Below are 144,179 nucleotides of genomic sequence, written 5' to 3' on the forward strand. Positions count from 1 at the left end.
CCGCCGCACTCCCGCGCCATAGAGTCTCAACGTCGAGGCAGAAGGTCTGTATCTGCTAGAGCGCCCCCTGGACCCGACGCTGAGAGCAACGAGGTCGGCACAGATTCAGAGACCTCCGGGTGTCACAAACCGGACTGGGAGCCAGTTGCGCCTCTTCCTTCCTGTTCTCCCGGGACACGTGACCGGCATCTGGCTGCTCCCGCCCTCTACCGGGGCGCCGCCTCGCGCGGGGGGGTGCGGAGGCAGCGGGGCGCGTCACGTGACAGCGGCGGCGGCGGTGGTGACAGCCGTGACAGCCGGAGCGGGCCCCGCCGCCCTGCGCTCTCCTCTGCCCCTGCCGCCACCATGTCGGGCAAGGACCGCATCGAGATCTTTCCGTCGCGGATGTGAGTGTCTGCCGGTCCATGCGTGAGAGCGGGTCGAGGGGGAGCCGCACCGACTGAGAGGCGAGCGGCTCTTGGGGCACCCCCGGCACGGCCCGGGTTGGGGGAGCCGAGGTCCCTATGCGGCGGATTGTGCTCCCCGAGCACTGCCGCAGGGGCGGGTTAGGGCCGAGGTGGGAGCGAGGGGGGCTGGAGCCGTGCGCGGGGCATCGCTGAGGCCGCCGAGGCAGGACATCTCTGGGTCCCTGTCCCCACCTGGGCTCCAGCGCTGGGAACCGTTCGCTGACTGTCCGCTGCTGTCCCGGCGCTCTGCGCCTCCAGGCAGGGTCTCCTGCTGCATTCTGTGTGTAAAGCTTCGACAAACAGTTGAAGGCCGCAGCTAGATCTTCTCTTCAGCTTCTCTTTTCAGACTCAAAATTAGCTCGGCCAGCCATCAGAGGGCCACTGCAGGGTCCAGTACCACGGCACAAGCAGCTTCCTGTGTGTGTGTGTGTGAGAGAGAGCTATTTAAAATCTTTATTTAAAAAAAGAAAAAAATGTATAAAATACGTGTAAGAAACAAAATGCACAAATCGACCCATAGCTTCCCTTAACTTTGTAACAGACAACCTCCTGCTGTACAGGAGGTTGTCCATAAAGCGTTAAAAAAGAAGGAAGTAAAATGTGTAAAGGGCAGTGGGCAGGCAAGTGATTTTCCAGATCCTGACAGCAAACTATTTGTCATGAAATCAGATGTCTCCTGACAAGACTCAGAAAGCTGGGAGCTTTGGAATGAAGACAAGCAATTGAAACTGATCTGCTAATAAAATTGCTGTTTTAATAATGCTGTTCAGTTCCTCCTTGAAACCTTCCAGGACTTTGCCTTAAGGTGAAAGGCTGTTTCAGGTCTTTTTGCATAAAGTTGGTTTGATGCCTGTATGTAGCAGAGCTTATAAGAAGGCACCTTGCAGGACAGAAAACCTCAAATGTAAAATACTAATTATTCCCCCTTGTATGAGCTCAGGACATAGGAAATAACAGTTTATGTGGGAAGATTAATACACGGTAAGGGTTCTGGTTTGAAACAAATTCCTGCATATACTAAGTCATCTGTTCTCACTCCTGCACTTTGATAGTGCTCCTTTCATTCAGTTTACATGTCCTAGGGAAAGGCAGGTCAGCCACTTTTAAAAGGCATCTGCTTTAGCAGGCTGATAGGTCATTGAGGCAAGAAGGTGGTGATGTACAATGGTTTAATATTTAACAGCCCTGTGTTGTGGCTGATGTTTTGATAGGAATGTAAGATGGAATGGTAAAGATGGCCTGCTTCTGCAACAATTATTTTCATTAACTAACAGAATTTTACAGGGTTGGGGGGTTCTGGCACCCCCTCCCCTCTTTTTAATCTTTGTGAAGTGGCCTGCTGGTATGAAACTCTTCTGTGCTGTATATCATCAGAAGCTATTCATTCCCCTTGACTATAAACAAGACTGTGTTTAATGCACTCAAAGCCTGTGAAATCTTGCTTGAACTAGAAGGTCAGCAACTCTCAGGCAGGTGGTGAACAGAGCAAACAAGTTACAGTTCAAGGTGGTGACAGAGACCTGCTTGTCATAAAAGTAAAGCTGCCTTTTTAGTCTTTTCTTTTTTTTTTAAGCCCATAAAATACTCTGAAAGTATTTGTGCTTTTCAGTCATAAGCATTTGGTAGATTTTAATGGAGCTATTTTCATCACATGCCAGTAATTGTGGAAAGCAATGGATTCCACTGTGTAGGCAGAATCTTAATTATACTTACTTTTTCCAAGGTCATGGAGGAAGTGTGTAAGGCTGCTCTTTTCACACAGAGTTGACTTTGTGTCAGCTTTGTCCTTTGTGTGCACGTCCTTGGTTGCACGTGCAGAGTGGTAGCTTGAGTTAGCACAGCGTGTGGGTTTTGTAGTATAACTCCTGCTCTTCTAGTTAAGACACAAGAGTCTTTGAATTAAAATATACTCCACAGCAGAACCAGAAGCAAGGTTGAATTCTTTGTCAGTTCACAATGCCATACAAGAAAACTGGAGGTGTGCTACTGGAAGTTAAGGATATACAGAGCTACAGCTCACTTAATATCCCTTAAACTGATGTTATTTCTGATTGTCTTAAGTAGCTTGTAACTCTACTGTGCAGCATATGGAGATATGGAATCATTGTACTTTCTGAGTTTCCTGTATCTTGCTGCTCTGTGAAATCAGAACACAGAATCAATAGTGTGGTCACATGAAGAAATTGATGTGTTGTCTGATTTTGGGAAGATGACAGAGCAGCGAAGAAGCTTAAAAGCAATACCATTGGGGTAGTTTGAGTTCTGGAATTTTGATGAGTTACACAAGCAAAATGAGAACCTATTATAGAAGCACTGGAAAAAAGACTTGTCAATTTCCCATGATCCTTCATTTTGCAGAGAAAAAACCTTGTCATTATCACTGATGAGGGAGATTTTTATATATGGAGTAAATTCCCTAGACTTTAAATGGGAATCTAAAATTCTGTCCCCAAGTGGCCATCCTGTTTTACTTCATTCGTCTCTGTGTCAGAAATCTCTGCATAAGTGTTTTGCTAATCCTTTTGGATACTGCAGGACATTTTTATTTATTCCTCTGTTTAACAGGGCCCAGACCATCATGAAGGCTCGTTTGAAAGGAGCCCAAACGGGTCGCAACCTCTTGAAGAAAAAGTCTGATGCTTTGACACTTCGATTCAGGCAGATCCTTAAGAAAATTATTGAGGTTGGTAAATTAGAATTTTCCTCTGCTGGGTTCACCTCATTTGAAATCTGTCTGTGCTGTCAGTTGTGTGTTCCTGTTCTGCCAAATTCATTAGGTAGGCTGGCATGTAGGGTAACTTTGTGGGTAACTTGTTTTTTCTGAGTGAGGCCACTGAGGAGAGAGGAGCAGAAATACTCTTTATTTATTTTCTGGCTGCAATCACAAAGACATTTTCTGATAGTTAATATTCTTCACTTCATTCCAACCAGGCCTAGGCTCTGCTTTCCTTTGTATCCCAAGTTGCCCATCATCTATTCTACATTACTGAAAAGTTGCTGTCATGCTAAGAAATACTTCAGAAGTAGATTTAACATGTTCTGTAGCCCTGTCTTTCTTGCTTTATCTGGCTTGAGAGGATACTGCAAATCTAAATGTTTACTGCATGACTACGTACACTAGGAAGCAGAAGTTTTCTCCAGATGGAACTTGTTCCATTATGAAGAAATAATGAATCCTGTTTCCTCCTTTGCAACATGAGTGATAAATCTATGATACTCAGTAGAATCTAATCTGGCTTGTTCTATTCTAACATGCTAGATGGATTTTAGGTTAGGCCACACCTTGAGTCCTGTGTCCAGTTCTGGGCCCCTCAGTTTAGGAAAGATGTTGACTTGCTGGAATGTGTCCAGAGAAGGGCAACAAAGCTGGGGAGGGGTTTGGAGCACAAGCCCTATGAGGAGAGGCTGAGGGAGCTGGGGTTGCTTAGCCTGGAGAAGAGGAGGCTCAGGGGAGACCTTACTGCTTTCTACAACTCCCTGAAGGGAGGTTGTAACCAGCTGGGGGTTGGTCTCTTCTCCCAGGCAACCAGCACCAGAACAAGAGGGCACAGTCTTAAGCTGCACCAGGGGAGGTCTAGGCTGGATGTTAGGAAGAAATTCTTCATAGAGTGATTGCCCATTGGAATGGACTGCCCAGGGAGGTGGTGGAGTCGCCATCACTGGAGGTGTTTAGGAGGAGACTTGATGAGGTGCTTGGTGCCATGGTTGATTAGATGGAGTTGGATGATGAGTTGGACGTGATGACCTCGAAGGTGTCTTCCAACCTGGTTTATTCTATTCTACTCATACTGTTCTGGCTGCAACTGCTCTCTATCCATGGTTAGCAGTAGCATTTGGTTGCTGTGCAGCAGACAAGCTCCTGGCACTCAGTATGTTGTTTCCTTTAATACACAAAGGATCTTATTTCTCCACACCATGGGTTCTAGCTACAAGGGCTTAATATGTGTGAAAATTAAGAAAAAAGGAGTAGGAGGAAAGCACAGCTTCATGAAGCCATGTACTTATGTATGCTGGAAAACAACTTCAGCTGCCTCCCAGGGTTCAGTATGCTATGAAATAAGACTTCTCCAACTGAGCTATATTATCATTGTGATTTAACCCTCATGTAGAATTTTCTGATTATTAAGACAGAAAAGTCATTTTTGTGAGCTCTACACTGGGTCACCTGAGAATTAGGATTTGCAGATTGGGAATGAGCTACACATACAGGACTTTCCCACTGTCAAATTTCTCTTGCTTCTCTTTATGCTGCTAAGCTATTTATCCTGGAAAAGGAGTAATGATGTACCTTATCTGTGGTGCTTCTCTTGTTTTCTTTTCTTCAACAGACCAAGATGCTGATGGGTGAGGTGATGAGAGAAGCTGCCTTTTCCCTTGCCGAGGCAAAGTTTACAGCAGGAGATTTCAGGTGAGGACTGCCAGTCTGTGGCATGTGGATGTCCCACCCATGGAAAAGAGCAATCAACATATTGTTGATTTCTCTTTTAGCAAAAAAGGTAAATTCTTAACTGCACTTTAAAAAGAAGTAAGAAAGAAGTTGACAAGGTGGGACAGGGTGAACTGAATTCCATTAGGCAAAGGTGGGAGACATCACTGCAGGAGTGAGAGAATTTGCATGACCAAAATGCATAGGCTGAACAAAGTGAGAAGAGTAACAGAATTTACTTCACCTGCAAGTCATTGATTTGAGGTGTTGCTTTTTGCAGCTTGAAATCTAAAATGTAGAGAAAACAGAATTTACAGCAGAGCATTTAACTCTTTATTTTGATCTTTCTTGTGAATTTGAGGGCTGCATGGGGTGTGTATTATTTTCTCCCAGTAAGTTACACAGTAATTTTACTTACTGTGCTACCCTCTTGTCTCATTGACCTCATCTCACTGACCTCATCATACTAGGGCTAATGAGGGCTTTATGTGAGAGGGGAAACAAATATTTCACCTCCAGTAGGGTATTTTTAAATTGGATTTGAATAAATTAAAGTTTTAACTAGGGTGTTGTGGAATCAAGCTGGGGAAGTGTTAATGATTCAGCTGATGGTATTAGCAGATAATGGGGAAGAACTAAGTGATCAGACTCAGCAGTAACCTGCGTGCTGCTGGAGGAAAGTCATTTTGTCCTTTCCTTTGGATATAGTGCTGTCTCCTGTCCTAACCAGTTGCAATGTTTAGCTGTAAACAGCAGTCAGATTCCACCCTGTAAGCAAACTGTACTTCAGTAGAAGAGTTCTCTATAGTTCCTTAAGACACTTTAGAATTCTTCAAGCTAAATTATTTTACAGGCTAACGTTTGTGTATGATACACAATAGAGTTAGTGGGTAAACAAACTCAAATGAACAAACCTTGTGGCCTTGGTCTGCATTGAAGCATTGGGGGAAAAAGTCTCATAGGTTGATTAAAATATTTTAATGACATAGAGTTTAAATTATCTTACCAGATAAATGGCTAGTTTTTAGCTGTGCTTGGTGTACTTCATCTAAGGCATTTCTAAACTTACATTTCAGAGACTCTTTATCTTTTACATTTTCAAACATTGCTGGAAACCTGTTTCTTCCAAAGCTGCTCTGTTAGCTTTGAAGTCTGTCAATGAATTGCACAGAGAACTGGGTTAAGGACAACTTTCAGATCTTTACAGTTACTCTAAGTACTTCATTTTGTGTATGTGTTTGGCTTATTGAACCACTTCAGCTTTCCCAATTAAGATGTATGTTTTCTTTCTTGCAGTACCACTGTGATCCAAAATGTCAACAAAGCCCAAGTCAAGGTCAGAGCTAAAAAAGACAATGTAGCAGGTAACTATTTTTCAAACTAGGAGTATTTCAACTCTTAAGGGAATTGTAGGAGGAGATTCTGAAATATGAAGAAATGTATCCAAACACTGTCTCCTATTTCTCTTATTTGTCTAAGAGTAGGAACTCTTGTAATGTGCTGCTCAGGGTTTTTTTGGTCTTTCTTTTTTTACATACAGCTTCCAATTTTTATATTGATTTACCTCAGAAAATGAAACAATTTTGCATAAACTGCAGTCCAGTTTCAAGATCTTCAGACAAAGCACAACTTCCATAGAGCTTCACTGAAAAATGTAACAGGAAATTAAGTATCAATAACGGTCTATGAAGAAAAAGCAAGATAGATCAGGACTGAATGATCAGAATATTCCTTAAGCACAAGGAATATATTACTAAACAAACAAAATGAAACTGAACATTGAGTGAATTGGAATACTTCCCTGAATTTTTCACGTGTCCAGATGTCTGTGATCTCAATACACTTCTGAAATTTCATGTTAAGATGTTAGAACTAGAATGATTTAATCATGCTGAGCTATATAGAAAGAATTGGAAACAAATTTTTTGAGCTTACACAGTTTTTTAGAAGCAAATGGGGTAGAAGTGAGCTGTACTTCATAAATCTGTAACCCTTTGTCTCTTACATGGATTCTTGTTCACTTTCATCAGGTGTAACCTTGCCGGTTTTTGAGCATTACCAGGAAGGAGGGGACAGTAAGTACAAAACTTACTCTCTTTTCTCTCTTACACATACGTAGGGCTATTCTGTGTGAATTCAAAGATACCATGCCTTGCTCATAAGTCAGTTCACATCATAGTCATAAGTATACTTACCTCCCATATACTTGCCGTGTTTCTGTGACATCGAGGCATTATCAGGGGCTGCAGCGGATTTTACCTCACTAAATCAGTGAGTTTTTCAGATGAGGAGAAGGCTCATCTTGAATTACCAGGTTTTGAGACTGGTAGGTCTTACTGTGGATGTGCACAATGATCTGGCAATAAAAACCACTATAAAGACAATCTGTTAATGGGCAAAGGCTTTTGCTAGTCACTTCCTGAGCTGTCTGTATCCCTGTAAAGCACTGTGAGAAAACACCATAGCAGCAACGGCAACAAGTACTATTTGTTGATTATTTTTTCTTCAGGCTATGAGTTGACTGGCTTGGCCAGAGGTGGAGAACAGCTGGCTAAGCTGAAAAGGAACTATGCCAAAGCTGTGGAGCTGCTTGTGGAACTGGCCTCCTTACAGGTTGGTGTGAGGAAAACAAAGATGGAGATAGTTGGTTTCTCACAGCTCTGAAATAAAAATAGCATAGTCTCAGTGATTGTAGCTCAGTACTTTGAGCTGTAGTATACTCCTGCAAGCCCAGTGCTGTATAAAGTTGCAAACCTGTTCCAGCCCTAAGTTACATTACTGCTCCCAGGAAGACTTATTCCTTAATGCTAGGAAGAAACTTTCTTTTGGGAGTTGGTATTTGCAATTGCTATTGTTCAGTTTTTAGCATGCCACCAACATTAGCAGAACAAAATTCTGCTTCTGTCAAGAATGGGGCCTGTCAAGCTACACTACAGACTTGGCTTTGGCTTTCATGTGCTGTTTGTTTCTCTGTATTGAATTGATTGAAATGCTGAATTTGTCTGGTTGTGTATTAACGACTGAATCCCATTCCATCAGACATCCTTTGTTACGTTGGATGAAGCCATTAAAATCACAAACAGGCGTGTGAATGCAATTGAACATGGTGAGTATTTCTCCATTTGGGATGCATAATCATTTTCTGACTCCATGCAAGATGAGGAGCAGGGTCATGGAAGCCACTCTTATTTTCACTGCTTTGCTAGCAGGATTTCTAACCAGTTCAAGAATTCTTGAGAAAGCACTGCAATGAAGCACAGAGCAAGTAAGAACAAAAACTAAAAGCCTAGTGCACTGGAGTACAGAGAGATAAATCAATGTGCAAACATGAGAAAAGTAATCAGGAAGTTGTATGGAGATACAACAAAGATTTCACAAACATTGTGGAATCTTTGCTAGCAGCTTCAACTTAATTGGTCAAGTCCGCTTACTAGAAACAAAAGAGGATGTTTCTATGTATTAAGATCTTCTAACAGCTAGGATAATAGCTTTTAAAACTGTAATGGTGGTTGTGGGTAGTGGAGTGCTGGTGACATTTTTTAGTTCCTTTGGCATCCAGAGAGAAAACAGGTTTCTGTTACAGGAAACAGAACAGTCCCCAGTGACAATACTCTGGTGTTCTTCTGTCATCTGAATTCCTTTCCTGCATGTTCTTGTTTGTAAATTTGTTTCTATCAATTTCTTAAGTACTATCTATGCACAATATTATTGTGCTGCAGTGTCCAGGGTGCTTTGATTATTTCAGCTTCCTTTCCAAGTTGCTGGTAGCTCCAATTTAATAATCTTTGCATGTATGCAATAATTTATTTCAGTACAAGATTCTAATCATCATTTTCAGGCCTGTCTTTCATAGACTTGTTCCTTTGACTGTGCAGGCCTTATCTGCAGCTTATCACTCTGCAAATTTGATTGCAGAAAAGGTTTCCTCCGCAGCCTTCCAAATAACTTTGGTAGTGCTGATAACAGCTTTCTCCTTTCAAAAAGTAGTTCTGACACATAGCTTGCCCAGTAGGGTGGTAACACTTTGATTACTTGACCACTTTAATGCCATCTCTCTTCCCTTGTGCTGGTGTTCATATTTGAATGTTGTTTTGTGGTGGTGCTTGTTTGTTTTTTCCCATGATGACTTTTCCAAACTGAGATTGTAATGGTGAGTGAAAGTACTCCACTAAACAGAAGTTTCTGAAAGAAGGTGATAGAAGAAGAGTTTTAATTCAAAGCTTGCCCCCCTCTTGCAGGAATTTTTTTAATTACTTCCATAGGAAAAATAGGACCTTAAAAATAATCAGGGATCAGTGCTTACTTAATTCCATTGCAGCTTTCAAAAGGATGTGCTATAGATGATTTGGTGATACTCAGAATCCTACTTCAGTCCTGGGCTTATTGAAGAAAACAGTTTTGTGTATTTGCCCCTAATGAAATAGTACGATCGTCCATGGGTGACATGTCAGTGTCTCCTAGGCCCAGCTAATTAACTAGATTGACATTAAAAAAACCCATCTGTGCACAGCATTAGGCAACTTCTGGATAATACAACAGCAGCCCAACAACTTCCTAATTTTGTTTTGTAGTGATTATTCCCAGGATTGAGCGTACTCTTTCTTATATCATCACAGAACTGGATGAACGAGAACGAGAGGAATTCTACAGGTATGAATCTCAAACACTAGACTGGTCCCTTGCTGAAACAGACCATTCCTCAGGAGGGACTTACAAGAACTATTCACCAAATCTGTTAAATAGAACCTGGTTCTTGCTACATACTGAATTTCCAGAGCTGGATGCCTGGAGATCTGCAGTTGCTTGTTGGAAAGTTACCAATGAACCCTCTACCACCAGGTTGTATGCAGCTTACATTATCATTCTTCCATAGGGAATGATCTGAGACAGTACAGTGAAGTGTTCTGCTTTAAGGACAGTTCTGGCATAGAATAGAATAGAATAGAATAGATCAGACCAGACCAGGTTGGAAGAGACCTTCAAGATCATCGCGTCCAACCTATCATCCAACACCACTTAATCAACTAAACCATGGCACCAAGCACCCCATCAAGTCTCCTCCTAAACACCTCCAATGATGGTGACTCCACCACCTCCCTAGGCAGCCCATTCTAATGGGCAATCACTCTCTCTGTGTAGAATTTCTTCCTAAGCTCCAGCCTAAAACTCCCCTGGCACAGCTTGAGACTGTGTCCTCTTGTTCTAGCACTGGTTGCCTGGGAGAAGAGACTAACCTCTGCCTGTCCACAACCTCCCTTCAGGTAGTTGTAGAGAGCAATAAGGTCTCCCCTGAGCCTCCTCCTCTCCAGGCTAAGCAACCCCAGCTCCCTCAGCCTCTCCTCATAGGGCTTGTGTTCCAAGCCCCTCACCAACCTTCTTGCCCTCCTCTGGACACATTCCAGCAAGTCAACATCCTTCCTAAACTGAGGGGCCCAGAACTGGACACAGTACTCAAGGTGTGGCCTAACCAGTGCAGTGTACAGGGGTAGAATGACCTCCCTGCTCCTGCTAACCTGAAATAAATTAAAGGAGAATTAACTTAAAGATAAGCAGAGTAGTATAATGTAGTGTTTAATGTCAATGTAATTCATAGTTTGGATGAAGAAATGATCTGCAGTGATGATGTTTTTTAACGGCAGCAGTTAGCAACAAAAGCCTTCTGCCATGTGTTACAGGATTTTTGTTTCCTGAGGAGCTTCTCCAGGCAGCTTTATCACATCCAGGTTGTATGGCATTGTTGCTGCTAGCCTTTTTTCATGACAGCTTATGAAAATTTCTTCCTCCCAGGTTAAAGAAGATCCAGGAAAAGAAGAAAGTATTGAAAGAAAAATCTGAGAAGGAACGGGAGCTACGGAGAGCTGCTGGTGGGGAACAGGAACCAGCCAATCTCTTAGCAGAAGAGAAGGATGAAGACCTTCTCTTTGAGTAACCCAGCACAGTTGTTGTCTATGGAGCACGGGACCCAGAATACAGAATATGAGATTGCAATATAATTCAGGACATGTTGCCTCAATGATACTTACGTGGCTTCTCACTGTACAAGTCTTGAGTTGAATAGACTGTGGATTTCTCCTGGGAGATTAGAAATCTGGGAATTTGCCTGCAGCACAGGAGGAAAAGCAGAGAGAAGTGAGGTGCTTTACTATCAGGAAAGCCTTCTGATGTGTATTGAGCCTGTTTCTTCACTTAGTTGGAATGACTCTGCAGGGTGGTTCTGGATTTGCCTAATTGAATTCCTCTTTAATTGCTCCCTGGTGCAAGCAGAGAAGGTTATTTAGGGAGGGAGATGCATTGCTGAACTACTGATGTTCAAGTTGCTTATAGCCCATATTGGCACAGCTGAAGTCAAATGTCAGCAAAGGCAGCTCTGGTTTTCTAACCTGTAGATGAAATCCACAGTCTTCCGTGATTTATTTTTGTTGCACGATTGTTACCATTGGCCTAAAACATCTATGGTTTTAGAGGTTCTGCCAACTTGTGTACTGTCTGTGCTAGAAACAAGTAAAAATTTTAAATGTTAAAATATCTGGTATCTGGCTCAAGCTCTAGAAGATGGTAGTCTTAAAAGCTTGACATGCTGATTTCCAAATAAAACCTTTACTTCATCCACTACTCCCAGCCACACTGGGCACAGTGCCCACTTTTCACTTAGCCTTTACTGCTTTACAAGGAGAAGTGGCTCTCCCTACCACAAACAGAGAAACAAGTATGCAGTTACATCTTGCTCCAAATCTTCATTGCAACCAGTAGGTTGGGAAGCAAAGCAGGTTTGCAGCAGTCCATCTGTGCCGCGATTCTTTCCTGTCCTGTGCTGATTTAGGAGTCTAGGATTGTGGCCAACAAGCAGGATGTTGCTGAATGCTGCTCAGTTTGAAGGGCTGTTTTCCTACAGACATCAGTTTGCAATCAGCAAACTGAAGACATGCCCTATCAGTAAGGCTAGTACTAGTGGTCTCTTCAAGGTAAGCATCTTGTTTAAAACACGATCCACTGCTTAACTGCAGATGCATGGTTAAGTGCAAAGAAATTAATGTCTATTAGTGCCTTAAAAAAGTTAATTGTACGAAGCACAAGGCCATTTCTTTTCTCTTCTGAAGATGAAGGCAGATAAATCTACACTCTGCTGTAAGATACAGACTCAGCTTCAAAGTGAGCAACTATAGACCTGAGGAGATGTTGTTACCTCTCCCCCTGGAGGCACAGTGTCAGAAGGAAGAGGGAGCATCTTCTCAGCCACTGATGGGTCAACAGCATCTTTCACAAATACAGCAAGATGGCAAAAAGAAAACTCCTAAAATCACTACAAGAAGTAAAATTGTACAGTGATTTATTTCAAATCTAGAAATATTTTACATTTTTACATTAGTGTGCAGTTCATGATGTCTCAAAATACAGAGTGCAGATACATGTATAAAAGTACAGTGTGGAGCTAACCACAGGTCTCAGTAAAGTTACCTTAATTATTTAAGGCATTAAACCCCCATCCTATATTTTTAAAAGTCACACACAATTACATTCAGAAATTCTTTTATGCAGTTCAGCTAACATTTATTTTTAATTAAATCTGGACTGGTAAAAATGGAGATACAATCATTGCAGTCTGATACAGCTCATGACAAAGCCTCTGACAAGGTTGTAAAGTTTCCCCAGTGAAGTCTGCATATTCTCTTACATTCTCAAGGGAATTAACACACATTCTTCATTAAAGAAGGCAGAGTAATTTCCTACACAGGGTAGTTCCAGGTCCAAGCTGGCAGCAGATGGACAGCCAGGTACATTTCTCTGTGCTGCTCAAGCCTTTCATCAGGAGACAAAGGTAACATTGGTCATAAATTATCATAGCACCTCCCTACATGGCTGTCAGCCTCTGCCTAGGGAATTAAAAGAGTGAGCTGAACTTCAACATTCAAGTCCACATTCCAAAGCTTGTTTGTATAAAACCAGCTTCTCTATGCCATTTCAGAAGAACTGGGGAGATAGATGGTAGTGGAATGACTCACTGTGACTGACACTGCCTGGGAACACTGAATACCTAAGTGTTCAGCAAGCATCCTGAGCTGATTGTGACTGCAAGGATTTGGACTGTAAGCATGTAGCCGAGCCAGGTCACCCCTAAACATTTACTGCTTTCCACCTTCTTGCCCAGCTATGAAACTGCCAATGCCAAAAGGCCTAATACATTTACAATCATCTTTCTTAAGAAGGGGTAGAATCCATATAGTATTTTGTCATCTATGAAACTGACTATCCAACATACCTGAACATTGTAGCTGTCAAACTGTGGTTTAAACTGAGAACATGCCTGCAATGTGAGGCAAACAGCCATTATTTTGAATATCCAGCCCTTAGGCCAACAACTAGTACATTGTTCTTTCTAACACTGAATTGAACTAAAGATATTAAGGTTTTGAACCCCTTTTCTTTCTGAAGGGTCATTACTTATCCCCACTAATTGCTTATTGCTTTTCTGCCCTAAATATTAATTAAGCCATCAAATAATTTTGGTTTCTACCAAGACAGGGATGCACTCTATACTTCATTCTTCAATACACAAATGTACTGAATGTTAGTTCAGTGACCAAGCTAGACACGTGACAATTTATCTGCTGTATACTTAGAGCTCTGTTTAACTATGGGTGTGAATTTTTTCCATCAATATTTGAAGAAAGAGTATATATGCAAGAGAGAATGGGAAAAAAATCAACTCTCTTTCATCCTTCAATATTAGACAGGAGTAAACTACACATTGACGTAACTCCAGTGTTTAACCTGCAGGAACAAAGAAACGCTATGGCTAAAAAAGAGATATTCACAGTCAAGGTTCTTCGTGCTACCCAAAACATCCAAGATACTACTATTCAGCTTCAGTGATAGAACAGCCCTACTGCAGATGTAGTTAAACCTTCACAGCTCAGAATCATCTGAGGATGCAGAGATGTTCCCATCTGCTTTGCAAGACACACTAGGATACAGAAAGACCCTGCCTTTTGTTCACTTGTTTCAAGTGTTTTGGTTTTTTTTTGCTTGGTTTAACCATTTAGAAACATTCCCCTTTCTCAGTTACCAGTGTTTTACACAAACCTTCACTGCAGTACTGAGCAAATGCAGGACTACGTGTTGGCTAGCGAATGACAACACTCATTTACCACACGGTAGCCACATTCAGCTATTTTCATTCCAGTTAGTCATCCATTAGCCCAACAGCCACAAGATGAGAACCATTTGCAAGGACTGAGAAACCCACACTACCTTCCAATGCTCTTCAGCACATCAGTCTGTTTTAGTCAGCATTCTGTTATAAAACATGAGAAGTTTAAGTTGACTTTTAAACATGTCTTATAACTATATATATCTTTTTTTTTTTTCCCCCCTCACAAAAATATAACCTCTGCCTTTCTAAATATCTTTACAGGCCTGTGGAAAATAGCGGCTCCGTTCGGTCAATATGTTCCAATGAAAACTCCATAAAAAATATGACATCTAAAAGATTCATATAATACTCATCTTTGATTGGACCTAAAAAAGAAATAAAATAAATCAATGTGCAGTCACATCTGATTTAAAAAGTCTGACTAGAAAGACACAAGGATTGAGATATTTACATTATACACATTGTCCAATTACAGTGCCATTAGAAAGTGGAATGTCTGAGAATCAAAACATGAGCTCAAGCTTTAACAGGGCAGCTCCAGACCAGAGCAGCATCTTCATTCTGTGTATTTTGGTTGGGTTTTTTTTGTGAACAGGAGAGATTTCTCATTCATATTAATGTATTAATAACAACATGGATTATGTCTCTGCCCAACGATCTGTAGAATTATGCTCCTGAACTACCATCACGTTCCACAACGTCATTAAGTTAAGTGTTAAATAACATTCATATTTATAACTATGTGACAGCATGGACTGTATATACACACACACACACACTTAAAAATCTTAGATTTCATAAGGGTGATTCCAGGTTAAAAATAAAAAAAAGGTGGATTTATATATAAAAGTAGTTGCTAGAAAACAAAACAAAACAAAACACCAACAAACTATCTAAAGCTTTACAATTTAGTACTGACAAGGTCTCCACTTCTAGACCACAGAGAACAAAAAAAAGCCTTGGACAATCTTTAGATCAGTTAAATGGGCTCACAAGCTGATGGGCACATTTTTTCCAAGAATATGCAGTTTCACTGGCAAAAGATGCAGCCACTGAGGTCTAGAGCTCACACGCATTCATGCTAGAACTGGGCAGACCTACACATGACCTCCTTGGAAAAATCACTAGATTGAAGTCCATTTGTCCCTTGGAACTGGGCTCTCATCGTAGCCAAGTAGAGGGTACCCACTGGGGTTCTGTGTCAAGTTTGTTTATTAGCCGAAGTAACTCTTGATATGCCTTATCAAGATCAGAATTCACAATGGCTGTATCAAAGTAGTGGCCGTTGTTCTGTTCCATCTCCCTCGTCTTCTCTATGATTTCTCTCAGCTCCTCCGGCTGCAATCAAAACCAGACAATTAGTGTGTGTAAGCCTCTCTCCACAACAACTCAGCCCAGAAAAGGTTCATGCCATTGCTAGCAGTGATTGAGAATTTTACAGTAACAGTGAACCACAATTTGAGAGCTAAGGGCACTCAAGAGTGGCCACAAGCGGCAAACTGCCAAATGGCTGCCCCAGACTGAAGGAAATTAAGATCTAGCACTGCTCCTCTTATGGCATTTGTCTTACTGAGGCTCTTAAATCTGTTTCTGAAAAATAAGCTAGGTTGCCAAGTCCATTATCCTGAAAAAGCCTGGAGATGGCAGAGACAGTGCAGGAGTAAGTTTGAATGGGGTTGAACAGGGCAACATTCCTCTGAAGATGGGAGCACTGCAAACACCAGTCACAGGCAGCAGCCATCGCTGACCTATTTTCACTAACAAACAGCAAGGAGAACCAGACTGACAACCCTGGATTTAAGTGAGTCCCCATAACATCAGGTAAACAACACTGCAGAAAAATTGAGAACAGGATTTGGGAGCTGGGAATATGCCAGCAGTAAGAGTATTTCAAATGCAGATAAATTATGCAAAGGGAGAAGTGTACAGGGAGATGTTATGGTTGGACTCAGTGGCCTTGAGGGCAATTCTGTGAATTCTATGAAACAGAGAGAGTTTATTTCAGGATTTTTGTTCCAGGCTTGGATTCTCACACTGTGTTTGGTTTTCTCTTCTGCAGCTTACTTTTGCATTATGTGAGGGAATATTCAGGTATAATACTTTTAGATAATTTTTAAAAGAGGGTATTTTCAAAGGGAACTTCAGGCTTTCAGGAATGTTTTTCTTAAGTGTTATATACACTGAAGGAATTCAAAGCTATATACAGGCATTCAAACAGGGGAAGGGGCTTAACACAGCAGCATTTCCCCAGCTGAAATAAACACAACTCCAATATAACTGGTCAGAAAGAAAACTGGCGTAGTTTGACAGCAAGAACAGTGTATTAATGGTTGTTGCTGGTTCCTGGATTGCCACAATAACAAACCCCAGGACACACATCAAATGAAGCATTTATGTAAAATAAAGTTTCATCCACGCATTGCATAACCATAAAGGAGGAAACAGGCCCATTTCAAGTCTGTGAATACCATGACTACATTTGACTCAGGCAAACTAAAACAAAGAAGAAAATAAAAGTCCCTCTGTGTTAAGACTTGGCCTTTGAAGGACTTTCAGATCTTACACCCAGGCAATACATTGCCCTTGCACCAAACAAGGAACACAAAACAACTGCTGAACACAGTGAGGTGTAATTCCTGACCAAAAGCTCTATCAAGAGTCCCTTTGAGTTACATTGGCAAGACTCTTACTCCTCAGTATGAACTGCATTATGCTCAGTTTGTACTTAGAATGGTGGCAAAATGCTCTCACCATCCACTGCAGGGCAGATTGCATTATCCTAGCAACAAACACTTTGTGTCTCATAAGCTGCTCAGGACCATTTCTGAACTTTCAGACATCCTGGTTTAACCTATGGGTTTCAATTCCATTCTAACTTCTCATTAACCAAATGATCTGAACTTGGTAAGTGGAGATCCTGACATGGCTCTGAAACACGAGAAGTGAGCCTACAAGATCAATAAATAAGTTTGAAGAGTTTTGGAAGAGGGCAGAGAGGTTCTCAAAAGAAAAACAGTAACATTTTTCTCCCTAGAATTCTTCTCAGGTTTACTTGGAAACGAAGTTGGGTATTCCAGTTTTAAAATAAAGGTTCCTATTTCTGTACCCCAATGCAGGGACCACACTGTGAGACATTGTGTCCTGGGATTACTAAATTAGCAGTGGATTCCCTTGCCTCGTGTGCCTCTCGCATTCCCTTAGGCAAAGGCTCAGGATGCTTTCACCTTAGCCTGCCTACTAACCTGCAGCACACAGATCGCAACTACACCACTTCCTATATATTGCCAGGACCATTACCATGCCCCAGTGCCAAGCAGAGTACAGAGAATTTGTTTACCAAAAGCCTTCCAGATCTGTAAGTAAACAGCAGCATGGTTTCAGAAGAAGTGTTGGACACATTACCTTTGGGTTTTTCCCTTCTTTGGCCAACAAAGCACGTAACCTCTCTTGTGAAGGTGGTGCAACAAATATAATGTATGGCTTCAAGTCTGAATTTCGTAGTGTCTTCAGTGACTGCAGAAATAGGATTTATTAAATATTTTAACAGTTCCACACAAGGAAAGGACATTTAATAATGCATTGACCACATGCTATAACTGATCATATACTTTCCAAACACGGCAGCATATTGACATACTGTACAATATATTGACAGCAGTATAATTAACCATAACAGTGTTGTTATCACTGCTCATGAGTTCAGTCATCACTTGATATTCTAACACTTCTCAGCTTCATGGAACCCCAAACATTCATTATGAAGAATATTCTTGAACAAAAGTTAAACTGAAGGAACTGCTTTTTGGAATCCAAAAGCAAGAAACAAACAAACCAACCAACAACCAAACCCAAGCAATGCTCCAAAAAACCCAAAAGGTCACCTACATTGAAGTAAGTTTTCCCCACAATGCCCAGGAATAGCATCAGCTTGTAACAGAGAAGAGTCTCTAAATACCACACTTACCTTTTCTCTTTTGAAGATTCAAATACAAAGTATCAGATGCACTACTACTGCATGCTTAGTGTTTTGGGTTTTTGGTGGTGTGGGGGTTTTTTGTTTGTTTGTTTTGCAATTTACATTGTGCCCCTGTACTCAGCACTGGTTAGGCCACATCTTCAGTACTGTGTCCAGTTCAGGGCCCCTCAATTTAAGAAGGATTTTGAGACTCTTGAATGTGTCCAGGGAAGGGCAACAAGGCTGCTGAGAGGCCTTGAGCACAAGCCCTACGAGGAGAGGCTGAGGGAGCTGGGATTGTTTAGCCTGGAGAAGAGGAGGCTCAGGGGAGACCTTCTTGCTGCTGAAGGGAGGTTGTAGCCAGGTGGGGGTTGGTCTCTTCTCCCAGGCAACCAGCACCAGAACAAGAGGCCACAGTCTCAAGCCGTGCCAGGGGAAGTTTAGGCTCGAGGTAAGGAGAAAGTTCTTCACTAAGAGTTGTTAATCATTGGAATGTGCTGCCCAGGGAGGCGGTGGAGTCACCATCCCTGGAGGTGTTCAAGAGGGGATTGGACGTGGCACTTGGTGCCATGAGGTCATGAGGTCTCGGGTGACAGGTTGGACTTGACGATTTTTGAGGTAATTTCCAACCTTATTGATTCTATGATTCTGTATTAAGAGACGGGAAATAAAAAGACTCAAACTGTAGTTTGATTTTTCTAAAAGGCTTCTTCTGTTTATCTTGAGGTAAATAACCTGTCTCTGAGATACATTTTTACAACCACAGAATTAGACCAATTTTTAATGAGTTACTAATGTTCAAAGAGTTGTATATTTTTCATCTGGTGATGGCTAATTACAGCTTCAATAATACTGAACTTTACTGATGCACCTGAGTCTCAGGGCTTCTCGTGCAGCATTTGTAATAACTGTACACCTCACACCTCTCAGAAGTATTAGAACTGGGCTGTAATCCAGGACTCTGCCTCTTCCCATGTTTGATTCTATTTCCAAGTTGAGGTCTGTGAGGTTTAGGCTGGATGTGAGGAAGGAGTTCTTCACATAAAGAGTGATTGGCCATCGGAATGGGCTGCCTGGGGAGGTGGTGGAGTCACCATCACTGGAGGTGTTTAGAACGAGACTGGATGGGGTACTTGGTGCCATGGTTTAGTTGATTAGATGGCGTTGGATGATAGGTTGGACTCGATCTCAAAGGTCTTTTCCAACCTGGTTAATTCTATTCTATCCATAAGTTTGTCCATTCTTTCTCCACAAGCAAAATGTCACAGCTCCAGAGCCTTTCAGTATTGCTGATGAAACATACTTTAATCCTGTCTTTTATGAAACTGCATAAACATTCCCAAAATGCAGCTTCCAAGTATAATTCTAAACAACTTCCTTCCATCTTCAAAACCCTGAGAGCTCACAGGGAAGACTGAGAGAAATTAATTTTGAAATTCAGATGGTACCACCAGCTTTGAATATCTGGAAGCCAAGGCCCCTGATACCTTTAGCACAGATACAGATGCGTGCATTTCCTAACAATGAACAAGGCAGCTACATTCATAACTTAAGGGCACTGAAAGGAAACTTGGAATAGACCTGAAAAGGTACCTTGGAAACACACTCATTTTATACAACCCAGACACAGCTCTTCAGATTTGCACAGCAGCTTCTACAATTACAATGCGAGAGGCAAGAGCTTTGCCATACCTGGGTATGAAGGTTTAAAAGGCAGATCTTGCCAGAGTTGATGACTTGCCGCACGGAGTCTATGCTAGTACCATAGAGGTTCTTCTCAAACTCTCCATATTCAATGAACTTCCCGGCAGCGATGTCAGTCTCAAATGCCTGTCGGGAAACGAAATGGTAATCCCTGCCAGCTACTTCGGTCTCTCGCCTGCTCCGAGTAGTATCTGCAAAGAAGAGCAACAACAACAAAAAAAAGCAATGGAGACAGTGATAAACCTGCAGAACTGAAGAGAAGGGGGAAAAAGAGTATTTCTCTTAGTGGAGACATTGGTAAGCAAGGAAAAAAAAAAAACCAAAAAGGCATTTGAAATATCCAGGAAACGCAAGAATTTTGTCTTCAACAATTGGTATCCCTGGACAGTTGCCAAAGGCTGAAGCTGTATTTTGAGGCTTGCTTGCATTAACTCAAGGGGAAAAAATAAAATGGTTAACAAAGGAAGGAATAGTTTCACTGTGCATATAAAAACAGCTACTAGATCTATTTAACAACTTCTACTGGTTATCTGTTTGTAAACCTAATCACACATCAAAAATATAACACTGAACTATAAAGGGTTTGGGAAAGCAGTAAAGCCACTTACATGGGTAGGATAGGAACAGGATAGGAACAGGATAGGAACAGGATAGGAACAGGATAGGAACAGGATAGGAACAGGATAGACCAGACAGACCAGACCAGGTTGGAAGAGACCTTTGAGATCATTGTGTCCAACCTATCACCCAACACTATCTAGTCAACTAAACCATGGCACCTAGCACCCCATCCAGTCTCTTCCTAAACATTCCTAAATATTGTAGTCCAAATAATGAGGGAACTTTTGTAACAAATCTCCTGGTCATCCCCCTCCTACCATGCCTTGGTTTTTATCATAGTTCAGCGAAACCAAAACAGAAGATGCCACAGGACTACGAAAGTGCCTAAGGAATTGGAGCATCTTTCATATTAGAAGAGGCTGTGAAAGATGGGATTCAGCATGGAGAAATTTCATGGCTATTTATGAAGGATATGTAGGTTAAAAAATTTTTCAACTGATATACCAGATTCTTGATTTTCAAATTCTGCTACTCACTCTGATATTATTCAGACAAAAACATGCAGCTGGCTTTGCACTGACTTGCCAAAGCTACTTTGTGCCACACAAGATGTAACTTCAATTTGTCCTTTATCCAAGAGAGGACTATATCCTGCTCAACACCCCCAAAACTCCTCACAGCCATTTTCAAGACAAAGGCATCTTGAGCATCTCCCCTATGAAAAGAGACTGAGAGACCTGGGGCTGTATAGTCAAAAGAAGACTGAGAAGGGATCTGATTAATGTTTATAAGCATCTGAGGGGCAGGTGTCAAATGGAGGGGGCCAATCTCTTTTCAGTGGTGCACAGTAATAAGACAAGGAACAATGGATGCACACTTAAACACAAAAGGTTTCATCTCAACACAATCTGATCTAGTGTAAGATGTCCCTGCCCATGGCAGGGGGGTTGGAACTAGATGATCCTTGAGGTCACTTCCAACCCTAACAATTCTATGATTCTTTGAGGAGAAACTTCTTCACAGTGAGGGTGATGGAACACTGGAACAGGCTGCCCAGGGGGGTTGTGGAGTCTCCTTCTCTGGAGAATTTCAAGACCCACCTGGATGCATTCCAGTGTGAAGTGCCCTAGGGGAAGTTTAGGCTTGAGGTGAGGAGAAAGTTCTTCAAAGAAAGAATAGTTGGCCGTTGGAATGGGCTGCCCAGGGAGGTGGTGGAGTCACCATCCCTGGAGGTGTTCAAAAAGGCATTGGATGTAGCACTTGAAGCCATGGTTTAGTAGTCATGGGGTGTTGGGTGACAGGTTGGACTTGATGATCTTTGAGATCTTTTCCAACCATATTGATTCTATGATTTTGTACTACTTCTTTTGGCAGTGCCGTTGGACCTGATGATCTCTGGAGGTCCCTTCCAACCTCTAACATTCTGTGATCCTGTGAAAAGGCTCTGCCTGCAGGCAACATTCAGAACAAGCAGTGGTGTCTGCCAGGGGAACTTACGGGGAACAGCAGAGGCGAAGCGTTCCACCTCATTGTTCATGAGTCGCTGCCGCAGCTCGTTCTGGCCGCAGTTCTGGGGGCCGATCAGAACAATAGGCCGCTTCCTATTTGCTGGTTGATGATACAGCGACATTTCCTCATAGGTCAAAATTTCCTCATTGTCATAATCTTCAGGGAGAAACAATGAAATAGTCACAACATACTTTACTGCTAGTGGCGTGGCTACTTGCCTGCCACACAGTACAAAGCTTCAGGCAGCTCCTGACTCTCTGCCCAGCATCTAACTGTAATTCACCAAAGCAACAGAACCTCGAAGTTCATCCCTTGTCCAGAAAGAGGAGGCTTTCCCTCCACCCTTTCCGCAGAAAGTAAATGCATTTCCACTTATTACTGATGCAAGTAGCAGCATAAACTCAGGAAACAACTTGCTTGCCAAGGAACAAGTTTCTAGTACAAAAATAACACTTTATACCCAACAACAACAAAAATCATCCTAGCCCCAAAGTACTTTTGTAAGAATATAGCATAAATAACCTACAAACTCCCTGCGGATAAAGTCCACAGAGACTAAGGTCAATTACACAGAGCGAGATATTACTACAAAACTAGAATGAACTGGTTCATCATTGGAAAACTGTGAGTGCTTTCATGCCTAAAAAGCTATCATTTCACCCCCATCTTCTGGTCTTTATTAAAGATGCTCAATAACCCTAAAAATACTGCCACTTCTTTCACATCTGTCTAAATGCTGTTACAAACCTGAACACTGCTCCCACATAGAACACCACCGAGCAGAGCTGCTAACATCATAGCCTGAATTTCAGTATTCTTTTCACAAAGCTGGTTTTAAAACCTTTCATAGTTGCTTGGAAAAGTGTACTAATTGTACACAAGAGGATGCTTACCATCATTTTTATTTGCGTTGTACAAAACCTTTTTCCGCTTCTTTTTGTTTTTCTTTGCGCACCAGAGTTTTCCTAAGGACAGAAAAAGGCATCAAAATCAAATACTCATACAGCAAAAAGCTTCCTATTCCACCTGTTATCTGGGTCGTTGAAGTGGGGAATTCATTCTGCAGTTCTGAACAGACACAGCATTCTTCAGCTCGTTACAACTTCAGCATGGCAAAGACTTCAACTGAGTCACAGCAGATAAAATTGTTGTAAGGAAAAAAGGGGCTTTCCAAATTCCCCTTCCTTGTCCTAACCACACTGCTCCTAAGTTATGAAAAAACTCCTGTGATTTATACAGTGAATTGCTAAATTTAGACCTGTATTTACATCAATTACTTCAAAAAATCATCCCACTTGTATTACAAACAAAATAGAACTGACTGCAACTCTACACCGTCAGGGTTCCAGATACCACTAATTAGCACCTTTGTAAAGAGATTTATTTTTTTCCCCCTTGAGAAGCATTTATCCAACCTGATTTTTCTGGCTCCTTGTCTTCCTCTATGGTTTGCTTCATTGCTTCTCTTTGTTGCTGAAAACTTTTTCCTTAACACATTAAAAAAAGAAAGAAGTACAAAAGCAGTTAACATTCAGAAACCACCTGCACACAGATTGTGTAAGGACTTACTCCTTTTACTTTGCCCTGAGGTTTAAAGCCTCTGAAGGTTCTAGTAGAATATGAGGTAGAAGAAAACATATAAAATATAAACTCAAATTGCTGAGAAACTTATTGCTTCAAAAATAGATTCTTCAAGACAGACTTGCAGAGCATGTATACTATTCTGGACAGTTTTGCCTGGAAAATTGAAACTACTGGAAAGACTACATATAGTATCAGTCAGGGTTGGAAGGGACCACAAGGATCATCTAGTTCCAACCCCACTGCCATGGGCACGGACACCTCACACTACATCAGGCTGGCCAGAGCCTCATCCAGCCTGGACTTAAACACCTCCAGGGATGGGACCTCAACCAGCTCCCTGGACAACCCATTCCAGGGCTTCACCACTCTCATGGTGAAGAACTTCCTCCTCACATCCAGCCTGAATCTCCCCACCTCCAGATTCATTCCATTCCCCCTACTCCTATCACTACCTGATATCCTGAGAAGTCCCTCCCCAGCCTTCCTGTAGGCCCCCTTCAGATACTGGAAGGACACAATGAGGTCACCTTGGAGCCTTCTTTTCTCCATACTGAACAGCCCCAACTCCTTCAGTCTTTCCTCATAGGAGAGGTGCTCCAGCCCTCTGATCATCCTCGTGGCCCTTCTCTGGACACGTTTCAGCACGTCCATATCCCTCTTGTAATAGGGGCTCCAGAACTGGACACAGTACTCTAGGTAGGGTCTCACCAGAGCTGAATAGAGGGGGAGAATCACCTCCCTTGACCCCCACTCTGATGACATGCTTCTCCAATGCTTTTTGCCTGTCAAATGTGTTCTATTGATAACAAAATCTTTTGTTCACTGTGTTTAACAGATCAGCAGATCTTTCATGTGTTCGTGTGCAGTACATATTTTGATGCAAAAATCATATACTGACTTCAGCGTCTGAAAACACTATTACACAAAGGCCCCCAACAGTTAGTAAGGAAGTGTTACTGTGACAAATAACTGAAGCTCTTTGCTAAGGGAAAACATGCCAAGAAGTTAATACAAAAAAATACATGTTTTAAATATACTACTTGATATATTAAGAAACTTTATAGATGCTCTCTTGTCCAGAGAACGGGCATGCTGGAGTCTCACATTTCAGTCATAGCCAGCAGAGGGAACTCTGAATCCAGAGTCACAAGAGTGGAGGAGAAAAGCAGCTCCTGAGAGGTGAACTGCAACAGAAGCAGTAGCTTCACTCTGCATTTAACATCTATACATGGAAATGCCTCTAAAAGGTCAATCTTTTAAGCAAGTGAATTACGCAACCAACATTAGGCTCTGTTGCAAAAGGTTCCAAGTCACAGATACTGTAGGGGGAATGGGAAAAAAACTAGAAATGGGTAGATTCAGATTGGATATTAGGAAGAAGTTCTTCCCCATGAGGGTGGTGAGATGCTGGAACAGGCTGCCCAGGGAGGTGGTAGAATTCTCACCCCAAAGGGTTTTGAGGCCAGGCTGGATGTGGCTCTAAGCAACCTGATCTAGTGTGAGAGGTCCCTGCCCATGGCAGGGGGGTTGGAACTCGATGATCCTTGAGGTCCCTTCCAACTCTGACAACAGTTCTATGATTCTGTGATACTTCAGGCAATGGCTATTTAAGGGTATGTGGGGTTTTGAAAACCAGAATATTGCTCCTGTGGTTATGGCAACAACTGGCTGTCAAGCTTTTTCTAGAGCTGTATTTACCAGGAATAAGGCCAGCCAATGGCTGATTATCTTCATCACCATCTCTGTAAGCCTGCCACCAGTTTGGATCCTCTTGGCTGATCACGTGGAGTATATCTCCTTTCTGAAAAGAGAGTCCTAACTCTCGGCAGGGGACATAAGGGTCATCCGAGGGATCGTAGTCAAAATGAGCTTTCACATGTATCTGTGGGATACAACACGGAGAAAAACCTCTGTGACTTCTGAAGAATTACACCCCATCTTCCTGTGACTGCAGGAGAGCTCTGATATAGAAAAACTCCCAAGATTCTGCAAAATGGAAACCTTATCTGAGGCTCACAGGAGATACTGGAATGGAATCATTACCTAGGATAGCAAGGGCAAAACCACAGCAGCATTAGGCTACAGATGAAGGCCTGAATTTAAGTTCTATCAATTCTAAAGTCTTTGCAATTTCCTCACCATTTTAAGAGGCAAACCCCTGCAAGATACTGATTTAAGTTCTTTGCATTCAAAAAGCATCAGAGATATTCTGAATTGGCAATACCTAATAAATCCTCAGATTGAAAACCAACTGCTGGGCTTTAGGTGGATTTTCACTTGTGAAATGTTCTCTGTCAAGAACCACCAATGTTTGTGTTTGGTTGCAATATAAACTAATATATATATATATAAATATTTATATAAAACAGACATTGGGAATTTCAAAACAGAATTTCAGGAGCACAGGCAGTCCTACTTTTCTAATTCCTTACTAGTTTAGAAATGGAGTTTAAACCGCATTAGTTTCAGCTTAAAACAATCATTTTCAACTGTTAATTCAGACATTAGCCTGGTAACAATTAAACCTATTTAGACAATTAAGGTTTGGTTTGGTTCCACAATGTGACTCACCGAAGAAGTTTCTACACATCACTGGCAAATCAAGTTGTGTATCACAAAGATCAAGAACTTAGGCAGAACTACTTACAACTGTCTCCTTCGCAGGAGGTGGCTTGCTCTGCTGACTGGGAATCAATACAAAGGTCAGGGTACCGTGCATGTCAGCCTGAGACAAAAAGCAGATACTTCACATATAGTATCAAAATATAGCTTAAGCTCAGGAATTTAAATAAATACTTTAGAAAAAGCTTTAAAAATTCCCATTAAAGGCAGTTCCTATCAGCACATCAGCTACCTCTTAGTTAGTATAAAAGATACACTACAGATGCAGTGATCCAGTGACAGGCTGGAAAGCAAAACATTCATATTCAGATTTTAAAAGCCTAGCACTTGTGACTGCACATAAACTATTTCTGTTTGAAAAGAGCAGCTCCAATTCTGTCAAACAGCAACTTAGGAGAAACAGAGAATAATATTCTCTTGTTCTGTTTAAAAATACCAACAATAAGGTCTATGCTGGGAATAATCTTATTTTTAAAAACAGTAAGTGAAACAGTATTTTCAAACCTAAACATTCCTACTATGTCTTTATGCTGTTAATGTTATTAAATACAAAATGAACTAACACAATCAAACCCTTCTTCTGTTAAGTACTTAATATCAATATTGAAATCACCTCCACTAAGGAAGTAGAATCATAGTAAGTGTCCTGGCATTAAAGAATTCTGATGTGTTTGCAAACACAAAATATCCAGATAAAAAAAAAATCAGGTGCCAATCTGTGACAAGGTCTACATGTGTCTCATTTCCTCTACCTCATACCATGAAATGCAACACTATGATTAATGTTGTATAAACCCAAAGCAAATGCACAGATCTCAAAAAATTCATACCTTAGGCTCAAAGTATCACAGTATCACCAAGGTTACAAGAGACCTCAAAGATCATCAAGTCCAACCTGTCACCACAGACCTCATGACTAGACCATGGCACCAAGTGCCACATCCAATCCCTTCTTGAACCCCTCCAGGGACGGTGACTCCACCACCTCCCTGGGCAGCCCATTCCAATGGCTAACAACTCTCTCAGTGAAGAACTTTCTCCTCACCTCGAGCCTATACTTCCCCTGAAATGCAACTGAGCATAAGATAATTAGGCTGGAGGAAAGGAAAATCCGTGATTTTCAGATAGCATACATAGTTCCATGAGGAATGCACAGAATTTCACAGCAATTGTGGGAATAGTCTTGTCCTCTCTTGGACAGCAACACTCTGTGCTGGGTTAGGAACTGGCTGGAGGGCCAAGCCCAGAGAGTGGTGGTGAATGGTGCCACATCCAGCTGGCAGCCAGTCACTAGTGGCGTCCCCCAGGCATCAGTTCTGGCAAACTGGCACAGTTCTGGCAGACCTTGAGCACAAGCCCTATGAGGAGAGGCTGAGGGAGCTGGGATTGTTTAGCCTGGAGAAGGGGAGGCTCAGAGGAGACCTTATTGCTCTCCACAACTACCTGAAGGGAGGTTGTAGCCAGGTGAGGGCTGGCCTCTTCTCCCAGGCAACCAGCACCAGAACAAGAGGACACAGTCTCAAACTGCACCAGGGGAGGTTTAGGCTGGATGTTAGAAAGAAGTTCTTCACAGAAAGAGTGATTGGCCATTGGAATGGGCTGCCCAGGGAGGTGGTGGAGTCTCCATCACTGGAGGTGTTTAGGAGGAGACCGGATGGCATGCTTGGTGCTATGATTTAGTTGATTAGATAGTGTTGGATGATAGGTCAGACTTGATGATCTCAAAGGTCTTTTCCAACCTGGTTAATTCTATTCTAAATACTAGTACAAATGACAAGCAGAGACAACACACAGGCTTATGAAGTAAGTATTTTTCACAGGGAAAACAAGTGTCCAACTCACCAACAAGTCAAAAACTTCATTAACATCTTTTCCACGAATCTCAATGCCATTAATCTCCAGAACTTCGTCCCCTTCATGTAACAGCCCACTCTTCTCTGCGGCACCTCCTTTCACTATCCGACTGATGATAACAGAGTCCATTTCATTGCGAACAGTAGCACCCTGTGTAGTAGCAAAGCATTCTGAATGTATTATACATATGGAACTCAAAGCCATCTATTGTACATACTCCAAGCCAGTGGAGAAACTGGCAAGATACTCAAGGAACTCGATGCTATAGTTGGAAAAAAAATATGCCACTTTATTTCTCCAAGCTGCATGGAAGACTGAAGAATTGCTCCACACCGTAAAATTAATGATTAAAAAATAATAATTATCCCTAAGGAAATAATTATTTGGTGGATGCCCAATAGAAGACAAGAGTTGCTAAATAAAAACAGAATACATGGTTATTGTAAGGTTATAAACTCCCCTGGAGCAAAGCTTGGGACAGTGACTGTCGTCAAGAAGTCCTACCCAAACCCGAGCTGATAGAAGCTGTACAGATTTTAAATGGTAGTATGTCCACTGCTATATGAAGACATGCACAAGTTTACCATCTATGCCTCATGTTGGAAGGAAAGAGTTTTTACCAGTTAAACATCATTTCCAAGGCTACAAGGATGATTAAGGGACTGGAGCACTGCCTTACGAGGAAAGGCTGAGAGACCTGGGGCTGTTTAGTCTGGAGAGGAGATCTAATAAACGTATATAAATATATGAGGGCTAGGTGTTAAGAAGGAAGGGACAGCCTCTTCTCACTTGTGCCCTACAATAGGACAAGGGACAACAGATGTATAAACCACAGCACAGCAAGTTCCACCTCAACATGAGGAAGAACTTCTTCACTGTAAGGGTCACAGAGCATTGGGACATGCTCCCCCCATAGAGGTTGTGGAGTCTCCTTCTCTGGAGACTTCCAAAACCTATCTGGATGTGCTCCTGTGTGACCTGCACTAGATTATATGGTGCTGCTACGGCAAGGGGGTTGGACTCGATCTCCAGAGGTCCCTTCCAACCCCTAACATCCTATGATCTACATTTAAATTCCCAAACTTTCATAGTCATCTGCTTACCTCACTTACATGTAACTAAGTGGGTGCCACTACTTACCAATGGAATATCCCGAGCCTTCTCAATGCGAACTATTTTGACTGTCTCCCCTCCATACACACCAACATTCTCATAAATTCTTTCATCTGTCACAGGCTCAGGCTGCATTTCTTGCTCCGCAACCTTATCATGAGCCAGTAGGAGTGCCTGGTGTTACAGAAAATCAGCTTGGTTACAGAAAATGTCACACTTTATAGGTAGACAGAATAGCAGAGTTCAATGAATAGTCTTTGCAGGGTACTGCAAACCAACTCAAGGGACAAACAAGTAATTTATCACAGCTGTGTAGCAACTACTGCTACACACTTTCTAAAACTCTCCTCACAGATTGGAAAACAGTAACAACAAGCAATTTAGAACACACCACTGCGACTGTTCCTGCAGATTCTCCTTCCTAAAACCCCACACATTGGTTTACTATGTCTGTGACTGAGGATACAGACATAAGAAGTTACTACAGTGAAAACTACTCCAGGATTTACAACACTGCCACAGGACAAAATTCCCTCAATGCATCCTATTGTAAGCATGGAACAGATGTTGAAGGAGGAAAAAAAAGGCAACAAAACAGATAAGCAAAGCAGCTTATGTGTTGCCCTGACCCTACTTATCTACTGCTACATTGTTCATGTGCAAGTTACCCTGTAATACAAGTAGAATGTAGCAAGAGCTGAACAGAGTCATGTTTTACACTTGACTGGAAGTCTCCATTAGTTACTGGAAGTTGGAAACTCCTCATCCCAGCAAAGTATTAAAAGATATACAGAGCTGAAGAATAAAATCTATCCTTGACCTGTCAGTCCAAGACACCTGCAGAAAACGTTATACTGAAAACAGCATCAAGAAACACATCAGTGAGAAGTTTCATCTTACCTGCATGTGAGGGGCATTCAGCAAAGCATTCAGCTCCTGCCCATCCTTTTGGTGACTGGGTTTCAAAACAGTCTGTACCTAAAAGAAATCAAGTAGTACAACTCTTAATCTAACCTGTGATTGATCAATCCTCCTTCCTCTACTCAAGCACAACCCACTAGTTGCAATTATTCCTTTTACTGAAAGTAAAATGCATCTACATAATTGTTATACTAGCTGATTGAATTGAATCCAGTACACATTAGGAAAACATGCAGTGAGACCACAGGACTGCCCCAGTGTATCTTGCCTCAGTGATCATCTACCATATCTAAGCTGGTATCCAGTGAATTACAGAGGTCTCTCAATACCAAAGAGTAGCACTGACCTCAGCTACCACAAAGATAGACACACAAACCCCCTCAGCTCTAGAAGGGAATACGATAGTGAGATGAGTCACAATGAAGTTTATTATGTGATTATGCTGGGACTTTCAAAATTTACTCAAGTTCATTAACTCCACTAACCTCTCTTTTCCCTAAAAGCAGATCACTTTTTTTTTCTCTACACAAACTAATTCCACCACCAGAAGACTAAAGATTCCAAGACAGCTTTTGCAACACATCCTGAAGGTCCTGTCTCAAAATGTGTGAATGAAAACTTCAGAAAGGTCCCAGGAAACCAGGTTTCTTTGCCTGGTTCCAAAATAATCCATATTAACACCAGGGCAGTTTTTGCTCAAGTGCCTTCAGTTGCCTAAAAAGGTTTTCCTTCTCATACAGTTACCAAACATGCCTTGCCATCACCACTAGAAAATACTGGTAAGTTTGTAAGGAAAGGCAGGAGCTGGGAAATCCCTCTTATTCAACAATGAGGCTGAAGAAGGTATTTTTCATAGCCTGTTTCTTCTGGCCTAATCTGACCAAATGCACGAGTCCAAAAGCACAAAGGAATCTAGAAATGTCAAGAAGAGATTATGCATATGAGAACAGCATCTTTCACTGGGCTAGAAGTTCTCTTCTTTAAGAGCTGTTTACTCTTAAGGATGAGGCAATGTGACATAACAGAGATTCAAGAAGCTTTGAGTGATCTGATAATATCTAAAAGGTCTGAAGAGCCTCTATCCTAGAAGCAATTATCTACAGGAATGCTAACAACTCTCTTGGATGCTATCAGACAGTGCTGGAAACAGTAAAGATAATTTTTCAGTTCTATCAGATGTCACTAAATGAACCTTTCCCATGGTGCAAGATCCTCACACTGCCAACATGAAACACTGCTACAATGGAATGAAGCTGGAGGTGGGGAGATTCAGGCTGGATGTGGGGAGATTCAGGCTGGATGTGAGGAGGAAGTTCTTCACCATGAGAGTGGTGAAGCCCTGGAATGGGTTGTCCAGGGAGGTGGTTGGGGCCCCGTCCCTGGAGGTGTTTAAGAGCAGGCTGGATGAGGCTCTGGCCAGGCTGATCTAGTGTGGGGTGTCCCTGCCCATGGCAGCGGGGTTGGAGCTGGATGATCCTTGTGGTCCCTTCCAACCCTGACTGATACTATGTATCTGCAACAATTTTCCAGGTGATTTTGTACTCTGTTTATTTAAATGCAGCCTCTTCCCCTGCTGCCACCCACCCAGGGTACATCCATGGTTTAGTAGTCATGAGGTCTTGAGTGACAGGTTGGACTTGATGATCTTTGAGGTCTTTTCCAACCTTATTGATTCTATGATTCTACATGAAACAAGTTCCTTTGCTTTGCAATAAATGTGGCACAACTCCCAAAAGCCTTCTTTCTGACATCTCTACAAGATGCCTCCTGGCAAACAAATGTAATGCTCCTTAGAAAAGTCAAATAAGAAGCCAGAAGATTTAAGTAAGTTTAACTGATGACTTAAAACCCCTACAGAACAGAAAGAATTCAGCTGCACAAGGCCTGATCTAACTCATGTTTCTGAAATGGCGAGGAAGCTGTTAGGCTTGGCCTGGGTTTTGGAATGCCATACAGCAAACAGAGCACTATCAAGGATGTATCCCACTAACACATTTTCCTCTGTATTGGAAGAAGATACTCTTCTACACAAAAGACTTTCTCAGAAATTTGTTCAAGATCTCTCATTTTCAAGGAAATTTTCATTTCTTTCGTCCAGGAGCTACAAGAAGCCTTAGTTTCGCAATCTCTGTGATCCTTTTACAGGAAAACCTACTCAGAAAGCAAGTCACAAGTCCATCTTTTGAAAGCAAGATCAGAGGCCTGTGATTGGACAGGGCAAAAGCAACCAAACCCAAGTAGCAATTCTGTGTAATGAATATTCTTTATTCAAAGTTTAATTTCTGCTTCGAATGATTAGATTCTTCCAAACTTCAATAGCTTCTCTCTCCTCCTTTTGAAAGAAAGATATATTTATTATTTGCTTATTTAATGAAGTGCAAGGAAAGCTTCAGGCTCTCAGGTACACCACTTATTACACGGGTATTGCTGTATCTCAAACGCCTTTGTTACTCACGGCAATTCCACAGTTTATCAGATGAAGAAATCTGAATGCAGGCTGTCATTCCAGAAGTGACACAGTACAGATAGCACAGGGAATCCACACTGAATATGTGGCAACAATACTATTTCCTTAGCCCTTCAACCTAGTTTTTATTGTTAATTATGTTAACTTTACTTCAAGCAGCCCCCCAAAAGCTATGTTTGGTTTCATTATACACACCATCATTTGGAGGCATGCACTGTGGAAGCAGTGGATATTAAACCACCAGCATTTAACCATGCCTGCAAAATCTTCTTGTTGACTCTCAGGTGAGCAGGATGGTCTGAAGGAATGTATGTACACATTGTAAACCACATCTATCCAAAGCCTCAAGTTTCCAGTGCATCCTCTCAAAAGTACCTGCCATTCCTCAAGTCGACAGCAGCAAATACAAAGCCTCTATAAATGTGGCCTATAAAAATTGAGTCTGTTAAGTGTATTTAACAACAGCAGCATCTTCAAGGTATTTCATGTGTGCTGTTACAAGCCCCAAATTACAAACTGTCTTGAATGTTGCAGCAAATATTCTTACAAGGTCAAGATTCAGCTCATGTTCCCATAATCCATGCCCCCATCTTGGTGAAGTTTAAATGGATTTAAAATCAATTTAATTACCCTTGATGTGTACTGGCTATTTTTACAGACTATATCACATTACATGACGATTAGCTCTCTAAAATAAATTCCTTAAGCTTGAGTGCTTCATTTCACCTTTTAAATTCAATTAAAGTTTCTTTAAAAAAAAAAAAGGCAGAAAATCTTGAGTTGTTGGCATCTGGTCATCAGAATCAGTGTGAAAAGCTAACTGCACTGATTTTAAGAATTTCCTAAAGAGAACTGGGAAATAAAAATGCACAATTCCACACTCAGGTATTGTCTCTGGTTAAAACAAACTCAGAAGGGCAATGAGGCTGGGGAGAGGCCCCAAGCACAAGCCCTATGAGGAGAGGCTGAGGGAGCTGGAGTTGTTTAGCCTGGAGAAGAGAAGGCTCAGGGGAGACCTTATTGCTGCCTACAACTACCTGAAGGGTGGTTGTAGCCAGGAGGGGGTTGGTCTCTTCCCCCAGGCAACCAGCACCAGAACAAGAGGACACAGTCTCAAACTGCACCAGGGGAAGTTTAGGCTCGAGGTGAGGAGAAAGTTCTTCACAGAGGGAGTTGTTAGCCATTGCAATGGGCTGCCCAGGGAGGTGGTGGAGTCACCATCCCTGGAGGTGTTCAAGAGGGGACTGGATGTGGCACTTGGTGCCATGGTCTAGTCATGAGGTCTGTGATGACAGGTTGGACTCGATGATCTTTGAGGTCTCTTCCAACCTTGGTAATACTGTGAAATGCCTCAAAAAACCCCCATGTCTGAGACTTGAAATAAGGACATGCATTCCAAAACAGGTTCAGGAGTTATACACTGATGATGATGACTTGTGCTCTAAAATATGCACATTAATTTTAAATGGCAAGTAATGCTAATGTTATACATGTATCTTCTATTTTTTTTTTCTTGTAATGCCTTGTGGCTTTTATCTTCAAGATATTGACAGTATCTTAAATCAAGGCTTTTCCAAGTGTTTTTTCAAAAGCACCCTGAAATAAGCAAGCTTTCCAAGGGAGCTTTCCATGCCTATATGTACAGAAGGGAAAAAAGGACAACAAAAAAAACCCCCACAGAAAACCCATACTACAAAAAAGGGCCTGAGCATGCAAGATAGACACTTTAGCAGGGTAAGGAAACAAACAAAACAACAAAAAACCCAAACAACCCAACTTTTCCCAAAGCAGAACAAATTTCCTCTTGTACTGCTACCGTAACAAATACAAAAGCCTCTCCAAAAGCAATAAAGGATCTGAAAAAATGAGCGAAATAGCTATTCAGGCAAGCCTAGGAAGAACAGAATTATGTGAATGAAGAACTCAAAACTTCCATCTTGAGACACTTCTATCACTCACAGAAGTATCTGTCCTGAATTTCTGGCTCAGTCATTTTGGATGCTATGTCACATATTGCAAAATACAGATCACTTGAATCACTTGAAGCTGAATCACCAAGAAACTAGATCACATCTGAAAACGGGAAGTGACATGTGCAATATATTGGCTTTTCAGGAACTTCCAGGCTGGACAAGTCAGAGATGGGTGATGAAGAATCAAAACAAGCGCAGGAATATGTTTGCCTTTCACATAGTAGACTCCTGGCTGATGACAAAATTCCATTGGTTTGAAAATTTTAGATGAAAGACATATTTTCTTTATGCCTAACCACCTTCATGGAGTGCTAAGAGACACAAAACTGTAGTTGCATCACCTTCTGATTTTTAGGATTTAATAAATCACTGAGCTGGGAAGATGAGGGGTAGGGAAGACAGGGAGGAATATGAAAGTCTGGAACTTGGGCAGTGACTGGCTGGAAAGCAGCCCTGAGGAGAGACTTGGGGGTGCTGGTGGACAAGAAGTTCAACGTGAGCTCTCAGTGTGCACTTGCAGCCCGGAAAGCCAATCAGATCCTGGGCTGCATCAAGAGAAGTGTGGCCAGCAGGTCAAGGGAGGTGATTCTCCCCCTCTACTCAGCTCTGGTGAGACCCCACCTGGAATACTGCGTCCAGTTCTGGAGCCCCTCTTGTAAGAGGGATATGGAGGTGCTGGAACGTGTCCAGAGAAGGGCCACGAGGATGATCAGAGGGCTGGAGCACCTCTCCTATGAGGACAGACTGAAGGAGTTGGGGCTGTTCAGTCTGGAGAAGAGAAGGCTCCGAGGGGACCTCATTGTGGCCTTCCAGTATCTGAAGGGGGCCTACAAGAAGGCTGGGGAGGGACTTCTCAGGATCTCAGGTAGTGATAGGACTAGGGGGAATGGAATGAAGCTGGAGGTGGGGAGATTCAGGCTGGATGTGAGGAGGAAGTTCTTCCCCATGAGAGCGGTGAAACCCTGGAACAGGTTGTCCAAGGAGGTGGTTGGGGCGCCGTCCCTGGAGGTGTTTAAGTCCAGGCTGGATGAGGCTCTGGCCAGGCTGATCTAGTGTGAGGTGTCCCTGCCCATGGCAGGGGGGTTGGAACTAGATGATCCTTGTGGTCCCTTCCAACCCTGACTGATACAATGGTACTAACTAGGTCTAGAGTTTTCCTGGGCATATTTTCTTCTTGAAAGCTTCTATTAAGTGGCAAATAAAAGGACAACAGATTCATGAAGGGGAAAACCTAGCTTCAAGAGTCAAGTCTATAACATCCTGTATTAGAAATGAAGATTCAAAAATTCCAGCTTGTATCTGAATGATTTGCCTGTACCAGGTGGATGTTTGGGGAAGTAGTTTACAAGCAGAAGTTAAACTGAAAAGGTTCCTTCAGGCTTGCAGACATTGAAGCAGCCTAGTGAGGATCCTGTAGCAGTTTACAGGCTGATGAACAAGCCAGAGGGAAGCTCAGATGTAAAACACCCCCACCTGGTTTTGGCACAGTCTTACAGACAAACCTAAACAGGCAAATCAGCACACTGCACCTTTGGATAACATTTAAATCACGTCCTTCAAACCCCAGTACTTTCTTCTGCAAAATAACTTCAAAAGTTTGGTTCACTGAGAGCATTTTGCTCAACACTACAGTGCTACACTGGCACTGATACTTGAATTCAAGTTAGCTAGTTTAAAAATTAGCAAATTTATCTCTATATAAGGTGTAGCCACACTACACCGAAATAAATATATATTGCACACTTTTCCTATGTTGAAACATAGTGCATTTCCTGTTACACATCTATCCATAGTAAGAAGGGAGTTCTTATCCCTAAAATACTTTCCTAGTTACTGTCTGGAAATCTGGAAAAACTGGATACAGCAATCAGTGACTATTATAATCCCTTTGATATTCAACATTCAGTAACTCAGACAAGCTTGACAAGTACATATTTCATCAACAGCTATGATTATAGGTTTCATATATATATCATAGAGATGCATACTGTACATACCTCTTGTGCTAGTTCTTGTGCATTGGAGATGAGAGGATATGGAGGGCTGGCTTTGTTCATGTGCACGGTAACAGCATTGTGTATCTTAAATGCATTCTGAAAATCACTATTTTGAACAAGCTGTAAAATGAGAGAAATATCCTCTTGGCTCTGAGGGTCTACCAAAACGTGCTGGATATGCTTAAGAGAAGTTAACAGTTCTTCCACCTCTAGGAAGGAAACAAAAAAAAAAATACAAATAAGGTAAGAGTTATTAACAAGATTCATAAGTACATAATGTCAAAAAGTGTTTGTAAGGTTTTTAGAAATGATTTGGCTGTTCAGTTTTTAATGAATATGCAAGCTCATTAGCTGTTATTCACTCTTGACATGAGCAAAACGTATCTGAATGGGAAAAAAAGAAAAAAAGGCAAAAGAAAAAAATAATAATATCCCCAGCCAGTAAAAAGAAGAAATAAAAAAAGGTGAAACATTGTTGAAGTTTAAATTCCTACTGAGGGAATAGTTCTCAAACAAAAACCAAACCACCAATAAACAAACAAAAAACCCCAACCCCCCATCACTGATACATAAAAGATACAATGACTGCAGCTCATTGATAAGCAAAGGTGATAGAGGGATTATTTTTCAATATGAAAATAGCTCCTTTGCTAAACTAGTCTTGGTGCACAAAATACTCACCATGGCTCTGATACATCTTTCCATATATCATATGGCAGATACATCTCTCAACTAAACAGTGCTGACTCATAGAATGAACGTTTGAGAAGCAAATTACTCAGATTCTACAAGTAAAACTATCCTCAGTCCTAGAGTGTCATAAAAAGGATGAAAAGCAATCATCTTTGTTGAGAGTTCTGAAAGTCACCTGCACCCAAAGGAAGTCCACATCTTTTATGTACGAGACTGTGAGTTCTGCTTGAACTCTGAAACGTTTTACCGTATTTTAATGACCAGTTTCCACACGGTTGCAGACTGCTATACATGTACTACATTCTCAAGCTTCAAGAGCTAATCTAATGCTTGACAGGTTCCTTTTAAAGGCTGTCAACAAATTTACATTTGCTTTAAACCAATAATAATTTCTGAAAAGTGTGTCACTTCTCAGTGTCAAGGTGCTTGAGAAGCTACCTAAACCAAGAGATAGGGATTGTATCTATAATGTGTACAAACCCGTGTAAGAATTCCTCAAGCAGACAAAAATCCCACAGTGGATCTTTTGAGCACGAAATAATGTATGCATTCCTTCACATTATCTGAAAAAACTCTCTGTTCAGCCACAAGAGGCTGGGCAGCTAACTTTTATTTTCATGAACTCCTATTTTTCTTGGGTTTTGTTTGTTTTTAATGAACAATAGAGAAACCCCCAAATTTTAGAACTGCCAGTTGATACTGAGGTCAATCTCTCTTACTGGTCTCCAAACATCAGCTCTGAGAAGTATTTTTGAAGTTTTAGCAACCCTCATGTATTCACTGTGGGCTAACTGAACAACCATAAAATGAAAATGCTATCAAGACATCAGCTAAGCTGCACGTGTAATGTGAAAAATACTGGTCATGAATATGAATGTTTTACCTCTTTTTAACCTCAAATTCAACAGCACACTGAAAACAATGCCAGACTCAAACCTGTTGAGCACAAGGTTAAAATGGTTGATAAATGGACACATGAAAATCTTAAGGCCTAATGAAACAGGCATTTCAAGCAAGTTTAACAGTTCTAACTCTGGACAGAGCATACCTACATACTCATTTTCAGTTTAGAGCTTGCAAGTCAGTCTCCTAAAGAATGAAAGGAAAGAAATCCAGAGCTACCACTCTCGTACTTTACTGTTTTCAGGACAATAAGAATTGAAATAAAATAAAATAGAATTTTAAAAACCCTTCCAAAACCATTCCACACATGCTAAGAACACCCTACCCACCAAAGGTCAAGGGCTTCTTCCTGTAACCACCAAGGAAAGAAAGGGCAGCAGCACAAAAGGAGCATGGAAAGCTTGGATACTGGCTGCGCAGGATATTCCACAGGTGAAATCCAGAACAGCTCACAACACTAATTAAGGCAGCCAATGGCTCACTAGGGATCTGTGTACACAATATACTGCCTGTTACACAGGGGAAAATGCCATTTAGAGAGAAGGTTAAAGAATGCTCTACAAGCAAGAATATTTGCTAAATAGGACATTGGCAGCTGGGAAAATTCTTATCTGCTGAAGTATGCAGACTACCAAAGAAAGCATCTCAGCAACAGATTCTCCCTACTCTGAGGAAGTACACTATTTTCAAGCATACAAAACAGAGCAGAGTGAACAAGTCAGACATCAGTTCTTGCTGATAACGTGCTCACTTAAACACACCAACCCAAAATACTGCTAGTTGTTACCATTACCAGATTTACAAAGTGAGGCATTAGAGAAAAACCTCACTTCTAACTCTTCCTAGGCATAAAATAATTAATTCTATTGTTTAATTGTTCACATGTCATTATACACCTGAGAATTCAAATGCATGCACACTTTTACATACACTATTAATTCAAACATATTTCATCTAAGATAAATACATATAGAAAGACAAGCATTTTATTCTTTACTTATTATAAAGATGTCCTTTTCCTAGATGACTCTATATTCTTTCTTCAGCACTTTGCTAGCTCCTTCTGTGTCCCCCTCTCATACAAACTACCACAGTACTCTCCTTGCCATATAATTCTTTTACACTGAATCTTCATCTGCACTGGGTGCAAAAGCCATATAATTCTCCTCCACCATGAAACAGCAAACTAATCTCTCCCTCATCACAATTCTCAAAGAGAAATAATACTGAATGGAATACTGAAAATAATAGTAATGAAATAATAAAATACCAAAAAATAATAAACACCAATAAAATAAAAAAAAAACCACTAATAAAATACTAAAAAAATAATACTAATGAAATACTGAAAATAATACTAATGAAATACTCCTCAAATGCTAGCAATCCATTTCCCAGCCACTTGTTTAATAACACAACTCCATACAGCATAAACCCATGCACATATGTGGCTTTACACATGCTTAACTCTTTCTATGCTCCTGTGTCTGAATTCCAATTCATGCCAGATTTTGGTGCAGGGTTTTTTTTAATTAAGTTTTGGTCCTCTTCAAAGGGAAAAAAAAACCAAACCAGACAAGTTAGAAGACTCCATCTCAAGACATTTCCTTTTGAAAGAGTCATTTTGAGTAAGAAAAGTTCAGTAAGAGACTAACAACTGTATTTACTCACAGAGTCAGGGCTCTTTTGCAGAACAAGTCCATTGTTTTAATTGCAGATCAATTAACAATCGACTACTATTTTTTTCCCCAAGTCTTCTTTTGCAAGAAGTGTTGCAGGCTTTTTTCCATTAGGCTATGAAATGGCTGGAATGTGACTGAGCACTGTGCGATACAAGCATTAATCAAAAGACTGCCGGGGTGAAAGTATGCAACTGCAGGGGAGGATCCGTGGCCACAGTTTCACATTTTAGATTAGAAGGAGAAGAAAGGAAATGCTTGCTGTTTATCACCTTAAGCAAAAAGCTATGGACAGCAAACTTCAGAAGATATATTTGGCTTTATGTTGGTACCATTATCTTAGTTGCCAAGCTTTTTGATAGATCTCTAAGCACTTCGTGCTGCTCCTACCACTCTAATGCCCATATATTACTCAAACCACAGGGGCTAAACCAAGTTTTGTTTTATCCAAAGCTAGTTTTGAAAGGTTTATTTTTGGTAACACATTTATAAGTAAGTTTTGGCCAAGGGATAAAACCAAAAAGTAGGCAGCTTGTCCCCTTAAAAATAAATAAATAAATAAATCATTGTAGCCACACAAAGATTTAAGTAAATAAACTAAACTACCTGGATGAACTGCAGCACATTACATTTTTTCTGCAGTTTGTAGAAGTATACTGCTGTGAAAAAGCCAAATACTTACATGCACATGTTCAAGGTGTGCAGAGAGTTCATTCCATGAAGACAGCTGACTAAATCATACACTGTTTTGATAACAAACATGCCTTTGTTTTGATTAAGTGTCCTGTTTTATTTTTTGTAAATAAAAGCCAATTTGTTTAATCTAGCCTGCTTTAGTTTGTTGCTTTTTAACACAAAAAGACTTGGCAAAGATCTGCCAAATTAGACACTGCCCCTCAGGAAACATTTTCAAAACTCTTAAGTGTAATCAGGTTGATATTCTTATTTAAAGCACATGTGCTTTAGCAGATGCTCTACAGATTAACACACCAAAAATATGCAACCCTACAAAAAAAGTGAAAGTATAATAAAGATTTTTTTTGAAAGACTGAGTAAGGATCGTTTTAACACCTCCATAATATATCCACTAGCACCTGCAAATGCTTACTTGGGGTTCTCCTAGCACAGCATAAAGATTTGTGAAAGTGACTACGCACTCTCACCTGGACAGAACTCAAAAATGGAATGATGGAGTCAGCAGCAGTGCAGATCAGAAATTCAATGGAACCAAATGAAGTGCAAAAAATTTCACATACCAGCAGTTATTTTTTGAACAAAGTAATAGGCTGGCAAGTTTCCTGGAGACCAAAACCCTGCTTTTTTTAAAAAAATCTGGCTTCAACAGCTCAGGTTTTCAATACAAAAGCAGCAGTATTAATGATAAGTGACTAAAATCACCTCTATGAAACCATCTTACTTCGTAAGTGTGCATGTATGTGGATATATATCTATGTTCACAATGCACCATCCCTAGCCCAGATGCTAATCATGAACAGGCAGCTTTCAGAATAATAAGAACAACAATACTTCTTTGGAAATACAGCATTAGTGTCAGATGTTGGAACAATTAATGCAGAAAGTGAAAAAGGGACATGCTCAATAGTGGAGGGAAATTTTGTATGAGCCCAAGCAACTGCAGAAACACATTAACAAAGTGACGACTCAGTTTTTGACAGTACTAATGGCTGAACAGAAATGGTTTACAGACCATAGAGGTTAAGAGATCACAGCATTTCACTTAGAATGTCACAGCTGAACGAAGTACTCTTAACAAGAGTGCTTAACTATTATCAATCATATCTTCTCAAATCTTCAGCTTACCTGATACAAATTGTTACTACACCTCTGCCTGGAAAGGAATCAACAACAGTATGTGTATATGCCTGTCAATGTGCATGCCATGTATTCCAATTTAAATAGATGTCTAGGAAGCTCTAATTCAGCTCCCTACTTTATATATGGATGATTTAGTCTAATTACCTCTCCTAGAGCTCCCTTGCCTTTCTAGCTCAAAGAACAGCTTATATTCACTCAGCAAGATAGTTAATACTTCTGCTTTATGTGCATGCTTTTAAGCCTTACTTACTGTGATTGAGTAGAGACAGACATTGTTAGTTTTCTGATTTTCATGGTATCCAAACACTGAGAGGAATAAGCTCTAGTTAAATCATGCCATTTACTGTTGTGTTTTGTACAGAAATATTCTGGCAGAACAACAATGATAAGACCCAAATTTCAATTAAAAGGTGAAGAGGACAGATGTCCTAGTGGACAGAATCATGTGGGCATTTTCCTTCAAGCTGCATCTTATAAATTGCTATATCCCAATTTACCTCTTTCCACATACACATTTCTATATTCTTGTCTCTAGCATTTAGTGATTTTCTTCTTACATCAAGCATTCACATGAATTTCCTCCTCCTTTTCTTGCAGAGACAAATCTAGTTTCCTCCTTCCAGCTGTTCACAAATACTGTCTTTCTTGGACAATCTCTCATTGTTTTCCACCTAGCTCTCCCTCCAAGATCTCAGTACCTCTGGCAAGAAACCTAACTTAAGTTTCGCAGTTCCAAGTCATTTTCTTTCCTCCCCTCTGCAGTTCCAGTAGCCAGCTGACCCCTGGCAGTCTTCAGAGCTTTTAGCCACCACAGCTTAGCAAGTCTCAACGTTAAGTCAGTTCTACTGTTTGACATCAATATCTGCATCTTCTGCTTTGGGTACCCTCTGGGAAGGTAATTTCACAATTAAATACCTAACACTTCATAAACTACAGAATCTGTTTCTTAACAATGAGATCTCCTGGACAGAACCTGACAAGCCCTGCATTAAAACAAGGTATAACTGACCCTGCTTTCAACAGGAGGCTGGACGGGATGACTTCCTGATGACCTGCTCAACCTGAATTTTCCTAAAGAGGGATTTGTACAATAAGGATTACCAGAGGTTATGGAATAGAGACATGTCTGTGGCAGAAATGTTGCTCAGGCATACAAAGACTAAAGATGAAGCAAAAAAAAAAGTTGTCATTTTGATACCTATTTTTCATTTGATGTTCTCAGCTACCAGCCAATAGGAAAGAACAGGAAGAACCTTCAGTTCAGCCAAAATAAAAGGTACCTTTTTAAAGTAGTTGAGATCTCAGAACAGGTGAAAAATTTGGACTCTGAACTGGACTAAAAATTTCCAGTCTCTTCTTTTCACTCCAGTGACACATCACATTTTAGATAGATATTTATGTTTGAAGAAGAAAGGTTAGAAACTTTTTTTATATAAGCACAGTTAAAGCAACGGCAGCTACTGAAAGAACTATTTCAACATCTGCTTCTTCAAAAACTGTTACATTTTCATCTAAGTGCCATGGTAAGCAGGTTTTCACTATCAATGACAATACCTTAAGAGAAAAATGTAAATTAGAATAGGTGATAATTGATAATGCAAGAAAAACAGATTAAGAAGAAACAACTAGCATGCTTCTCTTTAAAATATTAAAAACTCTTGCCTATTGATTTTAGAATAGAATTAACAAGGTTGGAAAAGACCTTTGAGATCATCAAGTCCAACCTATCACCCAACACCATCAAATCAACTAAACCATGGCACCAAGTGCCTCATCCAGTCCCCTCTTAAACACCTCCAGTGATGGTGACTCCATCACCTCCCCGGGCAGCCCATTCCAATGGCCAATCACTCTTTCTTTGAATAGATTTTAAATGAAATTATTTTAAGTGACAGTAAGCGTTTAGTCATTGCTTATTCTGGTCTGTGCTTCACCAAACATAATAAAATTGGGTATTTCTTGCATGTTTTCTCCAGCCTAAAGAGAATGGAGACATCCGAATACATTAGTTGTCTACAGAATATTTAACTGTTCTCCAAAAGCATCAGTTTTGAAAATCCAATTGTTGAGGCACATAGCCTGATATCAGCTTGGCTAAGTAAATAAAAGATTCCAATTCACCACAAATCCAAAGCAGAAGAAGACTTAAAATCTATATAGGAACAATTAGCTAAATTAGGTTTTCATAGGCCTGAAAGAACATTCATATCAACTAAGTATTTTCTCCATTAACCCATTCATTGCTTTTCACTTACCAAGTGTCTTCACAGTATAATGAGGACTCTCCAAAACAATTCCTTCTTCTGTGTCAAATATTGGATTATCTATTCCAGTTTTAGGAGGAATTTGTGCTAGTTTCTTTAGCCTCATGGAAGCAGTGAGGTCCAGTTCTTGTTTCTTTCCCTCTTCTTCCCTTCTGCGCCTTATGTCCTCCTGCTGCTGACGGATTCGCTCAAGTTGAGCACTTCGTCGCATGGGCATCATCCTGGAGCCCAAATCCCCAGGGCAATCAACAGCCATTTCTCTGTGCTTCTGAGGTTCCTCAGGAGATGCAAGATCCACATTTTTTGATTCATTGTCAGAATCTTCTGTGATATGTCCATTCATATGAGAAGTTGTCATGGTTATTTGTGATTATACTTATTCTCCTCAAGCAAAGATGCTGCTATTAAGCCAGTTTTCGTTATGATGATGTGTAAAATCCATTATAACTTCACAAATACTTCTCTTGCATCACCAGACAGCTTAAGAAACATCCAGGAAGAAAATCTAATGAAAGATATTCAAGAGAAATTAGTGAATAACTGCATGAATAAGAAACCACCTAAGCCAGCTCTCCAGGTTCCCAGGCATCAGAACAATGGAACTCTTCCTTCACATAGTGCTTCTTCCCATACTAAGAACTACAGAACCCTCACAAATCTGTTTCACACATCCTAAAGGACTCAAAGGTGCCAATGCTAGGAAAAGAGTACAGTTCAGACTAATGCTAAAAATCTCTTAGACTTCCCAAAGTAGTGGAGATTTTGCACACAAAATCAGCACTCTTCCATAAGGTCTTACTGTTTCATCTTCTTACCCTCAAAAATTCCAGCACAAACCATGCATACTATAAACACTAAATATGAATAGGCTGTTATAAACAACACTCACAAGAACTCTGATGAATTAAACACAAGATATTTGCATTTATTCATAACTTGAGGCATTCTTATGTAAGTTTTGCATCTCATGCTCAGAGAAAAGACTGCCATAGAGCTCTCCAAAAAGGTACTATCTGAAGCAGTTTGGAACTGCCCTTACAGAGTTCCAAGTAGTGATAAAGTCCTACGATAAGAGTTGGATAGTTCTGGTTAGCAGCTATTATTAATACTTCCTAGAAGTATGCATTAAAGCAGGAAGTATTAAATGCAAGAGTAAAATGCCTTGTGTGGGCATGCAGAGGTACTAGATTTGACAAACAATAACTTATTTCCACAGTCAAGCAGTGGCATTCCACTATACTCCTAACACCTTAATCTGGTTTCTCGTTCTCGATGACTCAGGCTGAAGAATTTAAGTGTCCTGATAAATGTAACCACTCAGCACTTCCATATAATACAAATAACCACCCATTTTTATGCCACTTTGCCTTTCTGTATCATAAAGCCAGTGATATGTTATCCTCATTGTGTCCAATTAACAGGTCATAAAATACTTGTGTACAGGTTTACCAATACACTTAATTTTTCAAGTTCCTGTTTGTAATGTTTTCTTTTTAAATTTACTGAAAGGGAATGCTATAAAATAACTCCCAAGTTGTATTCTATACTGGAAGCACCAAGGCAAGCAAAACAAGAAGGAAAAAAACCACATCCCACTTCCTTAAGCCAAATGTTTGTGTTTGGAGGAGTAAGGGAAAGCTATGTTGTAATTAAGTTGGAAATTAAATATCAATAGCACATCAGTAGAAACTCCTACATGAGTTTCTGCCAGCTTGCAACTCTGCTTAAGCACAGCTTTTCCTTTTCATGCACAATAGCACAGAGCTGTGTAAAACACAAAACCAATTCACTTATTGCTTGCCTAACCATTGCTACCAGTTATTAGTAGGATCTTCCAAGAAGTCAATATTAAAGCATCTCTATGGCAGTAAACATTTTTTCTCTTTTTTTCCTGTAAAAGATACATAATTGCACTACACTGATATGTAAAAATTATTTCAATGCTGAACATTCCAATACTGAGAAAAAAAATCCAGGGAACAAAACAGGCCCATCAAAAGCTGTGCAGTAGTGAGGCTAGCACCACAAGTACCAGACAGTTATGTCACCTTCAAAAACTTTCAGTTAGTGCAGTTTAAAAAGAACAGCCTTTTGAAGAACAGTGCCACATAAAATTAGCATTCAGAAAAGGCTATATAAAGCATCACATCAAAAAACAATCCCTGAAATTCAGGGAATAATTTTATCAGATAAATAGTTCAGCAAAGCGGTCCACCAAAAGCCACCTTTCCCCTTGGCTAAAGGCAGCTTCACTGTACAGAAATACCAATGCAAAACCAAGAAGTCTCACTGGGTACAATAAATTTCCAAGGAGCAATAAATTTAACTGTGGATGGAAGATAGTTCAAATCCTCCTTCATTCACATTGTACTGGCCATAGCTTGTCTGAAGACTGAGCCTTTAGAAAGTTACACTCATCTTTTTTCAACTCTGACAAGCTGAAAGAAAAGTCACATTCCTCAGTCCATACAGTTCCACTAACAGGTGTCGAAATAACTGCAAGGAATGAATAATGTCCATTTACTCAGCACTGAAACAGTCAAACCCACCATCACAGGATATGCAAGAAGTAAAATGCAACTTTAAAGATCCCATTGCACCACTCAATCATGTGTAAACTAAATAATGTGCCACTCACTAAGGATAAAGAATCAACACATCAGAAAACGAAGGTGATGGCAAATATGTAATAACTGACAAGAATATTTAAGGTGTGATTAGCTACATTTCTTCCATTGAAATTCAAAGTATTAGACAAAGAGTATCTTTTAAAATTAAGTCAGAAAAAGGGCACAACAAAACCACATGCATATATATATGGACAGAGAGAGAGAAAGAGAGAGTGTAATTTTTAGATTTCTTTAGTTTAGTAATAGGTACTGATGACCAGAGGAATATAATATAGCCTGATGCAGTAGGCAACTATTAGTAGCATTGCTTACATTTTCAGTACAGGCTCCACACAAGATGCAAAGGGAATATAAACTCTCAGAATGGAGTAACCAAAACACTGACGTAGCCTGCGAGAACAGCCACTCACTTTCAGTATTTCAAATCTGAGTTAAATCAGTTAAGAAAAAACCCAAGTCATGGAAAATTAAGAGTTCTTCTGTAGCCATCTCCTAACAGCAATATTCAGAAAACTGGTGTTAAAATTTAGGAGAATTTAAACAGAAAGCATTTTTGACATCCCAGAAAGTTAGGGGTCTCTGAAGTAAGCAATAATCATGGCGTGCAAAGTAATCATACTCAGATAATATAAAAGATTATATTAAATACTAATTATCAGGCAGCCTGAAATTTGGTGTTCCCAAAATGCCAAACCAACTCCAGAGAAAAAAAGAAAATCGACCCCCTCCCAGATAGAATTAGCTGGCAGTCCATAAAAGCGTAGGCACGGCACAGGTCTGGACAACTTCCGTTAATCAAAGAACTTCTGATAACAGGAGGCAGCTCTTTCCAAACCTAAGCCCACTGTTCTTTCTGCTGTCTCAGGCCTGCTTCAGGCATCACAAATCCCCATCTCCAACAGTTTTGGGAAAAATGCTACCGCCCAGTTGCAGTAAATGAAGTAAGCATGCAAGGAAAAAGCTCCTATCAGCTCTTAAGTCCCTACAATGACCCTGATAAAATGTTAGCTCAGTCCCTCAAATTAAAGCGTGGTGTAGCTCAGGCAAAAAAGATTCAGCTTGAGGCAGGCACCAGGAACAGAAAAAGTTATTCTAACCAATAAATGGCAACAGAATCATTAAAAAAACAGTTTACTTGGATCTTCTTTCTAAAGGTTTCTTTTTGCAATTAAAAAAAAAATAAATCTTAAGGTAATAGTGATAGGAAGGTTGTTAGCAAAATCTTATCTCTGCAAGTTGTGGATCATCCAATTAACCAGCTTGGTCGGCCCATGGGGAGCTTATTTTCTTACAATAAATCTTAGACTGAAGAAGCAGCATTTAAAGGCATACTCAATAATATTGATTTTTACTAGATTATTACATAAAATATCTAACTCTTGGAATTAATGGAATTCCACTTTAGAACTTGGTATCAGCAGTTTTTGTACTCGTTGGATACAAACAATCTCTGTGCTACATGGAGTTTGGTTGCTCAGAGTTTAATAGGGATAAATTGTGGCTCTGCCTTTGAACTGCCCATACCACAGCATTTCCACCTGGCATTGCAGATCTTTCCAAATGAAGCAGTCTTATGACTGTTTTCTGTCCAGCTTCATATCACAAATCTTACTGATATAGTCCTGGAGAGCACATGTGAAAATCTCCTCAGAGATCACTTTCACTATTCAAATTTTTGCCCTACAGAGAAGGGTTTATACAAACTGTTAACGTAAGTACCGCTATTGAGAAAGCACATTTCAGTCACTCCAGTTACCATCAGGCACCACACAAGAATTTAACTGTGAAGCAATTATGAATAGCAAACACACCATATTTCTGATGCAAGTTCAAACAAGGAAAATGAAAGAAAAAAACCAAACATGACTACTGTCTTGCTAGCTGCACTTACTGTTCTCCAAACTACTGTATTTTACAAGCCCTGCATCATTCTTCATACAGGCCCCTAACAACATCAGGCTGCTATCATCCATTTAACCACCCTGAACACCCTAAAAGCAGAGATCCCAAAAGCTCTGTCTAAGAATTAACACAGATAAATGGAATCATTTTAGTGTGTGATAGAGATGCCAGCATAAAATACATATTGACAGGGACAGAAACAGAAGTGCTGTAAGGTGATTTAAGTTTTCACTTGCTTCCTGGGGACCATGGTTGATGTGCACAGCAATCCTAATTGCTTTAACAACTAAATTCTGTACAGTAAAATTAAATTTGTTTTGCTTCAGCAACTTCCAAAGAGTAAAAATGACATTTTCTGGAGGCTGAGGTTTTGTGTTACTTTTCAGTGGTGTTTAAAATTCTTTCAGTGTTGGAAGTATGATTAGACTTGATAGTTCCCTTTTTAAAATTCATTAAAGCTCCAAATTCTGAGTGACTGCAAGGGAGTTCAGTGCTCACCTTCGACTGAATTCCATTAGTTTTGGCACAGCTGAGAGCATGAAAGCCCAATCTACATCTGTAATTATATTACAAACACAAGAAGTGCATATCTAACATCAGGCACAGTGCAAAGGATTTGTCATCAGCTGAAAGCCATGCACTTTGACAGACATGGTGCATTAAAATATTCATTAAAAACAACTGGAAGAGCAATCCTAGGCTGTTGAATGGAATGAAAAGTTGGGTTAAAATCACACACAAAATGTTTCTTGATATCTGTACTACTAAAAAAATATGAGCCTAAAATGATGCAAGAGATCTCTACCAAGTATTATTATTAATGGCTCACATAATGGTGGGTCTCCTGGTATTTTTACTCAGTTCTTCAGAATTCTAATTAAGCAAAACCTGTCATAAAAATTGCAAAATAACATCAAACACTTCAGTAATTCCACAAATGAAAGCTCAGTGTAGGAAAAATTCCCAGATTTCCCTGCATCATCTCCCAAGTATCATTCGTTTCTTCAACAGTATTTCAGTGAAACTGCACAATCAAAAGACCTAGAAGCCAAGGACATAAAGGGAAACAACACAAACCATGTGGCACAGCATAAAATCAACCACTACTTGATGCAAGTTAAAGACTGAAGTTTATCTCAGAAAATTCTTCACAGATACCTCCTTTGGAGATTAGTAGTACCTGAAATACAGCCTGGTGTTCTCAAAAGCAAGTTACAAAGCCTGTGACAACTTGATACTATCTTTCTTAATGCAAATAATTCTGTAATAGAAGTAACTCTCTTTACCCTAGCTATGCAATACATTCAAGACTGCAACTTCTGGTATGGTTTGGAGATTGGTTTTTTTTAGGGGTGTTTGTTTCTTAAATAGTTTTCAATATTTTGTATGACCTCCTCTAATTAGATATTTTACCATAGTCCCGTAGTCTTGGTATTGGAAAACTCTTCCTTTAATACCCAGTTGGCTCTTATTTCTAACCAGAGTTCATTATAAAACCTGTCAAGCACAGCAACTCAGGTCAACGTGTATTTCAAAAGGCTTTCAGACATACCAAGAGGTTTTAACATTCCATGCTCACTTAAATGTGCAAGATATGTGGTTAGAAGAAAGGGCTAAACCCTCAGAAGGCAAGTCATTTTCATTGATGGTGTTTCCCAAGTTACATTTATACAAGAGCAGTAACATGTTAACTTGCAACACTAAAGCTCAGAGAATCTGATGAGACCAAAAATTCAGATGTGAAGGCTGTGTTATTTATAAAAGTGGGCAACTAAGTGCATTTTCTTAATCACATTGGTACTACAGTTAAGATCTGTGGTCTATATAAGACACATTTAATTTCAATAGGCTTGTTTATCTGTTAAGGCAGTGTCGACAATAAAAAAAGCCAGGGCTCCAACAGTCCAGTCCATGCTATCCACTTCAAAAGAAAAAGGGCTGCTACCTACAGAGCAGATGGGAACAAAGCGTCTTCCATGAAAGAAATGGACCGACAGCCACCTCACTTGGACCTCTTCAGCCACTGCACCTTTGCAGTTTCTGTGCACAAACTGTATGAAATTAGGACACAGTGTATATATATAAGCACATATAATAATTTCATTGTGTCTTTGCACGTGGCAAAGAAAGAGTGGATTTTAACCTGTTTCACTGCAGAAGCATAAGCTGCTTTCCAAGGTACAGCCAAAGATTGTTTTACATAAATATTCAGTGTAATGCAACACTGATGCACTCCCATCAGACTACTAGATGTATTTCTAAAAGAGGCCACGTTTAGCTTAATTGCTTGGTGCAACGGACAATGAGGTTCGGATAAACAATTCTCCTGCCTCGAAATTAAGAGCAGAAACGCATGATTTATAATTGTTATCACTAACTAATGCGCTCTTCTTCACTGCCAGAAGCCCAGACGAAGCGCGGGTCGCTCTGCTGGTCCGGGGAGGTGATGTTTGCTCCCTCCCCGCCCGGGACCCCGGCGGCAGCTCCCGCTTGTAGGACTCGGCGCTCTCCCCGCCTCCGGAGGGAAGCTGCCGGTTCCCACGGTGGGACCCTCTGCCTGCGGCTCGGGCTGAGCTGCGGGGCTGACACCGCGGGCTAGGGCAGCCACGCTGCTCCTCGCCCGCTCTGGCTCCAGCCCCGGCCTGAAACAGACTGCCGTGCCTGCCAGGCGACTAATCACTAAATTGCAGAGGCGAAAAAGCTCTGAGTTCCACCATGCTCGGTCAGCAGATGGCTCAACCCCCTCGGCACAGCAGCAGAGGCCAGCAAAACCTCTGAAGTGCACCGCTTGGACGGTTCTCTTTCCAGTAATCGTTATAAACCCCACAGCCGCAGCGAGTGATTCCGATGAGCTAAATCAGCCGAAGATGCTGGATGCACCATAGCAGATTACTTCTGATAATATATTATTAATTTCCTTAGACCTAAAAGTGCTATGTCCCTTAAATAAGCATGATCTAAGCTTTAAGGCATTGAAGAGCCTTGTGTTGTATCATAAAATGATACAACACAGCAGTCATAGGAAAAGGTAGGAACATTAAAATCTTCACATTCTTATCAATCCCTCAAAAACACAAGTTGCATGCTCTGTTAGCAGCAATCTTCCTTGATTGGTATCTCAACAGTGAGCTCCTTTAATCAGTTCAAAGTGATAGCACAGGTCAAGCAGGACCACTGCACAAGAAGTGTTCTCCCGTCTTAACACATCTGACTCTCCACTGCAGTACAAACGCTTTTCTTTGTTACACAAATACTTCCAAACTCGACTGAGATTAAAAACAATTGTTGAAAACACTATGGATAAACATCTTTCTTACAAGTAACAATTCCCTTTGTTTTAAATATACACTACCACTTACACATCAGTACTGTTTAATTTATACTCTTCAGGCCAAATGAAAAATAGACATGAGGGGGAAATGAAGTGGGGTGACTACAGATGTGCTGGGGAGAGGGTAACAAATCAGAGCCGTCTTCAGCAGGTTTGTTGCTAAAAATCACATCTAAATAGGAAAACCTGTGCCTGGCAAAAGTTTTATTTTTAATTTCAATAACATTGTATTTAATTTTTGTATCTCTTTTGCCATCTATATCGTCAGTGAAGCTCTGACATAGTTTACTGCCTTCTGAACAGTTCTGAGCAACTTCTAGCGCTGACAAGAACTAAATCCTACTGCAGGTGACAAGCATGGGCAGAGGGTACAGCCATCAACAAAAACCTGAAAATAAGAAACATGCTCATTTTCAAAAAGTAGCCCACAGATACAACTGCAGCTAGAGTTCATTAAATGGTCTGACACCCACAACACCCCAAACCAGCACATGGATTTACCACCCTGGGCTGTTAATCTAAACAGCCTACAACTACGCATACATTTGAACACTAGGCTCTAATCAAGTCTCTAACAATCCCTGCAAAAGAAACCTACGTTTTATTTTCTACACAGATATGAGCAGATAACCTGGATGTCTGCAAGTTTCAAGGAAAATACAACAGCAAAAGAAAAGAAAAATAATCTTAATTTAGCAGTTATTCCCAACGTTTAGAAACCTTCAAGCATAACAAACGAAGAGCAAAGAAATTCCTAGAATTCCAGGGATTGTTAACGGATCTCACAGGACAGCCAGGAACATAACAACACAGTCATTTCTTATCACCTATTCACAGACAGTTCAGACTTCACATTTCATTGTCTTAAAAGTAAACATGCCTGCCCTTGTTTTAAGCAGTGGTCATATTCTCTGTGAAATTAAAAATATGGCTGCCATTTTATTCTCTACTATGATTTCTCCTGCCCCCAGCAAGATGCATCCTTTCAGGCTTGGGCTCTAAGACTCTGGTCTCACTTTAAGCCCTTTATTTTTTAGCATGTCAATACTTGAGACTGCTTCATTACATGAAACGTATATTAGTAGTAAATGTTCATGAGTACCAATATGTAACTGACAATTCCACTGCAGGGAGATGACTGAACCAAAGGCACACCAACTAATCCCAAATTAAACTGAAAAGATGATGTTCCATAATTTATATCTTACCTGACATTTCAATTCACACAAAATACCATCAGTTTAATACTTCCAAAGCAAGTTCTCAGGACACATTTAAAATATTCCAGGGAAATATAAGTCTATTCCTTACTTACGTTTTAGTATCCCAATAGCAGCTAAATCTGATAAACCTATTTAGAAACATCATCTAGAGAAAAGGGGAAGACAGAAAAGCCTTGCAGGCTTTCAGTCCAAAATGCCAAAACATCATCTGTTTAATTCAACAGTCTTCAAAGAGGCTAGATAGAGGGACTGCCTTTCAACTTTATGTGACAGAGCTATATAGGCTTTGCAAGTTCAAAAAGCAACTTCTAACATCCTAATGTAACAAAGATAAATGTGTAAGCCTCTTTTGTGTGGCCTTCCTCCTTGGGCTGTCTTTTCAACTCTTCTTTGCAATATTTTCTGAAGGGGTGATGGCAAACTGATCTTTCTTTTTTCAAGTTAATGAATTGTTCCTAATTATTTCACCTGATCAGCTCTGTCACTATATTACTCACATGTTTGCTGGGGAGAAGGGATCAGGATCTTCTGACCTTTTTTCCTAACCAGAAAAATTATTTGAGATTTCTGATGACTGGAAATCTAAACCACAAAATTGCATGATTGATTACCTCTGCACATCACAGAATACAGTCACTTATGGACCACAAACTCTGAACAACCACATTTCTTCTGAGCTCTTCTATAGTTATTCATAGGGGAAAAAGCAACAACAAAATGAAACCACCACACCAAAAAAACCCACCCCGCAACTCATGAACTATTTTAGACATTCAGGTCTCTGAGGTCACAAGTGCTTAATTCCTAAACTCATCTGAGATCATAGCGATTGTTCCACTGAGCAAAACCTTCAAACAAACAAACAAAAAAACACTGCACAAATTTCAGGAGTTTCCTTCTCAAAGATTTTGCTTTAGGAGAATAATTCCCTAAGGTTTTCTAATTCACATCATCTGTACTAGCCTTTTCTGGCAGACACCAAGCAAAGCATACCAGCCATGCAGTGTACATCAGTTTTTACTACAAGGTCCATTCCAATATTACTGCTACACTGAGCTGCCTTGCTAGATAAAGAGGATAGAAGCCCTGGCTGCTGCATAAGAAAGAAATGGTTCTCCACCAGGGTAAATGCAATGGACAACTACGGCGAACATACCCCCGAAGAACTGACTGGCGCCAGTCAGTTTGCAGAGAAGGATCATGCTCAAGTGAACTTGTATCCATGAAATCTGCTGGAATGTTTCTTACTCCTGAGAAGACAAGTTGCCAAGTCAGAACTCAGAATTTGCAGACTGCAACAGTTGTCCAGAATTTGCGAAGTGCCGTAGTTTCTTTACCCTGCATCAGTCACATTACTTAGCATTTGCAGAACACTTCAGTAATTTATTCAGAGAAATCACATAATTCATCTTTGTGCATAGCTAGCTCCCCAATTGCTAGCAGAGAACAAAGATGACTAGGCTTTCAAGTGTGCCCTACTTTTGGATCCTTCCAAACAGAGATCCCATAGTTCATGAATTTATGACAAGACCCAGAAAAGAGACAGACTGTCAGCGTGATTCCTTGGATTTTTAATCTGGGCTACTCTGCTGCTGCCAAAGACTGCAGCCTCAAAACTCTTCCTCTTGACTGCTCTGCTTTTAGGTTATACAGACGATACCTTCTCTGATAGCTTTGAAGCATTAAAATCTCTTTTGAGATTCACTGTAGTTAGAGATGACTGTAGAAAGAAAATATTTTTGTTTGTTTTTGCTTAAAGTGGCCCAATAAAACAGCTCACAGCAACTAGAAAAAGTGACAGGACTGGCACAAGGGGCAGGAGAAACAGGTAGGTGAGGAGGTGAGCAGAGACAAGCAGAAACTGCCCTTGTTGGCAGCAGTGAATCAACTCCAATGGAACTTTATTCTGTGAATTCATCCAGTTCCTCTGACAAAAAAACCCCCACTATCTCATGAACAGTTACTGATTTTAAAGAGCTTTTCATCCTAAGAAATCTAAGCAAAAACCCCAAAAGAGAAACTCCCACAAAAAAACCCAAACCAAAACAACCAACCCCCCAACACCTACAAGCACTTGCATCTCCTTCTCATGATGTAAACAGGGAAGTAAAAAAACCTAATGGTTTCTCTCAAAAGGCATAACCTGAGACACTGTGTGCATAAAGGAACACAAAACTTGCATTTTTCTCTGATCACATTTCCTCCTCAACTAAAATGGTAAATTTCACATGCATCTCTTGAGAGCACTATGAAAGCAGGTCCCACTGAAAAGTCTGAACATCTCTGCACATTCGTTATTTGCAGGTACTCAAGCAGTATTCTCAATGAATTATCTTTGTGTAAACAGCATAATCACACTAGATGAGAATCCATGACTCTCAAGGATTTGCTGCTTTTGGTGTTGCTAGTTTGTTTGGGTGTTTCGTGTTTGTGGGTTTTGTTTGTTTGGAAGTTTTTTGTTTGTTTATTTTGTGGGGTTTTTTGGGAGGGGTAATGTCCTGTGGGTTTTTGTTGCCATTTACAATGGACTGCAATAACAGAGATAAACCTTACTTTTCTGAGTGCCTGCAGCTGATGGCATACAATGGTGTACCTACTTGTTAAAGACTAACAGAAATAAAAGCACTGGTACCTCAGGCACACACAGGCCTATTGCAACAGGATTCACATATGGATAACCACTAGGAAATGGACAAAAATTAAGGAGCACCCTTACTTCAAAACTTCCCAATATTTATCACAGCTAAGATACTTGGACATCATTTCTACCCGATAAGATTGTGTATAAAAATCAAGTGAAATCAAATGCATGCAAGATAACGAAACTTCTCTATGAAGTCTTTCTCCTGCTGCTGCTGTCAGATCTCAGCAATTCAGCTATTTCCTAATGGGAAATGGGAAGAGGGGATGAACATCTACCACTGATGAATGCAGGATATCTTTGCATTTCACCACTCGCTGAAGTAAATTGTATAGACGTTATATAGAAGGGCACTGAACACTATGAAAACATTCAAAAAAATCTATTGAACAATACTTAGAAGAATCAATCACACACCCAGCCCTTTAAACAAATACCTAAAGATTAAGCTTGTCCAAGTTCTACATACCAATGATGCAAATGTGTTTGTAAGCATTATACCAACATAGCTGATAAATCTCTTTACAGAAAACGTCACAACACCTCATTGTATCAGTATTTAGAACCTAGTCACCAGCTACTCCTGAATCAGAAAGCAGGAACTCTGTGTCCCAGCATAATCCCAACCACAAACTTTAAACAGCGCAATTTACAGCCACTTTAGGTAGCAGCACCTCCATTAATCACTTAGTTTCATTCCAAAAGAACTGTAGTATTGATTCTTTCAGAATAAACTTACTAGAAGCTTGAGCTTGGTAAGAACACACCGATGCCATCCAACTACAGATAAATTGCTATTAAATTCAAAACCCCAGAGCCAAATTTCACATAATTAAGCTTATCCAAGAATGTAAGCTGCATATTTGGCAGTTCTACTTAACTAAATAAAGCCCTCAGTAAATTGCCCTTTAACAGGTTTTACTATACTAATCCCTGGAATAAAGAGAACCACATCACCCTGGGCATAAGGTACTTCTTCCTAAAACTCACATTTACATAAGTGTAAAAAACATGAACCTTTGAGTGAAAGTATTACTTTGTAAATCCTTCAGCAAAATGATGATCCCAGGGGCTGTCTTCCCATGCAGTGACAACACAGGTATTTCCTCTAGAGACTGAGGCAAATCAGTAACCCAACTTATGCACAAGACTGCAGCAGTGATACCCTGAAGCATTCTGGAAAATGTTAACATTATGAAGCCAACCCAAGCAAATCTGGTCACTAAAATGAATGCCATAAGTATTGGCATTCACCATCAATGACATAATCATGACAGCCTGAAATATTTTCAGTGCTTTGGCCTCAAAACTTGCAGCCTTGCTGTGTCACAAAACCAGGCATCAAGATCTCAATTGCTTCTCCACTGATCACCACCAGAAGTTGTGTTAGCAAGGAAGGATCTTATCTCTGAGAAAAGCCAGGGAAAGGAATGAAAACAGAGAGGAGGGGGAAAGGGGGAGTATATAGAACTAAATTATATGGATAGAAGCACACAACTTGAGAAACAAGAGTAATTTTTCATTCAAGCAATTATTGAATAGCAAAGCTAAATCACTCTACAAATTTCTTGCTTGCATAAAAATCAAAATCCAATGTCAAAGGGCACGGCTAAGATGACAGGACAGCCAGAGCACTAACTGGATACAGGGCTCAGTGCCAATATTGGCATTTCTGTATGCTGCTTGGGAAGCTGCCACCGTCTTTAAATCAAGTTTTCCAGATCAAATAGTAGGAGTCAGCCAAACAGTAAGAGTAAAGAATGAAAGCTGTGGCTCACTGGAGCAGGGAATGGGAAGAAAGAAAGGAGGAGTATTTTCTCTGATTCTGTATATGGCTCTCAGACAAGATTGCTTCCTCTCTGACACTCCAGTGCACCCTGCAGTATGGCTCTGCAGAGTCCTGGCCAGGTGGTAGGTTACTGTCTGGGCATCAACCCCAAATTCTTTTATTCACTAGAATATGCAACCATATATTAATTATGACATAATTTAACAAAGTCTTTCAGGCAAAGTTGGGCAGACTGAAAATACTACTAACACAGAATTTTAACTGACTTGAAATGCCACATTCGAGGCCAGTAAAATCAGTTTTGGAAATATTTTAATTCTGGCATTGCAAGAAAGTTGAACAACTAATAGCAGGTGCTGAAATCCTGTATTTTCCATTTGTGAGATGTACAAAACCAAGTCTCTGTGGCTTCTAGGGTTGGAGATCAAGGAAGAGTAAAAGAGAGATATGAAGCAGTATCAGCCTGCTAAAACACCTGATAGGCTAGCCCAGCTTCTAACAGTAAAGTGTTAGAAGCACACTGTGGACAGTACTGGTACCTTTCTTGAAAGCAGCTCTTCTGGACTGTACTCAGAGCTTCTGCATTAGCCACATTACTTTCTTTTCTGTCACCCCTGTGAGTACTCATTACATGTATGGAATCATAGAATCAATAAGGTTGGAAAAGACCTCAAGGATCATCAAGTCCAACCTGTCACCCAACACCTCATGACTACTAAACCATGGCACCAAGTGCCATGTCCAGTCCTCTCTTGAACACCTCCAGGGACAGTGATTCCACCACCTCACTGGGCAGCACATTCCAATGGCTAACAATTCTCTCTGTGAAGAACTTTCTCCTCACCTTGAACCTACACTTCCTCTGGAACAGTTTGAGACTGCGTCCTCTTGTTCTGTTGCTGGTTGCCTGGGAGAAGAGACCAACCCCCACCTGGCTACAACCTCCCTTCCGGTAGTTGTAGACAGCAATAAGGTCCCCCCTGAGCCTCCTCTTCTCCAGGCTAAACAATCCCAGCTCCCTCAGCCTCTCACAGGGCTTGTGCCCAAGGCCTCTCCCCAGCCTCGTTGCCCTTCTCTGGACACGTTCGAATGTCTCAATATCCTTCTCAAATTCACAGGCCCAGAACTGGACACAGTACTTAAGGTGTGGCCTAACTAGTGCTGAGTACAGGGGCACAATGACCTCCCTGCTCCTGCTGGCCACACTATTTCTGATGCAGGCCAGGATGCCACTGGCCTTCTTGGCCACCTGGGCACACTGCTGGCTCATGTTCAGGCAGCTGTCAATCGGGACCCCTAAGTCCCTTTCTGTCTGGCTGCTCTCCAGCCACTCTGTGATGCTAAGAAAAATCCCACAAGGTTCCAAGATTATGCTTTCCAATTTTGCATGCACATGGGTTCTGCCCCTAAGAAGCATTTACTGATGAGATTTTTGCAGTAAGGGAAGAAAAATAACAAAACTCAAAAACCCAACCAAACCAGACACTTTTCCTGAACAAGCCAGGAACACTACAATAGCTCTACCACTCTGTCTGGAACCTGAGCATATAAAACAACAGTGATATTTTTCAAATAATGTCAGGAAAACACTGCCCTCCTGAAGATGACCTGCAACACTGTTCACATACATGTCAATTACTCAGAGCAATTAACCCACACTTCTGGTCTCTGGGTTTAATCTTTAGTGCCAAATCAACTCAACTCTTAGTGAGGCAAATCAAAGCAGGTATATCTGATTTTCTGTGAGTCTCTACAAGGTTTCTAATTTTCATCATTACTTCTTACCACCAGCTACTTAGGAAAGAGAAATAAATTTGGAGATATAGATTACCAATTGCCTGTTACTTCTGGTTTGCCACTTCAAACTGAATTATTTAAACTCAGTTTAGGTCAGGTTGTACCTGTAATCAGTGCAGCAGTCATTAGCAACTGTCCATGGAAACAACAGACTAATAACATAGAAACTCCAATACTTACAACTTTTGCAATCAAAGCAACCATTTCATCCCAGTGCCATATCTGTTTAGCAGACACACTCTGTTAAATTAATCAGTTTCATCCCACTTAATTTTAAAAGCATATGAGAGGACTTGTAGTTCTCCAGTCCCCAGAGACTGCAAATCATCTCAGTAGTGCAGGCAGAGAATTGTGTCCCAGCACTACCAAGAGTACAATGCCTGCAATAAATTTGTTTTTGGAAAGCAGAAGTAATAGAGCAAAACTAGGAAGTTTGGGAAGCTTCAGGTATCCCACAGATGGTCAGACTTTGCCCACCAATTCCAGGAGTTTTGAAGCTTGAACCCAAAGCTTCACAGGCTCTTCCAACTGAGCAGTAAGCTGGAAAGGCAATTCTCTCTCTGGGCTGCATTTTCAATCTGAAGCCAGATGACATCTCATATAAGGAAAGTACTCACTCAGATTTATCCAGAGAAGAACATCCAACAATCAGCATTCATAACCCTTTTGTTCTACACTAATGGAAAGAGATAGAATTATTTCCAGATTAGTCAACCTTCACAGATGAAAAATATGCTGAGTTTCAGAATAATAAAAATAAATAATTAAAAAGTCACCCAACACATTAAATATTGAAATCAGAATCTATTATTTGACATCAAAGAGATTTGTTAATAACTTGGTGCATCACTAACTCAAATCACTCCAAGTATGCACTTCTTTCTGGACCAGTTCTGGAATTCTGAATACAAATCAGGTGCATTTATTAGAGAAATTAAAGTTTTAACAAGCTAAACCTATAAACATATTTCTAATGTTTTCTCATTCCCCTAAACTTGAGGCACCCATTCAAACGGCCCCTCTGCACAATATTTCAGCCTGACTTTGTGTAACAGGTCTTAGTATTTTTCACCAATGTCTCTAATTTGCGTTTGGCTCTGCACACAGCCCCATGGTTGTGTATACTGAGTTGACGCAGTGCATTTCTGAATGGTTCTATACTACATGTTTGGAAACCAAACCCAGTGCAGCTTTCATCTGTTCATTTTTTTTCAGAAATACAAATCCCTGATCACTGCAATGGTGTAAATGGTCATAATACACCTGCCTATGGGCTTCTCAAAGTACAAGGCAGAAGCTAGACAATGAATTTGTGGCAGAGAGATCATAAAATAAGGCAAGGAATTTCTCCCTGTATTTTTTTCAAATAAAGACTAAAATAAGGCTGCATAAGAGGCTGAGCTGAAGAGACAGAAAGCTTAATTTAAAGATGTTGGTAGACAAGCTCTAGCAAATCTTGTTGTAGCAGATTAGGTTACTATCCTCAGCTTTAGGCTTTGTTCCCGTCAGAAGTCGCTGATCCCTAAAGCAGAGTTGACAGAAGGGAATGTGTGCTGACACCTCAGCCACTCCAATGCTAAGACTAGCACCTTACCTGGGGTCAGGTATTACTCTAGGAACTGAAATGACTGGGAGAAAACCACTTCTGCTAATTCTGCAAATGATGAACTGCAGCAGAACAGCTGAGCAGAGAAAGGTAAAAACCTGACATCACCACATCTGGCAAGATCTCCCAGAGCTAGAGTTGCTGTCTAAATTCTTCCTGAAGTCGGTATAATCAGATGTGCCACTTGCCACAAAAACCACCACCCTCACCAAAAAGAGTCAGAAGTACAGGTGAACTGTTAAACAATTAGCAATTAAGTTTAACAGGCACTGATTAGTCATGTTATGTACCTTAAAGGCTGAATACTCAATTTCAAATTAGCTTTAAGAAATCAAGAACTGAGGTTTTGCATGGAATTTTAATTACCACATGAAGTCCCAACTACAGTAGCTATAAGGAGTGCTAACACACGTAATACCACAAGAACAGCATTAAATCTTTCCAAGGTTTTACAAGAGTGTGCACTTCAGAGAGAACACTAACTTGCCTACATTTGCTACCCAGCCACTTAGGTATGCAGTTGTAGCCATTAAATATTTGCATAGAAAAGACTGAAAATATTGTCAGAAGGAGAAACTGTATGAAGTTCTCACCAACAGAAGTCAGAATTGGCTTAAGGGATGAAGTTTATATAAATTCTAGTTTGCAACTGAAGTTGTTAGGAAAAAAGCAACATGTATTCAAATACTGAATGTTTTACTACTGCAGAAATGCTATTTCAGATTTTATACAGCCTATTAAGTAAAACTACCAAAATGTGTACTGTGCAGGTATCCCTCTAGCACTTTTTATTAGGCTTGAACATACTTTACTTCATACAAGGTTTAAAAAATGGAGAAACGCCATCCAGCAGCCATGGAAACCACACTCAAGGCTTCAAAAAGAGCTTGAACATAATAAGCAGTTCACTTCTGCAGACTGTCCTCTCCCACTAGCATTAACCGAGATTTTTAGCTTCTAAGGGTCCTCTGCTTTTCCAAACACATACTTAATACAAACTGCAAGTTCAGCATCATGCACAGAGGGCCCTACCCAGCTTTCCACATTGTCTACCGACCAAAACTGAGCCATCAATGCAGAATCCCAAATGAGACTAAATATGATACTTCTATAGACAGGTATTACATTACATTTTGGTCATATTGTTAATCCTTTGTTGACCTTTCTCCAGCTCTTTAGTTCCTCCTTTAAAAAAAAAAAAAATGGGGGGGAGGGATGTAAAAAAGAAAATCAACCAGAATAGAATAAACCAGGTTGGAAGAGACTTTCAAGATCATCGTGTCCAACCTATCATCCAACACCACCTAATCAACTAAACCATGCAACCAGGCACCCTATCAAGTCTCCTCCTGAACACCTCCAGGGATGGTGACTCCACCACCTCCTCGGGCAGCCCATTCCAAAGGGCAATCACTCTCTCTGTGTAAAACTTCCACCTAACCTCCAGCCTAAACCTCCCCTGGTGCAGCCTGAGATGGTGTCCTCTTGATCTGGTGCTGGTTGCCTGGGAGAAGAGACCAACCTCTGCCTGTCTACAATCTCCCTTCAGGTAGTTGCAGAGAGCAATAAGGTCATCCCTGAGTCTCCTCTTCACCAGGCTAAGCAACCCCAGCTCCCTCAGTCTCTCCTCATAGGGCTTGTGTTCCAAGCCCCTCACCAACTTTGTTGCCCTTCTCTGGACATGCTCCAGCAAGTCAACATCCTTCCTAAACTGAGCCTCCAGAAGAATGGTGTGTTACATGCTTGTGGCCCAGTGCAGAACACTATCCATTTGAGATCATCTACTACATTTTAATAGAACAAATGTCATTAAGGTGCAAAACACAGTGTCTAGCATTTTAGGATAATAACAGAAATGTTCTACTGAGTTGGACTGATGGTCCTTCAAACCCAGAATTATGCCTCTGTCAACAGCAATCAGGCATGCTGTGCAGGAATAACTTGTGCATCCAGAAGTTTCATTATTGATGGGCATCAGATGTTACATCACTCACTATTCAATTATGAACCATTAAATACACTTGTCAATGGATCTGCTGGCTGGGAATCCATATAATCCCTTTTTTGAAGATGCTGTTACTGGTTGCCTCCAAAAACTCCCATGGCACTATATGCCAATAGTTCATCATCCACTAAGTGAAGTAGCAGCTTATTTTATCTTCTTGTATCTGTTTCAAACCTACCATTTTAATCAACTGCATCCTGCCTTTGTAAGATCCATAGCCTCCATGGCTTTTTTAGTAAAATTTTCACCCCATTACCTTCTAGCTGGAGTCTTTTCTTCTACGATTGCTATTACTGCCCTTTCTATATGCTATTAGTTCTCGTATGTGCTTCTGCTAAGTGCAGAGACCTGAATTGTACACAAGAGTGAAGACAGCAGGGTTTTGCAGAGCTGCAATGTCTTCTGTCATCCTAATGGCTTTCTTGATACTCAGCATTTTGTTGGCTTTCTGGCTGACACTACAGAAAGCTTGGCAAACTGATACTATAGTTAAGATAACTGCAGAAAACAGGAGTCTGGTTCCATTTTATTACATTTCACAGACATCTAATGTTCACACCACACATTTGCTAAAAATTGGGTTTGAGCTCCTGCCACTGCTTTGCATACTACTGTGTAATAGTTATGTCCCATAAAAGCAACATTCCTGCTTAACTTCACTCATGTTACAGAAAAATTTCCCACTGAAGTAGAAGGGGTATCTTTGAATATATCGAAGCTGTACTGGGGGGCAAGACGATACAAGCACACAGAGAGCTAACCAAGAACCAGGACAGTACTGAAAAATGATAGAAATGCTAAGTGCAGGTACTGTTTTACAAGCCAATCCAGCCTTAAGACAAAAGGTAGTAATATGTTGGGAAAAGAGAAAGCCAAAGTCTGTCACACTTAACCGAGTATAGGAATGGTGTGATCCAATACCCAGAACCATCGTTTCCTTCCCAATATTGTCCATCTTCCCTATTCAGGGAGAGAAGATTGAGAAAAACTTAGGATTGAAGGTCTGTACAATGAAAGAATGGAGGAAAACAAGCAACAGAAAAGCTGCCAAAAAAAAAAAAAAAAAAAAGGCAGCAGTAAGAATGTAAGAAGTTCATTCTAAAGCAGGAAAGCGCTAAGGAAAAAGAACATACCATGACTTTTCACAGCTGATCATAAGACTACTCTCCAACAGCAATAAGCTTACCAGTCTAAACAAGATATTGATACCAAAAAAGAACATTTTACATAAAACCTACTTCATAAGCAATAAAGCAAAATACCTCTTAACTGCTGCTTCAAAACATCTTATAATTACATGCAGAGTTCTCTTTTTCAGTCAAGAAATTCCTCTTCGTGGCACTTCATTTTGATCTCTCGTTACTTGAAGAATTGGCAAAAGCTTAAAGAAAGTAATGACCTACAAAATGTGTTGAAATAAGCAGCCTTGAATAGCTTTCCACCTGTTTGGTTATTTTAAAACCATCCTCAGGATTTTTTTCTTTTGGGAGGAAGGATTTGGATTCCTAGCTTCCCTTCAGATACACTTTCAGACCATAATCTTTACATCCTGCTTTGAATGAAAACAATGAAGAAAGAAGAAATGTAACTAGGCTAAAAGGTAGAAAAGTGTCTAATAATGTGCAGAATCCTAAGGCTGCCACCTTCCTCCTCTTTCTACTGAAGCCAAGTAACTTGCCTCTTCAGAGTTCTAGCAAGACCTCATGGCATGGGCTCAATGCAACATGCTTTGTCAGGAAGAGTTTGACAGCAACAGTTAAAGTCTTGAGAAAAGATCAGAACACACACTAGATGAATATTCTACAAACAGGCAAGAATTAAATTCAGTAGAAAAGGTCTACTCATCTAACAAGAACATAAGCTCAAACAGATTTTTAGTACTGTTTATACATTTTAAGCAAATACAGATGTGAAACACTATTCCACTTGCCAAAACCAGTACTGCTGGGCTCATCAATCATTTAGTCAATCGGTCCAACAAGAAAATACCAAGCTGGTGAGCTTTTACCTCACTTTATGACACTGTGGTAAGTGTTTCCCCGTAATTAGGTTACTAATCTAGAACACATCTTGATTACAGGAGAAAAATGTAATGGCAAGAGCATGCATTATGTTGGTTTTACTTATACTACCATCAACCACCTTTCAGTATACATAGCCAGATCCACATTAACACTCTCTCTCCTGCATTTGAGAACGAAATGTAAATGCCGCTGGCACAGCGGCACTAAGAAATTCTGTCACCACTTGATCCTACAGGAACTGATTGTGCAGAAAGCACGTGATGTCCACTAATGCTATATTCTCCCATTGCGACAGGGCTAAGTTTGTCTGCTGACATCACAGGCCCTTTCAGAGACTGGGAGAAGAGATTTGCTCTCTGAAAACAAGGACACCCATTTGTAAGATGTACGCTCAATATAATACAAACTAACACAATCCAAGCCCTCATATGTTTGAAACCTTCGGATGCTCAACCCAAAAGCGTGAGCTTTGCCTTTAGAGATGAGAGAGCATTTAGAAAATAGGACATACCAGAGGAATTAGCAACATGCTCTCTTAGCAGACACAAGTTCATTTGTGTAGTGCACAATGCAGTTATCTGTAACACAGTTTTTCTACAAAAGTAACTTTAGTTTTCTTAGCCAAGGTACACTGCATTAACCCATGATTAATCGTTCTCAAATTTCATTAACAGGAGATGACAAGACCATAGCGATTTGATAAGACAAACAAGAGCAACCACAAGTTCTCAACCACAACACTGCAGGGACACTGCATGATCCAATAGTAAAAGCCCAAGTCTCAGCTTTATGCAGAGAGGTGCAAAAAAAAACCACTGTCATGGTATCTCCTGTTTTGAAGAATCTAAGTCAGCCAGCGTGCCAAAAAACATGGTGTCCTCCCTAACACTTCTCCTCTGCCATACTGAAGACCAGCTTCTAAATAAGCAATTAATAGAGAAGGTGCATGGTAAATGATGGTCAGTGAAGGGGCTGAGCATGAAGACCATCCCAATTAAAAGAAGACTTGGGTTTACATTTGAGTATTCAGACGAGAGCTGACTTGGCTGATTTCTCTGGCACCTAAACCAACATCAGGATTTGGCTGCAGGGAAACAAACAGGTGTTGGGAAACCTCAAAAGTGAAGTAATTTCTCTTAATCATGTTTTTACCAAGGCATCATACCAGTTACATTTTATCTGCCTTGAACAAGGTGAACTTTTAAAGTTTCATTACTCTTTCACATACGACTCATTAAACCCAAGTCACACTGCCAACAATGGCTCACACCTATCACTGGCAATTTTTATTACACTGTTGAAATGAGAATCGATTCTTTTAGGCACTAGTCTACACACTGTCCTCCTCTGAATACGTATGTTTGTGCTCAGAACTTCACTCAGCACCACTGGTACCTAAATGGGTACTTCTTTTCCAGCCTCTCCTTCCTGACTTTAAAAATATACACTTATCCTTGGAAACAGCCTTGGAATGCACACAGCCACCTCCCAGTGCCATTGCCAGGTCAAAGAGCAGCTGCTGAGGTTGCACAGGCACTTCCCAGTTATAAAAGGTTTTTACTTTTGATCGATTCAACTTTATAGAGAACTTGAAGATAACACTTCAGCTTCACATTACCAAAATTCACACTGACTACTCGTGTCACTGCTGATGTACACACACAGGTATGTGCTTTAGATGCTAACATGATGAATACTACCCCACTTGAGTACACCTCATAGTCATTTAAATGGATCAGTGCACTGTCTACTTTTAATAGAGCCTTACTACAAATTGTTCCTGTTTCTGAACTATGTCCCCCCTACCTTCCTGGCCAAAAGCCAAACCAAACCCCCACCAACACCAAAGCCCCCAAACATTTGAGATTCTTCTGAATCATCTAGGACCCTCAAAAAGTTTCTCCAGAAAACAAATCCTGATGCAAGTTTCATTCTTGTCTTATGATTTGGTTTCCATCTCATTTTTCTTAGGAATTATATTTTTCCAGAATTCACACATATGATATCATCTATTCTTTCGTTAGAACCTCGCAGGAGATGAGGAGTTTCTTGTTCATGCTGATAAAGCACAGCAAATTCAGATATGAAAGCTTATGATTAACAACTATGAGCGGTACTATCACATGCATCAACTGCCAAGCCTCTTCTCTAACCCTAGGGAGGAAATTTTAAAAATTAAAGACTAGAGAGAAAATCAAATATCAGAAATGTTAACATAAAATCACATTAACTATTTCTTCCTCGTATTTTCTTTACAAGACAACTATGGCCAACCAGAACAGACACAAAATGCAATAGGCATATCATGTAAGGAAAGACAAAGCACTGAGGGTGATCTTTATATAACAGATAATAATTTTAGGGGGTGTTGAAACAATTACATTATTTGGCCTCTTATAAGAAAGGAGAATTAGAGCCATATGAGAATCTAAATGTTATGTTGTCACCTACTAAACTCCACAATCCACAGATAAGCACCAAGCTCTGCTCTGCAGTGAAAAGGGCTGTTCTAATACTCAGCATAAGCAGGAGTTAGCGAAGTCAGACAAGAATAAAGATCAGAGATTTAATTATCTATAATGTCATATCTTTATCTATATCATCAACTGGAAGCTGATCACACTTTTTTGCAAGCCAGTCCCTGGGCTACAAACCCAACTCACTCCCTTTCCAGGTGAATATTAATCCTCAAGAATGAAACTGGCTGGGGCCTGGAAGCACCTCACACCCAAATACTCAGTGGCTGGGAATCACCTCACACCCAAATACTCAGTGGCATGGCAGTTAAGGCATTCCCTTTGGGAACTGAGGGATGGGGGTTTCAAGTTCCCCTCTAACAGGAGAGGAATTTGAACCCAAATCTCAACAAACTGTTTGCCCATCTACAAAAGTTTGCAAGATTAGTCTTCCTCTGTTTCCTGCTCCACAGAATAGAAACGTTCCATGTGCGATTGTGCATTACTGAGGGTATCTTTTTGCTTTCTAATTTAACTGATGCTAACTTTGAGAGTTACAGATTTTCTTCTTCCCACAAAGCCATCTATCAGGATGCAGTTAAGACACCTGTGCAGTATAAACCAGATCTTTACCAACAGAAACACACAGTTTATCACCTTTGGTTAAAACAAACAAACAAAAAGTTTATATCCCAAGCTACTTAAAGTCAGAATTTCCTCTTTTTTGTTCAGAGTTCTGCTTCATGATTTAATCTGAATTATACTTAATACATTTTGTTGTACAACTACCTTGGGAGCACAGTGTGTATACAAAATACTACTTCTGTCAGAGCAGTTGTATTGAATAAAGTTGTAGGCAGCTATACTACAAAAGTCATTTTGCCAGCATATCTGATCATAAGCCACAGTTTAAACTCACTCTTACCACTAAGCGAGTTGTCTATTGCAGACATGGCAGCAAACCTTTTCAAATACACAAATGCCTCTCTTTAGCCATTAATAAAAGGAAAACAACGGAGGAGTATTTAATTAATATTTACAATAAGTCTTGAGGTTTCCTGACGAATGGCCTAAGCAGTAATTAGTGTTCTGAATACCGTAATGCCAAGCCTTTCTGCAACACTACCTGTCACAGTCAGTATGAGCTTGTAAAAAGACCAAAACACCAGTTGCTGGAACATCTAAGAATTTTAAACATGACATATGAACACAAACACAAATCTTGTTATCTAAGAAGTAGCAGACTGAAATCTTAGCCTTCAGCATTCTGAAAGCCAAACACTGTGAAAGGAATGCACTTAATCAAAAGTGCAAACTGGGAAATACATAAATGAAATCGGTAGCTGAAAGAGGCAGTTACAGCTGTTAGCATCTACTATTAAGATCCAGTCTGTGAGGAGACACCATCACAGAATTTGCATCTAAAAATGCTGTATGGTTTTTAAAAGCCTGCAGCTTCAAACTGCAGCAAGAGATTTCAGTTAAAAAGCAGGAAGTGCTTTTATTTACATGGGAAAATTTATTGACACATACAAACTTGAGACTACATTAAATCTTCCTAGCCAATAACCTTCAGTACACAATGCTAATCTTTACATTGCCTTTTTACTACCTCTACATCACATATTCCTGTGGTGATTAAAAGATGGCCAACAGCCCTCCACATCCAGAGTAATTCCTGCAGGCTGTTAGGAAGTTAAATTGATCTACTGAATACTTTTATTTACATTTCTCATCAAGTTCATATCATCTTTACCATTACCTTATTCTAGACAGCAAAATGTATCATCCACTGCTATTCCATACCCTTGCAAGGCAACGTGACACATATTGGAAGAACGTAAAATCTTAAAGAACTGCTTTGAAGAGAGGTAATTGCTCATTTATTAGCACTTAACTGTATTATTTTATTAACAGTCATGCTAATTAATTATAACAATCTAATACATGAGTTCACAAAATGTGGCAGCATAAATATTTGATGCCTTGTTAAATTCACTGCAATACTAACCATCGGTTAAGTTTTTCATGTGTGAAATACTGATTTGATTTGTTTGGGATTTTTTTGATCATGGCACATTGGAAAACAGTTCAGATGTACATAAACCAGACAGACACTAAAGTTTTGGACATGTAGTACTGTAATGACAGCTCTGAGATGGTTATAGTCTTTAAAAAAAAAGAAAGAAAAGAAAAAGATGTAAGGTTTGTGAAAATTCAGAGGACAGCTTAAAACCAAATGACTGCAGGCTCAGATGACTAATCAAAGCCGCTTCAAAGGTATTCTATTGTTAGCAGTCAGGAAAACCACCTCAACCCTCCAAAAAGATAGACAGGTCCCATCAAGGCACGTGAAGCTGTGCACGGAAGCAGCAGACCAGACACTTGGAAAAAGACCACCAGCACTCACTTCTTCAAGTTTGATTGCAACCATCAATACATCATCACATATGTAGCATAAAAGTAATTTCTCTACTGAGTGAACCACGGAGCTAGTCTGTGTCCAAATAATTCTATAATAAAAGCTTTAAGAATTACCTTTAAAAAGAAAAAGCCCTCACAGCACTAGCTAACATTTCCCCCCCCACTAATATTCCTCGTTAAGTACTTTTTTTCAGGGATCTGTCCCACATGAGACGTTTAGACAGTTTTTAATACCAACGTTTTCCAAAAAAGTCCGATACAAGTCACCACAGCTTTCCTCTGCAGTCTGTCTTAGAAGCTCAGTGCTCTTTGTTGCTTGCCTATTGAGCCTCTACAACACAACCCCAGCTAGGAAAGCACCACCACCACCAGAACCCTATCAGCACAGCCTTTCGAAGTAGTCCAGCGCCAGTACGTGCGTTAACTACTGTGGATTACAAAATACACTGGAAAGGTCTCATACTCCATCTACTTCACTTGACCCTGCAAAGGTTCATAAATCAACAGGAAACAATCTCCTTACAGGGGCACCACTTTTAAACACAGAACTGCCAGAAGATCAGGAGTGCAGCGTAGGGGAAGCCTCAAGCCTCTCCCCTCATTAAAACACGAATGCCCTCCCCTGCAATCAGGCAGAGAAAGCGCACGGACAAGTACCGGATGCTTTCATTCCAACTCCTAGCTTAAGCTCGCAGCGCCTGCCCGGGAGGCACCCCCGAGGAAGAGGAGCCAAAGGACTAGCTCTCGGGAGGCCGACTGCTCGCCCCCAACCCCCACGCTCCCGGCAGCGGCGCCGGCTCCGGGCGCCCCGCGGGGCAGGCACCTGTAGCCGCAGCCGCCAGGGCCGCCCCTCCCGGCCGGGACACAGCCCGGGCCGTCGCCCGACGGGGACCAGGAACCGATGTGAGGTTTCTCGACAGCAGCCGAGCTTTGTTCGGTCCCACTGCCCCGCCCGGCCCTGCCTGGCCGGTCAGACCCCCAGGCCTGTGCGGGCGCCGTGGCCGCGGGGAAGTCTACCCGGCGAGCCGAGACTGGCGGCTCCGCGGCGGGACCTGTTGCTCGCACACCGGGCGCGGGAACAGGGGCTGCACTCACGGTCCTTTCCTCGCCGCCGCTGACACGTTCCGGCCCAGCCACCGAGCTGGAAGTCAGGGTCGCCCACAGCTCGCGGCGTCTCCCCTCCAAGACCGCGGAGCCACCCGGCCACAGCCCCCGCTGAGCTGCGCAGCCGCCGCCAAGCCCGTCCTGGCCCTGCCCCCGCACCCGCTCCCAGAGCCGGCCGCCAGGCCCCGCCCCGTCGAGGCCGGCCGCGCCGCGCAGGCGCGGGGCAGCCGCTACAGCCGCCGCCGGGGCCGCGCCGGCCGCCAGACTGCGCGTGGGCGGGGCCGGGCGAGCTGGGCGTGCGCGCCCTCTGCCGGCCGGGCGGGGAGGGGCTGCACCCATTGCTGGTGTGGTCGCGCGTGGCTGTTTGTGGTGTTCGTCAGCTCTCATGGAGTAGCGGGGCAGGATACAGAAGGCATGGCACTGCTTCCAGAGCTCCATCTTCCAGCAAACATATCCCGTCTCTCTACCACAGTTCTCACTGCACACCGGAGAGGCACCTCCCTGTGCTCTGAACAGAGTTGGAGTGCCTTCCATGAAACCTGCTCCTTTTCCCTCTTGCACCTCCAGTTGCTTCCTACCCACTTTTCTGCTGCTTGCTGCAACTGGTGTGAGCCCTGAGCTCTCCATGTCATGACAGTCCCTTTCTCCTCCACTTTCCTCCTCATACTCGTACTGCTGTTGAAACCTCAACGCAAGCACGAATGACCCAGCCGGGCTGGGGCTTGTGGACAGAATAACTTTCATCTGAGAGTGCAGCCTTCCTTTGGAACAGTGAAAGTGAGTCTGAGACACAGAAGGCGCCCACAACACAGTGTCTAGAAGAATAAAGAAAACAAGACATTAAAATTAGTTTTACCAGGTTGTTTGTATCCATGGCTGTGTTTTGCAAGCCCAGGGAAATGGATCTGAAGTACTGCAGCTCATCTGGAGTTGAAAGCTGCATTCCCACCCCTGGTTTTTCAGGCTAGCCTGCCTACATCATTGCCCAGGGCATTAAAAGAAGTGTTTCACACAACAATACCACAAAACTGTCTTTCTTAGATCACTAAAAAAAAATCCTAAAGGGATATCTCTTTTAGTCCATCTCTCCTTCCTTCAGCGTACCATTTATACATCTTTATCATTTAACTCTGTATCATTTTCCTTAGTGAAATCCAGATACAGGCTTTTAACGTCCTATAATTTTATCCTACAGCCCAATTTTATAAGTCTCCAAACCAGACCCCATGGTTTTCTTTTCTCACTGCATGAAAAGGCCAGCTGGCTGACAGTAACGTATGTCCTGGCCAGGTACCTGCAGAGGAAACTCTCTTCACACTGTGGCTCAAACTCCCCATGATGTCTTTTTGCTTGCTGTTTTTAGGACAGCAGTGCCTTGTAGCTGCATTCAACCAGCTATTTCTGTTCTGATCAGTAACAAGGGTCTTTGTTATAAAGTGAGCAAAACTGCAGCACTGCAAACAAAAAACCCACTACAAATGTTGGCGGATGCAGAGTTCTTTACTTGGGAATAAAAAGGTAAGAAAAACACAACAGTGGTAATTTCTGGCAGAGCAGCACTAAGCAAAGTTCTTTTCAAATGAAAATGGTGAAAATTCACAAGAATAGTTTTTTTTCACAGTCGTTTTTGGCAAAGGACCTGAGAGCCACAAAGGAATTTCTAAAAAAATATGATCCTTGCCTAGAAGATATGATGCCTACAAAATATAGCTAGCTTCATCTGTTCACTTTTGCCATCCTCATCTAAACTCTAGTTTGCTCAAAAGAGCCTACATCCAATGCTGCGGTGATCAAACACTCCACAAATTCTGATTACAGCATTTCTCCTCCCTCTCACAGAAAATCTTATTGCCTCTAGTTTGCATATTGCCTAGCAGACAATTTTTAGACCAGGATAAGGGAATTTTCTTTGATACGTTATGCAATTTTTCATAGAGCAGAAAAGGATTCACATCAGTTCCAGAGTTTCTGTTGCCCTCCTTTAATCTCCTATATCTGTAGCTGAAGTTTTAATCTTTTGCCAGAAGGGGTTACCCGACCAGGTTAAGACTGAGCTTGGGATAGCTCTTAGATATATCTGCTTAAGGACCTGTTTGTTTCTTTGGTAACCAATCTCCTCCCTCTGACTTTCGCAAACCATAATACTAGCCCTTGCCCAGCTGGCAAATCCATTCATAAGATGCTTGACTGAGGTGTGCTTGGCTAATTCTAGCCAACAGATTAAAATACTCTGTCAGGCCAAGAAGTTATGCCTGAAAGCATTTCACAATAGAGCACAGGATGAGCAACATTATTTGTAGAGACCCAAATAATCTATCTTTCCTTCTTTGTTTGTTTGTTTGTTTGTTTGTTTGTTTGTTTGCTTGTTTCTTTCTTTCTTTCTTTCTTTCTTTCTTTCTTTCTTTCTTTCTTTCTTTCTCTCTTTCTTTCACTTTCTTTCTTTCTTTCTCTTTCTATTTCTGTCTTTCTTTCTTTCTCTTTCTCTTTCTCTCTCTCTTTCTCTTTCTCTCTTTCTCTCTTTCTTTCTCTCTTTCTCTCTTTCTCTCTTTCTTTCTCTTTCTCTGTCTCTTTCTCTTTCTCTTTCTCTTTCTCTTTCTCTTTCTCTTTCTCTTTCTCTTTCTCTTTCTCTTTCTTTCTCTCTTTCTTTCTCTTTCACTCTCTCTTTTTCTCTCTCTTTCTTTCTCTCTTTCTCTCTTTCTTGCTCTCTTTCTCTTTCTCTTTCTCTTTCTCTTTCTCTCTTTCTCTTTCTCTTTCTCTGTTTCTCTTTCTCTTTCTTTCTTTCTTTCTCTCTTTCTTCCTTTCTTTCTTCCTTTCTATCTTTCTTTCTTGAAGTCATTGTGTTAGCAATTTAAACGTTCAGATCTGATAGTTCATTTTGCATTGTGGGTGTGCTGAGAACACAGAAACTGCCGTGAGAAAATCAATATTTTGGCTCGAATTTAGCAAGTCATGCAAATTATTATCTTTAAGCAGAAAGGAACTGAAATGAAATATTCAAGTGGTGATACTTTTGTGAGCTTGAACCTTAGAGCACTTTTATTTTAGATTTTTTTTTTAAATGATTTTACTGTCAAGGGTTATGGCAACAATACAGCATGCTTGCAGTTACAGAACCAATGTATTTAGGCAACTTAGTTTATTATTGAAGAATTGTGATTTTCAGGTTGATATATTCACTTCACAGACACATTTTGTTAACAACGAAAATGTTCATCTTTAATGAATTGAAGGTAACATTGATTACTGTCACCATTTGCCAGCAAGGTGCTAATACTAGCTGTTCAAGAGGGGACTGGATGTGGCACTTGGTGTCATGGTTTAGTCATCAGGTCTGTGATGAGAGGTTGGACTTGATGATCTTCGAGGTCTCTTCCAACCTTAGTGATTCTGTGATTCTGTGTAATACAACTGTTGAACAATCTAAAGCTGGTTGATTATAATCAACCAAAAAGAAAATTAAAATTCTGACTCAAGCTGAGACTGAGCCTAGCATAGGAGAAAGCATTTTCTTTTAAGCCATTGCCCTCTGGAGGGGGAATGAAAAATCACATAACAATTCAGCAAAAACTTCCTTTTATGTCAGTGCATAACTCAATGCTTTATAGTCCAGGAGAGGTTCTATGCAAAAAGGAATGCTCTGTCAGAAGAGCCATAGTGGCTACAGCGTGTATGTCAGTGAAGGCTAAAGGAGAAGTAATCCCCATCTGTCTTCCCCATTACTCTCCTTCCCTTTATCTCTAAACACTTTATCTCCAAGCTCACTGAACATTTGTTCTACAGCAGATATACTTTCTCTTCCACATTCATCTTGAATCACTTCCAAGCCGATGTCTTCTATTTTTATTTGCCAAATATTTTTTTATGCAATCCCTAAAGAATTTTTGCCTGCTTGATATCAGAGTCTGTACTCCATCCTTTCTTGAACTTTCTGATGATTTTTTTTTCTTTTTTGTGGGGGTGGTGGGGGTGGTTTGCTGTGCCTTTTTTAATGACTGTGGTTTTGGTTGTTTGTTTTGGTTTGGTTTTTATTTGTCAGCATATTGATTTCCTTCTCGATCTCTTATTCTTGCAATGTTTTGAGAGATTGTCCTCTTTTTGTCTCTCTACTTGCATGTCTAGCATCTATTTAAATAGATTCTTTTCTTTCTTTTTCTGAGAAGTCACAGGGGTTTTCCCTTGGCCTTTGTCAATTGATAGCTTATAGCCTGAGTAAACACATTTAAATGTCACCTTTAACTGAAAGTGAGCTCCTTCCTGCTCAGACTTTCCTTGTGCATGCTCCCTGTGTTGCAGGGAAAATGACAATATCTTGCAGTGGTCTTTCCAGTTTGATCTGTAGTAATCTGATGTCTCTTGACTACCTGTCTGGTGATTGTTTTGACCTTGAATAGTGCACATGCACCAGCCATCTGAAAGAATGTGAAAACAGCAACAGTCTGCCTCTAGCTGTGCTCATTATCTAGTGTTTCGAAGAAGAGTGCAAAATAAGAAGTCTAGAAATGAAATTGTGCATTAAGCAAGGGAAATTTGTCTACTGGTGTCCGTAGTCCAGCAACAGAAACTTTGAATTTTGAAATTAATACAGCAATCCAATTTAATTTCAGCCTTTGAACTAGGACAACAAATACCAACAATTCAAATGTGGCTGTGTTTTATTCATAGCATCACAGAATTATAGAATGGCTCAGGTTGGAAGGGACCTCAGAGATCATCTGTTCCAACCCACCTGCAATGGGCAGGGATGCCTTTCCAAAAGACTTGATTGTCCAAGGCCTCATTCAGTCTAGCCTTAAACACCTCCAGGGAGGGGGCATCCACAACTGCTCTGGGCAACCTATTCTGGAGTCCCACCACCCTCATGGTGAAGGAGGACTGAAGAACTTATTCCTAAGATCCAGTCTAACCCTACTCTCCCTTGGCTTAAAACCATTCTGCCTAAGGTCCTCTTGCTAGACACCCTGATGAAAAGTCCCTTTCCGTCTTTCCTGTAGGCTCACTTCAGATACTGGAAGGTCATTACTAGGTCTCTCCAGAGTCTTCTCTTCTCCAGGCTGACCAAACCCAGCTTCCTCAGCCTATCCTCACAGCTCCAGCCATTCAGTCATCCCTGTGGTCTTCCTCTGGACTTGTTCTATGTTCTTATTCCTTGATAGCATCTAGAGCTGTTCCTTACTTTCTATCCAATAGTTACAGTTTACATTCACATATATCTGGGTGGCCAAAAGATCTTTGTCTCCAGCTTGTATTGTCTTCTGCCACTCCTTAACTTTTCAGATCCGAAGTCACACAACTCCAAGTAATGTTACATTATTTACAAACTGGGTCATAAACCAAACAGAGGTTCAGCTGTAGAAAAAATTGTTCTCTGGAAGAGAGGTCTCAAGTTTGGGAGTAGTAGTCATCTCTCAGTGGGGAGAGGGTGTGTGTTTTAATCCTAGAAATAGGAATCATTCCCAGAAGATGGATGCCCCGAATTAAAACTGGAATGGAATCGCTAATGTTTGAGGCACTATTTTTAGTCCAGAAAAATTAGGGATAACAGTTACCTATCTTGTAATGATTTGCACTTTATTAACTTATACTGTAATTTGTGATTACCTTGTCTGGCTGTTTATATATTTGCTGCTTCTTGTTTTCCTTGAGTAGTTTCTCCTTGTTTTCACATGTTACTTTCTTCATGATCATACACCTTCCTTTCTTATATTGTTGCAGTCTTCTGTGTGTTTTCCTTTGCACAACTCCCCATCTTAGGTTTGATCTTAAATAAATCTCTAACGACCTAGAATGCACAATTAAGCCTTTCTGGAAAATAAAATCTTCCTTTGCTGTTTATAACAATTATTGATTTGCATCACATGCACTCTGTTCTTCCCTGACTTGCTGTTTGAGTTCTGAGTGTATCCTAATGCCCAAAGTCAGGACAGGATTTTGTTTGGATTTTAGCCTTACTGGAAACTTACATAGTTTTCACTGGATTTAACTAGCAGTTTGATTACTGCCTTTCAATCTGTGAACAGAGGACAGAAACCATTTTTCATTTCTAATCTTTTTACTCTGTGAAGTTTCTTTTCCTATAAAGGTACATAAATGCATTTGTAACTAAATAAAACCTATGAGACAACTCACAGATCTGTGTGAAAATAACAGAACAAAACCAACCAACCAAAAAAACCCCAACAACCAAAACCAACCAAACAAACAAAAAACCCAGGACACCAACAAAACCAAACCCAAACAAAACACCAACAAAGTTCCAACTGTTGATATCACCTAAAGAAAATACTTAGGTAAGTCCTAATGAAATAAGACATTTGTGGGTTTTAAATTCTCCTCAGGCATGATTGTATTTCCTGAAAGACAGCTTAGTAGTGGTAATTATGTTAATGAGAAGAACCTCCTGAGAATGCAAAGCTTAAGCTTAAGCTTTATATATTTATCAGTCAAAAGTATGACAACTACAGTATGTTGTTTACATGCTCTATAAACCCACAATGCGAACTGAAAATGAAGTGGGTGTACTTTAAGATAGCTGTAAGATACTTAAAGATGTACATAAACAACAGATTTTGACTTCTTGGTCTCTTCTAAATTTTCACTGCAATAATCTTGCACAGTATCTTTATTTACCAGTCTTCTTGGTGTAGGTTTTCAGTTTATGCGTCTCTGTTATACTTTAGTTACTGACACAAGATTTGTGGCCTTTCTCTACTCTACTTCTATTCACATGGATGCCTGAATGTGATGTGAGGCAGAATCACTTTAAAAAATATTGTTAAAACTTTAATTTGAACATACCCCTAGTATTTGAGCTTGTTTTCAACAGATTGTCAGCAACATATGAGGCAGTTACTTGCCAGCCAACTTGTCGCTTGTTCTCCAGCCTTTAAAGCATGGTTAGAATCTATTGTATTGGAATTCATAGCTGCTGGAAATACTCTGAAACAAAAATTAGAAGAGACTAACATTTTTAGAGACATGTGCTCAGAAAATCCTGTGTAAATCTTATATGCATGAATCTGGTGTGTCACGGCACAAAGGAAATCCAGATGTGGCATCTGGTCCCTTTGTAGATGTCTATGCAGATCACAACACAACAGCCCCTGTACTCAGCACTGGTTGGGGCACACCTTGAGTACTGTGTCCAGTTCTGGGCCCCTCAATTCAAGGAGGACATTGAGACTCTTGAATGTGTCCAGAGAAGGGCAATGAGGCTGGGGAGAGGTCTCGAGTGCAAGCCCTATGAGGAGAGGCTGAGGGAGCTGGGATTGTTTAGCCGGGAGAAGAGGAGGCTCAGGGGAGACCTTCTTGTTGTCTACAACTACCTGAAGGGAGGTTGTAGTCAGGAGGGCATTGGTCTCTTCTCCCAGGCAACCAGCACCAGAACAAGAGGCCACAGTCTCAAGCTGTGCCAGGGGAAGTTTAGGCTTGAGGTGAGGAGAAAGTTCTTCACAGAAGGAGCGATTGGCCATTAGAATGGGCTGCCCAGGGAGGTGGTGGAGTCACTGCCCCTGGAGGTGTTCAAGAGGGCATTGGACGTGGCACTTGGTGCCATGGTTTAGTGGTCATGAGGTCTGTGGTGACAGGTTGGACTTGATGATCTTTGAGGTCTCTTCCAACCTTATTGATTCTGTGATTCTGTGATCTTCCTTACGAAGATAAGATACCTATAGATTTCCATTACCACCTCTTTCAACAAGCTTCTTGATTTGAGAGCATGAATTTTAAAGGACAGCACCAAACTACGCTTGGTATTTGTTGCCATATAAAAAAATCCCCAGAAAGCAAGAGCAGCTACCCAATCATGTCTAAGGAAGTAAGAAATAGTTCTAATACAGAGTATTTCCATCTAGCTAGGTGGATCTGTATGGACGGTCTACATTATACACAGGTAAATCTATAAGCTGCAGTGCCAGTTCTGTACCACTCTCATGAACCTGCATCTTGACAGAAAGTTGCAAAAGTTGTTTTGGAATGTATTGCCTGAATACCACTGCAGTTTGCAACATTTCCTAAAAAATGTGTAGTGAAGTACTTCATGCTTGGTAGCTCCACTGCTTGCAGGATCTTCGATGACTGTCATTCTCCCAGCAGTTACTTTCTTTCAGAAGGGCTGATAGACTTCATTGGCTCCTTGAGACAACACTGCATACCAGGTCAGTGAATCAGCTCTGTGTAAGACTCTTTTGGTATGTAACCCAGCAAGCATCCATGCTGAGTTACTTTTCTTTGCTCCAGGCACAGCAATTAAGAGGCATTTCTTGCTGCATTTGCAATGCAGGCAATCCAGCCTTCTTCCCGGTGTTGTAGTCTGGGAAACACAATACTTAAGTTGCTTATTCTTTGCAGCACTGACTGAGAGAATTTTAGATTGGATTCCAGCAGACGGGGGTTGAATAGTAGCACCATTTGCATGGTGCAGTAGCCCTTTGTCACACCCTGTCTCTTCAAGGTCTGTCAGCCTGATGACAGGTTAGGGCACTATGGTGTAAGAGTGACTGTTTTTGGCAGCACAATGTATTGTCTCAGACTGATCTTGAGTTATGTAGGTGGAGGACTGTATCTGCCTGTTCAGTCAGCAAGGAGAAGCACAATACTTGAGAGCTGTTATTGTTCTAATGTCACATTGCCACTTTAATGGCTTCATAAAAACCCTCATGAGTTTTAGTGGGCATTTTTGTCCCATTTACCACAGCACAAGGTTAGTTTTATTGGATGTATTTTGTTAATTCTGACATCCTTGCTGATCAGCCTGTTTCTATTATGACAGATACATTTACTTAACAACAGTTTAGATCTGAGAATTCAGGAGACTGTAACTCACTTATGTTGGTTCTCATCTGAAAAATCACTCTTCTCAAGACGTGCTTGGACATCTAAACTTGCATCATGGAAAATAATGTTGGATTTTCCAGCTATATTAAATGGTGTTACACTCTTGTTCACATTTTGAGGCATGTCTAGAATTTGGATTTGCCAGCACTTTTTTCTTATGGCATCCTAGCCTTGAACCTGATTACATATGGGCTGCTCTCAAAGAGAATTAGTTTGAATTCTCAGGTGTTGGCATTTGTCCTCTCAGAAGCTGGAGTATGTCCTCTGTTCCCTTGGAGGAAAGCAAAGTCAGTCATCCATCTTCCATGTTTAGCCCTGCTTCTGCAGAACTTATGCCTCTAAATATCAATAAAATACTGTGCATGCTGTAAAGACACAGAAGTGTCCCAGCAACAGGTAGCAAGAGTGGCAGCAGGTATTTAATTTGTTCAATGAGAAGTTCTTCGCAGTGCAGCAAGTGTGTTCTGTCAGAAATGCTGCTCACTATTCCAGTAGGGTATCAATGCTCATAGTATCTAAATAATAACAGTAACAACAATACCAAGTCCTCATATGATGGCTCTCAGTAGTACATTGTGTGGTGGTTTTTCAAAAGAGGTCTGGCTATCCTCATTCTAAAATGAAGGAAGTGAGGAAGAAAAAGGAAAAGTGATTTGCTTACTTTCATCTAGAAGTTGACTGGCAGAAATAAAACCTGTGCTAGTATGATTTTGTGCCCACTATGTGACATTGCTATCACTTGTACCCTGGCAATGCTCTGAAAGTTGCTTGCATGAGAAGCTTTCCTGACCCTCTGTAAAAGTGTAAATCATAACCAGATATTCTACAGTTAATCCAAGTGTCTATTCCTTTGCCTTCTACTGCGAACTGTAAGTCTTCTCCCTGACTTTTTTCCCCTCAGTCACTTAATCATGTAGATTCATCTACGGAGGATCAAAATTTGCTTCCTGTTGCTAGTGGGGGACTAATGCAGAGGAAGAGTGTTTGTATGTCAGTAGTGGTTAACTGTACAATAGTAAGAAGTAATGAATTGAATCTCAAGAGGATTTTTTTTCTTCCAAGTGTACATCTTTTCCATGTTCCAACTATTCCTGATGTCCAGAACGCTTTGCTTTGTTTATTTTCCTCTATTCCTTCTTACTTATTAATCATCTGGGATATTACTTGGAGCAGACTACTTGATCTGCTGCCACTCTGTTGATTTCCTGATGAGCATGAGGGAAACAGCACATTAGAGAATGGAAGTGAAAAAGAAGCACGAGAAATCAGAAGAGAGAAAAGGACAGAGAAGATAGATATGCACCGAGAACCACTAAGGAAGAAAGATCAGCCAGAGGGAACTGATTTTCCTTTGTGGGGAATTTACTAGTATTTGTGCTCTTTGTTCCAAAACTGGCCTTTTCCTAGTCTCTCCCATGCTATTCTTCAGTCACTCCTACAAGCTTGCTCACCTCACTGCAGGAATTATCTTTAGTCTTTGCAGAACAACTGAGAGGTGTGAACAGCCTGTGTGTAGCTGGTATCAGTTGCCATGATATTGTCATACTTCTCAGCTGCCTGTGAAGATCATTTCCATTCTCTACTACAAGCTGACCAGCAGGTTGAGAAGACAACAGAGTCTGCAGATCTAAGCACAGGAAGAGCTCATGCTGCCTTAGGGGCAATGTGGCTAATTTGGGTAGTATAGTGTAGGCAGGGAGAAACATCCCACAGGAGGAGGAGTACATTGTTGAAGGAAGGTACTGCTTAAAAAGAGGAAGAGGCACAGAGCAGACTTGAAAGAATGCAGAGAGTAAGAGAAAGAGTAATCTGGAGCTAGAGGAAATGAAAGCTCATCAGAGGGAAAACCGAAAAGCTATGAGTCTCTGGGAAAAAAGGAACAGTTAAATGCAGAGAAAGAAGAAGCAATGGTAACAGAAAGAAAACTATGGGAAATACAACCAGCTATTTTTTCTTCTCTGCAAATACATCACTGAAGATTAATATCTAAAAGTAAGTGTTTATATAGAATAGAAAATGGGGACAAAATTCTAGGGGAGAAATGACTGAAATAAATAGGTAAGTCCCTTGGATTTTATGTTGACTCTGGTATTGCAGGTATTTTCTCAGGGGTTCAGGAGGGAGGTGAGCTGCAGTCACAGGTGGAATAGTTGCTCTTGCTGGTCTGGCAGGGCACAGAGCTCTAGAAAATAAGAATGACAATTTACTAATTTTAATATAAGGTGATGCTTATCTGTGCTGTGAACAGAATTCCACAAGCTTTAAGGGGAAAAAACCAAACTATTAAAACCAGGGACATTCATTAAGCACAAGTGGAGAATCCCCTCAGAGGAGGAATCTGTCTGTCAGACCTACAGACTACAAATAAGAAACTGGAATAGGAAAAAGCTGTTGACTGGATTTGGACACTTCTCAGTGCCTCTAGCTGATAATGGAAGAAGTGCTGGGCAGCAGTGCACAGAATAGAGGTAAAAGAGCCACAGAATCAAAGAACCATTAAGGGTTGGAAGGGACCTCTAGAGAGCATTTAGTCTAAGCCCCACTGCCATAGCAGGGTCACCTAGGGCAGGCTGCACAGGAATGCATCCAGGTAGGTTTTGAAAGTCTCTAGACAGAAAGACTCAACAACCTCTCTGGGCAGCCTGCTCCAGGGTTCCAGCACCCTCACTCTAAAGAAGTTTCTCCTCATGTTGAGGTGGAACCTCCTGTGTTCCAGCTTGTAGCTCTTGTTCCTTGTCCTATCACTGGGCACCACTGAAAAGAGACCATCACCTTCATTCTAACACCCACCCCTCAGATATTTATAGATGTCAGTAAGATGCCCTCTCAGCCTTCACTTGAGAATAAACAGCCCCAGTTCTCTCAGTCTTTACTCATAGGAGAGATGTTAAAGTCCCCCAGTTATCCTTGTACACCTCTGCCAGACTCTCTCCAGTAGATCCCTCTCTCTTGAACTGGGGACCCCAAAGCTGGACACAGTATTCCAGGTGTGGTCTCACCAGGGCAGAGTAGAGGGGGAGGAGAACTTCCCTAGACCTGCTGGATACACTTTTCTTGATGCACCCCAGGATGCCATTGGTCCTCTTGGGCATGAGGGCTCATTCTTGTCCTATAGAGAACTTCCTGTCCAGTAGGAGTCCAAGGTCTTTCTCCAGCAGGATGACCCCTAGTCTTTACCAGTGTCTGCTGTTATTCCTCCCCACATGCAGGACTCTGTGCTTGTGCTTATTGAACTTCATGAGGTTCTCCTTTGCCCAGCTCCAGCCTGTCCAGATCTCATTAGCTGGCTGCACAACCTGACAGGGTGTCAGTCTCCCCTCCCAGTTTCATATCATCAGCAAACTTGCTGAGGGTACACTCAATCCCCTCACTCAGGTCATTGATGAAGATACTGAGCAAAACTGGACCCGGTACTGATCCCTGGGGAACACTGCTGGCCACAGGCCTCTGTGCCACTGATCACGGCTCTCTAAACTCTTCTTTTGAGCCAGTTTCCAATCCACCTCACAGTCCAATCATCTAACCCACTTTTCTTGAGTTTACCTATGAAGATGTTATGGGAGACAGTATCAAAAGCCTTGCTGAATTCAAGGTAGATGATATCCACTGCTCTCCCTTCATCTATTCATGTGGTCAAGACAAAGGAATCCAAAGGAAATTGGTTTCTCTACAATGCCTTTATTCCATTGCCTTATCCCTATCAATTCTGTACCCCAAATCTTCCTGCCAGCTTTCAGCTTCTGATATATTTAGACACCATTGTATGAAGGATTTGTCATCAGCATCTATCTATATGCATGTAAATAGCATTAGCTTGAAACTGTGACTGAAGTGGGGCCTAAGGGTGTGAAATTAAGTGTTTCTCCTAATTTATAGTGTTAGTACTAGGGCAAAAAAATCAGTGCAAACAGGACATCTGTTAATAAGCTGACACTTAAGAAAACCATTTTATTGAAATGGGAAATACATTCATATTTCTGATTTACTCTTCAAAGAAATACTTAAACCTTCTCAGTGGTAACTCACCTGGTAAGTGCTAGCTTTTCGTTGTGGGATGCCTGCTCTGAGAGTTTCCAGAGGTCTGTCATACTTTCCTGTGGGGACACAGGCACCCCACATGCCACCAAGCATTGCACTGGGCAGTGGTGAACTGGGTTTGGCAGAATGGATGACAATGGTCGTGCAGCTGGGTCAGTTACGGACAGAAATAGTTTTTTTATTTGATTAACCTTAACAACAACACCCCATTGACACTGACATTTGCCATATGATGTCTCAGAGAGTAAGTTATGAGTATGTTTCATGATATTTTGGCTTTGGAGCCCTGGAGCTTATGTACTGTGTTGTTGAGGAGAGAATGGAATATGAAATAATAGGACAGGCATGTGTATAAAAGACATAAAAGCATAGAAGTTGAATAAACATAAAGGAGGACTGGAAATCACTGGTTCTTTTGTAGTCCAAATGATGTGGTATTTGATTGCTGTTGTCAGAAACATCTCTACTACCATTATGTTGAATTTCTCTTACTGTAAACATGATGGAAGAGGCACTCTGGTCTGATGATTCACTGTCTTTGTCAGTATTACTGTGATATTAATGAAACCTGCTTATGAACCTCTATCCTGCTAGATGCTGTGCAAAGGCAGAATAGGAAAAGATCCCAGGTAATTTATGTGTAAGACATGAAATAACAGAAACACAGGGAGATAAAAAGTTGGTAAGGGTGATGAACTCACATGTATATATCTTTTTCAGGGTGTGATTTTGATAGACATCAGAGAGAAGGCGTGTTCTAAGAAGGAATTTGAGGGAGGACAGTGCAGTAAATTTGTGGGTATCTTAATAGACTCCCCTCCAAATTATGAGAGGTAGTATGGAAAATAGATCAAAGCATTTTTGGTGGTTTTGTTGTTGTTGCTTGTTTGGACACCCTCCACCCTCCCCCCCTGCCCCATCTCTTCTCTCCATTTTAATGTAAATGAGTCAGTGATAGAGATGTTTTCTTGGCTTGATGGGTTAGTGCAGGTGCCTTCTTGATAGTAAATGAGGTCTGATAAATAAAGCAGGGATAAATCATAAATTACCTTCAAAAACAGAGGCTTGGAGCTAATTAACATTCTGCACATGCATCAACAATGCAAGACTGAATTAATCAAGGCAAGACCAAAGGATGTTGCAATTATCACAAACTGAGGTAATGAAACCCTGTGAAAAACACTTCAGATACACCATGTAAACAGAACTTGAATATTTTAGCCACGCTGTCGCCAGTGTGTCTAAGTCCTACTGTAGGACTGTTCAGAGTCTTGCAGGGTTCTTTGGCAACTGTTTAGGGTAAGGGACAGGCAGAGTAGTGATGTCATCTGCAAGGATACTCTAAGTTGAAAATGGAGGAAGGTTGCCTGGAAAATACTGTCTGCCATTTAGGTTAGGTTGAACTGACACTAATGGACAAAACCAGAAAAGAGGGAGCACAGAACCAGAAACAGTCCTAGATATTGCTGCAGGAAAGAGTAGGGGCTGGCAAGGAAGGGTGAAAACATCTCTTTGTCCTTCTCTAATTTGCAACATTGCTGTTTCTGGTCTACTGCCTTTAGAGTGTGAGGAAAATGAGTCTATAGGAGAGGAGAAACATGTTCATATCTGTGTAATAAACAGAGAATAAGAATAGCAATAATTAATGAATGAGGAATACCTGCTGAGCTGAGGGAGGGGAAAAAAGGGTAACGATTGCTTGCAATTTTATCTCGAGCATGCCAAATAATTTCATTTTAATTATTTTTTACCTGGACAAACTTGCTCTCCAAGATGAGAGCAGAGGCAAAAGGAGCATATTCTCCTTGACTGAGAAGTCTCTGAAGGTCCCCCATAATGGACAGCTGCCTTGAACCGATACTCTCAAAATCATACTTGCTATTTCATTTTGCCTATCTGTAAAACAACACTTTACAAGTTAAAGAGAATAGAGATAAAAAAAGCTTACATATCAAAAGCCCCAAATGGTTATGAAAAGAAACAAACATAACCCTTCCTCATAGGCTTTATTGTACTACTAAAAAGCAGAATGTTTCCCCCTAAACCACTCATTTTTAAGAACATGCAATCTCAAGTACAAAGGGGAACAGCTCTTGACTGCTCCATTATTCTCTAAGGAAAAGGGCTTTGAATGTGCAAACACTATTTTGCATATCATATTCTGTACTTCAGTATGTTCTTGTTTATAAGCAATCTTGTATATTTTTTGCCACTGTCAATGTATTTTTTTCCCCCCACTGACATATTTTTATTCATTATAGTGACATAGTTTGCAAATAACAGTAGAAAACCTTGAGCTGTTCTCGGTGCTAGATGGTGACTTTGCACCTCTTGAATCACATTTTTGTTCTTATTTTTCCAGGAGTCAAGAAGAGGGTAGGACTTAGGAGATGCTCTGAATCAGAAAATCTCCAGCAGCTGACCAGGCTGGCTTTAACACAAAGCTGGAGAATAAGTAATGGAATATTGATTGAGTCATTGAGGGGAGGGAAAAAAAAAAGTTATTACACTTCATAAATCTTCATTAAACATCTAATTTCTATTAAGCTAAGTAGATACATGAGTCACATGATTTGTTCAGGACTGCTCAGTAAGTGGTAGAATGCCAAGAAGAACAGAAATATCCTGCCACTGGTGTTTTTAAACAATAGAGGTAGTAGAGTTTTACTTCCTAGTCATATCTTGTTTCACACAGGTCAGTCCATTTCTTAGACAGAGGAGTATGGCTAAGAAAAGAGAGGACACACTGTGCTAGTGTCTTCTGCAGAACCCACTGGAATTCTCCCAGAACTAGAAGCCTATGACTTGCAGCATCATCAGACCATGGGCCTCAAGGTATGGTTTCCCTGCTTAAGCTTCTTTAAGAAGTGATGATATGAAGTAGTGGTACATAAATGCATTCACAGGAGGCTGCAAGTTTTAACAGGCAGGCAGGCTGGTTTGCAAGTACTCAGCCCCATCACCGCTGGCATCACAATAAACACCTGGTTTGTGTTCTCACCAGTTTTGGCAGCAATTCCATTTCTTGGTTGTGTCAGGGCACAGGGGTCACAGCTAGCATGGATTCACTTGTAACACAAGCACATTAAGGGCATGATAACATCCAAGATTTTTGCATAGGTATTGTCCACACAGTGCAGGCTGCCAGAAGAATGATAACTGGGAGCCAAGGATAACCTCAGCAGAGGCTTATCTATAGTCTCTGGGCTACACAGAATAACTGCTTAGGCTTACTGTGTAACACACTAAGTGCAGATGGCTCTGTTCTGACTTTTTTTTTCCTCTTAAGAATAAAAGGAAACTTCAAAGAACTTCAAAGCCCATTATTTTTTAATGCAGCTCTCTAGATAGACTTTATTTTTATATTCTAAAAGACTTTATACAATATAGGAGATATTCTATTCTATCCTAAAAATCTTTTTTACATATAAATGAATGTGATTCATCAATCTCTAGATAAAAGAAAAAGGGAGATTTTTCTCTCAGTTTGAAAGCCTCATACTAATAGCTTACACTTTTAAATATTTTTAAATCCCCTCCAAGAATTTTCATGCATTTCAAGCACTCAGGGCTGCACAGACCCCTTGGGGTGCATGACTCCACTGCTCCTCTGCTGCATCATCACTCCCCGCATGTGACATCATGGAAGGAAAGAGAGAGTTGGTTGGCGGTGCTCCTTTTCCTCCACCTGAGCCAGGGACATCCTTCTTGGCAAGATTGGCACCTTCTATACATCACAGAATCACAGAATCACCAAGGTTGGAAAAGACCTCAAAGATCATCAAGTCCAACCTGTCACCACAGACCTCATGACTAAACCATGGCACCAAGTGCCACATCCAGTCCCCTCTTGAACACCTCCAGGGATGGTGACTCCACCACCTCCCTGGGCAGCCCATTGCAATGGCTAACAACTCTCTCAGTGAAGAACTTTCTCCTCACCTCGAGCCTAAACTTCCCCTGGCGCAGCTTGAGACTGCTTGAGACATGGCTGAGCTTTTGCTGCGTTCCTATTCTATGTTAGAGCTGTTGCAAGGATTTGTGTCTCTGACTGTCAGATGTTCTCCAAGATTTATTACCCTGAGATCACCTTGCAGTCAGCTCATTTATCACCAGCAATCAAGAATCTGTTGTATCTGTTGCTCTAATAAATTTAACTATTAGATTGTTTTATCTTTCTGAACCTGTGTCAGTACAAGCCCTTACTGGGGCACTGGAAAAAAGAGAGGCAAACATTAATTTTGTCAGCAAGATCCAGTAAGAGTCCTGGAATGTTTAGACAGACAGACATTGGGATCTTACCCATAAGGTGACATCACACAGCATTTTAGCAGGGTGTACCTGAGGAATGCTGTGTAACGTAGGTAAGGAAAAAAATGTTCATTTATCAATCAGGCAGTGTTGGTGTTAGAAACAAAGCATTGTCTTATCTTGGAATTAGCTGTTGCTATTGATATTATCAAACTACAGAGAAGTGGCCTTTAGCTTTGTCTTGCTAGAAATGGAGAGAGAATTGTGAGGAACATGTCCTCTGTGATCCAGTTGTGGCATTCTGTGTCCAGTTCTGGGCCCCGCAGTTTAGGAAAGATGTTGAGTTGCTGGAACATGTCCAGCAAAGGGCAACAAAGCTGGGGAGGGGTTTGGAGCATAAGCCCTATGAGGAGAGGCTGAGGATGCTGGGGTTGCTTAGCCTGGAGAAGAGGAGGCTCAGGGGAGACCTTATTGCTGTCTACAGCTACCTGAAGGGAGGTTGTAGCCAGGAGGGGGTTGGTCTCTTCTCCCAGGCAACCAGCACCAGAACAAGAGGACACAGTCTCAAGCTGCACCAGGGGAGGTTTAGGGTGGATGTTAGGAAGAAGTTCTTAACAGAAGGAGTAATTTGCCATTGGAATGGGCTGCCCAGGGAGGTGGTGGAGTCACCATCACTGGAGGTGTTTAGGAAGAGACTGGATGGGGTGCTTGGTGCCATGGTTTAGTTGATTAGATGGTGTTGGATGATGGGTTGGACTCGATGATCTCAAAGGTCTTTTCCAACCTATTCTGTTCTACTCTATTCTGAGGTGCTGAGCCCAACTTCTGAGGTGCTGAGCCCAACTTCATCATCCACCTGTGCAAAAGGAATACAGCATCTGTCAGAATTTTTCCAATGCCAGGAAACAAACAGAAGGCTCCCACAATGAAAATATGTGAAATATCTTTGCCATCTGTATTATTTTCATTAAAGGCTTTCTGCTTGTCTAACTGTTCTATTAGAGAGTCTAGATTTGACAGAAACTTCAGCAACTAGGTAAAATGTTTAACTGAACAATTTGCTTTTCATCCTTTTTCCTTCTGACAGATATAGGAAAAAAACCCCATACCTGATCCTGCGTAAGCCAAGTAGAAGGAGATCACCATGTGAGGCTGCACAATGAGGTTGCACCATAGCCAGATTCTACACTGACAGATTCCCCCCAACAGCTGTGGGCCCTTATGTTGCTGCTGCTGCTGCACATCATGCTTGCTGGGTCAACGAAGTGGAAATCTTTGAAGAGTAAAATGAAAAGCAAAGAACAATTCTCAATAACTCACAGTACAAAGATGTGTGTACATTTATATGCATCCAATAAAGATACTACAAAAGTGTTTCATTTTCCATTTGCATTAATTTAAGCATTCCAACCATCTACCTCCAACATACACAGTGAGCATCTGACTGTGGCGTGGTGGTGTGTGTAGGAGGGGCAGCTGGCCAGCAGGACTACCCAACAGAGATGCTTCTGGACTGCCAGGGAAATGCACCACTGAAAGCCAGACAGAAGCAAAGTACTTCAAAAGCACTAAGCCCTATGAGGAGAGGCTGAGGGAGCTGGGGTTGCTTAGCCCGGAGAGGAGGAGGCTCAGGGATGACCTTATTGTTCTCTACAACTACCTTAAGGGAGGTTGTAGACAGGTGGAGGTTGGTCTCTTCTCCCAGGCAGCCAGCAGCAGAACAAGAGGACACAGTCTCAGGCTGCGCCAGGGGAGGTTTAGGCTGGATGTTAGGAAGAAATTCTACACAGAGATAGTGATTGGCCATTGGAATGGGCTGCCCTGGGAGGTGGTGGAGTCACCATCACTGGAGGTGTTCAAGGGGAGACTTGATGGGGTGATTGGTATCACAGTATCACAGTATCACAGTAACTAAGGTTGGAAGAGACCCCAAGGATCATCAAGTCCAACCTGTTCCAACAGACCTCACAACTAGATCATGGCACCAAGTGCCACGTCCAATCTCCCCTTGAACACCTCCAGAGACGGCGACTCCACCACCTTCCTGGGCAGCCCATTCCAATGACGAATGACTCGCTCAGTGAAGAACTTTTTCCTCACCTCAAGTCTAAACCTCCCCTGGCACAGCTTGAGACTGTGTCCCCATGGTGCCATGGTTTAGTTGATTAGGTGGTGTTGGATTAGTTAATAGGTTGGACGTGATGATCTTGAAGGTCTCTTCCAACCTGGTCTTTCTGTTCTGTTCTATTCTATTCTATTCTATTCTATTCTATTCTATTCTATTCTATTCTATTCTATCAAAAGATGGGGAAAACAACCTGTAACATTTGAATGCCTTTCTAAACATTTGGAACAAGCTCAAACTGCTTCAACACACCTAACAAAACCTATTTGGCAGCTGCTGCTAAAACAATGCAAATCAGTCTGTAACTTGTTCAATTTTTTTTTTTTTGGGGGGGGGGGGAGGGCCGAAGCTTAATTTATGACAGAAAAAGGATCAGTGAGATCAGACATCTGACAGGTAGTTTTACATCTGGAAAAAAACTAAGAAAAAGCCATGCACACAAAATTCCTCAGTGCTGCAATCCAGAAAGCACTGGCAGATCTGAAACTTTTGGCCCTATTGAAGCATGCAGAGGAACATGTTTTTTATGATAGCTTGGCTGTTACAGCAATCCCAGCAACCTTTGGAAGATAGGCTGTGCTTGGCTCTTTGGAAGGAAAGTGGTCTTTTCTCTCCCCCAACCTCCTCCCCTTTCCCCCCAAGATAGCAAAAAGTCTCATTTCTGATGGCTTCTACTACCAAGTATATCATCTTTGCAGATCTGCTCCGATGGGAAGATGCCGTAATGCATGTACTGCTCTTAAGCTACTGCCTCTTAGTGGCAGGTTTTCAGACCTACTTAGGCGTGTGGGGAAGAGTGAGCTTTGTTTCAAGGCTGTTGCTTTTAATTTTCTAATCTCTCTCGGCGTGGTGCAGTTATTGTACTGGCAAGATAAGTTGCAGGATTGCTGACACACGTGTGAAGCAGACAGTGTAAGTCTCCATGCTGTTCTCTGTACCTCTGATGCGCACACCATTTTATTCTCCTGAGGTAAGTGTGGCATATGGTGTTGTTCCAGTGCTCTAGAATTTTACCCGAAAAACTACCTTGCAGATTTTTAAAGAACATAAAGACAGCTGTTTCCTGTGTCTAGTTAGCTGCCTAGAAGAGACTCCCAATTCCCTTAACATCTCCCACGGATGTTCTCTAGAAAGCCAACACATATTCTTAGAGAGATTTTAGAATATAGCTGGATGGAAGATGCAACGCCAACCATCAGGTGCTTCTTTCTCTATATGAACAAGCACTAGCTTTCCAAGAACACTCAAGATACTTACATGAGATGTTCTAAAATGTGTCTCAGACACCTCTCATCTGATCAACTGATCTGTTGATCCTTGTGTAAGCGCAAAGAAAACGAACCTTCCCAATGAACGTGTGAGCTCTTCCTTCCTCCACGAGCGGACGGCTGCTCGGAGGCACCCGGGGGCCTCACGGGGGAGCTCTGCCGCACCCCTCTGCTCCCCCAGCACAGTCATCCCGCCGGCCTCTGCAGCGTGTGCCGCCCCGCCGGGAGAACGGAGGCCTCTGCTGAGCGCGACAGCGGCGGGGCGCGGGGGCCCGGCTCAGCTCCGGCCGGCTCGCTCGGCTCGGCTCCATCAGGCTGCGTTTCTATAGGCGGCTCCGTAGCAACGCTCGGTTCCGTAGCGTATACTCCGAGCCCATAGCAACGCGTCTCCGCGCTGCCGCAGCAACGTGCATTCTCATAGCGCATGCACCGAGTCCGTAGCAACGCGCGGCTCTGCTGCCCGGGCAACGCGCCGCTCCCTACCCCATGCGCAGCCTCCAGAACAGCCCTGGTTTCTGTCTTCTAAAATTCTTTCCATAATATACTAGGCACAGGCTTTTTTTTTGTTTGTTTTAAGTATGAATGAATACAATATTTCAATATCTATACAAAAAAGAGAGACTTCTGATTATTTAACTCTTAACACTAATACATACGGGTTTAAATATTTTGTTTAATCTACCCGTCGTCCCCCCTCCCTCAAGAATTTTCAGGCATTTCAAGCATTCGGGGCATTTAGAAGCGAGGCGGCAGCACTGAGCACTGACGGGGCTGCGCACGCCGCTGCAGAACTGCAGTACCGACAATTAAACACCAGGTGGCAGAATCGAACACTGAAGGCGGCAGACACCGCTGCTGCAGAACTGCAGTGCCGAAGATTAAACACCGGGTGGCAGCATCGAGCACTGACGGGGCAGCTCCTGCCCATGTGAGGGACGAGGTGCTCAGCCCCTTTGGCTGCCTCCTTCGCCTTCTTCCGACAATCAGTGCAACACACTCCTGCAACACTCACCTGCAAACCATTTACAGAACACGGCGGAAACCGAGCTGTCGTCTGGCTCTGATCTCCAAAGGCTTTCTGGAGTCAGGCACTTAGGGGCATTTCTGTGCCACGCGGCTGGCTCTCCCAGACCTGTGCAGCCCTGCAGGGGAAAGTCCCCATTTGGGGCAATCGACCCCATACTGGAATGGGAAAAGGGGGAAAGGAGAACTGGGGTCTTTGGAAAGTATTTCTCTATTTAGAGAGGAGGGTCGCGATTTTAAATCCTTGCTATAAATAACATTTATAGGCATTTTAGAAGCCTGTAGTACCAACATATGCACTTACCTCTCTATTTAAACATGAAGTGGTTTAGTTAATGTACCTATAAATATTATATATACACTATTATATGTAATATCTGTTGAGAATATTACATGTTGGCATTTTAATACACAAATCTAAATAGAGAAGTCTAAAAAGATACCTACTTACAGTTAGATTTTAGGCTTTGTTCTCTGTTTACACTTATCTATGGTCTCTGGGCTATGTAGAATATCTGCTTAGACTTATTATGTAACACACTAAGTGCAGATGGCTCTGCTTTGACTTTTTTTTTCCTATTTAAAATAAAAGAGGGCTATATATGAAGCAACTTCAAAGTCCCATTAGTTTTTAAATTTACATATACATAAGTTATTTCTGTATTTTAAGCTCCTATATCTCTCTAGTTAGGATTTCTTTTTAATATTCAAAAAACCTTTATATAAATATAGTAGCTACAGGGAGTTTTATTTTTAAATCCTTCTTTATACATAAATGAATCATTTTTTTTTTCAGTATCTACATAAAAATGAGATGTTTTTGCCTGCTTCAACACCTCACACCTGTACTTAACAGTTTTAAATATTCTTTTAATCCTTTCCAAGAATTTTCATAGAATCATAGAATCAACAAGGTTGGAAAAGACCTCAAAGATCATCAAGTCCAACCTGTCACTGCAGACCTCATGACTAGAAAGTTCTTCACTGAGAGAGTCATTAGCCACTGGAATGTGCTGTCCAGGGAGGTGGTGGAGTATCCATCCCTGGAGGTGTTCAAGAAGGGATTGGACGTGGCACTTGGTGCCATGGTTTAGTCATGAGGTCTGTGGTGGAGGGTTGGACTTGATGATCTTAGAGGTCTCTTCCAACCTTGGTGATTCTGTGATTCTGTGTGATTCTGTGACTACTAACCCATGGCACCAACTGCCACATCCAATCCCCTCTTGAACACCTCCAGGGACAGTGACTCCATCACCTCCCTGGGCAGCCCATTCCAATGGCTAGCCCATTCCAATGGCTAGCAACTCTCTCTGTGAAGAACTTTCCCTGCATTTCAAGCATTCAGGGCTGCAAGCACCCTTTTTGGGGTGGAGGTCCCCACCCCTCACTCACCAGCTCCTTTGCTACATCATCACACCGCCCCCCAGGTGACATCATCACCCTTCCCAGAATGTCCCTTTCTTTTTTATTCACACCCCTCCCCGCCAAAAGCACAAAATGAGGGAAATTGCCCAGCCAGCAGCTTGTTACTTTAACTCTGATAGTTTTATATATATATATATATATATATACACACACATGCCCTTCCTCCCCCAATGTTATATTAATTTTAGCTTATAGAAATATGATTTGCAATTCATACATTCCCAATGTCAACAATTTATCAATTATCTCTCTGTACTTTGAGTGTTTAGTACATGACAATAAAAACCACTAGAAAGCTGGACCCTATAACAAAGATGACATTGTATAAATAAAAAGTTGTATTATTAGATTAAGCTCTAAGGATATCATGATGTTTCAAGGTTAACATTATGAAGGCCTTAGAAATTAAGAATTAAAGTCTATTGTTACCATTCAGAGTTTAATGTGCTCATTATTTGACATTATGTCTTAATGATACTGTATGAATATTCATAGACAAACACCACGGCTGATGTCAGTGACAGTCATAGGCAGCTCTGAATTATTCAAGTAGATATAGTGTCTATATTTATGACACTCTTTCAATTAACATTGACTGCAAGATTAATTACTTTTCATAACTCCCTTATTCATAAATATCATGAAGTTTATCTGCATCTTTAACCTCTGTATAAAACAGAGAGGCAGCATCCATTAACAGGAAAGAAATAAATAACCTGGAACGGTTCACCAAAACAAAAAATAGCCCTCCAGACATCTCAGGAAAAAGAGAGACAGAATCCATTAACAGGAAGAAAAGTAAAAATAACCTGGAACAGTTCACCAAAACACCAGACATCTCAACGCCTTTACTCCAACTCGGAATCAAGAACAGATATTGTGAGCGTCAGGTTTCTCTCTGTGGCTTGTGCGCATTGGGTGACCTCACTGTCACTGCTGCAAGCTCCACCGCACAGGGCATGCAGGGGGCATGCACAGGGCGGCTGCAGGGAGCCTGCTGGGGGCAGGAGGAGGTTGAGCTGTGGTTCCAGCTGGAACCTGCCGCTTCGGTCACTGGGTGCTGCTCAGCACTCAGCTGGTGAGTAAAACAATGGAGGAAGCAGGGTGTGAGTTTGCAGCTGCAGGGCTGATGGTAACAAAAAGGATAGTCAGTCTGGAGAAAACCTGACACTTCTCCCATGTGGCTTCATTAGGACCCAGGGAATACATTGGGGTGTGGAGTGAGACTTCAGTGTGTGGTGTTTCCTGAATTTAAACTGCTGTGCAAGAAAAAGACAGTGTAACATCTGTGGCACCACACAGCTGTGTGGTGAGGCATCCCTGGGAGCAGGGGTGTGCCTACCAACTGCATGACGCATCATGGTATGTATCATGGTTTTAACCTGGCATTTCTCGAAGGCTGGGTGGAAAAACATGCACAATAACATCAAAATGATGGGTTGCCCAACAACTCAATGGTGCTAGAATAAGTGCAGACAAAATACTGTCAGGTCCAGGTGTAAAATGAGGTATTGCTGTATTGTGACAATACAGTTAAGCCAAACACAACTGGAATTATACTTTCCTGGGCTTGACTCAGGGCTCGCAACTGCCTCGCCACACCTGCCCCAGTTGCCAGTAGGCAGCACTATTGTAATCAAAAGACAATTGTTCTCTGGTTCATGCACTGCACATTTGCTTTAGATGCACATTGATAGTCATAAAGGTTTATAAGATAAATTACTTATTATCATGTGATCTCCCAGGTTTTCAAGTTTTCATCTTACTTGTGAAAACACTGAAATATTATTAAGACTTCATAAATCTAGCTATTTTAGTTGAATGTGGCAATGTAAAAGAGTAGCAGAGAGAGATGAAAAAACAGGGCTTTTTCTCTGGAGTTGTAATAATGGCTCTAATCCACAAAAGTGGGTGAAAAACATGAACTTGACACAGCGCTTTAGAGAGAGATGCTGTGACTCAGTATCAGCTTTAAGTCAGGAGAATGCATTTAGGAAGTTTTCTATCACTTGCAACTTTTGATAATAAGTAATTTATCTTATCATAGAATCATAGGCTCACTCAGGGTTGGAAGGGACCACAGGGATCATCTAGTTCCAACCCCGCTGCTATGGGCAGGGACACCTCACACTAGATCAGGCTGGCCAGAGCCTCATCCAGCCTGGTCTTAAACACCTCCAGGGATGGGGCCTTATCCTCCTCCCTGGACAACCCATTCCAGGGCTTCACCACTCTCATGGGGAAGAACTTCTTCCTCACATCCTGTCTGAATCTCCCCACCTCCAGCTTCATTCCATTCCCCCTAGTCCTATCACTACCTGAGATCCTGACAAGTCCCTCCCCAGCCTTCTTGTAGGCCCCCTTCAGATACTGGAAGGCCACAATAAGGTCACCTCAGAGCCTTATTTTCTATCAATGTGTATCAAAAGCAGATGTGCAGTGCATGAACCAGAGAACAATTATCTTTTAATTACAATAGTGCTGCCTACTGGCAACTGGGGCAGGTGTGGTGAGGCAGTTGTGAGCCCTGAGTCAAGCCCAGGAAAGTATAATTCCAGTTGTGTTTGGCTTAACTGTATTGTCACAATACAGCAATACCTCATTTTACACCTGGACCTGAAAATACTTTGTCTGCACGTATTCTAGCACCATTGAGTTGTTGGGCAACCCATCATTTTGATATTATTGTGCACGTTTTTCCACCCAGCCTTCAAGTTCATTGAGGTTTTGCATATGGTTTAGTATTTTGCAGAGTACTGTCTTGTGCTCTTGAAATGCTGATTCTGCTTTGACTCTTTCCTTGAGTTTTTTTTCACTCAGTTTCCATCAAGTACACTAGGCCATTTTGTTGCCTGTTAAGAATGAGCAGGGGTTTGGGTGCAAACCTGACCAGAGAGCTTACCTCCTGCCAACTGCAGCCATTAAACCATTTGCTTCACTGGAGAACTGTCAGGATCTTGAGCATCCAAGGTGTGGCTGCCCATGCTGGAGGCCAGCCCTAATGGTGTGGCTGCAACCTGAGAGAAAGAGTTGGTGAGAGATGATGGATGAGGCTCCTCTTCATGCAGTATGATCCTCCAACTTTCATGCTTGCTCCTGGCCTGTGCTGTGTTGCAGCCTTGATCCTGCCTACCTGTGCCCCTTGCTGACCATGGCCTCAATTTGTTTGGCCTTGGACTGCCTTGTCCCTGTGGACCTGTCTGGCAACTGGGGCTGGCCCCAGCCTGCTCTGCTGGGATCTTGCATGTTCCTGGGGCTGCCAGGTACTGCCCTGATGCTGATTTCCATCTTTTGTTTACCAGCCTCCTCTTGCAGTTCCCTGACAAAAACAGTCAGGAAAAATAGGTAATTTAAGTCTAATGCTAATCAAATCAGTTCCTGCTATTTACGTTCTTTGCACAAAGCACTACTAGCCACATCCTCTCTAATGTATCTTGAATACATTTCCAGGGTGCTTTGCAAGGCATATCAGTGTTTTACTTGTAAATGTTTAATTTGTTGGGTGCAGGAATGCTCAGCATCAGGTGCCCACTCAGGCCTGAACACAGGCAGATTCCTCTTCCCTTGCATGCAAACTTAACTTGGCATCCATCTGCATTTTCATGGGAGTTCTGTGGGTGCAGGATGATGCATATGCCAGTATTTGCTTTGCAGTGAGGTAGGTTATCTTATAAATATTTCCAGTTCTCTATGATTTATGAGGTTGTACATCTCTGAGACACAAAACATGGAGAAAATAGTGCAAGGTTCTGACATGACATAACCTGGTGCCACTTGTAATGTCTTCAGCATGGCCCAGCTTCCCCAGTAAGCAGAGGACTGGCAAGATTTTGCTGAGACAGGTACATCAGACATGCAGCATGTCTGTGTGCTCCAAGTTTAAACAGGCTCAGGCTATGCAGATGTGATGCTCAGCTATTCTAAAAAATAGGCTCTGAAGAAAGAAGAGAAGCATTTTCATAGCTGTCAGGGGGAGTTTGCCTTTGCTCTGACACGATCTGACAGAAAATGAATGAGTTTAGCAATTCACTGTAGTACAATGCTTTGGGCTTTCCAGTTTATGGCACTCTGCCTGTCCAATTTGCCTCATCTTTGGTGTGATTAATAACTATCTTGAAGAACTGTGCTCAGCTTCCTTGTTCTGCTTTTAGCCTGCTTCAGTCACCTCTTTTGAGGAATGTTTCCTGTTTCATAGCATGCCCTAGGTGCTCCGCAGATGAATGACACAGCCAAGTGCTGCTGCTTGCCCATGCTGGCAGTTCCTGCTGTCCCTCTCTGCAGGCTCCTCAGACATCATCTTTCCAGCTCTGACTGTAATCACACTTGGGGCTGCTACAGGGCACCTCTCACAACTGGCTTTTCACATGGAAAAACATGCAGGGGCAACACTGGGGAAAAAATTATATGGCTGAAGCACAGGACACCTGGGAAGGGAGTAATTTATCTATCATGGCAAAAATGAGCAGCCTGTGGGACAGAGTTGAGATGCTTGACAGCTATGGTGTCTTCTCACCGTAACACTGTGTAAAGCAGGGCTTTCTACATGTACTTGACCTGTGTGTGATATACATCAGTCACATGCCCAGCACATTGGTATTGCCCAGTCTAGAATAAATCTAGGAAATTCATGTGTTGAGAGGGCAAAATAAAATCACCGCCAGTCCTTGCTACATGTTCTCCCAGATTTTAATGGATATGCTTTTCCTTAGGGATATATAATATCCTCCTGACTAATATGTTGCTGAATTTGGTATAGTCATTGCTGTGTTGGTTTGTCTTTCCTTTTGTGGAACACTGACTTACGTGTGAAGACAGCGCACTATATTCGTGTTCATTTTCTACCACTCCTCAAGGGTAGCTACTGCTCCTTTCAATTTTGTCCTCAGTTCCAGCACTTCCTCTTCTCTTGCTTTCTAGAGTGATTTTTGCTGTCCATCTTCTCTTCACACCATTCAAAAAATTATTTTCCCTCACCTCTTCACATTGTAGGTGTCAGTAAAAGGTAAATGTAAAAGAAACTTAGAAGCCCACTGATGTCATGTTCTTTTTCTTGTCAACTTCATCAGAGAGGCTCTGGAACATTACTGTGAAGTTTCCTGTTGCGTAGCAACAGGTTTCGCACCAGCGTGGGCCTGTGATGCTGGGCTTACTAATGCAAGAGCGTTTAATGGAAAGGACCCAGTAGGGAAAATGGGCCAGCCAGCCTTCCCCTAGCAGCATCCTGCAAGGGTGGGGAGGGCGTCAGACAGCAAGGAGCTTACATCAGTTCTGCTGCAAGTCTCCACCCAGAGAGTGAGGCTGCAGCACCCATTGGGGTGCTGGGAGGTATAATGGGAAGCGTGCTGCCAAAATGCTCACTGTCTAAGGCTCCAAATTCATATGTGGAACTTGGGGAGAGTAAGCACAATGCCTGAAGGTGGAGTAAGAGCAGTTTACACACAGTGTGAGAGAGTGGACTTTGAATGAAGAGTTTTTGAGGAGACTGCAGAGACAGATGCGTCACCACTCAGCTGGTGTTGAGAAAGTCATGGCATCAAAAGATGATTCAGGTGCAACTTCCAAGATGAACTTGTCTCAGACCATATTTTGGCACCTTCACAAAGACTTTGAATGCAAGAGTATTGTGGAAGATGTTGTTGAAAGTCTTGTTAAGTGAGTGGAAATCATGTCCACACCTCTCCTCTTGTTCACAAAGGCAGTCAAGTGTAATTTACCCTTGGTAAATCCATGCTGACTGTTCCCAGTTACCTTCTTCTTCATGTGCACAGAAATGTTCTCTAGGAGGACTTCTTTCATGATTTAACAGGCACCAAAGAGAGAGCTGACCTACTTGTAGCTTCCCAGATCATCCTTTTTGGCCTTTTTTGTAGATGGATGATATTTTCTTCTCCGTAATCACAGAAGACTTCCCTGCTCTCCCCAAATATTGAAAGAGAACAGCATCGTGCAAAGATGCCAGCAGCCCCCTCAAACCCCCAGATGCAGCCCATTCAAACTGCTGCTGAGCACTGAGCAGCACTTGTGTCCTCCTCCTCATCTGTCATGCTGTCAGTGGAATCACAGCAGATGTGCTTCCCTAAGGACTACCACTTATGCTGGCATTCTCCAGGCTCCTTGCAGGGAAAAAACAAAGTGTGTGGACTGGAGATGGCAGGAAGTGGTCTTTTGCAGTGGCAAATGTCAAACATCCTTAAGCTTTTGAACACTCATACTGCTGCACTTTCTTTTCTTGTTCCCTGTTCCTCTTAGTGCAACAGACCTTCCTGTAGGATGTATCTTCCTTCTTTACAAACCTTCACAATGATTCATAACATTATAAGCACCTCAAAAAGCATCTTCCCTTGGTGATCATAGATGGAAAAAGCTTCTCAAAAGTATCAGCTCATTAAAACTTTACCTCAGCTATAAATTAGAAGCAGTCACTGTCCCTCAGCATGTGACTATTTGGAAAACATTAAGATGCTCTGATGAAACAGAGCACAGCCATTTGTTTCTTGTCTTTCAAGCAATTACCAGCACATTGCACTTTCTCCCTTCACAAAAGCTTTTTGGTATCTAGGAAAGTATTTTACATACATCTTCTGACTAGAAACTTCTTTACATCTTGAGGAGACAGTTTCAAAAGCCTTGCTGACATCAAGGTGGATGATAGCCACTGCTCTCCCTTTACCTATCCATTTGGTCTTGCTTTTGTAGAAGGCTATCAGATTAGTCAAGCATGCTTTCCCCTTAGTAAATCCATGCAGACTACTGCTAATAGCCTTCTTTTCTTTCATTGGTTAGAGATGGCCTCCAGAATGAGCTGCTCCATCACCTTTCCAGGAATGGAGGTGGGGCTAACTGATCTGTAGTTGCCTGGTTCTTCCTTCCTTCTTGACCCTTTTGCAGACTGCAGTGATATTGGCCCTCTTCAGGCACCTCCCCTGTTCTCCATGATCTTTCAAAAACGATGGAGAGTGGTAGAGCAAAGACATCAGGCAGCTTCCTCAGCACTTGTGGATGTACCCCATCAGGGCCCATGGATTTGTGTGGGTTTAGTTCAGATAAGCTATGTCTAAACCAGTGGGAAGTCTTCCTCCCTCCCACATCCCAAGAGAAAAACAAAAATAGGGCTGGATGCTTGGAGACATGAGCGGTACAAGTGATGCACAAGACTCCTTTGCTGCCTGGAATCGCAGCCTCTAAAATGTGGGTTTCTTGAAGCGAAAATTATGCCTGGATCACTACTCACAGCCCTGGGGGTTTATCCTCTGTAATTTGTATTAAATACATTTTAACTTTTGGCTTCTATCTTTCCCTCTGGAAAAATTTTTCACCATTTAATTATATCTATATGAAAATGTATATGATTCTGCATGCTTTGAGGCTGCTTCCTGCTTATCTCAATCTTATATTTTTTTTAACAAGAACCCCAGATCTTCAGGTCATTCATGATTTTACAGATTCCTCTCTATTAACCATGTCTTTTCCTGATGGATCTCCAGGGTTGGGGTTTTTTTTGCCTACTTAGATCCATTTGCAGTTGGAACAAGGCTGTGTGCTCAAGCAGCAGTCACTGAAGCCTTAACAAAAGAAAAGCCTGTTTTAAATGTTAGATTGAATAGAATAGAGTAGAGGAGTAGAGTAGAGTAGAGTAGAGTAGAGTAGAGTAGAGTAGAGTAGAGTAGAGTAGAATAGAGTAGAGTAGAGTAGAGTAGAATAGAATAGAATAGAATAGAATAGAATAGAACAGAACAGACCAGGTTGGAAGAGACCTTTGAGATCATCACGTCCAACCCATCATCCTAAGCTAACAGTGTCCTGTAGATCTATGGCTATAAGGTATGTGTGGCCCAAAAGGAACCTGGTCAGTTTTGCAGATGAAGAGAAGCTGCTGTTGCCCACAGATATTTGTGTGCGCAGTGTGGGGTGATGCATAGGTGTGAAATGGCATGCTGTCCTGTACCTGCTGCTTTAACACCAAGTCCTCTCATCTGTTGTCCAGAATATCTGTCACTGGAAGTGTAAACTGAACTTTTAAATCTTTTGTGTGCTTATAAATTCTGCTCTAAATGGGGATGTGACTCTACTCACTCTAAGGAGCATTTATGACAATTTTGGTGGCAAAACACACAGAAATACGTAGTTCCTCTATGCTGGCAGCTGTGACAGAGCTATAGAAGCATAGGAAGACCTGTACCAGAAACTCTAGGAAAACAAGCAGCACAACTGCAACTCAGGTATGGCTAATGTGATGACACAGTCATCTGAACAACTTCCTGCACGTAACCCATTTCTCTCTGCCAGAAGCAGGCTGTGAGGAAAAGGCACTACTCAGTGTCTGCCAATGCACTGGTGTGTGTCAGGTTTCATTACAGCAGGGTCACAGTGCCATGCTGCTAGGCGCAGGAGAGATCTGTGATGATGTACTGCTCACAGCATTGGGCCTCGTTTCCCACAGACGAGGTTGCAAGTGGTCTTGCTCATTTCCTCAGAAGTTCTTATGTACTGACAGCTTCAGGATGGCTGAGATTATTTCACGTCATGTTATCACAAATATCAGTGAGAAAGAGCTGGGCAGAATGAGAACAGCAAAAGACTGTAATCTTCCTATCAAGGGGTAGCGAGCCATTAACCCTTCCGCTATTGTATGGCCACTGATCTCAGCTGGGGTTATTCTGGTAGTGTGCAAACTGCTATAAGTTAAGGGGAATGTCTTTCCTTCCACCCCCCTTCCTTACTTTTTAATTTTTTTTCCATTCCCCCCCCATCATGCTAGGATGTTGTCTCAGTCCAGCGAGGGAAAGTGACTCAGTTCTTTTGCATATTCCCATGTTATGAAATTAGAGGCACAAACGAGGCCAAAATATCAACGGCGAGACTATTTATTACACAAATAAAGTGGATGGATCAGAAGGAGAGAGAGAGAGAAAATAGAGAGAGAGAAGAGGGAGAGAGAAGAGGAAAGGAATTATATTACCACACCCCTCACCCCCCAAGTAGTTTGGGTCTGTGGAGCAAGGGTGCTGCAGCTTTGGTGTGGAGGATATGTTGGGTCTGTGGAGGAAAGGTCGTGCAGTTTTGGCGTGGAAGAGATGTTGGGTCTGTGGAGGAAAGGTGCTGCAGCTTTGGTGTGGAGGAGATGTCCTTGTTGGCTGTGCTGTCCTCTGAACAGCCTCTTCAGCTCCATGAGTTGTGGCAGGCAGAACTTAGGACACAGAGAGAGAGACCCTCTTGGTCTGCTTCTTCCAGGCTACATGTTGATGTCTCTGTCTCTCCTGGTATTCTCTCCGTTTTTCTTCAGAGCAGCGTTGCCACAGTCTTTTCCTTCTCTCGTGTTTTCCTTCTCCTGAGCCAGTAGTTGCTCAGATCTTTTATAGAGTTTTTTATGTATGTATATTCCAGAGAGTATCAATAGCAGTGGCCTCTGCTCATTATTTCCAGGGCAGCTGCAGCCTGGTGAGCAATCTTAATCTATCCACCATCCAGAGAGTCATTATCCAATGGCGTCTGCCTAATACACATCAGCTATCGTCTGGGCAAGCAGCAAAGGTGATTTTCGCTTTGTTGAGTCACATCAAGAGAGACAAGATTTAGTCTCTCACAGATGTCTTCTCTTGTATAGTTGCTTGTGGTTGGTCCTGGCTACCTAGTGAAATATTTGTAGCTGCAAGGTTAGGGTCAGCTGACGAGGTGAGGCTAGTTATGACAGTAAATCAGGGCGATTGTTTTAGCAATGTTAGGAGAAGGAACACTGCACCAAATACATCATTTGAGTTGTATGGGTGATATTAGCACATGGAATTTTCATACTGAAATTGAAAATGAGTTGACCAGCTTGTTAACAGAATGGAAAATTCGAGTATGTAACAAGCAGTATCAACACTCTTTTAGTTAGGTGGTTTGAAGGCTGAATCCTCAAACTCTTCCGCTCCAGGTGAGACCCATGTCTGTGTGTGTGAGCTTTGGCAGTGCAGCATGATGTGACAAGTGAGGGTCCCGAGGCAGGGTCATTGTGCTTGTATTGCAAAGCTGCCCCAAAGCTGCCATGAAGACCTGTGCTATTTTGGGAGGGGCTGTGGTTGATATGGCCAGCTCTGGACTGCACAGGTGCCCTTCTGCCTGAACTAGACACAAAACACAGCTCTCTTGCTGTGTCATCCAGCCAGTAAAACTGTTCTGCCACAGGAAGATGCAAACCCTGACCTTGAGAAGAGACTCTGTCATCTCAGTCCACCTCTGCCAGTCTCTGCTGACCAGTGCAACAAGACAAGTGCCCTGTGGAGGTCTCAGATCACTGCAGGCTGTGCACTCTGGCAGCAGACAGGTGCCTCACAGCTACTCTGCCTGCTCTGTGCAGGCTACTGCAGCTCTTTCCTAACCTGTTCTCTCCTTGAAGGTGCTGGAGGAACTGCCATGCTGTGTAACAGCCATGTGTGACTTTGCTGCTGCTGTAGATAATTGCTCAGACACACATTAATGTGTGGAAGATTAACACAAAGTGCTGTGGAGCAGTGGCCATTGGTGTGTGATCAGGGACAAGTTGTGAAGATAGCTATGCATTTCTAACTGTATTTAATAAGATGTATTTCTGGTAACTATTGTTACCATGTCTTGATGACACCAAGATGAGTGGTGTGGTTGATAGTCTAGAGAGGAGGGATGCCATCCAGAGGGACTTTGACAGGCTGGAGGGCCTCTGTGAAAGTCACGAAGTTCAAGAAAGCCATGTGCAGGGTCCTGCACCTGGGCTGGGTGATGAGTGGATTGAGAGTAGCCCTGCAGAGAAGGACTTGGGTGCTGGTCACCTCCCAGGCTTTTTCATGTTCCTCCTGCACATCCAGCAACATGTGGATAAACTATGCAAAGTTCTGGAAGAGATAGGACCATGTTTATGAAACAAGACCAGGCTGGATGAGGCTCTGGCCAGCCTGATCTAGTGTGAGGTGTCCCTGCCCATGGCAGTGGGGTTGGAACTAGATGATCCTTGTGGTCCCTTCCAACTCTGACTGATAGTATGATACTATGAATTCCTGTGTCAAGCTGCCTGTATTTTCTTAATGAAGGTGAAATTTAGACACATGCATTTTTTCAGAGCAGCACCTCTCTTTGCAGCGGCAGTGCTCTTATTTCCAGCATTTCTGATGCATATACTTGGGGATCAGGAGCCTGCCAGCCTCCTGGGATCAAGACGGCAGCCTCCCCTGCAGATGGCAATCCTGCACCGTGGCAGCCTGGCAGAGCAGTGCTCCAGAGCTCTGGCTTTATGGCACAGGGGATATTTGGCTTTTACCTTAGGTTTGCTGTGAAGCAGACTGTGTCGCAGCATTTTATGGCTTCAGTAAAACATGCTCCAGAGAAGGAGATTCATAGCTGTTATTTACTTTTGTAAAACAAATGCACAGATTTACTGTGCTGCAGGGTCATTCGTTTCAAAGGTGTCTTGACTACATCACAAAGTATGCATTACTGCAGTGGCCCAGGTCACATTTCAGCCCTTGCTGATTAAAAGCTTCGGTGGCCATTACACCCATGCTCGCACTTTGGTCCAGGTAGTGAAGAGCAAGCAAATCAGTGTTATAAAAAAATACATGCAGCTTTCCATTCAAAATATCTATCAAAACATTTCATGAGAACTTTCCCTTGAAGAATATCCTATCAAGGGAGTGTGGCTGCAGTGAGAAGGTTGGAGATGGGTGGGAAAGAAGAAAGGAAACCTTTCCAGTCTGTCTGTCATACTGTAGCTCTGTCACACGGCATTGCCATTACTAGCAACAGGCCATGAGCTCTGTCCTGAGTTAGCCAGGCCTCATCACTAAGACTTGTCACACCTGCTCTGTCTAAACTTGGTGCGCCCTGCCTGCAGTTTCCGCTTACTTGGCTGAGCTGTGACAGTGATTGTTCTAATTCAGCAGGTGTCTTTACCTGATCTGCTTTGCTTTTGGTAACCTATGTGTGGTGCAACCATAGTTCTACACAGACCCAGAACCCTTGGAAAACAGCAAATTGAGAAACAACCACATCCCAGGCAGATCTAGCAGCAAGTCCAGGGCAGTAAGCACTCCCTACTGTTCAGTACTGCAGCTGGCATGCTCTCTGCAGTTTCCTGGCCCTCAGTATAAGGAGGCTATCAAGAAATTGGTGGGAATGTAATGAAGGCGTTCTGACATGAGCATATGACATATGAAAGGAGGTGGAGGGAGTTGGATTTGATTAGTTTGGTGACAAGACTTCTAATGGACAACCTAATAGATGCCTATGGATACTTGCAAGGGAGTTAAGAGTCTGTGCTCTAGATGGCCTGTCAGCATGCTATGGAAGAGATATAAACTCCCCCTTTTCTTGCACCATCCTTTCCTTGTTTCCCCCTGTCCGCATGTTTGTCTTCATTTGTCTTCTTCTCATATTCAATGTCTATGCTGATGTTTTTGAGCAGAGTCCCTTCTGCAGCAAATCACTTCTGTGCAGCAAGTAGCAGAACAGGGCTGCAGTTCATCCCTAAATTTCCTGGATATCAGACTAGCAGAGCCAGCAGTGGTAACAACAGACTGCTCTGCACACTATAGGTAACGGCGCATAAATAACCACAAAGATGGGAAAAGAATGGGGATTTTCACGTTACCTAGAGACAAGACATAAGTCGCTGTCTCGTGTGTTCAGCTCATTAGCTGCAGCTGTCTGAGAGGGAAAAATGTGCATAAATGAGATGTGATGCGTAAGCCACGTCCTGGCCGATGCTGGGCCTAGAAACTTCTGCAGTGATTTGTTCCTCCATGCCAATCAATAGGACAATTTCTTTCACACAAATTTACAGAGGCAGCAAATGATCTTCTGGAGCTGATGTGCACAAGCACTCTATTCAGCCTAGAAAAGAAGTTTTCAGATTAAGGACACAAAAATGAAGGAATCCTAGCTGAGTCTTTCATTCAGCCCCTTAACACACCCGGTCCTTGCAACATGGACATTGCCCAGCCCATAAAGGCCATTGGCCTGGAAACAGGATTCTTATGTTTTGGAGGATCAAGTCACAAGCAGGTTAGGGGAGGAGGAGAAAGTTCTTCACAGAAAGAGTTGTTGGCCATTGGAATGGGCTGCCCAGGGAGGTGGTGGAGTCGCCATCCCTGGATATGTTCAAAAAGGGATTGGCCATGGCACTTGAAGCCATGGTTTAGTAGTCATGAGGTGTTGGGTGACAGGTTGGAATTGATCTTTGAGGTCTTTTCCAACCTTATTGATTCTATGATTCTGTGATTTGCTATTAGGGTGTCAGGATGGGGCTAAGCCCTGTAATGGGTCTCTCTGATAAAAGAACGTAAGCAATTTATAAAATGGACCCTTTGCTTGCACTCATTACACAAAGAAAATGGTGAAGTATTGTGTGTTTCTCTGCCACAGAACAGGCAGCCATGGAAAGCTTTGCCCCTGACTCCAAACACTGGTAAATACATAAGTTTGCTGCTAGAATTTCACAGAATCAGAGAATGGTTTGGTTTGGACAGGACCTTAAAGATCATCTAGTTCCAAACCCCTGCCATGGGCAAGGACACCTCTTACTAGACCAGGCTGCTCAAGGCCCCATCCAGCTTAGCTTTGAACACTTCCAGAGTTACAGCCTGCACAACTTGATACAGTAAAAGGAAGGAAAGTGTTATTTCCCCCCCCCCCCCCCCTTCAAATTAATTAGATAAAAGATCACCATTTCCTGATCACTATCTTATTCTATTTACCAGAAAGACTCTTCAGATATGGTCTTAACATCTTTAACATGACTCAATGCAAAACAGTATTTCCAAAACCAAACATAAGGCTATCATGAATACAGAAGAATTCTGAAATAAATCACAGTGGAAAGAAATAAATTCCTTTAAAAAAATCTCATGGATTTAGACAGATATTTTCTGGATAATAACATACCAAACTGCAAGGGTCAGAATGGCTGGAGAGCTGCCAAACAGAAAGGGACCTGGGGGTGCTGATTGACAGCTGCCTGAACATGAGCCAGGAGTGTGCCCAGGTGGCCAAGAAGGCCAATGGCATCCTGGCCTGAATCAGAAATAGTGTGGCCAGCAGGAGCAGGGAAGTCATTGTGCCCCTGTACTCTGCATTGGTTAGGCCACACCTTGAGTACTGTGTCCAGCTCTGGGCCCCTCAATTCAAGAAGGACATTGAGACACTTGAACAGGTCCAGAGAAGGGCAACAAGGCTGGTGGGAGGCCTTGAGCACAAGCCCTATGAGGAGAGGCTGAGGGAGCTGGCATTGTTTAGCCTGGAGAAGAGGAGGCTGAGGGGATACCTTATTGCTCTCTACAACTACCTGAAGGGAGGTTGTAGCCAGGAGGGGGTTGGTCTCTTCTCCCAGGTGGTCAGCACCAGAACAAGAAGACACAGTCTCAAGCTGTGCCAGGGGAAGTTTAGGCTCGAAGTGAGGAGAAAGTTCTTCACAGAGAGAATCGTTCACCATTGGAATGGGCTGCCCAGGGAGGTGATGGAGTCACCATCCCTGGAGGTGTTCAAGAGGGGATTGGACCTGGCACTTGGTGCCATGGTTTAGTCATGAGGTCTGTGGAGACAGGTTGGACTTGATGATCTTTGAGGTCTCTTCCAACCTTGGTGATTCGGTGATTCTGTGATTTTATCTGTGAGACAGTAGAGCTGGTATGTCAGGAAGCTGGAGTTTCCTATTTCTGAGTTTTAGGTTAAATGCTTCAGTAATACTGGTGTAAATGAACAGCAAAAATTCAAAGCCATAGTCGAAAAACATTTGCTTATGAACATTAGCGAGAAAATAAGAAAGTGACTTTGCTTGGCTAAGGTGGTTTAGAAATACTCTTGTAGTCTACACTGAACCCATATTAATGAATGTTAAAAGACAAGGCAAAGCATGGGGAAAATGTCACACAATTGTGCAGCAAAGTTCAGAAAAGAATGTCCCCATTAAATCTTTATTTATCTCAAGGCAACATCACATTCAATAACCAGTTTTGCTTTAAAAGCCACTGTGAAAATGAAAACATTTTTCTTGCTTTTGTACTGAGAAAAGCTATAACTAAAGAAAGGAAAATAACCATATCTATGAGTTTTCTACTAGCATAAAGTTCACTTTGTCTTTTTGTTCGCTACAGCTACAAATCTCCTGTGCCTGGACAAAAAAACATGGTCCCTGCCTAAAAGGGAAAGTCTCCATTGTTCTCCCAATATTAGTGCAAGTAACCACTGCAGTTACCCACTGTGCTCTCAGTTATCCCTAGAAACCCATCCCAAAGCAGAGTGCATGTGCTGAGGAAGAGATTTAGACCGAGATGATGGAGACTGTTTAATAGTTACAAAATGTACCAGCCCAAACCCCAAGACCTCATATTGAACTTTGACATTTTGCTCAGGAGCAGCACGGTACTGTGCCATTCCAGCTCCCACAGGTCACTCCTGATGTCCAGCTGAGTACCTCTGCATCAGCCAAAGCCACAAGGAACTTCATCTGACTATGCAGGGCTAAATTAAACACGACTGGCACTATCCTCAGGTACTGAGGGTCAGAACAACCTCTTTTGTAACACTAACTTCACCTGAATCCAGGATGGCTGCTGCAGGGGACGTCCCTTGGTCCATCCTAACTGCTGAACCATCCCCGGTACTAAATCTCACAGATGACAGCATGTAGAAGAATTGTGGTGTTACAACAAGCATGGATGGGAATGTTCCCTGGCATTCTTTAACTGACTTTCATAGACCAGCCTCTGTGGTTTCAGTGGATGCATAAGAACATAGTGGTGTGGTTAGTGAAGAGTAATAAGAGCAGGAAACTGCACCTGTGCGTGAACAATCCAGATTGCTAGCACCACAACAAGCAGAAACGTTAGAATTTCAGTTTATTGCTGCTTTATCCCTTGCTTGTTCTAAAACTGTATTTCTTAAGCACATCTACAAACAACAGTTGAAGATTTTGTAAGCCCTTGTCCCCAACACTTTTTTTTCCTTCCCCCCTCCCCGAGAAGTACTTTACAGAGATGCATGAAAACCTATTTCTACAGTCTGAGCCACAGAAACAGCAGTCCATTGATCATTCATACCAATGAATTACAGAATCACTGTCATTAATGTTTTATACTTTCTGTTTTAGTTGAAAGGGTTCCCTAATAGAATAACCAGCTTCTTATGAAGAAATAAAATTCACAGTATAGCTCTCTGCATGGGCACTTCAACTTTCCCTGAGTATAGTCTATGGCTTTACAGACACAGGGTAATTGCTTTCAAGATGATTAATATAGTTTGGAACATAATCATTCTCAGACCTTCACAAAGCCTGATCTTGTTAGCTCAGTTTCAGGTAATGAATTTTTAGAATAGCTTAAAAAAAAAAAAAAAAAAAAAAAAGGAGTAAAGGGTTGAGTTTCCTTTAAAAAAAGTTAAATGAATTCCACTACTATTGTTGTCAAAATTTACTGCTCATTTTGTGGGAATCAAAATCTTTCTCATTATCAGACTTGTAGCTTCATTAGAGAAACTCCAAATGCGTAAAGCAGGGATATTAAAAGTTCTCAGTGACAGCTATTTAGTCATAAAACTATTCTGAATTTATTTTAAAATTAATTAGAAAATGCAAGTTACGAGCTGGAACAACAAGGAGTTACAAAACAAAACCTAGAGCATGTGCAGCCAGAAAGATGAGCTTGGACATTTCGTTTTATCGTTGCATTATAGGATGTCTTGTAATTACACCCACACCAAATTTATGGGCTCAGTTTTTAAAACTCCGTGTCATTAAGCAGATTATTCAGTTTATGGTGTGTTTTTCTTGGTGATTATTCATTGCATCCCTGCCAGTGCTGAAAACACTGTCGTCGGGCTGATAAACTGCGAGGAAGTCAAACTAAAGCCTGCTCTAGCAGCCCTATTTCTTTCACTGAAAATTACCCCTCACTGAAATTTCTGCAGCTACACTATATAATTTTCTAGAGCAGTAATTTTGACATGGTGCTTCATGGGCTACTTCAACACGCTCTTTGGAAGGTAGCCGTGACAAGCGAGTCTTTTGTCCTCAGGTTAAATAGGCAGAAGTTTCCCCTTTCGCTGTTAAATGCATTGTGTTGGTCCATAAATCTAAAATGATTACAAAGAACCCAAGTGAAGCTCTTGCCTTCCCTTTTCCTCAGTCCTCTATCTGACAGCCATGCTTGCTTTTTTTCAGAGTCTGCCCAAAGCAACTACAAATTGTACTCTCTGCTCCACTGATGCTTCTACTGCAGGTAGAATAGAAAGGGGTGTTTCTGCCACAGCTTTGTGACAGGATGCCCACCTAGCAGCTCATCATAGGCCATTCTAAACTAGCCCTAAAGGAAGACTAATAACTTATGATTAAGCATGTCAGTTTAGGATTCAAATGGCTTGCTGCAGCTGTGTGGAAAGGCTGAAGTTCAAAGCATGCAAAACTTTCAGTTTGCCCATCAATGCAATAACTGTAAAACTGATTCAAGTAACAGCAAAGAATACAGTTTTCTCTCAGTAGCAAAAATCCTCCTTCCAAATAGGTGGTCAGCACACCCATCCAATATGTTCAAGCTTTTCTTCACAAATGTATAAAATAAATGTCTGAGGCCATTAAAAATATACATTTTAGGAAGTTCTCTACTGACTGAACAGCAGAATAAGAGAGGTGAGACTGTCTCTTTTGAATTAAAATGATTTAAAGATCTTAAACAAAGGTAATTGAGAAAGTCTGTAGGGGCCTGGGAACTATGGTAGCAATGCATTAAAACTAATAGGGTCTAAAGGTTAATATAGTCTACCCCTCCAACACTTGTGAATTAAAGACATGGAACTATTAGAGAGGATGGAGGGGAGGACCACAAAGATGATCAGAAGGCTGGAGCACCTTTCCTATGAGGAGAGGCTGAAAGAGTTGAGGTTGTTCAGCTTGGAGAAAAGAAGGCTCTAAGCAGACCTTATTGTGGCTTTTCAGTACTTCAGGGGGGCTACAGAACAGCTGAAGTATGTAGTGACAGAACAAGGGCTAAAGGCTTCAAACTATCAGAAGGTCGATTTAGAGTACACGTTAGGAAGAAAGTCTTCACCATGAAGAAGGTGAAGGCACTGGAACAAGCTGCCCAGAGATGTTGTGGAGGCTCCAGCCTTGGAAGTGTTCAAAGCTGGGTTGGGGCCTTGAGCAACACGGTTTAGTAGGAAGTGTCCCTGCCCATGGCAGGGGTTTGGAACTAGATGATCTTAAAGTCCCTTCCAATCCAAACCTACTGTGGTTCTACGATTAGTAGCATTAATCTTTTACATGTGTTCATCATCTCTTCTGCTAGCCTCAAGAAGCAGGAAAGTGGATAAACTTTCTCACATGAATGCAGCTTCCTGCCAGTGCCAGGCAATAATTGCAGTGCTTGGAATATGATGGCAATTAAAGCAGATTCTGCAGTACCATTTTGTTCCGTGCTAAGTGAAACAACCTGACCAACAGCAGCAGAACCACAGCATCTGAAACACAACATTTTGCTGTTTGTATTTCATGCATCTTTATTTCCATTAATTTTTCTGTGAAGCATTGTTGAAAGTATATATTAAAATATTGAAGTCTAAATATGTTCTGGCATATTAAATACAAAAACAATGCTCTAGGAAGAGGATTTTCTTGGATTACCATAAAGACACTTCATTTTTTCAAAGAAAGGGAAAAGCTGGGAAAAAATTAATTGGAATTCCACTTATAATAGGGGCAGAAAAAGATGAAGAAATGTATTTTAAACCTCAGATGAAGTCATATTCCTACTGGACAAGGGATGAACTTTCATCAGAATTTGGAACTGGTGACTTTCTGACCTCCATTTTTGATAGAATTGCCTTTCTTAAGGGAAGCAAGGCATTTCCCTTGTTAATTTATTTGTTTTTCCACCTGGAAAAAAAACCCAGCTTCTTTCTTTACTCTGATAATTGCATTTTCCTTAATATAGGCTTTAAAATTTAGGGAATTCTTCTTGTCATTTATTTTAAAGCTTCATTATCACTATCATTATTAGGAGACTGCAAGTAACCTTGCTATTTTTACTTCTTTTTATTTTTCCCTCAGACAAATCAGTCTGGACCTCATTAAGAGATTAATGCACTTCTCAAGTGACAGCCCAGTTGGGCAGACTGAAGGGTGTGATGGATATTCACCAAACAACGCATGTGAAACAAAGTAATACATATGAAAGCGATTCCTTGAATGGTTTTTTAATTACCCTTAAGGTATCAGTAGTAAAGAGGGTGGGGAATGCTTAGGTGTGATGGACTGCTACCACTTACCCATAATGTAACTTGCTCAGCAGGCTAAAGGAAAACACCAGGGTTAGAGCACTGTGAGGCACAAGAAACTTTGTGTATCCTGAAAGGAGTTATAATATCCAAGACAGATCCTTATCTTCTTGTTAATTTAAAGTGTCAACATTTGCAAACAATGATTAAACACCTTGAAAAAAATCCCAAGCAACTATTTATTTAAGCATAGGAAAATGTCTGCTTTATGCAAGAAAAGACTTGTCTTGCCTTGCATTTATTTGCAGCTTTTATCACTAGTGGAAGAGTGTGCTAATTCATGCGAAGCTTTAAGATGAATACTCCCCTGATTCATTCTCATTACCCAGACAGACTTTTTTTGCCTACCTCAGAAGATAGCCCTTGTGTGTGACATCACTGTGGTGAAGCAATGTTTTAATCTTTCTTTGATGTGCAGTTTGCAGGCAAGTGCTCATAGATGCATTTCTTTACTCAGAAGTAATATTCAGAAGAAATACCTCATGCTCGTATTGTCCTTCTTGTAAAACCAGGAAGCACATTTTCTGCGTCTTTGTGAGGGCATTTGCTCTCAGCTAGTGCATATGCACAGTCTGAAATATAAAGCTTCATTGTGGGACAGGCCCAGGTCAGCTTTACATTCTGAAGGACAGTTTCTTCAGAGGAAAGTGACCTTAAAGTCTGTGGAGAGCAGAGAGCAAGAGACGTGTGACAAAGTCCACCCCTAGGGCGCTGCATGACACTTCAGCGTAGTCCACACAAATATTGCTCTCCTGTCCACATTTTGGCAGTAAATAGACCGCAAATCATCGCAAGGTCTGTAGACTCACGGTCATCATTACTGCTGAAAGTAATTTCCTTCCTCCACGCTTCACTCTTCACTGCTCCTCACCCTGCTGCTGTGCAGAGCCCTGTGTATGTCTGCCACAAGGCCCTGCCACCCGAAGTAAATGCAAGCCATATTTTTGCAGGGTGTCAGATTAAGTATCTGCTAACCCTGTTCATATTGAGATACTTTTATGGTACATTAAATGTTAGAAAATAAACTGCTACCTTGTTTCTGTGTTTAAACTGGGGGGAAAAAAAGGAAATCTATGAAAGGGCAGATATTTCCTCCTGAAGGTGACTAACCTCACTTAGAATTTTATTTGTACTGAATAAAACCTGGTAATTCCATTTAGCCACACCGTACAGGGAAACTAAAAACACATTATAAAACACATTCCCCAAAGGTTAAAAGTTTCAGGAGGTAAAATTAACTTTGAAACTGTGAGTGAGACAGTGGAACAGGATCCAGAGTCGACAGAAACCAGAAAGTTAAAACAGATAACTCCAGATATTTAATCTACTGTGTGATATAACCCACCACAGTGAAGAAGTAAAAAGTCACTGATGCTACTTTTCAATATACTTCCTGGTATGAAGCCAGATGATGGAAATGAAGTGATACAATACTGATAAAAGCAGAAATAAAATCTGATACTTGCACAGTTTGTAGCACAGAGCTGTGACAAATCATCTCATGGAAAATCCAGCTGCTGATAAGTTATGTGCAGTCCTTACTTTTCCTTCCCAGTGTAGGAAGGTAGCACTGACTAATCAGCTGTTAATTTAGTTTATTCCCTCCAGCAACCCTCCTGAATTGTAGCCTCCATTACAGAGGTCTTGTTAGTGGTCAAGCCTCCATAGCCCTTCCTGCAGAAAAAATAGATCAAGATTTGTCTTAATGTGCTCAGGCAGCAGCTTCATTTCTGAAACCAGTTAATACCATCGCTCCCCAGAATCTGGTCAAGCATTCAGGACTGTCTGTCCATCTCCTTAAGTACAACTCTAGCCCTGTCTTCTCTGAGACTATTTTTCCTTTTTCAGAATTTGAACCTGTTCCCTCCTAAGCTCTTCTCATTTTTATTTTTTTTTTAAGATGCCAGTTTTATGGACGAAATTTTCATCTGCTTTGCAAGAAATGTTCAAGTTACCTCTCTGCTCCTTCAAAGAGTGACAGAGACATAAAAGATAATGCAGCTATAAAGAGAGGTGATTTGTAAGGATGAAAATTGCTAAGAATTACAGAAATCAGGCATGACTTGGGAAGAATAAAAGAACAGGAGTAATATGCCATTGCTATGCTATGTCCAGGACTCAGTGGTTCCTCCAGGCCTTGCAATTTTAGAAGAGTTTGGGATATCTCTTCTGAAAGTCACACTTCATTTTTGCTCAAAGGTATGGTTTTGTGTAGGAATCAAAAACCTTTAGCCTGGGTTAACTTGCTTAAAGGCTTTCTCAGGTTATAAAAATCTAGAGGTGAACAGCTCCTGTGGAGAAGGTTATTTACTAGTGCTGTATGAATAAAAACATTTTAATTTACTGACCTATAGGTAATACATGATTTCTTAATTTCTCATATGCCAGAATGCATGTTGTGTCAAAACACCTCAGCTGATACAGAAAAATCCACCCTTGTTTCCTTGGAAGTCAGTGAGCCACTTTCTGTTTCACCAACTTTGGCTTTAAGTGTTCTGAAAGATAAAACTATGACAGAGCCCTGCTCACTGTCTCAGAGAATCATAGAATGATGTAGTTTGGAGACAATCCTTAAGATTAAAACCGTCTGTAAACCTTACGCTGTCAACTACTAAACCATGGCAATGAGTAAGCGCCATGTCTACTCATCTTTTGGAGTCACCATCACTGGAGGTGTTTAGGAGGAGACTTGCTAGGGTGCTTGGTTGCATGGTTTAGTTGGTTAGGTGGTGTTGGATGATGGGTTGGATGCAATAATCTTGAAGGTCTCTTCCAACCTGATTTATGCTATTCTATTCTATTCTATTCTATTCTATTCTATTCTATTCTATTCTATTCTATTCTATTCTATTCTATTCTATTCTATTCTAAATACCACCATGGATGGGGACTCAACCACTTCCCTAAATAGCCTGTTACAGGGCTTAAGAGTCTGTTAAAGAATTTTTCCCTAATGTCCAATCTAAACTTCCTTTGTGCAACTTTTTTTGTCCTGTCACTTGTTACTAGAGAGAAAGCCCCAAAGCCCACCTCGTTCCAACCTTCTTCCACAGAGTTGTAGAGAGACAGGTCTCCCCTCAGCCTCTTTTTCTCCGGGTTGAACAACTCCAGTTGCCGCAGATGCTCCTTACAAAACCTGTGCTCTGGATTCCTCACCAGCTTCATTGCTTTGTTTCAAACATGCTCCAGCACCTCAACGACCTTATTGTTGTGAGGGGCTTTAAACTGCACCCAAGATTTGAGGTACAGCCTCACCATGGATGAGTACAGGGGTGCTGTCCTAGTCGCTGTCCTAGTCCTGCTGGCCACACAGTTGCTGATCTATGTCAGGATGCTGTTGGCCTTCTTGACCACCTGGGCACACACTGGCTCATTTTTACCACCATGTCCTTTCCTACAGGGCTGCTTTCCAGCCACTATACCCTAAGCCTCTGGCATTTTATGGGGTTGTTATGGCACAGGTACAGGACCTGGCGCTTCACCTTGCTCTTCTGCATGGTGTACCAGACCATAAATGTCCAAGATGATAAGCTGACAAATGTTAGGTTTCAAATTTAATAAACTCTAAATTACTCCTTTTGACAAGTGAATAATTTCCCACTCATGTCTGTGATGTGCAGGATGTAGGCATTGTGAAAACTCTGGCAAATGGAGAATGAGGATCTCATATCCATATTTTAGTTCACTTCAGCCTCCAAAGCATGTTGCTTGAACATTGTCTCAAAACCTGTCTGGAACTCAATAGCCTTGTGGTGATGTGAAACAGAGCTGTCCCTGGCTTGGCAAATGGTGGGTGACAGCCCACCTGCTTCTGGGGCAGGCTTGGGAGGCTTCTTCTGTGGAAGAGCACCCTTCACTGCCTGGTGTGAAGTGTGACCCTGAGGGGATGAGGCTGGACTCCTGCTCCCACAGCTCCTGGCAGTGGTAGGAGATACCAAGGCTGGAGCAGCAGCAAGGCTGCCTGGGACATACTGAAGGCCCTGTGGGACTGTGGATGCAGATGGCCATGAACTGCTTGCCCTGTGCCCTTCACATCCTGCAGCCCAGGTGAATTTGTCTCACATCTGTGTATCAAGAAGCTATCCCTGGAGAGTGTGGGCAATGAACAACACTGTACTGTGGGCTCAGGTCTGCCCATGACTGGCTGAGTCAGCTCTGGGCAAGGCAGGCCAGTGTCATGACTGGGAAATGTGGAGGGGAAAGTTGCCAACAGCTCCAAACACTCTGCAGTAGATGAAACATTAGGTGCAAATACGGAAGGCTTCAGTGCTGTGATGTGTTACTGGGGAAAGCGGGAAGGGAAAGGAGCACCATAGACACACCAGGGCCTGGGGCAGCAGGTGAGGGAGCAGTGGGCTGCAGCAGCTCCTGGAAGCTACTGACATGAAGCTCACAGAACTGCTTTTGTTGGAAATGGCCCTGTAGCCCTTACCTTTGTGGCCTGCACAAGGCAGCTGTCCTGTCACCTCTTGCCTGATGTGCCATGAGCTCAGGTCATGCAGTGATGAGGTGAATGAAAGCTCAGGCAGCATTCAAAACATAGGGTATGCAGAGGCCAGTTCTCTTGGATACAGATTTTTTCCTCCAGTCTATACCAAAATGTAGCTGCTCACATCCCACAGTGCTCACTTTGAATTTCAGAATCCATGTTTGAATATTTCTCTAGCTAGGGAAATAATTCAGGCTCTCAGATAAATGCATTCCCTCATGGTTTTTTATCTGTGCTTCTGCCTAGCATCAGATTCTGTATTTACTTATCTTAGAATCATAGAATCATAATTTATTTTGAAGTCTGTGACCAAGAGTCCTATGATTTTCATCCAGTTGCTGCTGTTTCTCATCTATATAATTTCCTTCCACTAAACTTCCTGAATTTTCTCTGTGTCTGTGAGATACGGCAGGATTTAGCAGAGGTTTTTATATGCAGCGCTGAGGGAAGGCTCTTGCACTTCAGAAGGCCACTCAGGTTTTGCCCCTGAGCAGTAATACTGTTGGATCATTGTGTTGGCAGGTTTGTAGACTTACTTATCTGTCACCACTCTGTTGTCGAGTCTTCTTTAAGGTTGCACTTTATTTTCCAGCAAAAGGTCAGTGGTTACTTTAATAATGAATACAATAATGTGCTTTGTCTTGCAGAATCCTTTTATTTCAGGAAATACAGTGGGGATGTCCTTGATGAATATGAACATTTACACTTCTCATCTAAACTTCAGTTTTTACTGAAACCATCGCTGTTTTCTGTCCCAATGGTTTGTTCACATTTTCAATTTTCATCTTTTGAGAGATGAAGGAAGTAGGTACCACATACACTTTACACCAAATGAAAAAGAATCATTCTGGACTTATTTTAAGAAACAGAATAGGGAAGACAGAACTAAGCAGGTTGGAAAGGACCTCAGAGATCATCGAGTCCAACCTATCACCCAACACCATCTAATCAACTAAACCATGGCACCAAGTGCCTCATCCAGGCTCTTTTTAAACACTTCCAGCAATGGTGACTCCATCACCTCCCTGGGCAGCACATTCCATTAGTCAGAATTGCTCCTGTGCCATCTCCTATGATATTTCAGTGCATACACGAAGCACACTGCTGCTTCCTCTTCCTGGGATGCCTCTATCTCAGCTCTGCAGTGCAGTACCCTTGCAGCAGACTGAGTGGTTGTTAAAGGTGGAAACTATTATGACTTGAAAGAAGGACCTGGGAGTGCTGGCGGACAACAAACTCTGCATGGGACAGCAATGTGCCCCGGTGGCCAAGAAGGCCAATGGGACCCTGGGGTGCATCCAGAGGAGTGTATCCAGCAGGTCCAGGGAGGCTCTCCCCCATCTCCACTCCACCCTGCTGAGGCCCCACCTGGAACACTGCATCCAGCCCTGGGCTCCCCAGCTCAAGAGGGACAGGGATCTGCTGGAGACAGTCCAAGGAAGGGCCACAAGGATGCCGAAAGGGGCTGCAGCACTGCCTGGTGAGGAGAGGCTGAGAGCCCTGGAGCTGTCCAGTCCGCAGAGGATCAGACCGAGAGGAGACCCAATAAAAGTCAATAAATATCTGAATAAATAAACCTTCTATTGTCTGGAAAATTTTATATGCATCCATCCTCCAGCATGTCTCAGTCCCCATGTCTCAGCTTTCTTGGGAGATGATTTCTGTTTTACTGAGCCAGAGGTCCTTTACTGCATAAATCATCTTCCGTTCTCACAAGAATGGCATTCTGATAAGGAAGCATCTTATCTTTGTTTACATAGCTACTGCTAAGGAGTAGTAGCAAAAATCTGGCATTGGGGTTTCAAAAGACCCAGTCCATCTGATAATTTCAACAAAGGCTTTGCTATCATGTTTTTCTTGGCAGAGTGTTCGCAAGGAACAGTCTTGTCTTCCATTATAGAAATACGGTCCTGCATTTGAGCTAAGATTACCTATAAACTTTCTTGCATCTAAACTGGTGGTGCTCTGACTCATGTCCACATTAGTACAGAGAAAAATATTCTACGACAAAAATTCATTATTAATCAGACTAGAAAGGAGATCATACACCTTGGTTCATGAGTGGAGTCCCAGCGAGTTCAGTTAGAAAAACCATGTTGAGGGTTTTGAGGGTGGGGTTTTGAATGACTGATTACACAAGTAAGACAAGATTACAGTCATGACTGCTTGATATGGAGAGCAAATATGGCGAGCAACACTTGGACTACTGCATTTCAAAACATGCTCTAACTCAGACTGCTTTCCAACCTCTTTGTACATTTAAAGCGTTTTAATTTTAGAATCATCTGTCCAGTTCCTCAAGTGAGAGAAAAAATAAATAAACCTGTGTTAAAAGCAGATTCCCACCTCAGCTTTATTAATTAGGAAAATTATAATCCATGATAGAAGTTTTGAGTAATTTCTTCTTACATTGAGAACAATGCAATGAAACTAGAGGAAAGTCACATTCGGGCCCTAGGGCTCTTTGGGGTTTTTGCTTTGTTTTGCTTTTACTGTAGCCTTCAAGGCTTCACTTTGTCTATGTCATGAGAGTCACTTGGGTGCAAACTACAGTAAAGGAATCTAAGCAACCAATTATATCAGGAACAATTTACAAAATTACATCCATTGAAAGACTTGCCTGGCTCAAACCCCTTTAACAGCCCTATTGACTGTGTGCAAGTACACTCTAGCTGATCTCTTAAGGTCTTGGTGAAAGAATCGTTCAACAGTTATTGAAAACCAGAAAAAGCACAGGTAAATAAACTTGAAGTGCCAAATAGATACAAAAGGGCTCTTTCTTGCCTTGTTGCTCCTGACTAAAATGCACAGAAACCTTGCCATGCAACTCAGAAGCCTCATAAAGAAGCTGCTTCTTGGAGCACAAAGACAGTTGAAGCCTTCAGCAAGCAGGAAACCTATACTCAATAAGGGCACACCCTGAAACTTTCAGTCTAAACTATTTACAACCCATCTTGGTGGTCTGATTTTATTTTTACTGTCAGTTTGATTTCATTTTTACTGATTGTCATCTCCTTCATCCCAAAGTAGATGACAGCTGCACTTTGCCACTTGGATCACCCATCCTGACAGGGAAGGCTGAGCAGTGTTTGTTCCTGCATGGTTGCCCAAGGAACGTGGCTGTGTGACACTGTGAGACACCCATCCTGCACAAGCATCCCCCTGGCACGACCCCTTGCTGCAAGAAATCCTTCTCACCTGGCTAAGGGCTGCAGCCCAGTAAAGAGTAGTCACTCCAGGAGTAGTTGTGGTATATCACTGGTTTGCAGAGGAGTTTCACCTCAGGTTTTGGACACAAGGCTTCAGAGCTTGCATCATGTTACACAGAGGATTAGTTGTGTTGTCCAGTGAAACTGCATATTTTCACCAAAACCAGAGAATGTGTGAGTTCATCAAACTGATGTATTTTGTCAAAATTATTTTAGAAACAAATAATCATAGAGTCACAGAATGGTCTGGGTTGGAAAGGACCTCCAAAGGTCATCTAGTCCAACCCTTCTGCAGTAAGCAGGGGCATTCTTAACTAGATCAGGTTACCCAGAGCCCTGTTGAACCTCATCTTGAATATCTCCAGCAATGGGGCCCAAACCACCTCCCTGGGCAACCTGTTTGAGTGTTCCACTACCCTTATGGTAAAGAACTTGATCCTAACATATACAATCTAAATCAAATCACTACAGGCCTTTCTGTAAACAGTCTATCTCTATCCTTTTTGTAGGCCTCCTTCAGATAATACTGGAAGGTCATTATTAGGTCTCTCCAGAGCCTTCTCTTCTGCAGACTGAACAACCCCAGCTCCCTCAGTCTGCCTTCATAGCAGAGGTGTTCCAACCCCCTGATCATTTTTGTGGCCCTCCTCTGGACCTGCTCCATTAGGTCCCTGTCCTTTCTGTATGGAGGGCTCCAGACCTGGATGCAGTACTCCAGGTGAGGTCTCACCAGACCAGAGTAAATATAATAGACAGGGCAGGCAATTTGGATTCTATTCTTTCCATATCTCTTTATCCAGCATCTTTCCACTGAACAAAATTGCTTATGTGTTTAATAAGTTCCCTGGTAACTCTGGGGAATAAAATTCATAGTTTTACTAAACAACTTCATCAAAACAAATGTGGAGAATGATAAAACCCAAATTTTACCTCCCTGCTGTCAAACAATGATCCCCTCCAAACACATTTGTGAGAGCATTGTGTGTTAGAGAGCATCTGTTAGAGTGCGCTGTAGCCATTGAACCTGTGGCCTGGGGTGACAGGTCCCAAAGCAGTACCTCAAAACACCAAGAGCTCCTCTGCGTGCTGGTGATGCCAGCCCAAACACCTCCCAGCAGGCACATGAAGAGGAGCAGCCCATGGGCATACCAGGAGGCAGAAGGAAGCCTGCTCAATTGCTGTCTCAGCAGAACCAGGTTCAGATAGGAACTGTCATTGGAGACACTGCATATATAAATCCCCCTCCATTTGTGCCACTATGATGCCAACCAGATCTTTCCTTTGGAAGCGGCAGGCGGTGCCTTCCTGCTTATTCCTTTTGGGCTCTGGAAGTCTGATTGAATAAACCTTGACAATTCTCCTAATTAGGGCATTTATTTTTCACTTTCTCTTGGTCCACTTTCTGGGTACTACTTTATCACACAGCCTGGAAGGGGCAGGAATGGGAGCTGAATGACTCAAGGGGCTTCATGTTCCCAGTGCTGTTGACATCTTCAGGGACAACCCTTCAAACACTGCAGTCATATTTTGCTGCCTGTTTGACAGGGATGGACATTCACATTCCTTGGAAATAACTAGGATTGGAAGCAATTGCTAAAAAGGATTGTTCTTCTGACAGAGGTGCCTTTTCATTGCCAGGTTGTTGATACTGCAGAGTTCTTAAGAGCACACATTCATTTTTCACATGAGTGTTTCAAAGGGTTAGATATGTGATCCTCCAGACAAAGGTAGCTTTCTGCAGCTGGGAAGTATATACTTTACTATAGGCTGAAAAAGTGAATAATGTCTAAAGAAACTTGGGCTGCCAAAATAAAATCACACAAAATGTAAAGGCAGGCTGCTTGGAGCCTGTCAAACCCCATTTGCTGTTTTGGGTGGCACTCAGCTGCCAGCAGTAAGAATTTGATGGGCCTTTATTTCACACCTTCAAAGAGCTTTAAACAGTTCAAAAGCCTAACTGAAGAGAACACTGGGGAGGAAAATCTAAACAAGTGTGAGTGCAAGTAAGAAGGGAACAAACTCCCAGAGGACAGACTTTTCTGAAGTTCTATGATGGCCAGAGAGTAACAGTGGAAGTGCTTTGAACATGTATTTTTTTCCAGTCCCCAGTACATACAGTGGTACTTACCTCATAAATTTGTCATAAGACAAAATAATTGCTGCAGCTGAGCAACTGCATGTGGATTCTACTACTGATGTGACAGAAACTAAAATGACTGTATGAATTTAGCAGTGATCATCAGTGTCATCCAGGTATGCCTTTCACTGAAACACTGTGAGTCTTTAATTGTCCTGTGTAATTTTCCAACCACAAGTGACAAGAAGGGAAAACATATATTCCTTTATTACAACATTTTTCCCCCTAATGGGGTTAATTTAGTTTGCAGTTTCACCTTTTATAGTAGGAACACCTTTTATACGAAGGATTTCTCAAGCACTTTCCATGTGTCAGCACAAAGAAGTAGCTCTGCACAGCTAGAGCTACTCACCTTTACACATCCCCACCGCTATTTTGTGGTGGGGTCAAGGCTGGCTTTTTGTTTTGTTTCATTTATGCAACTTTTCATTTGGCCCTTGCTTTAAATCTCTAATTTTTCATATTCTTTCTATAGTTTAAAATGAAAACATTAAAGGTGAAGAGATGGATATTGAGATTGATGTTCAGATAGAAAGAGAGAGAAAGAGAAGGGACTGTGATGAGGTTTCCTGACTTTCTCTAAGTGATAAACAACAAGCAAAATATGAATTGCTTATATTGTCATGCATATGTAATGAACATTACATGTGTCTGTTACATACTTAGGTCATATTCTGTTACATGTTTTCATTACATGTAGATAAAATGTACAATACATGTGTGTGTGTTTTTGGATTAAGAACCATCTATAGAAATCCTGTATGGTCAGAGGTATTTTAACTGTAAAGGAAAGTAAAAGGCAATCCCGCTGCATGATCTAGTTAGCAATAGGCTGGTAAAACAGTATCTGGTCTCAGCCTTCTTTCTTTGCATGCCTGGAAAACACATTGTGCTTAACATTTAAAAAGCAGGGCATTTACAGCAAGTGGCATAAATCTCAGATTGCTTAAAATGCAGCCTCAGTGGTGTAGCTTAACATTTCCAGCATCACAAGCGATAAACTTCCCTGTACTATTAATTCCTTAACATTCTCTAACCCACAGATGTTGGAAATATTGATATGTGGAAACCATTCAGAAGACTGTTTAATTTAACGGTGGAAAGTGAATTCCTTGGTTCTTGCAAACAACTTTAAAGATTCCAAACTCTGCAATAGATTAGGAAAATACGCACTGCTGAAAATGGTATAACCCTTTCCTTCTTTATTTACTCTGAAGCTTTGAAACATTTTGGATGAAAATAATTTAAAATGTGCTGTTCTTTACAATGTGACATAATACTAACAGGCTTCTACCTCTCTGGAGACAGGGCACGTGGAGAGACAAAGCTCTACAAGCACAGTCTGAGAACCTCCACAGGATGCACTTTTAAGTAATGCTTTCCCACACCCAACCCTGGTATTCAGGATGGCTGACACGTAGTCAGAATCAAAAGAACTGCAGATGAGAAATTAAAAGTGCGATGCAATTCTAATAGCAAAAATTCTGGCTGTCCTCAACTGCGCAGAATAAAACCAGTGCTACTAGTGAGAAAGTGCAACAACAACTGCCAGTACTACTCAGCCCTGCAGGACGTGGGCTTGCAGCTGTAAAATGGCATATCTAAGAGTGAAATCACAGAATCATTTATGTTTCAAGAGACCTTTAAGATTCTGAAGTCCAACCATTAGCCTAATATAGCCAAGTCCACCATTAAACCATGTTCCTCAGTAACACAGCTACACAGCTTTTAAACACCTTCAGGGATGATGACTCCACCACTTCCCTGGCTAGCCTGTTCCAGGGCTTGACAGCCCTTTCTGTAAAGAAAATGTTCCTAAAATCCAGTCTAGATTTCCCCTGGCGCAACTTGAGGCTCTTTTCTCTCATCCTACGACTTATTACTTGAGAAAAGTAGCTGTGTTACTAGAATCATTAAGAGCTATGTTGACTCCTTCATGCAAAAATGGCAGTATGTGTGCATCTGTCACTTCCAGCCAATCAGAAGCACTCGCAGAAGGTGTGTGGAATCCGCAAAGCACCCAAACGGTCAAATATGTTATTCCTCAGAGGTGTTTGAAACAGAACAATACATTTTGCCTCCACTAATTTGACTTGGTGCCTATGGTTTTTTTTACTGAAACGACTGCAGAATGTCTGTGACAGTTACAGATCGCACCTCAGACGGCAGCCAGTGCCTTCTCTGCTGCTCTGCCCAGACAATTCCTGAGCTGCAGCACCTTCCTGAGGACACTGCGGGTGCAGCACCCTCAATACAAATGCTTTGGGCGACCAGCTCTCCCCAGCAACTCTTGCCCTGCCCCGGCACTCTTGTGTCCTCAACCTTGTGGGGTCTGCAGTACGGGCAAACTTCATCCTCTGCTCTCCTTCTCCTAGGTACTTTGGATCTCTTCTTGGTAATTTCCTCCAGAGGACTTACACAGAGTTTAAGTGCCTGCAGAGCTGGCACAGTGCCTTCCTGTTTCAATAAAATATGGGCAAAGTTGAGCATTTTTTTTTTTAAAGCTACATATATTTTTTGACTCATTGGGACAGTTATATTGGTGCTCCTACATGACAGCTTTACTGCCATCGCCGTCAGTCTCATTCGAACATAGTATAATTGCTGCTCGAGTAATAGAGGGTGGTTGGAGATATATACTATGTAATCACAGAAAAGGATTAATAAAGAGGCTTTATCCAGCCTTTTGAGGGATTTCTTTTTCAGGCAGTGCAGGCTCACCAGAGCTAAGCTAATTAAATGTCAACTTTAATAGTGAAAATATTTTTTAATCAGTTGCTTTGATACCAGTAAATGCTATGATGACTTTTCTTTTTCACCCTGAAGAAAAAATTAGTTAGCAAACCAATTAGCTAGTCTGAGGCATGAAGTCCTTATAGCAGTACTGGTGTCCTGGGTAGCATTTTATGACCCTGAATGTGTATAGATAGCTTCTAGTGCCTTTACTTGAAATACTTGTCATCATTCTCTTCACCTTCACCAAGGAATTTAATTGGAAATGCAGGATGGGACTGGAATAAGGAAACCAGTGGAGTTAAGTAACATCGAGGTGGATGCTTTTAACACATAAATGATAACACCCATTTCACAGAGGACAGAAACAGCAAAACACACATAATGAGAATGATTGCTCATAGTTAAGACTTGGAAGTTACTGATCAGTTGGAACATTTCACATTCACCACCTACCTGTTCATGTTTTCCTGGTTTGCTTCAAATATCCCACCACACTTTGTACCCCAAAGGTGCGCCCACCTCTATACAGGGCCACACTATCACTGATTCTGGCCTCTCAAGTCAGTGTAAACCTTCACATAAATATCACCACATTCAGATCTGGAAAACACCTTTATTTGCTCATGTGCCTGAGACATTAGGTAAGAATATCAGTGGTTCACGGCAACAGGAGGAACACATTGTTAGCACCGTGTGTGCGTGCGTGTGTGTATACACACATAGGTGTGCACACACGTCCTCTGCACAACAATCTAACCAAGCATCCAGCTTTAACAGCACATCCTCAACCTGCAGAATACAGAAAAAGAAAATCAAGTGTCATAAAACTCTGATCTTGTAAAAGGAATACATGAGGAACGAGGAGAGAGGGCTTGCCCTTTGCAATATACCATCAATATACACCAGACCAGGCCTTCTTATGCCCCGAACCTGCCTGAGCAGCCTGGTTTTAGACTCAATAAATTAGCTGAATACAGCATATTTAAAAACTAACATGAAGACATGAACCTTTTTTATAAGGCAGTACAATTCAGTATCTTCTGATAATCCTTCCTTTCATGTCACAAAATACTGTAAAAAGCTTTTACCTCCCTACATTGTCAGCTGAGAACAAGCATACAAATCTTGTTTGTTTGAAGTGCCGTGGAAAATTGTAACGAGGTAGAAATTCTGGACTTTCACAACCACCCTGGTGCCATGAGACAGTCAGGTACCACACTTGAAATGGAGGAATGCCTCAAAGGTATGCACAAAGATGAGTCCATAGCTACCACTGATGAGCATGTTATGAGAAAAAGCCATCTGTCTGAAAGCTGGACACTTAGACTGGGGCATCCTCTGTGTTCAGTGTTCCTATCCTGTGTCCCATTCAGAGGCTGACGTTATCCCTGTTTCATGGGGAATAGTTTTTGCCACTAACGGCACTGCTTTCCCAATCTGGGAGCAGTTCTGCCTCTTCTAAGCCTGCACAGAGGCATAAATTGGTCTGCGAACAGCCTGCCCCACTTCTCTCTTGAGAGGGTTAACAGCAACAGCAGCTGGGCTTGAACAGTCTTGGGTCACAAAAAGCCATTTTAGGCAAATCCCACTCCACTGCTCTGCTGCAGCACTGCTCCTCTGAGGAAATGGAGGAACCAGAGCCCAGCCCCCAGTACAGGGCTGAGGGCTGATGTGGGTGGGAGGAACACAAAGAGCAAGATTCTGAGAGCTCCCATGTTCAGGAGGCACTCAACTGAGGGGTCTGCCTCAGCCCAGTGCACTCTCCTTAAAACCTTCCATTATCTCAGCAGGCACTGGAGAAGATGGATCCCTTTCTGTGCTGCTGAGCCCTTCTCTTCTGTATGCTTTATTAACGAATTTCAGCCACAACATCTTCCCACTTAACCTGAGACTGATAAAGGAGCAGCAGCCATTGAGTGAAACCCAGTGTTTTGGTAAAGATGAGTGTCTTTGTTTATGTGTATGGATGCTGGGAGTGCATCAACAAACACAGTCCTGAATACCATGGAATGGGTGATGCAGCCTAATCCAGATGTCAGGGAACAATATTACTGAGTGAAGAAAGATAATAGCGTGGGTGAGGTTTGGGAACTAACAAACACAAATTACTTCTGCAAAGTTTGCTATTTTCACCAGCTTTATTCTTCTCTTTCAGCCCCTCACATAAATCTCATTGAAATGTGATAGACAGCTGGGGGATCAGATGACATTACATGAAAATGATACAAACCACAGAGAGAATAAATGTTTTTCCATCTATCTTTCTGTCAATGGCCTTGGGAAAGATCAAGTGCAGATAAATAACATTCAGCTCAGCCACTGGGCAGCTGACTGCATCATCTCTTCTATCAGAAGAATATGAATTCCAGGAGATAATGCAGTTTGGGATAACCTCCTTCAGTGCACTGTGATATTGAGGTGGGTGGGAGCAGGGGCTGACCTGCTCCTGTTTCCTCTGCTATCCAACACGTTCTATTCCACCTGCTGGGAAATGGCTGCTGGTCATCATGGTTTTGAAGTGATCAGTCCTTGGAGAAAAGTGCTCTGCTATTGAGCCTGGGGATGCCTGTGGAAATGACTCCATATTACCATCCAGTGTCTCAGGACCCTTCATACTGTCCCAGTTTGGGAGGTGGTGGCTAGAGAGTTGGTGAATTTCAAAACTGTCCAATGCTCTGGGTGATCATCACTATTATCAATATATTACAGAATCACAGATTCACAGAATCACCAAGGTTGGAAGAGACCTCAAAGATCATCAAGTCCAACCTGTCACCACAGACCCCATGACTAGACCATGGCACCAAGTGCCACAGCCAATTGCCTCTTGAACACCTCCAGGGATGACAACTCCACCACCTCCCTGGGCAGCACATTCCAATGGCAAACGACTGTCTCTGTGAAGAACTTTCTCCTCACCTCGAGCCTAAACTTCCCCTGGCATAGCTTGAGACTGTGTCCTCTTGTTCTGGTGCTGGTTGCCTGAGAGAATTGTTTGTCAATATGATTCTACCCTCCAGAAATGTCATCCTTTTATAGCTTTATATGGCCAGGGGCAGACATCCAGGTAATGGCTACTCTACCAGGTCAGGTGGCTATTGAGAAAGGGATGTGGGGTTGTGTCTTAGCCTTGGTACGTGTTATCAGAGTAGGGTCTAACATTGTGGAAAATGTACTTTCTTTTTCCCAGGAGAAGGAAACCAAGCATACTAAGGACAGGCATTATTAAAGCCCATTTTGTGCATGGATATTTTTAAGGAAGGAAATTCATAATTTCATTCCATTAAAATATTTCCAAGAATGCAGAGAAATGCTGGCATAATGCCTTAGCAGCAGAACAGAGATATGAGCAGGGTAAGTTCCCAGAGGATTATAAAAAATAATGAAAATTGGATACCACTAGCACTGGTACTCCTGATCATTCCCTTAAAATGTGAATTTAAATGACTTTTACAACAACTTCTTACAGCAGTTATTTGAAACTCATGTTCTGCTTACTGATTCTCTCTCCCTAATCCTCGGTGCTCAGAAAGCAGAATGGATTGGCACAAGTGCTGCCGGGAAGAATCCTGACCCACATAAGAATGTGGTGCAGAAATTTCCAGCGTGGTCAGTGACACATGCCCTGTTAATGCCCATGTCACCTCATTATGCTGCGCTTGCCTGTGAGTCCTGCCAGTTGCAGAGATGACCAAACCTTGCTGAGTAACTCTGGGCAAACTCCTACCTGATTCAGGTGCCTAAAACTGCAGAGCCTTGACACTTGAGTACATCTCTCTTGGCAGAAGTCAGTCTCACAGGGGGAGTTCAGGAAATTCAGTACATTTCTGTGCTTGAGCTTAATTCTTACTTAATCAAACATCCACCGTAAAGCTTCATCAATGAACTCTTAAGAAATTTATAAAAGCACAATTACCTGTGGAAATGCTTTCAGTGATGTATTGCTAGGGAAAGGACAATGTCAGAGGATGTCTGACTACATTGCTGACCCAGAGATGTATGCACATCACAAGAATTTTTTGCTTTGCTGGGCTAACAATAAGAATTTCAGTTACATACTGACAGATTATTGACAACTGAGGAAAATGTATGAGCTGATCACAGATCACTAATGAGAGTCTGCTCCGATGGAGCCACATAGGTAGATATGATGTCACACTATGTCAGGAAAAGCAAATGGATGTGGAAACTAATGCCATTGCAGAAAGTGTGGGGAGTGATGCATCTGAATCCTCCCAAAGAGGTAGGTGCTTAATGCATGTAGGTGTAAACATACACACACACACATCTATGTCAATCAAGACCAGAGGTGCTTGTAAGGATCTTCAAAGGGCACACAAAGATGGTGGACTGAATAGGTAACAAGATGACAGGCACAATTCAGTTTTGGCAAATGCAAAGCAAGGCACCCAGAGGAATCAATCTGAGCAATTTATACTCCTGACTTGGTTCTAAATTAGTTGTAATAACCTGGAAAAAGCAGATCATTGCGTCACTGTGAAAGCTCAAAGACTCAACATGTAGCTGCTTTCTAAAGAGCAAGCATCACTGAAATGCAGAGGGAAGAAGATAAAATAACACTTGAAGTATTGGAAAGCTGTTCCATAAATCAGAGTTACATGCCCACCTGAAATAATGCATTCAGTTCAGGTCACTGTATCTCAGAAAGGACATAGATGGAATAGCTAGATTCAGAGAGGAGTCTGGAAATGACTAAATGCTTAGAGAGAATTCTACACAGTCTGCAGGGCTGTGATGGATGGATATAGTTTTAGATTAGATGATTAAGTGGGAGACCTGATAAATATAAGAAGTAATGGGCATTGTTTTGAAATAAAATTGTAGCTTTCTGTAGACCTTTTATCACATAACAGAAAGGAGAAGGTCAGTCACTGAACAAAGGTGGGAGCAAGTGTTAAGAAAACAAACCAAGTGAAATATTTTTTCACACTGTTAGCTTGTGAGACTCATTGCTGAGAGTTACCAATAAGGCCAAAACCTTACAGGTTGCAGCTGCAGGAGATCAGACTTTTAGAGGGATAATAAGCACTTCCAGACCTAGTGTAGTGAAGATTAAAACCCAAGCGAAACAAAGTGCAGTGGGAAGAGGTCTTAATGCTCCAAGGCTTGTGCCAGCATCTTGTTAGCTGCCAGCATTCACTGTTTCTGAGGGGCACCTGCTCTGGGCCCCCTTCAGCAGGAAAGTGGGTGCAGGCTGAAGCGAGACTGGGCAGCACGGAGGACTTGTCTGGACATCATGGGAGACAGCCCTACACAGCAACAGCACTCCAGAGACTCTGCCAGACTGGCACTCTGAGAGCAGCAGCTTCTGCAGCTGCGACGTGGATGTCCTGTCCAGGCAGTGGGTGCTGTGGCTGCAGAAGGAGTAGACCCCCAGCAGCAATTCCCACAGCCAACACATCAACAAAGTGAAAGGGAGCAACCATTGGAGAGGCAAAAGGTAGATAGTCTCTCAGGGCCAAGCTTCTTACACAGGAAATGTTTTGTTTTGGTGTTCAGAGTGGACTTTGTGGATGATTTCAGACTAATCAGAACTATGCAGGAAGCTTGGCCTCTAGCCTGAATTTCTCTGGTACCAGTAACATGAATTTGCTTCCGTCACTGGAGGAAAAAAAGGGAAAATTCAATATTTCTCACATTGAAAAGACCAAAGCCATTAAGAAGGAAAATTTTGTCATTTCTTTCAAGCTTCAGATCACAACAAATAATGAAAATTTGAAAGCATGCTGAGAATTCCCCATTAGGTAGAAACTGTAATGACATCTTAATTTGACTTCTGTGTAAACTAGAGTAGTCTCAAAAAATTATTCTGAAGATCATTTATTCATTTCCTTTGATGCAATTCATTGCACATTTGCTTTGAAAGTAACTATCTGGAGTATAACATAGAGTGTTTGGCACAATGAGTGGTACCTGTCATCACTGCATGCCCTGCAGGAGGGACTGCCAGTTGGTGGGAGTATTAGTTTCATCAAACCATAATAGGGGAGGGAAACAGGAACTCTCAGAAAGAGGATCTATTTCCTGAAGTGTGTCCCTATACAAAACCACTCAGACTGGCATTTAAATGTAAAAATATACCTGGCATCTGGTCCAGGAACTGTGGAGTTCATAAAAGGAAGGTGTCACTTGTTCTGTCCTTGCATCAGGGTTATAGACTCAGCACTATGAAAATGGAAATCATTGGCTTTGTCTTACCTTCTTCTATGATTAATATTGTGCTTCAGAGCAGCAGAGTTCCTCCCTTCCTCCTTTCCTCCCATCCTCCTTTTCCTTCCTTCCTTCCTTCCTTCCTTCCTTCCTTCCTTCCTTCCTTCCTTCCTTCCTTCCTTCCTTCCTTCCTTCCTTCCTTCCTTCCTTCCTTCCTTCCTTCCTTCCTTCCTTCCTTCCTTCCTTCCTTCCTTCCTTCCTTCCTTCCTTCCTTCCTTCCTTCCTTCCTTCCTTCCTTCCTTCCTTCCTTCCTTCCTTCCTTCCTTCCTTCCCTCCATTCCCTTCTTTCCCTTCCTACCCTTCCTTCCTTCCCTCCATTCCCTTCTTTCCCTTCCTACCCTTCCTTCCTTCCCTTCTTTCCTTCCTTCCCATCTTTCTTTCTTTTTTCTCCCATGTCCTTAAATGCCCTGTCTAAAATGCCATGGGCCAAATTCTGGATTCTTCAGCAATCAGGTTGTGATGCAGCCATGTGGATGGCTGACCAAGGAGACTTCCACGTGGAATGGCATTGAGGAAATACTCATCCCCATCTTGTACTGTCATGAGAGTGTTCCTCTGTGAAATTGTTGGGTGTTTTTTTCCCTGTAGGAAGGGCTTTTTTTTTCCCCCCTTCCCCCCGCCGCCCCACTGTAGGAACACTCTGACCCCAGCCTTTAGGACTGCATGGGGTTGCTGTGGCCAATGTGTAGAATCTGGCACTTGGATGTGTTAAATCTCATGCCCTTGGACTCTACCCATCTGTCCAGCCTTGGTTTCCTTTGAAGAACTGTTAAAGGGCAGTTCAAAGGACAGTGGCAAAGCGAGAGACTGAGACTAATTTTGTAGAGATTATTTTTAATGAATCTATATAGCATTTGTAATCATAATTGCGTGGTGGGAAAATTAATAGGGTAAGAGTGGAAATCAGCAATGAGGTGTCAAGGAGAAGGGGCCAGAATATAGACTCATAGAATTGTTAAGGTTGAAAGGGACCTCAAGGATCATGTAGCTCCAACCCCCCTGCCATGGGACCCCTCACACTAGATCAGGCTTCTCAGAGCCACAACCAGCCTGGCCTTAAAAACCTCTAGGGATGGGGCTTTTAACAGCCCCCTGGGCAACCTGTGCCAGTGTACACTATTCCTATCTGAAAAACCATCAACATAATGGACATGCCTTAGGATTTAGTCACAGAGCAAATAGCTCTGGCAAGAGAAGGGCTGATATCCCTTAGTGAATTAAAATACAACAACAGGCAGAAGTTTTATACTTTGGGAAATTCCAGCAAAAGTGCTTTTTAAGTACAGATATCAGGGAGAACTTACTGGGCTGGCTTTTGGAAGCAGAGCTTTCTCACTAGGTATCATGAGACCTCCCAAACCAGCAGCTCTGCAAACCTATTAGTTCCCTCTGCTGGGGAAGGTTCTTTCACAGATGTTGAAGTAGACTGAACAGCGACTAATCTGAAAGCTGAAATGGAAGAATGTTTATGGAATGGGAGGTACAAAGCTCCACAGAGATCCCAGACAAGCCTGGATTTATTTTTAGTGCTAAAAGCTATTTGGGCTTCAGGTTGTTTGTTATCAACTTGCAATTCTAAATTTTCTGATTAGTGCTCGAAGCCTTATTACTTGGCTTGCAACATTAATGCCTAGAGGAACAAAGACTGTGCCTTGGAAAACTCATGTTTATAGAGCTTTTAAAATATACAGCCTGCCTCAGAGAAAATTAAAGTCTTGTTCTGTTCCTTATCCAGGAATTGCCAAAAATGTAACACAGTATATTTCTGTAGAAGGGGGGGCAGAAGCAGCAAATATTATTAATATCAGAGCCAAATATTGTGATTTTTTTTGTTCTCAGGTACCCATGGATTTTCCAGACAGATGTATGTGCCAGGCTTCCTTGTGGCACTTTCAGTTTGAATGACTCATTTATGGCTGCTTGAAAGGACTTTTAAAGATAATTTTTCAGCTATACTCCTTGCAGGTGGGTAGTGAAGGCAGCTGTGGCAGTTGCACAGGTAGAACAGTGCTTATGTGGGGAGGGGAAATGTTTCAGATTGGTATGTTGGTGAAAAGGACTGGAAGCAGAGGCTGAAACCATGAAGCAATGTGCTTTGGCATGGCAAGGAATGTGGAGACGGTAGAATAGAATAGAATAGAATAGAGTAGAGTAGAGTAGAATAGAATAGAATAGAATAGAATTAACCAGGTTGGAAAAGACCTTTGAGATCAAGTCCAACCTATCACCCAACACTATCTAATCAACTAAACCATGGCACCAAACACCCCATCCAGTCTCTTCCTAAACACCTCCAGTGATGGTGACTCCACCACCTCCCTGGGCAGCACATTCCAACAGCCAATCACTCTTTCAATGAAGAACTTCTTTCTAACATCCAGCCTAAACCTCCCCTGATGCACAGAGGCAGTGATTGCCTGTCCCAGATGTGAGCAGAGGTGCTGAGCTCTCTGGTCCTGAGGAAGAGATACTAATTAGTGCTCACCTTGAGCTCGGTCAGTAGAGAGCAAGTTAAATATCCAAGCTGCTATGTGTATTGAAAGATAACTTATTTTCCTTCCGCACAAAAGGCATTATCAAAGCAAAGACTCACCTCTGGCATGAACAGATTTATGCTGACATATGGAGGCAAAAGACCTTCCCACTATGCCTGTGCAATTCTTCATGTGGCTTGTAAATCCTTAATATTAACACCATGACAAAAATATGGGCCAAGAGAGTACTTTCATCTGTAATAGGCATCACTAAAACATAGCTAGCAATTTTTTCTTCCAGACGGTCAGATATGAATTTTAGTGTTTATTTGTCAAGGGCTACCCAGAGGATATCTGTCTCTACTTACTATTCTGACCAGCTCAGGTTCAGCAAAAGTTATTTTCTGTGAATTGCTGATTAGATCTGCATGGAATTATTCGATTTAGCTAAATAAAGATACTTCCATGAAGAATGATATCAGGGGAAATACAGGGTGGTAGTGCATGACATATGCTTCTGCTTTAAGAGAGCTCTGTGAGTCTCGAGAGGGGGAAATATGATGCAAATGACATCTGCCCACTCAGCATTTTTGTTCATCGATCCAAGGAGAAGAATGTCCCATACATCCATCGGCTTCACATTTAAAGTTAAGGTTAACAATTACTTCCCTTTTCCTCCTACTTAGGTGTAGCTGTTAGGAAAGAGGGAGAGAGAGAGACTGCACTTTAACAGTTGATATTCTGCGATTGACGGTTTCATGGTACCTGGATGCCTGGCGCTGATTTTCTCTGCCCCAGACCTGCAAGAGGGCACAGCTGGTACCACAGGCACAGCTACCTCTGCCGACTGTTCCTAGCTGTGCCCAAATGAAGGCTGTCAGCATTGCAGGGCAGCACAATCAGTGTGGAGCAGCCTGGGAGCAGATGTGCTTGCTGCAACAGGACAAGTCAGCCCCTTTGTCACACAGGTTTGGACTCAACCCCCTAATATTATGGATAGCACTGGAAAAGAAAGCTGCAGGGCATGCTTGGCCAAATATCTTGACTTTCAGTTGCAAAATGCTGATAGGGTGTGTGGGGCTTTTCCTCAATCGTGGGCTTATTCAGCTGAGACCTTAAATTATAATTAAATGTAGAATGCACTTGTCCTGTGTAAATATGATAATTGGTTCATAAATGTGTAATGCTGTTAATTAGTGTGTGATCTCTTGTAACACGGACTGTGTTTTGCTGTCTCCCAAGCCCCTGAAGACAGAGTAATGAATCACAATTCAGTGCTCTTGTAGTACTTGGAAAGGAAAGAGCATCACCCATTCAGGTCAGGCTGTTTGGAAACCTACAGTAAAGTCAGGAAGAGAAGAGGAGTCTTTGCATGACCACATGGCTCTTGCTGAAGAGCTAATAATCAGCTAGCAATAAGATAGAAATATTTTGCTGCTCAAAGAAGGGAAAAAAAATCCTTTTACTCCTTGCATTGCTCTCTGTCACTCCCAGTGTTCTGTGGTCACATGAGTGACTGAGGAACATTCCTGTTATGTAGCCTAGCATGAAAGCTGTCATATAAACACAAGTAATTAAAAGAAAAAAGAGGAAAATGTAGCAGCACAGGAACACATGGAAGAACACATTTAATACTGCCTCTAGTTGCAGGAATACAGAGTAAGTCACATTGGAAACATAAATTCATGAGCTCCACGAGTAAATGACTTCCTACAGAGGACCTGCAACAGTCAGTGCATTTCATTAATTATTCATTCAGTTATTCACGCTGTTTCTGCTCAAGGTTTGTTTAAACAGTTGTTTCCACTTGAAAAATATTCTCAGAAGCAACTATAAGCAATTGGAGACTATTAACATTTTGTCCTCAATCAACATTTGCTGGAGATATATCTTTTGTTCTGCTTGGCTTTAAGACATTAGTTTAAAGTGGATTTCATGCACTGTTCCCTGGCCTGAAGAGACCTAAAAAAAGTTGCTTATCTCTTTCTCATCCATTTAAATTCTGCTTTCCTCTTAAAAAATGTTGATGCAACCAAATATATTGATGGAAAAAGTAGAGAACACAACTTGATTTGAAAGTAAATACAGCTTTACACAAACCCATGGCACATCCCCTCCCTGTCTGCCTTCTGTTACAGCAAATCTTCTCTGGGTTAGAAACGTGATTGCATTGCAGATCTGCTGTCAGCCTGCTCTCACACCCTCTTCTCCTTGCCAAGCCCATAGTCCTTGGCTTTCCAGGTTCATAGAAGGAGGATTCCTGTAACTCACTCATAGCCAAAATACTTAAAATGCATATTGTCCTCCTGCCTGAACAAGCCATGGTAAACCAACCCAAACCCCATTAGAAGAAAGGAGGATGTGGGTGTTGCAGGGGTGGTTGGATATTCAAAACCCAAGAAGACTGAAGGTGCAGGTAATAGCTTTCAGATAGTGCAGTGTGTCCCTCCCTAAGGTCTCCATGGCACAGCAGGGACAATGTGGAGCAGTGGTCAGCATTGTGAACTTTGTATTTGAATACCCATTGGTTGTGGTCAGAGCACTTACCCCAGACAAACCCCTGTGGTTCTTCTCCAGTGAGAGGAGGACAGGCATGGCACCTGGTTGTTTCTCTGATGATGGTCTAAAGGTCAGAAAAGAAAAGATACAGAGCTCTTTTCCCACTAGTTGGTTTAAATTTACTCTTTATTGCCTCAGCACTCACTGTAAAAAATAAGTTGTTGCGATGCTCTTAATCTGCACAGCGATAGTTGGCATTTGTCAGCTTTACCATTTTCATTTCATTTGTGGCTTCCATTTGTATAAAGGGAACAAGTGGATAATAAAACAGCTGGCTGAAACAAAGAGTTGATTTAGTGAAAAGTTTTCTATTACAAGAGAACTAGTTTCTTGACTTCTGGAAACCACTGGACAAAATGAAAGTAAAAGTAAGCTGCCTGCTGGGCTGCCAGTGACCATTGCTGGCACCTGGGGAATTTGTCATCTACTGACATCTGCAAGGTCTTCTCCTCCAGATTGCTCTTGAGCCACTCTTTACCCAGCCTGGATTTGTGCTTGGGATTGCCCTGATCCAGCTGCAGGACCTTGCACTTAGCCAGATTGAACTGCATGAGGTTGACCTGGGCCCACCTCTCCAGCCTGGCCAGGACCCTCTGGATGGATCCCTTCCCTCTCGAGTGTAAGCTGGGCCACACAGCTTGGAGTCACGTGTTGCTGAAACAATTCCAGACAGATGATGGATGAATGCCTCCTCTGGAAAGTTACTACATCAAGGACAGAGCAGACTATATTTCTCTGAGTCTAAGGGCATGGGAAGAAACTGGATAAACCCAGACAGTTTTTTGTGGTTTTGTTTTGTTCTATTCATTTTCTGCCTTAGGATATATGCATGCACCTCCAATCAATCTGCCACATGCAACATCCTAATACATTTCATTGTCTCTTAAGTGAAACACCATTCATTTTCAAGAAGAAATGTCAGGAAAACATGTTCAAAGATCTGTCTTTGTTGGCAAAGGAAATCAGAAACAGGTTAAAAAAAGTAGAAAACTAAGCAGAAGCCTGCCCTGTGTACTCCCCAAGCATTAATTTAATAACATCCTTCTGGTGTTATTCTAGCCTGACTAGCTTCATTTATCTCACTGACCAGTGTGCTCAGCATGCCTGCTCACAACAGTTTTTACTGCCTTCAGGATTTTCAGACAAATACTTTTATTTCTTATTAACCAGGGAGACAGTTCAAAATGATTATGCATAAAAGTGTGTAGTTTTAAGATAGGCTCAGGCTTGGTTTCCTTAATACAATGAGGTTTTTTCTATTGCTCTGGAAATTACTGCCCTGAAAAAGCCCTGAACTCAAAGTTGAGACCTGGTGGCACATGGAGGCTTTTGCTTCTTGGACACGTGCAGATTAGGAGGGAGGGTTAATAAAGGGAAGAAACACGCTATTTATTTCTGCCTTATTTTCCACTCAGACTTTATTTCCTGCTCTGCTTGAGCAGACAGGTTGGACCAGATGACTTCTAGAAATCCCTGCCAACCTCAACCAGTCTGTGAATCTGTGATTCTGTACCTGCCACAGGTGATGGAGTCCTTCTATCTTGGGGATGGCTGAGCACCTGGCTGGCATGTGAAGCAGATGAATTCCTGTTTTTGCTCTGCTTGCATGCACAGCTTTTGCACTACCTGTTAAACTGTCATTATCACAACTCAGGGTTTTTTGCATCTTCAACCTCCTAATTCCGTCTCCCATCCTATGGTGGGAACTGAGGAAGTGGCTGGTTGGGCTGAGCTTCCACTGCAGTGAAATCACAAAAGAAAAGCAGCCTTTGGGGCTGAGAAGAGGGTCTGCCTGCTGCGGCAGCCCTGCCCTTGCTGGCACAATCTGCACGTGTCAGAGAGAGGGGAAGGACATGGTGAGTGGCTGTGCTTGCCCCTGGCACCCCACATGGGACACCCTTGTCTTGGTCACACCAAGCACTATTTCCAGGCAGGTTTAGTCACTTCTTCAGCATTTGCAGGAATGTCCAGGGATGAAGGGAAGGCTCAGTTCTCTGATGCATTTCTGCAGGGGACCTTTTTATTAATGAATAATACAAGGTCTAGCCTTTGTGACTCTAGTCAAACAGTGCTCCACAGGAATTGTTGGTAGAATTTGAGTTGTCAGCAGGACTGTCTTCTGGAAAGATTTATCTGTGGATCTGCAGGACTGAGAGAGGAATTCTTCACTTCAATGTAATTCACTCCCTTTTGATTTCTCCTAGACAAACATACGGACACACAGTAGCCAAGGTTTTTACACCTCCAGTCACTGAATAAAGAATATCCAATTGTGGTAGATCCAGTGAAAATGGTAACAAAAACATAAAAGCCATTTCAATACCTAACATTTGCAGTGTGGTCCTTAGTAGGAGTTTTTCATGGCTGTCTGGTTAGAATGAACATAGCAGTGGAACTAAGTGATGGTGTTACAAAATGTTTACCATACACACATTCTTACCAAATTTGAACTACTGAAGAGAAGGTAAAAAAGAATTTAGAAAATATTAAGTAGAAACCTTCAAAGATTCACCACCCCCCCACCCCCCCCCCCCCCTTTTGCCTCAGTAATGTCTGCCATGTCTCCATCTAGGAATGGAATGGAATGGAATGGAATGGAATGGAATGGAATAGAATAGAATGGAATGGAATTGAATGGAATAGAATAGAATAGAACTATCCAGGTTGAAAGAGACCTTTGAGATCATCGAGTCCAACCTATCATCCAACACCATCTAACCAAATAAACCATGGTCCCAAGCACCCCACCCAGTCTCTTCCTAAACGCCTCCAGGGATGGTGACTCCACCACCTCCCTGGGCAGCCCATTCCAATGGCCAATCTCTCTTTCTGTGAAGAACTTCTTCCTAACATCCAGCCTAAACCTCCCCTGGCACAGCTTGAGACTGTGTCCTCTTGTTCTGGTGCTGGTTGCCTGGGAGAAGAGACCAGCCCCCACCTGGCTACAACCTCCCTTCAGGTAGTTGTAGACAGCAATAAGGTCTCCCCTGAGCCTCCCAGGCTAAGCAACCCCATCTCCTTCAGCCTCTCCTCATATGGCTTGTGCTCCAAACCCCTCCCCAGCTTTGTTGCCCTTCTCTGGACACGTTCCAGCAACTCAGCATCTGTTTCTTTTCTCATTTTACAATTTCTTATTGCTGCTTTTCTCTATAACTCCATGCAGAGGTACTACAAATAACCACTTAAAAAATGCAGATTTATTCTGTGTGTATTCCCTTATCTTGACTTCATCAAGCAAGTTCTGAGTTCCTCGTTGGTGCTATTGAACTCAAACTCAGCTGCCACTAGGTATGTCAGTCTCCAGTTAAGTAATTTGCTTTCTGCAGCTTTGCAATGCAAAGAATCCCTCATCTATTAAAGGCAAAAGGTTTAGGGAAATCTTGGTGCAAAGAAATAAAGCAGTGACAAGACAACTCTGTGGGAAATTTGCTGAGTTCTGAGTCTCTGAGACATGCTCCTGAGAAACCCTTTTTACCTGGCTGATATTTTGATCTTCTATCCCAGACATTTATTTACAAAAAGGGAAAATATCATGGCAGACCAGGAGAGCAGAGAATTCATTTAAAAATGTGTGATGAAGTCTGATTTAATGATAAGTGTTCTGAGAAGTGTGGTATATGCATCAGCTAGTGCAGCACAGGTGAAGATCTCTCCAGACATGCACATCCACATGCAGATGCACAGTCTTGAGTAGATGAGCAGCTATGGTTGCTGGTCACCCTTCTCAGACTGGACCTTCCTCTTCTCTTTAGTGGTCAAACTGTTACTGTGTAAGTGGTTGCATTAGACCCTTGGCTGATGCAGCAGGCTAAAAGGGCAATGTCCAGGTCACCAAACTTCTGCTGATTTATGCTTTTCCAGTGTAACTCTAGGTCAGTGCCTTCTTCCCATCACACCTTCTTGCCACCACTGAGCAGTGGTTAGTCCTGAAGTGGGTGGCTGAGTGGGCAGATCTGTATTGGGTCCCCAGGGAAGCATCCCATACCTGCAGGCAGCATGATGCCTGGCTGTGGGCATGGAGTGGGGAACTGGACTCTTCCCTTGCAGCCAGGCAATGGTGAAGACTATGAGAAGTGCTGGCTGTAAGCATTTTGACCTGTGCTGGGCTACCAGAGCTTGCAGAGCCGCAAGAGACCTGATGAGATAGAGCTTCTAAGGAGGATCTTCTCTGCTTAGTCTGGCAGTCATGCTGTGCAATGTTTTTATCTGTTGCAGTTTTGGTTTGTTTATCTAAATCTGTGCTTTTGAATATTATTTCATTTTTAACTGCCTGACACTAAGCCTTTGAACATTCTGATACAACTCTCATCTTCCTGGAGTGTGCTAAGTCCTTGGTTCAAGAGCAGACAGTGAAGACATCTATCACCCAGAGAACTGAGGGCTTCCTTGGGGTACACAGCAATTCACCTCTCAGCTGCATGGGACAGCAGAATGTGCCAGGTCGTGCAGTACCTTTCTCTTACTAAGCCTTGCTAGGGAATTCTTATGGCACTCCTCAAGGCAGATTAAACATTCATTTGTGCTTAAATATAATAGAAACAAACCAACCCTGAACAGAGCATTGAGCAGAGTTGTACTGCAGTGAGAAAGGCTACAGAGAATCTGCAAAGCTGTGTCACAAGCAGATCCACTTGTGCCAGTGCCAATCTTGAGAGTAGTTGCATGGAGCTCCTCCAGCCCAGCTCTGCTGTTAGTGTGATCTTGTCCAAAGGGTGTAAAGGCTGTGTTACATGATGGGAGCCAAATCCTCTCATACCATCAGTGTGAGTGACAATGGCACTGGCCCTGGAAAATCCATGTTGAACATTCACCATCTAGAAGGGTTTGTTTTTTTGAATGGCTAATATAGTGGTGTGAATGCTGTCCCAGATGAGGGGTGTGTGTAGAAGTTTTCCCAGTGAACAGGAGAGTGGTAATTCACAGAGTGCATTGGGTTGGAAGGGACCCTCAAAAGTCATCTTGTCCAATACACCTGTAGTCAGCAGGGACACCTCTATGTAGATCAGACTGCCCAGGGCCACACTGAGTCTGATCTTGAATATCTCCAGGGATGGTATCTCAAACACAGTATCACTAAGGTTGGAAGAGACCTCGAGGATCATCGAGTCCACCCTGTTGTGGCCGTTTGACGCTGTGCCTTTAAGGAAGGGGCACACTGGCTAAATGTTTGTAAAATATTTTGGTATTCTAAACGAATTTCATTGGTAGGATTGTGGGAGGTCAGATTGGACCCAGGGGAGCTGGGAACTTTCTCTCAGTCTTCCTTCCTTCACTGTCCCTCTCGGCTGGATCTGCTTCTGGGCTTCTTGCCAAAAGATAAGAACTAACTCCCTGTGCATAGGCCTCCACTTGCTGTACTAACTCCCTTTTCGTCTCTTCTTCTACCTCTTTTGGGGGAGAAGGGAGGTAGGGGGGTGAAGGGGGCACAGGGGGAAGCCCCCTCTGTGGGGGGTCTGGTTTCTGGTTGAGTTCATTTGCTGTATATTCCTGTATATATTGTAAAATACCTGTATTTGTTGTGTTACATAGAATCTGTTTCCTTGTACAATATACTCTCATTTCTCCGACTGGGTTTAGCCGCGGTCTCTTTCTCAGTGGGGGAGGGAAAGCAGAGCCTTTCCTTTCAAACCACTACACCTGTCACCACAGATCTCATGACCAGAACATGGCACCAAGTGCCACGTCCAATCCCCTCTTGAACACCTCCAGGGACGGTGACTCCACCACCTCCCTGGGCAGCACATTCCAATGGCGAACGATTCTCTCAGTGAAGAACTTTCTCCTCACCTCCAGTCTAAACAACATCCCTGGTCAGCCTGTTCCACTATTTTACCACTCTCATCGTGAAGAACTTCCTCCTAATGTCCAGCCTAAATCGATCATGCTCTAGCTTAAAACCATTGCTCCTCATCCTGTCGCTACAAGCCCTTCTGAACAGTCCTTCCCCAGCCTTCTTTTAGGTTCCCTTCAGGTACTGAAGTACAGCTCTAAGATCTCCCTGCAGTCTTCTCTTCTCCAGGCTGAACAACCCCAACTCTTAGCCTGTCTTCACAGGCTAAGATCATCTTTGTGGCCCTCCTCTGTACCTGCTCCAGCAGGTCCATGATCTCTCTTGTGTAATGATGTGCAATGACTATGATCTGAAGTGAGATTTTTAATCCAATAGTCCTGGATTGTTGCTTTTTAAATGGCTTTTCATAAATTCCTGTAGAGACTTTCAAAATTCTGTCAAATTGAAGGTGTGGAGGTATGGGCAGAAGACCATGAACTTGATTAAAGGGTGATGAGGCCAGTGACTTAGATTTGACTGCCTGTGCTGCTGCTTAAATGGGAGAAATGGGTGAAAATCGCTTTCATTGAACAGTGGTCAATAGTTACAAGGCCTTAAATTATCTTGGTTTGTATTTTTTCAGTCTGGCTTCAGCTTGCTTCATGTATAAGATGCTTTTGACTTGTTGCATTCTGGGTAAGCAGAACTAACTAGTGAGTCTTGATAACCCCCAAGTACTTTCCTTCTTGCCCATGTACTTGGAGCACAATTAACATACTTCAAGATGGGGAGGTGAAGAAAATGTGCTTGTCAGCAAAACCCCTTTCATTGCATTATTCATGCATTAACTGTAGATAAATGGCCGTACGGGACACCAGCAGTGATATATCATCTTCTGAGTTCTTGCTTTTTTCTTCAGGGGCTCAGCCATTCTATAGCACCAAGGTCTCCACTGTGCAGGTAGTAATTGGCTGCTACCTAATTCAGATTCTGAATAATTCTAGAAACATGCTAGTGTGGCCTTTCAGACAGCCTCACTGAAACAGAGTCATCTCCTTGTGCTGACATGATTCCCTTGCCTGCCTCATGCACAAGGTTATAGGATCTCCTGCCTGCAAAAGATGACTAGAAAGCAGGGGATGCTGTGAAGTGTTTGGCCATTACAGAACACCAAACCCACGTCTCATCTTGTGGGGCCAAGGAGGCCACAGGGACTTGGAGACTCCCCCACCATCTTTGTTATCATCTGCTCCATCCCAGCTCAAGGGTTGGGGCTGTTGTGGAGAGGAAGTAAGTGCTCTGGCACAGTGGTCTCACGAGAACCCTGGTGTCACAGTCCCTGCTCCTGCAGCCCCTGAGAGAGCCCTGGCTCCAAAGGCATTGCCTGATTCCCAGTTGGGTCAGGTGCCCTGTGCCCTGAGGGAATGTGCCAAGAGCTCAGCAGTGGTGCCAGTTCCAGAAAGCACAGCTTCTGTTCCCTGCAGTCCCACATACATGGTCTAGCTGTGATTGCAGATGGGGCCCAGGGCTGTGGGCTAAGGTGATGGGCAGTGTCCTGACAGGGCAATGTGCCCAGCACTGGGGAGTTCCTGGTGAAGGGACAGCCTATGACTGCAGCAGGAATAGGCCACCTGTGAGGTGAGAGCAATGAGATAGGACCCCACTAGACCAGCAGCTGACGATGATGCCCAAGCAAAGCCTTTGGCTGCAGGTGGCAGGGGAGGTCACACCCCAGGACAGCATTGTCCCT

General features: G+C 42.0%; 2 protein-coding genes across 2 annotated transcripts; one reads left to right on the forward strand and one right to left on the reverse strand.

The window, feature by feature from the left end:
• Positions 1–253: 253 nt before the first annotated feature.
• Positions 254–11,488, forward strand: ATP6V1D (ATPase H+ transporting V1 subunit D). The gene is made up of 9 exons (XM_054161616.1): positions 254–386; positions 3,012–3,129; positions 4,775–4,854; positions 6,169–6,236; positions 6,903–6,947; positions 7,382–7,485; positions 7,912–7,978; positions 9,444–9,522; positions 10,660–11,488. The coding sequence occupies exons 1-9, from the start codon at positions 346–348 to the stop codon at positions 10,799–10,801; spliced, it is 744 nt and encodes a 247-aa protein (XP_054017591.1). The 5' UTR covers positions 254–345; the 3' UTR covers positions 10,802–11,488.
• Positions 11,489–12,761: 1,273 nt separating this feature from the next.
• PALS1 (protein associated with LIN7 1, MAGUK p55 family member) lies at positions 12,762–70,740 on the reverse strand. Its single transcript, XM_054161617.1, has 14 exons — positions 70,582–70,740; positions 43,650–44,163; positions 36,284–36,492; positions 29,826–29,903; positions 28,953–29,099; positions 27,801–27,962; positions 25,984–26,061; positions 25,035–25,218; positions 23,168–23,239; positions 22,646–22,717; positions 21,741–21,908; positions 19,671–19,873; positions 17,426–17,536; positions 12,762–15,361 (listed from the first exon to the last, which is right to left on the reverse strand). The coding sequence occupies exons 2-14, from the start codon at positions 44,014–44,016 to the stop codon at positions 15,185–15,187; spliced, it is 2,028 nt and encodes a 675-aa protein (XP_054017592.1). The 5' UTR covers positions 44,017–44,163; positions 70,582–70,740; the 3' UTR covers positions 12,762–15,184.
• Between the last annotated feature and the right edge of the window lie 73,439 nt (positions 70,741–144,179).

This window comes from Dryobates pubescens, chromosome 5, assembly GCF_014839835.1.
Source record: "Dryobates pubescens isolate bDryPub1 chromosome 5, bDryPub1.pri, whole genome shotgun sequence".
Classification (NCBI taxonomy): Eukaryota; Metazoa; Chordata; class Aves; order Piciformes; family Picidae; genus Dryobates; species Dryobates pubescens.

Coding starts and splice junctions, on each gene's coding strand:
- ATP6V1D (XM_054161616.1), top strand. CDS start 346: ATGTCGGGCAAGGACCGCATCGAGATCTTTCCGTCGCGGAT. Junction 387..3,011: donor GAGATCTTTCCGTCGCGGAT/GTGAGTGTCTGC, acceptor TCTGTTTAACAG/GGCCCAGACCATCATGAAGG. Junction 7,979..9,443: donor TGTGAATGCAATTGAACATG/GTGAGTATTTCT, acceptor TTTGTTTTGTAG/TGATTATTCCCAGGATTGAG.
- PALS1 (XM_054161617.1), bottom strand. CDS start 44,016: ATGACAACTTCTCATATGAATGGACATATCACAGAAGATTCTGACAAT. Junction 36,493..43,649: donor TTATACTGTGAAGACACTTG/GTAAGTGAAAAG, acceptor TTTCCTTCCTAG/AGGTGGAAGAACTGTTAACT. Junction 15,362..17,425: donor AAGAAGGGAAAAACCCAAAG/GTAATGTGTCCA, acceptor TTTTGATTGCAG/CCGGAGGAGCTGAGAGAAAT.